This window comes from Lacerta agilis, chromosome Z, assembly GCF_009819535.1.
Source record: "Lacerta agilis isolate rLacAgi1 chromosome Z, rLacAgi1.pri, whole genome shotgun sequence".
Taxonomy (NCBI): Eukaryota; Metazoa; Chordata; class Lepidosauria; order Squamata; family Lacertidae; genus Lacerta; species Lacerta agilis.
In genome coordinates, this window is record NC_046331.1 from 8,095,491 (window position 1) to 8,239,669 (window position 144,179).

The 144,179-nt window shown below is 45.9% G+C and overlaps 3 protein-coding genes across 5 annotated transcripts in view; all 3 read right to left on the reverse strand.

Annotated features, from left to right (window-relative positions):
- Window positions 1–6,160: 6,160 nt before the first annotated feature.
- Window positions 6,161–55,936, reverse strand: ARRDC1 (arrestin domain containing 1). Of its 2 annotated transcripts, none has more exons than XM_033137784.1 (8): window positions 55,529–55,936; window positions 35,841–35,951; window positions 13,081–13,131; window positions 9,092–9,246; window positions 8,629–8,808; window positions 8,162–8,338; window positions 7,309–7,720; window positions 6,161–6,523 (listed from the first exon to the last, which is right to left on the reverse strand). In XM_033137784.1, exons 1-8 carry the CDS (start codon window positions 55,644–55,646, stop codon window positions 6,459–6,461), a joined length of 1,269 nt encoding a protein of 422 aa, XP_032993675.1. In that variant the 5' UTR covers window positions 55,647–55,936; the 3' UTR covers window positions 6,161–6,458. The 2 variants fall into 2 exon arrangements, with proteins under 2 accessions (XP_032993675.1, XP_032993674.1); XM_033137783.1 differs by having other exon boundaries at window positions 8,629–8,811; window positions 55,529–55,934.
- Window positions 55,937–80,819: 24,883 nt separating this feature from the next.
- Window positions 80,820–97,298, reverse strand: LOC117040167 (glutamine synthetase-like). Of its 2 annotated transcripts, none has more exons than XM_033137766.1 (7): window positions 97,151–97,298; window positions 89,627–89,801; window positions 87,213–87,374; window positions 86,942–87,088; window positions 84,358–84,485; window positions 82,987–83,186; window positions 80,820–81,186 (listed from the first exon to the last, which is right to left on the reverse strand). In XM_033137766.1, exons 2-7 carry the CDS (start codon window positions 89,790–89,792, stop codon window positions 80,835–80,837), a joined length of 1,155 nt encoding a protein of 384 aa, XP_032993657.1. In that variant the 5' UTR covers window positions 89,793–89,801; window positions 97,151–97,298; the 3' UTR covers window positions 80,820–80,834. The 2 variants fall into 2 exon arrangements, with proteins under 2 accessions (XP_032993657.1, XP_032993656.1); XM_033137765.1 differs by lacking the exon at window positions 97,151–97,298 and adding an exon at window positions 94,956–95,057.
- Window positions 97,299–143,075: 45,777 nt separating this feature from the next.
- The window catches only part of LOC117040436 (P2Y purinoceptor 2-like), a 1,122-nt gene continuing 18 nt past the window's right edge, over window positions 143,076–144,179 (reverse strand). Inside the window, exon 1 of the mRNA XM_033138214.1 lies at window positions 143,076–144,179. This exon is cut by the window's right edge and continues 18 nt beyond it. Coding sequence (XP_032994105.1) covers window positions 143,076–144,035 — 960 coding nt within the window. The 5' untranslated portion in view covers window positions 144,036–144,179.

Consider the following 144,179-nt stretch of genomic DNA (forward strand, 5'->3'; position numbering starts at 1 on the left):
ATTGGTAAGAGATATATGACTCCACCAGGCTGCCCACCTCCCATCCACCAGGACGTTTGACTTAGGGTGCAGTGGGTCCAGGTACCCTGGAGTGACTGCATCATCTTGGGGGCTGCAGGGCGGCCTGTTTATTCTATTCCTGATTTGTTTGCAGGGAGATAAGATGACATGGGCTGGTAGCTCTTGGTTGAGCCAGTTGCTGGTCCTATTCAGGGTAGACCCACTGAAAATAATGGATGCACCTAACTTAGATCCATTAGCTTCATAGGGGCTACTCTGAGTATGACTTAGTAGGCTACAACCCTCTGAATTGTTTGCAGGGAGGTTAGATGACCTTTGTGTCAAAGCAAGTGCCTTTCCCCACCTGTTTCCTCATCAGAAAAAGTCTGATCTTCAAAGGAAGTAGGTTTGCTGTGCAAGAGCTCCCAGTTTAACCTGAATTTGCTGGTACATGACTGAACCCAAAGATAGTGACACGATTGGTTTCCAGGTCATGGGAACCAATTTCCTAGATGAGAATGAAGATCCGTTCCAGTTTAGTGTTCTGTTTCCAGCAGTGCATAGCCACATATGATCCTAGAACACTGGTCTCCAGCTGCTAAATTCGGTTTTAATAGATTCAAGGATATGGCCACAGTTCAGTGGTGCTGTAGTACGTTTGGTTTGCATGCGGAAGGTGTGGGGTTTGCAGCCCAAATCACAAGTGCATGCTTTGCTAGACAAGCAGAAGGGCACAGACAAGCACACAGTCCTTCAAATTCCTAAAGAGGATGCTCTCTGTGTGGTCACTTTCTTTGCCTCCTCTAGGTGGGAGGTCTGTAACAAAGGAGGCAATCTTTTATATTTTCTTCTACACCTGATAAGTCTCTCTGCCATGCCTCCAAGCTCCTGCTTTCAGCCATGTTAGCTAAAACTACCAACTTTTTTGTACTTTTAAACATGTTAATTTAACTTAAAGGACATACATGATGTAGAGTTTTACACATGTTGTGGAGAGATGGGTGTGTGTGTGTGTTTTCTTTCTGTAAGAACTCAAGAACCCAAGGACATCTGATGAAGCTGAATGATGGGTGATTCATGACAGACAAAAGGAATTTGTCACACTGTTCATTTAAAGTATGGAAGTCCCAGGATGTGGGAACCACCAGCTTAAGTGGCTTAGGTATTGGTGTCCAAACTTTCTTGAAAGAGGGCCAGATTTGCTGAAGTGAAGAGCCATGAGGGCTAACCAAAGGGCTAACCAAAGTTGTTGACATTTTTTTTAGGATTGAAGTTGTTGAGTTATTCTTAGGATTTTACCCCAAAGTTGCTGAGCTTTTTTAAGGGATTAGACCCCCAAAACGGACTTTGGACATGCCTGGCTTATGGAGAGGATAAGGCTATCAACTGCTACTACTCATGATGACCAGTTGCTGAGGAACAGGAGCAGGAGAGAACCATTGTCCTGGCCATGGGCTTTTCAGGGGCACCTGGTTTACCACTGCAGTGGAAAGAGGATGCTCTCTTAGATTAGTCTTTGGTGTGATCCAGGAAGGCTCTCTTGATGCTATGCTAATTGATATTAGAATCATAGAATAGAATCATAGAGTTGGAAGAGACCACAAGGGCCATCCAGTCCAACCCCCTGCCAAGCAGGAAACACCATCAAAGCATTCCTGACAGATGGCTTTCAAGCCTCCGCTTAAAGACCTCCAAAAAGGAGACTCCACCACACTCCTTGGCAGCAAATTCCACTGCCGAACAGCTCTCACTGTCAGGAAGTTCTTCCTAATGTTTAGGTGGAATCTTCTTTCTTGTAGTTTGAATCCATTGCCGCTTCTCTGGAGCAGAAAACAACCTTTCACCCTCATCTAGATGACATCCTTTGATATATTTGAACATGGCTATCATATCACCACTCAACCTTCTCTTCTCCAGGCTAAACATACCCAGCTCCCTAAGCCGTTCCTCATAAGGCATCGTTTCCAGGCCATTGACCATTTTGGTTGCCCTCCTCTGGACACGTTCCAGCTTGTCAGTATCCTTCTTGAACTGTGGTGCCCAGAACTGGACACAGTATTCCAGGTGAGGTCTGACCAGAGCAGAATACAGTGGTACTATTACTTCCCTTGATCTAGATGCTATACTCCTATTGATGCAGCCCATAATTGGATTGGCTTTTTTAGCTGCTGCATCACACTGTTGACTCATGTCAAGTTTATGGTCTACCAAGATTCCTAGATCCTTTTCACATGTACTGCTCTCAAGCCAGGTGTCACACATCCTGTATTTGTGCCTTTCATTTTTTTTTGCCCAAGTGTAGTACTTTACATTTCTCCCTGTTAAAATTCATCTTGTTTGCTTTGGCAAACAATTGTGAACCCGCCCCCCACACCAAAAAAACCCCCATAGACACTAAGGAGGGCTTTCATCTTTAATTATTGTGGATAAAATCATTACACATATACTAGGGTCAGGATGAATCTGCCACCTTCAAGGGCTGAAGTTGGGCTTGGAGATGGGTAGAACCTAGCTGGGGGATTGCTGCTAGTAGCATCACAGCTGACAAAATGTTTTAAAAGGCATTCATAAAAGGCACGCGCACACACGGTAGTGATTTAGCACTGAGAGATATCAGAAAACACAGCCTGTGCATTGTCAAGTGGAAGACTTAGAACAGGTTTCCTCAACCTCAGCCCTCCAGATGTTTTGAGACTACAATTCCCATAATCCCTGACCACTGGTCCTGCTAGCTAGGGATCATGGGAGTTGTAGGCCAAAAACATCTGGAGGGCCAAGGTTGAGGAAGCCTGACTTAGAAGATGCATAAAAAAACCTAACAAGGACTACCTGGGCATCATTAGGAGCCAGGATAATAGAGTGCACATAGGAATGTGCACAGGTAGAAGCCAGTGGTGTGGCAGTTTCCTGAAGCTGGGGCAATACAGTATGCTTTTGTGTAGGGTTTGTATCTACGTTTGAGGTGGGCAAAGTGAGCTTTGAGTGGACCCCCTCCAGGGCTTGCCTGAATACTAAACAGCACTGCATGGCCAAGCTACATGGCCATTTTAATTTCCCAGAATGCTCCAGAGCAGAGGCCAAATGTGGCATCCCAGTCCATGCCTTCACCAGCCTCACTTCACACCCTCCTAGAGGGTATTTACCTGGCTGGAATGTATCCTGAAACTTTGATAACACCCCCTTGCTTGCCCGTTTGGGGGACAGGGAGGGCCGTGTCTCTCTGTGTATGTAGAAATTAGCCTATGGTTTACAAAGGTAATGTACACCCATTGCTCTGGTGAGAGCCAGTGTGGTGTAGTGGTTAAGAGCGGTAGACTCGTTATCTGGGGAACCGGGTTCGCGTCTCCACTCCTCCACATGCAGCTGCTGGGTGACCTTGGGCTAGTCACACTTCTCTGAAGTCTCTCAGCCCCACTCACCTCACAGAGTGTTTGTTGTGGGGGAGGAAGGGAAAGGAGAATGTTAGCCGCTTTGAGACTCCTTCGGGTAGTGAAAAGCGGGATATCAAATCCAAACTCTTCTTCTCTTCTTCTTCATGTGGCCCCCATTATGATAAAGTTCTCCTCACCCTCCTTCAGATCAGGGACATTTTGAAATATATGGCCACTACACCCAGCTACCCAACACTGCTCAAATCACCAAGCTGGACTATTCATATTTATTAATGGTAATGCCAGGGAAAGTGTTAGCAGTGGCCCCAGCTCAGGGATGCCAGGTATGTGCCTAATATGGTCTCGCTTTTACAGAATCCACCAGGAGAGGAAATGGCTGACACAAGACTTCACAGCGCTTCCCATTACAGGAAGCAGAAGCCAAGACCATCCAGCCATCCAGCTGCTGCCTGGTTCTCTCCGAACATCAGCCAGCCCCGCCTCTTACACGGTGCTTCCTATGAATATTTGAAGGATGCCCTCCATGTCCCTTCAGGGCAAGACAGACAGACAGCTGTGACTGGTAGGCGTCTGGTTTGGAGGCGAAGAACTGGCTTTTGGAAATGTCACAACACTGGCAGAGGAGGAGATGGCAGGGAAGAGATACCAGAAGATGCCTCACAAGAAAATCAAGTCCTCCAGCACGAGCTTTATATCTGACATGGATAACACATGCACATCTTGGGTTTGTGCCTCAGCTGAAATTGTAGAGTTTGTGAAACTGGGTGGTACAGGATTGCCATTCAGCACTGCAGCAAATGAAAGGCTGAGTTTGGTTTTATCTGTTGACTTCAATCATCTTTTGTTTTTGTTTTTTGTTTTTTTTTTGTTTTAAAAACAATGCTCCTTTTAAAGCAATAATTTTAATGTTTTAAACCGTTTTCAAGGTTTTCTTACATTCAAGGAGTGTATATGCCTTTTCATTAAATAAAATACGTCAAATGAATCACTTCATTGCAAATTAAAGACAGGTGGGGGGTTTGAAATGAAACAGTAGTGTTTCAAGGGCTCCCTCTCCATAATTCCAGCTGCTCCATTCCATTATCTATCCTGAATCATTTCCCATCATATCCTCACTACAGACACTCAATTTGGTGTCCATTGAATATACCCAGATCTCACCGTGGGTGCCTAAATTCTCTCTCTCTCTCCTCCCCACCCTACCCCGGCTGCCAACTTTTGGTACTTCTCATACCTCCTGTTGATACGCCCCCTCTTGGGTTTTGTTTTTTGTTTTTTGTGTGCTGATTTGGCTACATTAGCACCAGCATTCTTCTGTTTTGGAAACAGAAGGATTTGCAAAATACACCAGGACAGGAAGAATGACTCCTACTTCAAGTTTAGGGTTTAAATCCAGAGATGGGGAACCTGTGGCCCTCCAGGTCTTGCTGGAAAACTCTTGTTACACAAAGGCAGGTTGAGGCCGGCAGTTGTTCGGAGCAGCACTTAGAGGGCCAACTCCTGATTCAATTAGAGATGCTGAGAGGGGTGGCAGTGGGAGGGGGAGGGGGTGCGAGCAAAGCAAAGAAGACATTTTTACATTCAAGGTCTCAGAATAATTTATTAAATACATTAAAATCTGTGTTTCCAAAGTTTCACCATTCAAACAAAGCTGATTGGAAAAAAGGCACAAATAAAAAGGGGGGTGGGGTAAGTAGAGGATCAATCATCCTATAAAAACCACGTGGTGCTGGGAATGGGAATGTTTGCATGTCCATGTTGCTGGATCAGCTACCCAGCAAACTTGAAGGAGTTCATGAAGAAAGGCAGGCAGGCTGGCCGAGAGAAAGGAAAAAGTCCTCACTACTCCAGAGGTGGTGCTTATCACACTTGCACACACAGAAAAACGTAACACCCAATGGGGTAAATAGCCATGGGGGGCAAAAAACCCCACAAACCCACAGATGCACAAAGTGTGTCAGAAGCCCTGCTTTAAAACTTTAAAACTTTGGCTGTTCTGTAACATTCAGATTGCAGAGGCCATGAGCCTCTCTGGGAAACAGCTAGTCCACTTTCAGAACTGCTATGCTAGTAAGCAGCCAGAACTCTATTTGAAGGAGGAGGCAAGAAACTCCAGAAGGAATATAGCCAACCAGCGTCCCACCTCCACTGACCATGAGCTGCAAAGCTGAAGAGGCACTCACTGTGGAGTACGAGACCTGACACCCCCCCCCAACTGTTGTCCAGCGGATCAAGTGTGTCGCCACCCTAAGCTCCTAACTATTTGGAATTCTGCTTAACAAACTGTCTGTTTTTCTTTTCTTTTCCAAAAAGCTCTCCTCCTTCCGGACTCACTTCCTGGGAGAAGCAAAGTCAAGAGGTTAGGATAGAGTTAGGATAGAATTGTGATTGTCAGTTGTCTCCAGTCTGTGGATTACAGGGGTGGCAGAGAGAGGGAAAATGGTAGCTACTACAAGCACTCAAGAGCCAAAAAAGGAACTACTACAAGCACCCAGAGTAAAAATCAGATGTGCTATGCCACTTTTTTTTTTTTAATGACAGGGAAATGCCAGTTGTCCTACACCAGAAATAATGTTGATAGCAGCTCTTCCTGCACTGCCTGTACTGTTCTCTAGAGGGCAAGCTAGTGCAAAAGGGCACACTGGGCTTAAATCACTGGATGCCCAGCAGAGAAGCAATTTGTCTACACCCACACACCTTTTCTGGTTAGCACACAACAAATATGGGGTGGCACTCAATATATATACATATGTACATTCATTCATTCATTCTCTCTCTCTCTTTCTCTCTCTCTCTCACACACACACACACACATGCTGATCTGCACACACCTCTATCTTTCCATACACGATGACTCCCACATTTCAGATAAGGCATCACGGGTGTTTGGATTATAAAGCAGCAAGTAAGATGATGAACTGTACAGCACAAGGAAAGAGATTGTTGTGCAAGGCAGCCATGGCCCAGGGAACTACTGCTGGGGGGGAGAGCGCCCCCTCCAGGCAATGTTTTGTACTGTCCTTTCTCCCAGCTTGGCATGCCAGACATCAAGTTGTGAGCTCGTGGCTAGTTGCCATTGCTCAGGCTGGAGGTTGCGCTGCTGCAGCTTTGTTCATATGAAGGGGGTGCCTCTGGAAGGAAGCAAAAGAGAGAGAGAGAGAGAGAGAGAGAGAGAGAGAGAGAGAGAGAGAGAGAAATTGAAAGCCATCTAGTTCAGAGGTTTTCAAACTGCGGTCACACAGTCAGTCCATAACAGTGGAGTAAATGTAATGGTGTCGACAAGCCATGATGGCTATGCTCTGCTTCCATGGTCAGAGGCAGCAATGATTCTGAGTACCAGCTGCTGCAACCTGTACAAGGGGAGAGGGCTCTGGTGCTCAGGTCCTGCTGGCAGGTTTCCTGCAGGCATCTGGTTGGCCGCCGCGAGAATGGGATGGGCCACTGGCCTTCTGATGTTCTTATGGTCCACAGATCAGTGGTCCATGAGCTCTAACCATCTGCAGCCACAGGAACATAAGAAGCTGCCAGTGGTCCATTCAGTTCAGCACTGTTGAGGTTGCCTAGTAGCAAATTCCCCAGGAAAGAGACTATACCAGTCTTTCTGGGAGATGCTGGGAACTGAACCTGCAATCTTCTGCATGCAAAGCAGGTGCTCTGCCACAGAGCTGTGGGCTTTCCTTTTTAGTCTCGGTGTTGCCCCTCAGAACTCAGCAGAGAGGAGGAGGAGACAAAGATAGAATAAACTGGTTTTGTCTGTCATCTGCTCTGGTGCCACTTACTGCCGGCCTCCCTGCCCTTCTGCCCCACCAGTCCCCATAGACATCACACACTGCTGCCTATATGGGCAACAGCACAACCCCTGGGGTCTCTGCCCCAGCCAGGGAATCCTATCTAGGTAGACTAGGTAGGCGCTTACCGTATGGGTAACCCCAGGTGCTATACTCCGGAGGCAGGATGAGGGAGCTGGCTGTGGGAACTGGAATCACTGTCCCCTCAGCATAGTAAGGGACCGTCGCTCCCGTCGAGAGGCAGAGTGTGGGGTGGTTGGGTGAGCTGCTCTGCTCAGAGTCCAGCCTTCCTTCTGGGAAGCTCAAGCCTGGTGCATAGCTGAAAGGCTGCTGCTGGGAGTGGCTCTTGGTGGGGATGGAAATGCTGTCCATGGGGTGGTAGCCACCGGCAGCCTCCTCGTCCACCGGCGGTGCACTCGGGATCACAGGCGACGGGACGTGAGGGACTGAGCGGGTTGGGTTGAGGGGGATCCTGTTCACAGCGATGTTGCCAATGTAGATCGGGAGAGCAACAGAAACCTCAGGAGATTTCAATGAAACCTAGCGGCAGGGGCAGGGAGACAACAATATGACAGCATGCATGAGGACACTGCAGTGGTTTGGACTGGACGGCCCTTGGGGCCCCTTCCAACTCTACTCTATAAGGAGCAGTCCTGTGGGGTCAGACCAAGGACCCATACATCAGGGGTGCGGAAGTGTCTGTCCTAGTGGCTGAATATGGCTCTCCAGACCTCTCTGTCTAGCCCTCAGGACTCTACCCAGGTCTACATTTCATCCCTCCCTAGGGATGTTTGTGCCTGGAAGGGTTTATTATTATTATTATTTACAAAAATACGTGCTGCTTGATACACCTGTTTCCCTGTTACCTCAACCACTTTTGCTTCTGACCCTCACGAGGCTGCCCAGGTGGAAATGTGGCCCTCAGCTATATTGGTAGCCCACAACCTGTGCTCATAATCCTCAGCAGAACTCGGACCTTACCTGGATGTAGTAGTCAATATGGATGAGACTGCAGCCTTGCAGTATGGACTGAGGCAGCGCTGGGACGAGAATCTGCTCTCTCCACTCTGCATGCTTCCAGGCCTTCACAGGTGAACCCTCCACTTCCGCTATGGTCCTCAGGTCATAGATCCACCGCTTGGCTTTGTAGGCAACTTTCTGGGTTGGGGAGAAGAGAAGGGGAAAATAAGGGGTTGTATCCAGACCTACTCCAAGTACACCTAATTTAAAAAAACAAACAAAAAACGGGCCTATTATTCTGAGAAGAACTCAGTTGAATACAACCCTATAGTTTTGCCTTGGATTCAACAGCTAATCTTAATTCTTCATAAAGACAGCTTCCTATGTTCCTAAGATTCCATTAGCAGCAAGGGAATGAAAAATGAACAAGTGCCCCTCAAGCAAAGTTGAGCACCTAAAATACACTATCAAAAGCCTAGCCCGGTTACCTGGATGAGGCTGGCTACAATGGTGCTGGTGTCCCGGCCTGATTTGTTCTCAATGTCTGTCCTCAACTGGATGACCTGCCCTACCACGTAGCCCTTGAGGTCTGTGGTGGCTGTCAGGACCACGTTGCCAGTTTTCACGAGCTTGTAGCTGAACTTCTTTGTGATCGACGTTGTGTTTGGCTGCTGCAGAAAAGGAACACTAGGATGAGAAGGGAAAACAGACCCTGCCTGCCACTGAGTTAGCCCCCACCTGCACTATTCATTTAAAGCACTATGAGGCCATTTTGAACCGTCATTGGCTAAGAATCCTGTGAACTATAGTTTAAGGTTACTGAAGATGGCGAGGAGATTCCTGTTCCCCTCACGGAATTCCCAAAGTGGTTTAATGATATATCCCTTGTGATTGAAAAGCAAGGTGTGCGGGTGCCATACCATATCTTCCTTCCTTCCCAACAACCCTTACCTCAATCTCGGGGATGTCATTCAGGTTCAGCGGGCAGAGGACATAGAAGATCTTGCTGCATTTGTGATCCTTGGAAAACCGTGGTGTCTCTATTACAGCTTTGACCTGGTGCAAGACCTTCCCAAAGGGACCCTCAAAGGATGTAGGAGCTGAAGCTGTTTTCCAAAGAGAAAAGAGACAAGACATGGCATATAATGTACTTCCTCTCCTTTTAAACACCCACACAAACACACTTTCTTATGTCTTGCACTAGAAAAGAACAATAAAAACATTTTGCCAAAATCTCATTCTACTCTAGGAAAAGGTTTTCTACATGCATATGTTTTGCAAACATTAGAAGTAAAACCAGAACCAAAACTGTACATCTTCTTGATTTCTGATAGCTTTGGGGAGGAGGGTGATGCGGGGCGTTTTACAACCATAAGCATGGCTAAACCAAGACATTTTGGCACCTGATGCGGACCCCAAAATGGTACCTCCCTCCCTACCAGGGAAGAAATGGTGAGGGAAGATCTACATCAGCAATAAGGTGGGGGTGGGGGGAAAGGTTGACATCAGGATCTGCTGCCCTGGTGGATCTTGCTCTAACGGATTAGCCCTAAATTGGAAGATTCATTACACTCTGGCTTAGTAAGAGTTAATCCACCTCCAGCTTAACTGACAGTGCGTCCTTTAGGGGCGGGCGGTTGCCTGTTTAAAAAGGAGGGAACAGCCGTTTTGGCAGTTAGAAGGGGAGAGAGTGGGGGAGCGTAGAGGGGAAAGAAAGAAAGAAGAAAGGTGTGGGGCAGGATAGTGGGTGTTTTGGTTAGGATTAGGGTAACTTGAAGTAAAAGTTTGATGGAACTGATGTATACCGGTAAATGCAACTAAGATTGTAACCTTATGAATCTTTAAAAACTATGTTTGCAAAAAAAATAAAATTCATCCTTGTTGTGCCAAGAGAAATCGTCTTAGTTGTTCTAGCAGTGTATCAAAACTCAGAGGTGAAGACTCAAGAGAGGGTAAAACTTGCCTAAGGAAAAAGAGGATAGTTTGTGTCCTAGAGTCACACCGAAGGGTCAAGGGGGGAGAAAATCTAGAGTGCCACAAATTCGCCAGGGTGATAAGGCAAACTGATACAGTGGGGATCCGTGCTGAGGGAGGCCCTTTACTGTAGGCAAGAGGTTGTTCATTCAAATAGCCTTGATGGGTTATGATAATGGGCCACTAAAGCTGGAATTAGGCTCTCATTTCTAAGAAGTCCAGAAATATAGAGCTGTTTAAAATAAGGACGGAAGGATTTGAGGGTGAATTGCTCCACCCCTGGACTTCCTTCATCTTTCAAATTTATTTAAATTTTTAATTTGTTTCAAATTTATTGAAAGCGTCGGGGATTCGTCGCACTTGCCACCTGAGGCAGTCACCTCACATCGCCTCATGGCTGAGCCGGCCCTGACCATAAGGCAGACCTGTACAACTTGGCAGTAGGTAGGGGCCAAAATTAAAATAGGCTATACCTTCTTCAGATCCATTTCCAAGTAAAGGTATAATTAACGATTAAAACTGATTTGCAAATAAACCATATTATTAAAAAGGGAAATTTCAATTAATATAAATTAACTTGGTGGGCTGCTGCGCAGCAAGGGTGGGGTAAAAAGCCCTCATGTTGCTGCTGCTCACCGCACAGCGGGTGTCAGCTGCGTTGGTCCCTGTCCAATGCCAGTAACAACCAAAAACACAGTGGAAAGATATGACTCTTACTCCTCTCAGACTAGAGATAATCGGCAATGGTTAGTTGCCGTGGGTTACATGACAAACAGGAGAGAATGCTCAGTGGCAACACATCCACCAAAATTACATGATGGGCACAATCAGCGCTTTTATTCTGGGGGTACTTGGGTATGCAGTACCTGCACCCTTTTTCCCCTAGAAGAAAAACATTGGGCACGATAGCAGAAGGCAGTTCAAATGGTGCATGGAAAAGCACTCATTACACATCTACTTTCTTTTACATTTTTTGCAGGCCACCCAAAATCCTTGGGGGAACTGCAAGTGGGCCGTATGTTGTGCAGGTCATAAGGACTAGAAAATTGTTGCTTTCTTTTTCTTTTCTTTTCTTTTAAAGGAAAAGCAGGCAGATATTGTAAGCTGCTTTACGAATGCCAGTTGTTTTTATTTGTTTACAATATTCGTGAATCACCTGCAATCATAGCTCTCTAAGCAACGTACATTACAGAATAAAATATGGAGCATACATAGTACAAAAATGGTACAGTATTTTATTTTATTTTTAAAAAGGGACAAGATAAAATTGATGTCCCAGAAACGGCATGATGAAATCCATACAATCCATAATTAGTATAGATATCAAATTTCAGAATGGAAATATTCTTAGGAATGTTCAGTTCTGTGCTTTGCATCAAAGTCTGTTTTTAATTTGGTGTTTACAGGGACTATGAACAGCCCCAGATAGACACATTCTTCAACAGCCCCTCTTTCTAAGCATTTTTAAACTCTCTTTTTAAAACCTGATTTAGAAGTTCCTACTTACCGGTACTTTAGTTAACTGTTTATTCTTTATACCCCAAGCTTCCTTTAAACAAACAAACAAACCCTCAATACAAACTGGAAACGCCCCCATGGGCGCCAGCCTAACAACTCTGTAAGTAGGCTAGGCAGGAAAGGTGTGACCAGCCCGTGACCAGCCCAAAGTCCACCCAGTGAGCTTAATGACAGAGAAGATGCTCTTATGCACACACACGAAGTCAAAGTTCAGCCATTCAATTAAAACAAAACAACAATGATGAATAAGCGGGGGGGGGGGTTGTGTGTGGAGGGAAATAACTTCTTGCTTAATGTTTCACGGTTTTATATAGAAACAACCAATTTTAAAAATTAAGAGAGAGAATGGTTTGAACCTGCAGACCCTGATGGGTGCAAATTGCGGGGAAGCACAGCAGATCAGCTTTCTGTTACACATATTCAACTGCAGGGGGTCATTCACACTTACCTTTTGCCCCCTGCTTTCTAGGCAACAGACCCGCACTTTCTTGGTCTGTTTCAGAATACTTTCCCCCACCCCCACCGCTTTCCCCAAGAAAACCTGATCTTTAACGCTGAATTGGAACAAATGGCAGTTTGGGCTTTTCTGCATGTTGCCAAGTGCCTTAAAGAGTGGGTTTCCGTGAGGAAAGCTGTTTGGGGGGGGGATTAAAATAGAAATGCTAGATATAAAATAGAAAAGCACAGCGAACAATTAGTGTGTATGAGCCCATAGTGGCTTGTGACCATGTGTCCTCGGATGAATATATATTTAATAAATAAACCAATACATAAGACATGGAGCCCAATAGGAGGTGCTGCCAAAGGGGAAGTAGAGCCAATCCATTCTAGTTCCGTCCCCATCTTCCTCCTCCTCCCCCCTCTACAAAGGCAACAATGAGATGGAGGCAGCAGTGGCAGAGTCTGACAGATGCTGGCCACTGACAGATGCCAGTAAAAGCCCCTGGACTGGACAGTAAGCAGCAAGGTGGAGGCTGGCTGAAAGCAGATTGTGGTTGTTAGAACAGCACCACATTCATTCACTTGACACAAGACCATGGCTAGCTCTTGCACAGGTTTTGGAATTCCCTCCCCACAGTGGTGCACCTGACACCTCTGTTGTATAGTTTTTGTCGTATGCTGAAAATAAATCTCCTTTTTCTGTCCGCTGATGGAACTGAGACCCACCATACTCCTATGATTTTAACTTAGTTGTAAGCTGCTTTAACAGTGTATTTTAAATCATTGCAGCCTGCCTTGGTAAGTTAGGGTGAAAGGCAGGTAAGAAATCCAAATAAAATTACCTATAATAATAGCAATATCTGACAGCAGTTAAGCACTTGCAGGCAACCCTGTGATTGTGCTCACAGGACTTTAAAATCGAGGTTATAGGAAGTCTTGAGTCACTGTTCAGTCACAGTCCTGGAAATCAATAGAAACAAGAGAGCAAAAGAATAAATTCACTGTACCTGGAAGCAGGAACTGGAAAGGGAATGTGTGCTCCCCAGCTGCCAGGACCCCTGCAAAATATAAATGCAGAATAAGTTTAGGTAAAAGAAGAAGCCAGCAGGGAACTGTAAAACAGGACTTAAGAAGAAGCAGGCCACAGGCCCATCTAGACCCACACCCTGGCCTCACAGTGACCAGCCAGGTGGCCTCAGTGAGAAGCTCAAAAGGAGGGCCTGAATACAACCACCCTTTCTCCACTAGTAATTCCCAGCAGCTTCTATCATATACTGCCTCCAACAGTGGAGAAAGAACGAAAGAAGAGCATGGGTCAGGCTAGTGGCCCATCTAGTACAGCATCCTGTTCTCACCTTGACAAACCAGATGCCTGTGGGATGCTCAGAGGCAGGACCTGAGCACCCTCTGCACTTGCAAGCTCAGGAACTGTTATTCAGAGAAGATGAGGGTAGAACATAAAAAGAACCCTGCGGCTGGATCAGGCCAAAAGCCCATCTAGTCCAGCATCCTGATCTCACAGCGGCCAACCAGATGCCCCATCTTACAGGAGACTTCTAAGCAGGAACCAAGTGCCACCCAACTACTGTATCCAGACAATGAAGAAATGGGACAGATTCTGTCACACACGTACAGTTACAGCTAATGTCCTGAAAGGTTGTTGTTGTTGTTGTTGTTGTTGTTGTTGTTGTTCAGTCGTTCAGTTGTGTCCGACTCTTCGTGACCCCATGGACCAGAGCACGGCAGGCACACCTATCCTTCACTGCCTCCCGCAGTTTGGCCAAACTCATGTTAGTAGCTTCGAGAACACTGTCCCACCATCTCGTCCTCTGTCGTCCCCTTCCCCTTGTGCCCTCCATCTTTCCCAACATCAGGGTCTTTTCTAGGGAGTCTTCTCTTCTCATGAGGTGGCCAAAGTACTGGAGCCTCAACTTCAGGATCTGTCCTTCTAGTGAGCACTCAGGGCTGATTTCTTTAAGAATGGATAGGTAGACCAAGCTTATTCTACCCGAGGTCCATACGAGGGAGAGCTCTCTATCACAAGAGGCAATTTTGGCCACCAACCTGGATGGCTTCAAAAGAGGATTAGCCGCTCTGAGTCTGGCTTTGGCTGGGGGGGGGGGCGGGATATAAATTTAAAAAAATTATTTATTTATATATTCATGGAGGGACAGGCTGCTGGCCATGATGCCTATGTTTCACCTCCACTGTTGGAGGCAGTCTGCCTCTGAGTGCCAATTGCTGGGAATTACAAGGGGGGGGGCTGTTGGGCTCAGGTCCTGCCTGTGGGCTCCCCATTGAGGCATCTGGTTGGCCACTGTAGGAATAGAATGTTGGACCAGATGGGCCTCTGGCCTCATCCAGCTGCAGGTCTCTTTTTACGTTCTGCGTTCTTACATTCTTACATAGAGAGTATAAAATTTACCAGTTGCTACTTCAAGTTAGTGGGATGCGGGTGGCGCTGTGGGTTAAACCACAGAGCCTAGGGCTTGCCGATCAGAAGGTCAGCGGTTTGAATCCCCGCGATGGGGTGAGCTCCTGCCAACCTAGCAGTTTGGAAGCACGTCAAAGTGCAAGTAGATAAATAGGTACCACTCCGGCGGGAAGGTAAACAGCGTTTCCGTGCACTGCTCTGGTTCACCAGAAGCAGCTTATTTTTTTTTTTATAAGAATTTATTGGCATTTTTCTATAACAACATATACCCACACCCACACCTACAATTAAACAAATGCAAAACACATAGAACAAATACAAACAGTGTCAAGTTTTCTTATTGCATCTTTCTAGGAAAAAAAAAAAAATTCTATTTCCGTATCTTGACTATTGACTTCCCCTGTCTTTTCACCTTCGAGTTTATATCTTAAGTCTATTTTATAACCATTTCTCCTAACAAAAAAAGAAGAAGTTAAATTCAGTTGTATAATTACAATCAATTATATCTTCAACATTTTACTAAAAATACATCACTACATCTTGATCACAATCCTCTTATTCCATAAACATAATCCACTTAGATTTACTTTACTTATACTCCACCTCACTGATCTTCACAGCTTATTCGATCAAATCTATCTCTTCTATCCTTAAGATTGCTGCTAATAACATGATAACTTGAAATATCTCCTTTCATGTTCAAATAAAGAATATAACAGAAAATTGTTGACAGTATTCACCCTCCGATTTCAGTTTACCATATCAGGCTACCTTAAGTATTACTTAATACTTCACCCCACACCCCCTCTGTCCATTATTCTTCTCCTGGTGGTTTCAACACTAAACTTCCATGTAGCTTCCCTCTCCAAACGTCCACAGATCCAGGCACAGTCCAAACCTCTCCTTGCCACGAGTTCAGAGGTATCCATCTCATCATCTCTCAGCTTCTTCGGTTCTTTGTAACATTCCTTTTCTTCTTGTAAATACCTTAATTCTCTGTCCCTGGCCCCCGAGCTCACACCTCGGGGACTGGATATAAAAAATCTTGACGTCGCCTTGGGGCTGCCACCCCCAGAAAGCGAATTTCTTCTCCGAAGTAGCTCACTCATCAGCCCTCTCAGCTCATTGGCAAGGGATTCTTCCAAAGTGTCAAAAGTTTTAAAAGCCTCCTCTGTGGGCAATTGGTTCCATTTCAGACCCCCACACAAGACTTTGACTTTTCTACAAAGCAATTCCACCTTCAAGGCAGTGAGTCTCTGTTCATCCGTTAATCCAGAGTTCAATACCAGTTCAAGGACGAAACCCAGCATACTGGCAGAGGAGGAGGAAGTGGGTATCATATTTCTACTCCCCTCTTTATTCGTCGCCATTTTCCTGAGCTGGAGCGCAAATACCGCAACTTTAAATGGAGATATTTTCCTCTAATTAGCTTCCCGAAAGAAAAGTTTGCCAGTCTCATGTGTCAATTTTAAATACATTATAGCCAGTTCTGTAGCAGCAATCACTCAGATTGGTTAGATTCTTGAGCTCGAAGGGAGGGAGGCAGGCTGCCCTTCTCCTTCCCCCCGGATCGTCCCAAAAGCACGATTTCACTCAGATTCTTTACTCACGACCACCGGGTTCCTTTAGCTCCATTCTTCACAGGTAGAACTTGGACGCTCACCGCGGGCTCTGTCGCCGCATTTGCATCCCGGTTGGGGCATGTCCCCGAAGCCCGGCTCCGGTTGTCCCTTCACCCCCACTCCCCCTTTACAGGGGGGCAGGGGAAGGGTTCGGAGCCTCCGCGGGCGCAGCCGGGGAGCCCAGGGTGCGGGACGCTCTTCCCGCACCCCAACCGGAGCCGCGCGCTGCGGTAGCGCGGCTCCTAACCCCCGGGATGGACAAGGCGCTTCGGACCCGAAGCAGCCTTCGACCACCCGGCGATGGCGTCGCCGCCGGAAGTCCACCAGAAGCAGCTTAGTCATGCTGGTCACATGACTGGCCGCATGACCCAGAAGCTGTATGCTGGCTCCCTCGGCCAGTAAAGTTAACTTCAAGTTAATTAATAATCCACAGGCCTTCAACATCGCACATGAAAATGTTTGACTTCATACAACGAGGGTGAAAGAAGCTCAGTTTAAAAAAATAAAAGGGACACCAACTAAAAACGTATTTTTCACTGTAGAGCGTCATAGCTTGGGATGCAAATGAGGACGGGTGAGAAACTGAATCAGTTCCCATTTCATTGTGACTCTACCCAATTAACACTTCCCAAAGGCAGATGAACCCAATGCATCTATCATTTGAAATTCACACCCCTCCGAATTTTGCAGGGCGGATCTCCAATTTTTAAAAGTATGTAAAAAAAAAAGAGTATATACTTGGGGAAAGTGTACATAAAAATGCATATACTGATGAAAGCAATATAAAAACCTATACTATATTAGGGGAAACTGGCTGCAAAAGTGCAAATTTTAGTCAAAATTACACACAGTTTGCATACATCAGAAGAAATGCAAACTAAGTCCAAACTAAGTCCTAATAAGTTTAATGGAGTTTATTCCCATTTAAACTGAAAATGGGAACCAGACAGACTTTACAACTGACTCAGTCCCACAAGACTGTATATTTGTGGCCAGGAAAAGCCACAAACCACTCCAAGGACCATCCTGGGAACAGAATGGTCAAATGTGCAAAATGAATCTGGTTAGCTTGTCTCTATTAAAAAAAAATTACACACTACAAACATGATTATCACCCAATCACCATATCATACAATCAATATCACAAAATCACAATATCATGAAATCATATCACACATTCATCCAATCATATGTGGGGGGTAACATTGAGGGATATTATATCTGATGATGTTATTATGTGATTATGTGATATGATATGATGATATAGTGATTTTGTGATATTAAGATTGTGTGACCTTGTGATGTTGTGATTATGTATCTATATGGTGTTGTGCTTGTATGATCATATGATATTATGATTGTAAGATATTGGGATCTTATGATTGAAAGGTTAATGTGATCTTGTGATTGCATGATTTAATGATATGGCTGTAAAATATGGTTGTATGATAATATCATTAGTGTGATGTTATGATATGAACTTGTAAACAGGGGCATTTGTGAGGGTGGTTTGAGGGGAAGGTCCCAAGTGCTGCTGCCTCACGGGGTACACAGGACCAAGAGACATGGGTGGGGAGGGAGCTGCTGCAGTGACCAGCAGCACCTGTGCCATGTTTGTCTTCTTGCCCGAGACGGTGCAAAACTGCACTCAATTGCCTTGCTGAAAGAGAAGGCACAGCAACTTGAGCTCACTTAGCCACACTTTGAGCTACTGGCCAAGAGGAGGAATCCCTTGATAGAGCAGAGTGGACTGTCCTGGAACAGTGGTGCAGATGAGGTCCCCCTAGGGAGGTGGAAGATCACCCCATGCAGGAGACAAACCCCTGGAGGAACATGACACGAGGGTGCGAGGCTGGCAGGAGCCATGCTGCGTATTACTGGAGCTGCAAGGTTGATTCCATGCCCTCACCTTGGGCACTGATTCTGGGCCAGAGGAGCAAGGACAGCAGTTGCCAACCTCAGAATACACCAAAATGTCTGTGGAAGGCTCAGTATACAGAACCATTTCTGCCGCTCCTGAGAGGAGGAGGAGACAAGTGGTGGTGGTAGGTGACTCCCTGCTGAGGGGGGCAGAGGCAGCAGTGTGTGGAGGTAACAGGATGTTCCGGGGGGGGGGTGCTGTCTTCCAGGCGCAAAGATTCATGGTATGACAGGGAAGCTGCCAAGTCTTATGAAGCCCACTGACCCCAACCCCTTCCTAGACCCAGTGTGGTGTAGTGGTTAAGAGTGGTAGACTCGTAATCTGGTGAACCAGGTTCGCGTCTCCGCTCCTCCACATGCAGCTGCTGGGTGACCTTGGGCTAGTCACACTTCTTTGAAGTCTCTAAGCCCCACTCACCTCACAGAGTGTTCATTGTGGGGAAGGAAGGGAAAGGAGATTGTGAGCCGCTTTGAGACTCCTTAGGATAGTGATAAAGCGGGATATCAAATCCAAACTCTTCTTCTTCTGGTTCATGTGTGTTGCAAATAGTACTCCACACACAGCTTTCGCTGTATAGCAAGGGACTACAAGACTGGGCAGGAAGCTGAAGGGCCTTCAAGCATAGGTGGGTTTTTCATCCCTCCAACTCCCATCAGCCCCACACAGGATGCCCAATGGCCAAGGATCCCATGATGGGAGGATGGGAGCTGTTATCCAACAACGTTGGCTACCCCAGTGTGCTCAGCTTCAGGCTCTTCTGTCCTACAAACTAGGCTGAAATATTATACCCTGCCTGGCCACTAGTGGGGATCAGCAGTAGCTTTTCAACTACAAGTACAGTGTGAGTCCTTTAAAAGAGGCCCTGTGGATACAGAGTACACATGTTCCACGGGGTTCTCTTTTAAAAGACTCACCCTGTATAAATTAAGCTCAGTGCAGTCACCTATTCTGTCTAGTTCAGGCACAACTGGGAAAAATTAACTGTACCTGTATACCACACCACACCCTCCTGAGATAGTAAAGTGGTACCCCGTGTTGCGCACGCGATCCGTACTCCTGGGAGGTCCGTAAGTCAAACGTATGCAACATGGAGTGTACGCAACTCGAGGTATGACTGTAATGTGTATTGCTTCACTTACTTCACAGCTGGAAGAGCCATAGTTCACAGGCAGAGCATCATGCTTTGCATGCAGAAGGTCTCAGGTTCAATCCCTGCAACTCCAAGTAGGATTGGGTGAGATCCCTGCCTGAAACCCCGGAGGAGCTGCTGCCAGCCAGTGTAGACAATAATGAGCTGGTGCAGTGTGTACAAGGCAGTTTCCTGTGTCGCTGAAGCCTTGCTGTGTCTGGGGGCCCTCCTGCTCATTCTGCTTAGGGCAACTCTGTACATCCAGCCCAAAGGCCTTCCTTGATGGCACCAATGAACTCTTCCTCCAAAAGGTGTACAGAGGAGGACAGCCTAAAGGGGAAGCCACCCCTTGACCTCTGTGCAACTTTTTGAGGAAACAGCTGCAGGGCTGTGCTAAATGTATCCCAGCTTGACTCCAAATTTGTAACCACTGGGGAATGCAAATCACATACAACTGTAAAAGGAAAAATAAACTGCTAAGATATATTTTTTAAAAAGCATGTTAAGGAGGACAACTGAGCAAAGACTGCTAGAACAGGGTGGTCTCCAGGGCCAGATTTAGGTTTGATGAGGCCCTAAGCTACTAATGGGGCCCTTTATATGGGATACTTTAGGGAGCAGGCTAGCAGGAAGGGCCCATTACTTACATCATAGGAGCCTACACAAGACAAAACACTGTTGCTGTATGTAGGTTTTATTTTATTTGTTTTTCATCTTATATTTTGGAAATGTACATCCAGTTTGTTATTTCCTTTAAACTTTTTTGGGGGCCCCAAGAGAGTGAGACCCTAAGCTATAGCTTGTTTAGCTTATACGTAAATCTGGCACTGGTGGCCCTTATTTAACTGAAGAAGTACCTTTATGTGAAAGCAGAGTATGCAACTTAAGAAGAACTGCTTGGTCCTATATAGGGCCCAGAATAAGGCTGGCTGTTGCTGAAGCAACGTTGGAGCTCTGCTTCCCTTCCCTCCCCAACATTGCCCCCCCCCCACAAAATATTTCCCTTGATTGTTGAGAGATCAGAATAAAACTTGGTGTCTATAGTCTACTGTGTAATTCTGTTTACAGAGCAAACGAAAGCCTAATCCCCGCCCCAGAGGCGGAAGAGGGAAAGATGCAATTGACAGCACTCACGTTACATGAAGCAGCATCTCTCGACCACTGAGAGCTGTTAATAAAAACAGGCTTGCTGGTCAGTGACTTTAGGCAACTTCACAGTCAAGGAGAGTTAAGTAGACACAGGGCTCATCCACAATTCTGCTTGTCCCACTGCTTTCCCTTGGGAAAACAAACATCAGTCGGGTTTTCTGTGCATTTATGTTTGTTTTGACTCAGTGTTAATCAGTGGGTTAAAAAGCAGCGGGGCAAATGAAAAACCACTCAGACTCATGCCTGGAAAGCATAGGACAAGTGGAAGTTTGGATGAGCCCAGGGAGTGGTGCATTTGAGAGGTGCCTTGGGGTGATGAGCAGATTCTGCACACAGCACAGGGGAGTGCAAGCCTGCCGAAGAAGAAGAGGAGTTTGGATTTGATATCCCGCTTTATCACTACCTGAAGGAGTCTCAAAGCGGCTAACGTTCTCCTTTCCCTTCCTCCCCCACAACAAACACTCTGTGAGGTGAGTGGGGCTGAGAGACTTCAAAGAAGTGTGACTAGCCCAAGGTCACCCAGCAGCTGCATGTGGAGGAGCGGGGAAGCGAACCCGGTTCACCAGATTATGAGTCCACCGCTCTTAACCACTACACCACACTGGCTGTCGCAAAGATGAATGAATGTCTGCCAAGTTCTTCACACATTCTAAAGTGTGCTCTGCTAGACGCCAATAGCAATACAGTGGTACCTTGAGTCACAAACGCTTCAGGTTACAAACTCCGCTAACCTGGAAGAGTTACCGTACCTTGAGAACTTTGCCCCAGGATGAGAATGGAAATTGTGTGCCGGCGGCACAGGGGCAGCAAGAGGCCCCATTAGTGAAAGCACGCCTCTAGTTAATAACAGTTTCAGGTTAAGAACAGATCTCCGGAACGAATTAAGTTCATAACTAGAGGTACCACTGTACTAGGTTGGTGTTGCATAGTTGGTTCTCAGAGGCTGAGGTTTGAACCCCACTCCTGCTGTGTCCTCGCTAGTAGGAAGTCTGCAACAAAGCCACTTTCAGCTTCTTGTCTGTGTTATGGAGGGGGATTAATGACAATGACATATCTTAGAGGGTTGTTGTAAAATGGTTATAAAAGTAATGTGAACAAGTAGCAGGAGATGCTGGATCCACATGTAGAGAGGCCCATAGCTCAGTGGGTAAAAGCCCCTGGCATTGCATGCATAGAGCACCACTGTCAATCCCCTGGCATCTCCAGCTAAGGGCATCAAGCACAAAGGCTGGGGGTTGACTTCATCCCCAAGGCCTCAGAAAGAAGTTCAAAACTCAAGCAGATTACTTCTGGGCTAGACTCTTCCCAAGTCACCTTGACTCTCCTCAAGTTACCTTTGTCCAAGAAGTCTTGATCAGAGAAACAGCCCCTTTTTCCTCCAAGATTTGCTCAAAATGCCATTTCTGCTCCATTTAAAAAAAAAAAAAATCTTGATCGTGGCAGACAGGAGTTCAGTGTATAAAACTCTAAAAACCATTCAGGGCTTACTTCATTCCCAGAAGCCTGAACAAAGGGCTCAGTGTCTCCCCACACAAAAGCTTTTCCTGAAATTTGTTCACAGCTAAAAATACCTCTGAGAGAAAGTCATTATGCCTAGAGGCTGTTGGGTCAGATTCCACCTGTAAATGCCCCCCCTCCCATTGTCCCCTTTGTCCAGGGAGGGGGACAGGCAGGGGGTTAGGTGGTAACAGTGAACTCAGTGGAGAGACAGCTAGGGAACTTCTTGGAGACTGTCAGACCTTATTTTTTGCAGAACACCATATGGAGCTTTCTTTTAAAAAGAAAAGAAAAACTGAGCGGTATATATTGATGGCCTGCCAGTATAAGCAAGGCATAGAGCAAGATTTTCCGGTTGAGCCCCTCCCTCTGCTCCAGGCACAGACAATAAAAGCAACAAATAATTTGAAGGATGATTTGTTTGTTTTTTGTCAAGTTACACACTAATTTATTGTTGAGGTAATTGAGATTCTTGCACAGATTTTGCCAGCTAGCAAGATCAGGGAAGGAAAGGAAAGGAGAGGTTTTAAAGGTTGTTTAAAAAGACTGAACATGCCGGAGCTACAATTCCCAGTAACCCTAAACTACAGTTCCCAGGAATCTGTTTTAATGTGTGGTGTGTACGCAGCCTCAATAGCTAAAGTGGGAATCCCTCACAAGATTACCACAGTGCCTGGAGACAATCAATCAGGTTGGGTATCCACAGCAGTGACCAGAAGAGAAATGACCACAGGGAGGAGAGCAGAGAGAAGAAACGTCATCTGCAGCAGAACAACCAGCCACTTTCATCTGCCCCAGCTGCAACAGAACATGTCTCTCCCATTTCAGTCTCTACAGCCACAGCAGGTGCTGCAACTCTCCCAACAGTTTGACTTCACCCCCACCCCCCAAAGATGTACTCCTCCATTGTCTCCTGAGATAGACAGATGCCAACTCAAAACACACACACAAAGGCTGGGGAAACTCTGACCTGTAACTCCCATCAACTCTAATCATTGGGGCTGATAAGAACTGGGGTCCATCAGCATCGAGAGGGGTCAAAAGTCTCCCAGCTTTGTTTCCCTTTAATTGTTGGGACTGTGGCAGGGATAAGGCTTGTTCTTTTTATTGTATATACGGTTGGATGAGGGTTTGTTGTTTTTTTGGAATTTTGTGTTGTATATAATTTTACACTTTCCCACACTTCCACACTTTCCCACTATTTTTTTAAGTTTTTGTTTTGATTGTTGCCTGATTACCATTGACATAAGGCAGGCACCTTTGCTGTTTTGTGTGCCTGCTAAAAGCGCTTCTGTTTATGCAAGCCTGTGAAGCTGACACATATTTTAATCCGTATTTTTACCTTATAATGCATACTTTTAACTGTTGAGTTTACTTGTTCTGCTCTTCTTACGAGTTGTTTTTAATGGGGTTGTTTGTTTGTTTTTGCTGGCAATTCCAATGTTGATATACTTTGGAATTAACTGCTTAGAGGACATATATGCATTTAAGCGGACTCTATCTTTTGTTAAAATACTAATAGTAAAATACACACTAATAGTAAGCTACTAATAGTTGTAACAACAACAAAAACTTGCTATCCATCTTTTGAAATGGCAACAGAAATATTTGGGCTCTTTCAACCCAGGAACCCTCTCCCCCAGCGCTACCTCCTCTGCCCTCTCCCCTCTGAGGTGCAGATAAGTCTGTGGGATAGAGGCCAAGTTTCCATGGCTTTGAATGCAAGCATATCTCTGTGTGTCTTTCCCATCCCATCCAGGTGGGTGCTACCTGCCTCACTGGCCACACTGCTGAATTGTTCTCTAGAATATAATAACAAGGCATGGATGCTTTGGAGGAGGCGATCTGGTTTCAGAGAAGAGACGAGACACTCGAAACATGAGCAGCATCATTTTCTGTGAGGGAGGCTGTTTGGGAGCTGCAAGGAGCCAAGAATGGCCAGATCCTGTCTGCTGGGGAAGAAGATCTGCCTGCATTCCATGGAGCAATGGTCAAGGGGCTTGGAACACCCACTTGGGAACAAAGCAGTTTATTATGTTCCTTCTAGCTTAGTACAGAGCAGACTTCTCCCAACTGTTTCAGCCCCAGGACCCACTTTTAACCCAAATTCGCGTTGGGGAACCACTGCTTAATCCTTTACCATATATTTACATGATGCTAGTAGGGCTCAGAGTGTCCCCTGTCTGAAACCCTGGAGAGCTCCTACCAGTCAATGAAGACAATACTGAGCTTTATGGACCAATCTTCCTCCTATTCACTAGTCATCTGCCGACTAACCAGTTAAGACTGCGTTTATTCAAACCTGTTTTGGCCTCTGAATCCAAAGGTGGAAGAGGAGCATGAGATAAAAAGCTTATCATTTGAAGCAAAACAAAAGCAAGCTGGTCGTATCCACTGAGACACTCCTGTATCACTTACACAGTCATGGCTTCCCCAAAGAATCCTGGGAAGTATAGTTCATTGAGGGTGCCAAGAGTTGACTGGAGATTCCATATTTCCACCACAGAGCATAGCTGTCAACTTTTCCCTTTTCTTGCGAGGAATCCTATTCAGAATAAGGGAATTTCCCTTTAAAAAATGGAAAAGTTGACAGCTATGCCACAGAGTGTTATGACTGAGTGTTATGACCTATCCTGAAATTGTACCTCTGCGAGGTGCAATGTTGTTGTTTTTTTAACGCAAGGGAACCTTTCCCCCTTACCTTTTTAAAATTAAATAATAATTATTTTTTGACTGGGAGCTGAGGCCGGAATGGATATACACCCAAAGCCAAAAAAATCCACCTATATCAACAATCAATAAGTTGTGGCCATTTCTAATCCAAACCATTGTCTGCTTGAGTTTATTATTCATATCTTACATTTAGCAACTGCCCAGGGAGGGGGGTGGCACTGTGACTGGCCGCACAATAAACTAACCAACCAACTAACTTTGTGGTGAGTTCCCCCACCTTTTTTCCAGGGGGGAAAAAAACCACTGGTGAGGTGGATAGGGGTCTCTTGACAACTTTCAGAACCTTAAATGAACAATGGTTCCCAGGATTCTTTGAGGGAAGCCCTGATTGTTAAAGTGGCTTGTCAGAATCAAGGGTTGAAAAGCAACAGTCTTAAATTCTCCTTTCCATCAGTGAATCAACCAACGTCTTAGTTGAACTAACAATCATACAACCTTGTTGTTGTTCAGTCATTCAGTCGTGTCCAACTCTTCGTGACCCCACGGACCAGAGCGTGCCAGGCACCCCTATCTTTCACTGCCTCCTGCAGTTTGGCTAAACTCATGCCAGTCGCTTCAAGAACACTGTCCAACCATCTCATCCTCCGTCGTCCCCTTCTCCTTGTGCCCTTCATCTTTCCCAACATCGGAGTCTTTTCTAGGGAGTCTTCTCTTCTCATGAGGTGGCCAAAGTACTGGAGTCTCAACTTCAGGATCTGCCCTTCCAGTGAGCACTCAGGGCTGATTTCTTTAAGGATGGATAAGTTTGATCTTTTTGCAGTCCATGGGACTCTCAAAGAGTCTCCTCCAGCACCATGATGTGTACCTAATGACACACATCATACACTACCAAATTGGTTTCCAGTAAGGTTGTATGCTTTTGAATTATGGAGCATACAACCTTACTGGAAACCAATTTGGTAGTGTATGATGTGTGTCGTTAGGTACACACACACACACACACACACACACACAAAGAAACTCGGCTGTGAAAGGGCACAAATGACAATGCAACGAAGTCAAAGGGGGTAGCTGTGTGCGGAGCAAGCAACTCCAATACAAAACTCCCTCTGCTACCAACCCAGTGAATCTTAACTTTTGACACTAGGGAAGGAAGGAGCGAGGGAGACTTCTACTCATTTTCACATGTGAAGACCCACCTGTTTATACAAGAAACCAAGAAGAACCTGTTGAGTCAGGCCTGCATCCTGTTCTAGATCCAGGCGCCAATTAGAGGAGGTGGGAGTGAGGTAGGGTGAGCCAGGAGGGCCAGAGTCACAAATTTAGACATTTGTTATATATTTATACACACCAGCCCAAACGAGATGCACTCTTTCAGCTTAAGGCTCCAAGTCTCAGCAAATAATAGTTGTGATTTAGTAAGAGACATGCATTCTTTCCCTCACCCCCATGGGTCACTGATACTTTTTTTTTTTTTTTAATGGCCAGGGGCATTGAAAGCTGGAAGTGGCACAGGCCTCTCTGGACCTCCGAGAAGGGCTGCTGATGGACCTCTGTAGTCTGAGTCTGTCTGGTGACTCAGTTCTTGTGCATGTAAGCTGCAGTTGAGAGGTTTGTGTGACGCACAAGCAATTCCACCTGGTTGCAAATGGAGGTGATGTCAGAAGGAGGATGGGAATTCAGACATAGAGGGGTAGACATAGCCAGGCTTGTATCTGCACACGTGGCTTCAGCTTGCTGTCTGAAGGCATGGACGAAGGAACGACACTTTTTGGCTTGCTTTCTGGAGTGCAGACAGACTACCCAGCCAGTGGGTCAGTGTTGCTTCCCCAAAGACTCTGTGAAATGTGTTACACAGGAACTAAGGAGGTCCAGGTGTGCCCAGAACTACCGAGTTCCCATTAACTTGGGACCAGTTTAAACTGAAAAATCACCTTACCCCATAAAGGCCCGCCCAACCGCTCCATTCTGCAGAGCAGGCAGGTGCCACGTAATGCTCATTCCACATTTGTAAAAAATCAGTCTTTTAGTGTGGCAGCACCTGCACTTTGGAACTCCCTGCCTATTGACATCAAGCATAGACTTCCACCATACTCTTTTCAGTGCCTGCTAAAAAACATTTCTGTTTAGGCAAGCTAACCCAGACATGTAGAACGCTAACATGTGTTTTAATTCGGTTTTAACTATTTTTGGAAATTTAAATTTTCTTGTTTCGAACTGAGTTGGTTAAAAAAAAAAATCAACAAAACTGGTTTTCATGTTGCTGTTGTTTTGTAAACAGCTTTGAGGTTCTTTTGTTTTTGTCTTGCAATCAAGTAGTATAAAAAAATCTATGAAATAAATAAATAGAATAAAGTTTGAGAACGGTCAGGGACCAGAGCTCAGTGGCAGAAGGTTCAGCCCACAGCACCTTTAACTAAGAAAGATCAGAAAGACTTCTGCCTGAGGTTCTGGAGAGCTGCTGCCAGTCAGGGCTGGATGAACCAACTACTGTACTGGTATGTGGCAGCTCCCCCATGATACTAGGAGACTCTGGTAATCAATTCCAGTTCTCTTTTTAAAATTATTGCTGTTATTATGTATGATCATTGTCAGTATTAGTAGCAGCAAGTACCAGCAGCCTCATAACCACCCAGAAAGGATCACAACAGCATCATCAAAGGAAACACTTCTCGTAAAATAAAAACAATATTTTTAGACCCTGCACATCAAAAGCAACTAGAGCAGCTTCAAAAGCAACTAAAAACACCTCACCATAAAAGCACAAAATTACCAAGCGTTAAAAAAAAAGGAGGGAAGAAAACAGCTACCTTTTAAAGAAAATTAAAGAATAACCAGTGGTGTAGTCCCCAAAAACTAAAGTTAAGGGGTGGGGAACAATCCCTTGGAGGGTGGCCACTTATGCATTGTGTGTGGGGGGGGGGGTAGGGCAGGGGAGGAAATGCATTGCTTCAAAAGAAGGCATATTTGCATGAAAATTGCATATGTGTATCCCCCCCCCCCATCAAGGCAGGTCATGAGGAAGTTACATGGCAAGGGAATGCTAGACAGAGTGTTCTGGTGTCATCACATACAGGTAGGAAGAAGAAGTGGATAAGAAAGGTGTGTGTGTGTGTGTGTGTGTGTGTGTGTGTGTGTGTGTGTTGCAAACTCCTCCCGCAGTCCAATTCAAAAGCTCAAGACGAAAACATTGCAGTGTACAGAGCAAGTCAGGAAAGTGACCTTCAAGAAGGTTTATAGGGCCACGTATCTGTGGTTCTGCTACACTCATAATGGACAACTTCCGTTGTTTCACCAAGCCGCATTCCAGGTGCGTATTGGCAACCTGATGAGGGGGGGGGAAACCCCGCAGAGAAAAAACTGACAGGAGGGGGGCTCCAAAACAAATCTGATGAGATGAAGTGGGAGAGTGCACCCCCTTCAGGCCAGAATGGGAAGGACTCCAGGGACTGGGTGGTGGGTGATGGTGTCACGTTAGCAAATGCATACATACATACATACAAATCCTTTATTCGACCGATAGTCAGAAAGAAGAAAAACATTTCTCAATACAAAATTATAGAACTAAAAACATCAGAGGGATACACAATTAAAAATTAAAAATAGGACAGCACTAGTAAACGTCATACAGATAACCCACATCGAGACATTCGATTTTGCGCTTCCGACACTTGAGTGCCAGGAAGAGGAATTTAGCCACAGATAAGGCTATTTTCCCAGTGGGCTTATTCAGCAGATATGCTACCTGCCTTTCTCTTAAACGAGAGCTAAACTGAGATAAATATGGGGCTATGAGATACTGCCTTAAATCGTTATAAAAGGGACAACTCAGTAGAATGTGTTCTGTGGATTCTACCTCTCCTAAAGCACAATGGCACGTTCTCTGATCATATGGAACTCCTCTAAATCTTCCCCTCAAAACCGCTGAATCAAGAACGTTCAGTCTTGCCGCAGTGAGAAGTCTGCGGTATTCCACATAGTGGATATCCGCCAGGTAACAGGCTGGTGCAGCCCGATACACCTGCTCCCCCAGAAACATCCCAGGTTTCACGCGGGCTATGTCCTCGTGTCTGGCGATATCCCCCAATCTCTGAGCAATCACCGCTTTAGCGTGTTTATAAGTCATGGACTCTATATAGAGGGAGGACAGTCCGCACTTCTGCACTTCCTCCACCACCTCCCCTTCCCATGGTGATTTAAAATTATCCTTCAGTATCAGGGGGGCCAAACCCACCGGTCTAAAGCACAACTTGAGCCATAGCCATAATTTTGCCTTCAGGGCCACATACCTAAAGGCTTGGCAGCCGGTCTCTAGTCTCATGACCGCACCCGCAACGGAAGGGGGGATCCTGAGAATGGCCCTAAGGAATTGTGACTGGATAGATTCCAATCTTTCAAAGTCTCTACGTGAGCCCAAAGCAATGCCCACCAGTAATAGTGGAAGGACTTTCATTTGGAAGAGTCTCAGGGCAACTTCCACTGTTTGTGCCTGTTTCTTGGCATACAGGGATCTAATCAGCAAGGCTGCTTTAGATGCATTTGTGGCTATATATTCTCTGTGTGCCAAGAAAGACCCGTTTGATCGTACTACCTGGCCCAGGTATTTGAAGCAGCTAACCTGCTCTAGGGGAATACCATTAATCGACCACGAATGGAGTTTCGGTCGAGCAGCAAAGACCATTATTTTGGTCTTGGCATAATTAAGTTGGAGCTCATGTTGGATCTCGTATTCATGAAGTGCTCGAAGCATCCTCCTCAGCCCAATGGGGGAAATAGCTAAAAGGGCAGCATCGTCCGCATACAGGAGGACATTCAAAGCTCGGCCTGCTAATTTTGGAGGATGGAAAGCAGCATTGGCCATATGAGCCACTAGCGAGTTAATATAAAAATTGAACAGGGCAGGGGCAAGCAAACAGCCCTGTCTTACCCCCCTAGTGGTGGCAACCGGATTGGAAACTAACCCCTTATTATCTAACCTAATTCTCAAGAAGGTATTTGTATGCAGGTTGATAATCAGGAGAAGAAGACGGCGGTCGATAGATGTCGCTGCCAGTTTTGTCCATAGCTGGTTCCTGGGAATTTGGTCAAAGGCTTGCTTAAAGTCAATAAAGGCGACATGGAGAGCTTTTGGGCCTTTGCCAGCATACTTGTCTGCCAAATGGTTCAGGATTAGAATTTGGTCTGTTGTCGATCTTCCAGGGCGAAAACCCGCCTGTTCCTCTGCGATGATATTGTTGTTCTCCATCCAGGTCGTTAGTTTGTTGAGCAAGTATCTTGAGTAAATCTTCCCAATAACGTTCAGCAGGCTGATTGGCCTTAGCAAATGCTTTTTTTAACTGTGTTCAAGGTTTGACTTAAGTGTGCCATCCAACCCTGAGGTCATGGTTTAGGTGCTGCCTCCTTAACCACATTCTGTAACCAAGTTTTGTCCTGCAGTTGCCGGTTGCGCTTGGGGGACCTTAATTGCAATCCTCAATTGCCAAAAAGCTGTTGACTGGGGGTACCTTCTCTAATCCCATTTGAGAGCCATCTAAGCCTATGGTCACTGAATCTTGCAGCAGTTAGTTCCATACAAAAAAATTGTTTATACGTATATTGTATAACATCCAGTGGAAGCAAACGGGGAGCTCCAGAGCCTTGCACTTCCTGTTCCTGTATGGCCTCACCACCTCTTGGTCCCAAATAATCCTTGTCTGAGCTGCAGTTCTTCATTCAACAAAGGAGGAGAAGAAAGCAGGGGAGAGCCCTTCTCTAGGAAACAGCAGGGTTGCACTTTTGCCCCTAGCCATAGTTTGGCATACTGCCCCCCATGCAAACATGGCCCATTTTATTTGTACAGGTCCCCAAAATTGTGCAGTAAAGCAATTACCTAAAGTTAAGGCGCTGGGTGTTAAACCACAGAGCCTAGGGCTTGCCAATCAGAAGGTCGTCGGTTTGAATCCCCGCAACGAGATGAGCTCCCATTGCTCAGTCCCTGCTCCTGCCAACCTAGCACTTCGAAAGCACACCAAAAAAGTGCAAGTAGATAAATAGGTACCGCTCCAGCAGGAAGGTAAACGACGTTTCCGTGCGCTGCTCTGGTTTGCTAGAAGCAACTAAGTCATGCTGGCCACATGGCCCACTGGCTCCCTCGGCCAATAAAGCAACATGAGTGCCGCAACCCCAAAGTTGCCCGCGACTGGACCTAACAGTCAGGGGTCCCTTTACCTTTACCTTTAAGGCTGGCTGGAGGTTGGGGTGGGATCTCTTTACGAGAGGGGAGGGTGTGTGATCTGGAGCATGGTTAAAAGCCAATGTTGACCTTATTGGCTTACAATAGATTAGATAGATAGATAGAGATAGATAGATAGGACAACATCATCATATACAGTGGTACCTCCGGTTGTGGATGGGAGATCTGGTCGGATCCCAAGGTTTCCGCAACCAGTGGTGCCTGTTTTGTGCATGTGCGCGGCATGATAGAGCACTTCTGTGCATGCGTGCACGGCGAAACCCGGAAATATACTTGCGGGTTTGCCGCGTGCATATCCCGAAGGATACGTAACAAAAGGATCACGTAAGTAGAGATACCACTGTATATCTCAAATAAAACATAAAACCAGATAATAAAAAGCACATTTAAAATGTCAAAAAGAACAATTACACCTAAACCAGTCTATGCAGTCTTTGCCATTCTGGACTGAGTGCCTCTCCAGGACCCATCAACTGCATTGCTTTCCCAGAAAACTAGTACAGTACTGGGACTCCATTTCCTGTGGCCAGTTGTTAGGGATCATGGAAGCTATAGCCCATCAACATCTAAAGCAAGGGTAGGCAACCTAAGGCCCATGAGCCAGATGCGGCCCAATCACCTTCTCACGGAGGGTCCAGGATGAGTAGAATGTGTCCTTTTATTTAAAATGCATCACTGGGTTGTTTGTGGGGCCTGCCTGGTGTTTTTACATGAGTAGAATGTGTGCTTTTATTTAAAATGCAGCTCTGGGTTATTTGTGGGGCATAGGAATTCGTTCATATTTTTCCTCAAAATAATAGTCCGGCCCACTACGTGGTCTGAAGGATGGTAGACCGGCCCATAGCTGAAAAAGGTTGCTGACCCCTGATCTAGAGGGCCAAATGTTCCTTTAGCTCTGCAAATGTGGCTGTGCTAGGGCTGTGTCTTAACTGTGGTTAAGAGGGTCACAGGATTGCACATATTTTCCCCTTGCTCACATATCCAATTCCCTCTGTTTGCCTAACTGGCTAGTTATCCCTGGCTACTTGTTCCATCAAGTTAATAATGGTTAACACTGATCTGGGCTCCCACCCAGGTCTCTGCCCTGGACCTAATGTCAATTGGCTAATGTCAATTAGCAGAACTGCAGTCAAGATAGGACTAATGTAAACATTAAAGGGTTTTTTTTTTAAAAAGAAAAAAGTAAAGGACTCCTGGACGGTTAAGTCCAGTCAAAGGCGGCTATGGGGTGCGGTGCTCATCTCGCTTCAGGCCAAGGGGACCGGCGTTTGTCCACAGACAGCTTTCTGGGTCATGTGGTCAGCAGGACTAAATTGCTTCTGGCGCAATAGAACACCGTAACGGAAACCAGAGCATGCATGGAAACGCTGTTTACCTTCCCACCACAGCGGTAGCTATTTATCTACTTGCACTGGTGTGCTTTCGAACTGCTAGGTTGGCAGAAGCTGGGGCAGAGCAACGGGAGCTCACCCCGTCACGGGGATTTGAACCGCTGACTTTCCAATCATCAAGCCCAAGAGGCTCAGTGGTTTAGACCACAGTACCACCCGCTCCCTCTAATGTAACCACTAAGCCTGGTTGTTAAACCACCTACATTTTCATCTAAACATACCTCCTCTTGTGAGCAACAACACTCCTGAATTAACTAGTAGTTTGTGAGCACCACAGCATGTATTTCCTACAAAAGCGGAAGACAGTGGCCACAGGGGCTGTTTTTCACTATAATACTAGCACTTGGAGGTTACCTATAATGAAAACCTAAAGACCAGGTAAATTCAGGAAAGGCAAAATAAATTGCTTCATGAAATAAACAATTTATGGAGGAACTCAGTGTCACAAGGTGTGACGGACACAGACTTAGGTGGCTTCCAAAGGGAGCTAGACAAATCCATAGACGAGATGTCTAACCAATAGCTTTTGGCAAACGACAGCCAGGTAGAACCCCCACGTTCAGAGGCAGCATGCTGACAAATTATCAGTAGAAAGATGTCCTTATAGCCTCTCAAGAGCTAGTGCCCTTTAAATCCAGATTCAGACTGGAGTACGCGCCTGCTGCAGAACTTGCCAAAACACTTGGAGGGATGAAATCCTCAGCTGGTTTTTTTCCGTTTTGCTCTGGACATTTAAAGGCAGAAGAGGAACCTCCTACTGAATGCAACAACCTGAAAGTTTGTTCTCTCTCTCTCTCTCTCTCTCTCTCTCTCTCTCTCTCTCTCTCTCTCTCTCACACACACACACACACACACACACAGCGCTCTAAGCAAGATCCCAAGGCCACCTGCAGCAGCAAAGGAACACCGCCTTGTGGGGCTTGAGGATCGCAGCTGGAGCAACACTTCTGCTCAGGGTGTAGAAGTAGCTTCCCCTCACCTTGCTTCAAAGTCCAGAGTCAAGCAGAAGTTGCCAAGCGAGTCTGGCTGCTCCCTTCGGCCCCATTTCCCATTTTTTTCAGTGCGTCATTTGAAATTCCTCTGCTCTACACACCCTTCCCTTCCCCTCCAGTGTACATTTACTAACAAAGCATCACTGTTGCTGCTGTTTTTTTGCAGACTAGTTTCGATGCTCAAAATTAATCTGTGCCCTTTGCAACCTGTTTGCCAGCCAGTGGAAGGCGCCGCTCATTCAAGCCTATAGAGTCTCTGGAACACGGCCAGGTCCCCCATCCACCTTACACCATGGATCCGTGCCAAGTGGCTCATTAACAGGAATCTTTCAGGTGGGCTGGGGTGGGGGGGGGGGCTCTTTTCAAGAGGAGGAAGCCCTAAAGAAAGAAAGATGCTGTTCCCACCAGGGAGGAAGCCATTGTGCTCAGAAAAGCAATTTATTTTTTTTACTAGCTAAATGCCATTCCTTCTGAGGGACAGGATGTATGCAAGAAGGAGAGCTTACATTATTGCTGGGAGCACACTGGTTCTCTTTGTACATGGGGCTGCCCTTGAAGGTATCAGGGGAACTGCAGTTAGTAAAGCAGGGGCCACCAACTCTCCAAGGCCCACTTGAAGCACATTTGGGTGTTTGGGAAAGTTCATAGAATCATAGAATCACAGAATCCTAGAGTTGGAAGAGACCCCAAGGGCCATCCAGTCCAACCCCCTGCCAAGCAGGAAACACCATCAAAGCATTCCTGACAGATGGCTGTCAAGCCTCCGCTTAAAGGCCTCCAAAGAAGGAGACTCCACCACACTCCTTGGCAGCAAATTCCACTGTCAAACAGCTCTCACTGTCAGGAAGTTCTTCCTACTGTTTAGGTGGAATCTTCTTTCTTGTAGTTTGAATCCATTGCCCCGTGTCTGCTTCTCTGGAGCAGCAGAAAACAACCTTTCACCCTCCTCTATATGACATCCTTTGATATATTTGAACATGGCTATCCTATCACCCCTTAACCTTCTCTTCTCCAGGCTAAACATACCCAGCTCCCTAAGCCGTTCCTCATAAGGCATTGTTTCCAGGCCTTTGACCATTTTGGTTGCCCTCTTCTGGACACGTTCCAGCTTGTCAGTATCCTTCTTGAACTGTGGTGCCCAGAACTGGACACAGTATTCCAGGTGAGGTCTGACCAGAGCAGAATATAGTGGTACTATTACCTCCCTTGATCTAGACGCTAAACTGTAGGTGCCACCAGCCCAGCCACCTTTCTCTCTGCTCTTCTGAACTAGCAAGAGACAAATGATCATTCTTATTACCCACCCTTTGCCCTAAGGTCCCAGCACAGGTTACAGAATTAAAGCACAGTATTACAAGGAATTTTAAATTTTAAAGTGCACAAACTGCACCCACGACTTAACACAAACGTTTTGCTTTTTCCAAGAGTTCTTGTTAAAAGCTGTATATCTGAGCCTTGAAAAGCATATAGAGCCGAAGGGGAAGTGGGAAAGGGTGTCACTCTCCCAACTTCCTCCTTCAGCTCAGGACTTGATCTCCTTCTGCAGGGCCTGTAAGACAGAGCTATTCCCCCTGGCCTTCAATTTTAATTAGCCTGATCCTCTATTCCCTTTTCTCTTCTACAAAGAAACCCTTTCTGGGACCCCACATTTAAATTTTTCCCTGGTCTCCTTGCTGACCCTAATAGGACCAAGTTGGCCAGTTAGCCCTGGTGATCATTTGATGTCTACTGACTGGGTTTCCCCGCCCCCCCCCCAAAATGACCCCTGAATTTTTGAATTTTATTGATATTAATGCTGCATTTTACGTTGTATTTTTATGCTGTTTCATGTTGTTTTTAAGTCGCATTTTAATCAATGTTTTATATTTGCTCTTAGCCGCCCTGAGCTCAGTTTTTAAACCAGGAAGGGCGGGGTATAAATAAAAATTATTATTATTATTATTATTAGCAATTTTCAAGCTGAACTACAACTCACATCAGCTCCAGCAAGCATGGTCAGTGGCCAGGGATTGCAGGAGTCGTAGTTCAGCAACATCTGTTCCTTGCACCTGCTGTAAAATCCCACATGGGTTACCAACCCACCTGTGCAAACCAAGGTCACCTGTCAATGCTGTGTTCAGGATGCCCTGCAAGATGCAAGGCAGGTGGCAACTAGAAGGGGAAAGGCCAGAAGAGCATTTTTCCACTTGTCAAACTCTTTCCCCCCTGCCAAGCAGACACCTGGTATTAAAGCTTCTTCTAATAAAAGGCGAAAGGGCCAATGGTTTGACTCAATATAAGGGGAGAAGCACAATGGCCTCATAATACCGGGGGGGGGGGGGTGGAGAGAGAGAGAGAGAATCAGACAGTAGTTACTGATTGACCGATTTCCTCCCCCCCCCCATTTTTCTCCAAGGAGCTCAAAGCTGGCCTACCTGGTTCCCCCCCTCCTCATTTAATCTTTACAACAACCCTGTGAGGTAGGTTAGGCTGAGAGGTAGTGACTGGCCCAAGGTCACCCAGCAAGCTTCATGGCCAAGTAGGGATTTGGACCCAGGTCTTCCAGGTCCTAGTCTGACAATTCCAAAGCCAGAGTTAGAGACTTATGCATAGCTGTGCTTTGACTTTTACCAGCTACCAGGAAAAGAGTCAGAGACCTTTTCAGGAGACAGTACAAGTCCTTGCTGCCACACAACCATTTAAAAAACCAGACCCATCTACATCCAGAGTTTCCTCCCCCAATCATACCTTTATCCGCCATTGAAAGGGTTGTATTGAAGTACTGCTCCTCCACTGTCCATGCAGTGTCATTTATTTTGCTGGAGACCCCACAGGAACCCACACAGCTCACCTTGATAGCTGGAAGGGAGAAGAGAAGAAGAGGAGGAGGAGAAAATATTAGCTTTCTTGGCAAGCCAAAATAAAGAGTATCAATATTTATCAGCTTATCAGCTTAGGAAGCTGCCCAGTGCTGAGTAAGGCAATCAATTCACCAAAGTTGAGGAACCTTGTTGCTCCCTAACTATGCTCTGTTAGAAGTCCAGATGTTGCTGGCACCAAGCCATGACAGGTTTTTTGTTGTTGTTGTTTTAAAGCTGTGGTACAAATATACCCAAGGTTCCTCTAATACAGAGCTGTCCAACGTTTCATACCAAGTGGGCCACAATAACTGCCTTGTGAGGCGAGACAGGAGTGAGGTCAAAATTTGATGCCCCTCCAGCCCTTGTGCTGCCTTCCCAAAGCTGAGTAAGTGAGGCAGCAGCCGTTGGGAAGGAGGCGTGAGGCTCTGGCACGGTCCTAGAGCCCTCATGCCGACTTCCCAATGCCCAGCATCTCAATAACCAGGCTTTGGGAAGGCAGAGTGAGGGCAGTGGGCCATCAAACGTTGCCAAGGGCCACCAAAAAGTCCCCACGGGCTTCATACTGGGCCACCCTACCCTAATGCCATGTCTGTATCCCATGTTAAGAGTGGGACAGAATGAAAAAGTTTCATATTGCCCAAAATGTTCTTCTTGTGTCCTGCCCCACATGATCAACATACAGACTTGGCACTGGAGAAGATTCTCCCTCTCCCTCTCTCCTCTCTCCCTCCCTTTCTCTTTCTCACACACAAACAAACATGCTCTGTACTTGCAACCCAAATATTAGGATACAGTATTTTTTCCTCTATAAAGCAATCACCCAATTTATGATTTAGGTACGTCTCCTAGCAACGCCTTTCTCTCTTATGCTATTCTTGTCAGGGGTAGGCTGGGGGATGGAACCAAGCAGTTTTTAGCACATATCCAATAGCAGTGTCCTTCACAGTGTCTTGGCAGCTTGTTGACCCAATAGAGGGTTCTGTCAGTACCACGGGGATATTTCGGCCACCTGCCCCTGCACCCTCCAAAATCTGCTGCAGATGGGTGGTAGGGCAGAACAGCATGACTGGGGACAGAGGGAATAGGCAAAAAATGGCTTCCCACTGCAGTGCTGCTGACAGAATCCTCCACTGGACCAGAGAGCCATCTGTCAATAACGTCACCCATTGCAGGGAATGCTTAGTACAGAGTTTCAGTTAAGCAAGGTAGGTATCTAAGCCACCAATTGCCCTCCAAACTAAGTCTGCAAACCAGCTCCAAAGTCCCAATGAATTAAGTCAGCTTTTAAGTTAGATACCCTCTGCTTTCAGTGAATGCCATGTCAACGAAAAAGCATAGGAAGCTGCCTAACACAGAGTGAGACCCTTGGCCCATCAGCTCAGCAGTGTATACACTGACTGGCAACAGTTCTCTCTCAGGCTTCAGAAAGAGGGCATTCCTAGCACTTCCTGGAGATGTCAGGGATTAAAACCGAGACCTACTGCATGCCAAGTTCACTGAGCTACAGCTCTTCACCTACATAGCCAGGAACTGTATGCCAAGCTCCACCCTCATTACAAGGAAGCAAAAGCAGGAAGAAAACAACACAGAAATCAGTTATGAGGGAATTATGCATACACACACACACACACACACCACATCCATAATTATTGTTGGCATCTGTCTGTCTTGAGAGACAATACAGTCTGCCTTTGGGGATGAAACCAAACCTCTGCATTAGCAGCACTGAAGTGACCTCCCTGGAGTGCAAGCCAGGGCAGTGTGTATGGAGGTCTTGGGCTCCCAAGATGACAAGACCTCCCCTCTCAGCCTTACTGATGTGGTCCAAAGGAAAGCAGAGCAATACATTTGGCACCAGCTTGGCTGCAGAGTTGCCAGAAGGAGGTATACAAGGCACCACCCAACTGCCCAATCTTCTCCTGCAAGGCTTCAGAAGTTTAGAATCAGTGTTTTCCTTCTCCTAGATTGGCTACCTTCCCAGGTTGGGGAGCCCCATCTGCCCCACACTTCCCTCTACAGCACATGCAGAAACTGCCTTCTTGACCATTGGACCCAGGGCCGTATTAAGCATATCCAGCGCCATGGTGCAAAGCTCCCTCCGGCGCCCCCTTTCCCAGAGTTGTCAACCTATACTTTAGGGAGAACAGTGTTGCCAGCAGGGCTGGAGGAGGTGAGCAGTGGCTGGAGGGCGGCTCCTACAGCGGGGAAGAGGCGGAGGCTGGATGCAGCGCCTCCCGGCTCATCTGGGCACTTTGTGCCACGGTGGCCACAGCAGACGGAGGCTCCGGGCACAGCGCTGCTTCAGTGCGGCATGGCGGAGGCAGGCGAGGGCAGCAAGCTGATGCTGGGAGGTGCCGCGTCCAGCCTCTGCCTCTTCCCTGGCGCCCTCCAGAACTTGGCACCCTGCACCACTAGCCTCTATGGGTAAGATCCCCCTGATTGGAACCACTCTTGGTCTTGTTGTCCACTGAATCTGCCAGAGCCTGTCTTCATGTGCATGGGAAGACCCTAACTCACCAAGGATTTTAGACCCATCGGCTGCCCTCACCTGGTTTAGCCAGCCAGTCAAAGCCATTTCCTAGGGTGTGGCTGTTGTCTTATCTGGGCTGAGTTTCAGTTTGTTGGATCTCATCCAATCCATTACCGAGGCAAGACAATGATCCAGCACATCCACTGTCTCACCTTCAGAGGTAAAGTGGAAGTACAGTAGAGCTGAGTGTCATCAGCATACGGCTGACAACATACTCTAAACCCCGCCCTGAATAACCCCACTCAGTGGTTTCATATAGATGTTAATCAGCATGAGGATAAAATCGTAACCCACACTGAGGGCTCCACGGGGCCAAAGAACACTCCCCAAGCACCACCCTCTGGAAACAACCAGACAAGTAAGATCAGAACCACCATAAAGCAGTTCCACCTACTCCTAACTCGGACAGCCGCTCCAGAAGAATACCATGGTCAATGGTACTGAGAGCAATGAAAAAGAGAGAATGTTTTGAAGTCATGTTGTCATCCTTCTTACAAGGAGCCATGGGGTTTCAACCCTTTTGAGTCCACGGCTCCCTTGACCAACTACATGCTTTCTGCGGCACCCTTGTGGAGCTCAGGAATCCAGCTATGTCACCCTTTGCCTGCTGTGCTGGCAGCCTCTCACTCCTTTTCAAACACCCTCCTTTGTGGAGTTTCCTCAACCTCCTCTCCCCTCTCCCTGGGAGTCCTCTGGGCAGGCACTGTTGCCACCCCTTGTATCTGAGCTGTCCTCCCTTCCCCAAAGAGAGGTGCCTCCTCACACTGCGCCACAAGGGCCTGGGAAACACCCCTTGGCCATCCCCAGAGGCGCTATTCACCCAGGGAGCTTGTAGCCAGGGCTGCTGCAATGAACAGCTGTGCAGACCTTTTGGAAGCAGAGACGTGAGAGGGCATCAGAGCAGGGGGCGAAGGTAAGAGTGGCAGAGGCCAGTGTTGCCCGTGGCACCTCTGACCACCATTCAAGGCACCCTGGGGTGCCACAGCATACTGGTTGAAAAATCACTGGGTTATCCCATTTTGTTCTCAGCCACCTCCATTAGTTAAGCTCCAAAACTCAGCCTAACCACTATACCACACTGCCTCTCAAATGTGACTCTGGTTTTTGTTTTTTGTTTTAATTCTGCTTGTGTATCACTTTATGTATTTCTATCCTGCTGCAACTTATAAGGGGCTTCCAAGAAATCTTCCACCCGGATGCCAACCCACCCATTTCCTGCTCAGCTTTAACCACCATACACCTTGAGCCCATTTTCTGGGTTTTAGGATTACAGATGTGGGTGATGAACAGTGCCCAATTTTTGCTGCTCTCCCTTAATCTGTAAGAAGAATATCAAGTCTGGTTCCAGACCCGCAACCCAAATAGCATCCTATAGCCAAGATTTCCTTGATTAATTTCTCTTTTGAAGCCTATCTCTAATATACCTTCATAGTGACAGTGTGTTTTATATTGATTTATGTTATGCTGTATACTGTATTGGCATTCTCTGGCAATAAAAGGAAGCATTAAAGTAATGCCCCATCTGCACTATGCATTTAAAGCATCATCATAGCACTTTAAACAGTCCTGGCATCCTGTAAAGAATCCTGGGAACTATAGTTTGCTAAAAATGCTGAGAGCACTCTCCTTCCCCCTCGCAGAGCTACAGTTCCCATAGTTCCTTGGGAAGAGCAACTGGGTGTTATGAACCACACAGGTACTTGTAGCTCTTTGAGGGAAATGGGGATCTCCTAGCAGCTTTTGGCACCCTTCATGAACTACGGTTCCCAGGAATCTTTGTGGGAAAGCCAAAGTGGTGTGATAGGTACAGTGCAGATGGTGAACCTGTTACTGTTTTGAAGTGCAGGCAAACAAACACATTTGAGCACAACATTAGGAGGGGGAACAAACACACGGGCCACCTGGAAATGTGGCAGGTGGCCCAACCTGGCTCAAGGTGGTTTGCCAAATCAATTTGCTGCTGCTGCTGCTCACCGGAGTGGTGGGTTGCATGCATGATCAAAACAGCAAGCCTTGAGTCCTTTAGGGTAGGCATGAGATTAGGGTTGACAGAAGTGGGGGGGGGGGAGAGAGAGAGAGAGAGAGAGAGAGAGAGAGAGAGAGAGAGACAGCCTTTCAAAGAGAAAGGACTGCCACAGTCAAGTCTACAGTTCCTTAGCAACAGACACAGAGACCCTTCGAGTTTGTGAAGAGGTCCCACCACCTCATATGGCTATTAGCACAAAAGGGCACGGCTGACTTGGAGCACAGAACCAGACCACCCGCCCATTTGTGTGCTAACCAGAGAGCAACCTTGAAGAGCCACAGCCATACTGTGACCCTGCTGCTCCCTGCAGATGGTATTCTGACAACACTCACATTCACGCAGGAAGGGTTACCCTCACCTGCAAGCTGGTTCTACCCCTCTGTCATCAAACACTGCTAAGGCCACATTCACACAATATGTTTAAAGCACTATGATACCACTTTAAACAGTCGTGGCTTCTTCCAAACAATAGGGGTCTTCTTTCAGCACCCTTAACAAACTGCGGCTCCCAGATGTTTGAGGGGGGGAGGGAGTCATGACTATTTAAAGTGGTATTAAACAAAGTGCCCCCCCCCCGGCAAATAAAGGAACAGGAAGAGGGGAGGAAGAGAAACTCCCTGGTAGATAGGGTGCAGTATCAGTTGGTGCCTGCTAGACTGGTAGGGTGGAAAGCAAGAAGCCCAAAAGTCAGAACCAATGATAGGAGGACCCGGTTTTCTGTTTGCTCCACACTGCTTTCCCTGGAAATCTTGCTCTTTTAAGCACTGAATTGGATTAAATATGAATCTGTTGAAAACCCAATTGATGTTTGCTCCAAATGAGCAGTAAAGATGGGGTTTTCCTTGGGGGGAAGTGGCAGGGCAAGCAGAAGTCTGGATGAGCCCTCAGGAGGAGAAGGAAGCTGGCCACCCCCTGAGCGAGTTTGTAAGTAAGACTGGCAGGCAGGCAAGGAGTGACTGAGGAAGGACTGAGGATGTGGGGCACTGCCCCATTCGCCTTAATGAAGTATTAAGTAGTTAGTTAATTAATTAATTAATTAATAATTAATACACCTGATGACATGGATTCTACTCCACAAACATTATGCCACAACATCTGTTACCGGGTAACTCATAAAAAGGTGCCATGTGACCTTTTTTCTTTTCTTTTCTTTTCTTTTTGGCTACAACAGACTTACCACAGCAAACCCTCTGAAAGCCTCCCTCCTAGGCACTTCATTCCAAAATGAGTAATGCACTTCATACCACGCTGCAACACAAAAGCAGTGGAGCAGGCTTCTCTGGATTCTGTGTAATGGCTACAGGGAACTTCATGGTGCCTCTGGGGCAAAGCCAGTGCAGCAGACACTCCATCCCTCCCCAATCAACAGGACAATGTTAGAGGGATGGGAAATGCTGGTTGAAGGTCTAGTTTGCAGCTGTCTTTGGAAAGCAGGCACAACGGGGATCACAGAGAGCCAGAGCTCATTGTGCAAAACCAAACAGGGAGTGTGCACCAACTTTATACCAATTACATGCCAGATAAGAGAACTAACTGATCAAGTGTTTGATGTGCCACTCAGGTCTGATCCCCAAACAATCCGTTCTGGGGCTGTCCCCACAGTCTTTTTCAAAAAAGTCCTCTCAAGAGTGCTGGTTCCAAGAGTTGTATCCAATAGTTATTCCTAATGGGCATGGCTAACTTTGGTCCATTGGTTTCAGTGGCTCTACTCTGAGTAGAATGAAGATTGGGTACCATCCCAAAATACACCTTGTATAAGTTAAGTTTATATCACCAACCTTCCACTCAAAGGAGCTCAGGGCAGGGAACATGCAATCAATAATGCAGCGTACATTTGTGACTGTAAGTTGTTTCAAACAATTTTTAATACTGTGTTTTAATGTTGTAACCCGCCCTGGGACTTTAGGGTGAAGGGCAGGTAACAAATCGTTTTTATTATTAATCTAAACGCAGTTCCAATACAGAAAACGGCTGTGGAAAGTATCTACTTGAAATGCTCACTGGAAGAGGAAGGTCTTCACCAGATACTTAACAGAATGGAACTCTAAATCATCACAGCTACCAAGGTTGCTGAGAATCACAAGTATCAGCTGTTAAACCCAGGTCCTGCTTGTGGGCCTCCCATAATAAGCATCTGATTGGCCACTGTGAGAACAGGATGCTGGACTAGATGGGCACTGACCTGATCCAGCAGGGTCTCTACTTATGTTCTTAACTACAATTGGTTATAAATAAGATGCAAGGGCCCAGGACAGTGACATGCAAGTCAGTTTATAAGAATGAAATAAATCTTAAACTGCAGTCAAACGAGAGTAGATAAAAACATGAGAAATGGCCAGCTTAACAATGAGGACCCGTAAAACACTCTTAAAAAGACACAGCAATTTATTGTGGCACCAGCTTTGGTGGACTGGAGCCGATTAATCCAACGCACTCTAGTTCCCTAAAAACTTGCCACTTCTTTGACAGAATAAATTGTCTAGTCGTGCAACGCCTCAACATTAAGTTTCTATTCCTCAATTTTAATCAACTCATTTCTCTTTGGGTGACCAGCATTCAACAAGACATTGGAGGGGTTTTCTGAGATTGCAATGATCTAACACCAACGAGCAGCCAGAAGCTTAAGATTCCACACCTACCCACTTCAAACCTCAGCAAAATAACAAATTGAAGCTGAGCACAAGGGACAGGGCACATAATCACAGAACAAATCTGCTGACCAGCTTCGATATTTGGCTTCTCTTTCTCTGCCTAAGCTCCCCCCACCTTTCAGAATCCACTGAGCAAATGGGAGAGAGATTATCTTCAAACACCAGGCCCAACACTGCAAGACACCACGGCTCCACTGGCACCATTGTACAGTTTTAAAAACAAAACATTAATCCAACATGACGTGAGAAGTCACAAAGGTCTAAAAGCATTGGTTCCTAAAAGGGGTGGTACTGCCCCATGGGGGACAGTAGGATTACTTTGTGGGGTGGGGAGCTAAAAGGCAAGGGGGCAGCAAGTGACTATAGGCTTTGTAAAGCTGGTATGACTGGATCAAGTTCATCAGTTTTGTTGAGTTAATTAAACTGAATAGTTTTAACTGAATTTTGAATAAATCTCCAATTATTGGTTACTGTTTAGAATTTTCTTGTGCTTCTATCTTCTTTAGCGGGTCATGTCACCTGCTATTCTGAACAATGCTTTTTTTATAAAGGTAGAGGACACTGGGGATGAGTTTGTGGAACCAAAGAAGTGGTGGGCCAAAAATGTTTGGGAACCACTGCTCTAAAAAGACACACACACACACACCCCATTGCTGTCAACTTTTCCCCTTTTTAAAAAAAGGGAAATTCCCTTATTCTGAATAGGATTCCTCGCAAGAAAAGGGAAAAGTTGACAGCTATGGCCCCCCCCCCACCATCTACTCCTATTATCAGTTCCTAGCACCAGGACAGATCAAGCTCGATTATCTTGCAAGTCTGAAGGAAACTGTTTTGTACACACTCATAGGCCTGTTCATTTGGCTAGAATGGAGTGCAGTTTCTTATCCTGCCCCAATTGTGATGACTGGTGTTTTGGAGAATCTTTTAAAGTCTTTTTTTCCAGTGCCTGTGGGAGGGTGGGGTCAGAGACAAAAGTGGGTTGAGCAAGGGATGTGAATTTCACCTTTGCACAGCCGGCTACTTTCTATGCAAATGCATGCGCACACACCTCTTTGCTCTCCACCCAGGCAAGCAAGAACAGCATCCAAGGACACATTTCAGCCAGGTTGCAAAGCCAGGTTGGTGAGGTGTGAGTTCCAAGGACCAAACAGAGAGGCCTTGAGGGCTGCATTTGGCCCTTGGGCCCGAGGATCCCCACCCACGATCTAGGGTTACTTCTACACTGGGCACTCAACACAGAATTGCCAGGCTCCCTTTTTTTCTGCACGACATCACGAGCAAATCATCCCCCTCATATTCACCTGTTCAGTGTGATTTAAATGTATAGTGCAGCTGGGGGGGATCATTAGTTGGATGCCATTGTTAGCAGTGGTGTTTTGGTTTGTTTGTGGGGGGGATTTTAAGGGGGGGGAAGGTGCTGGTAGTGCGTACCCTCGAGAACCCCCAGAAAAAAGGACTGGTTGTTGGTACCAGAGAACGCTGGTACACAACGTAACATAGATCAAACTGAAAATATAGGTGCCGCTGAATGTGAATTAGCAATAGCTGTTGGCTTGTCCGCCCAGTAAAATTAATCAGGGGAAGGCTGTTATATGAATTAAAGAAATATGGAACTAGAGTAGCTATTCCGCTCACAGTTTAAAGGAGAGCAGCAATAACTGGGACACTGTTCAATGTCCACACCTGTAAGCACCTATGGAAACTTGGGTGCAGCTGAGTCACTCTTCTGCCACAGGTTCCAAGGTCCAATTCGCACATCATGCATGTTCATGAGTCGCCAGCGGTAAGCATGAGCGGAGTCATCACAAATTCCTCCCCCACCATCAGAATGTTTATAAGTGTTGCTGCCCCATCAACTTAGCACTATGTTCAGATGATGCACAAGCAAAGCGGACCCATACAATCAGAAACAGAGCATGTGGTACAACCCTACTTTAGAATGCAGGTGGAGCAAGTCACATGTTTGAGTGCTCCCCACCCCCCTCATTTAAATACAGCTTTCAACAGGGGAGGAAAAGTTTCCACATCCTGGGACATCACACTAATTCTCCACCGACTACCCAAATGTCCTAGCCATCGATTTCTTTTGAGGTTGGGTGCAGAGGACCACAAACCTTTCTGCTGCAAAAGTCTTAGAATCATAGAATTCTAGAGTTGGAAGGGAACCTGAGGAGTATGTAGTCCAACCCCCCCTGCAGTGCAGGAAACTCAGCTAAAGCATCCATGACAGATGGCCATCCAACCTCTGCTTAAAAACCTCCAAGGAGAGCCCACAACCTCCCAAGGGAGACTATTCCACTGTCAAACAGCTCTTACTGTCAGAAAGCTTTTCCTGACGTTTAGTTGGAATCTCTTTTCTTGTAACTTGAAGCCATTGGTTTGAGTCCTACCCTCCAGAGCAGGAGAAAACAAGCTTGCTCCATCTTCCATGTAACACCCCTTGAGACATTGGGAGATGGCCATCTTAATTCCTCTGTCTCCCCCTTTTCCAGGCAAAACATACGCAGCTCCTTCAATTTTTCCTCATAAGGCTTGGTTTCCAGATATATATATATTTTATCATCTTACACACCTTCCAGTTTGCAAACAACCTTCCTAAACTGCAGCTCAGTGACAAACCATCTGCTTTGCATGGAGAAGATCCAAGGTTCAAGCCCTGGCATCTCCAGGTAGGACTGGGAGAAACCTCTTGTCTGAAATCCTGGAAAGCCAATGCCAGTCAATATAGAGCAGGGGTCCCCAAACTAAGGCTTGGGGGCCGGATGCGGCCCAATCGCTTTCTAAATCGGGCCCGCGGACAGTCCGGGAACCAGCATGTTTTTACATGAGTAGAATGTGTGCTTTTATTTAAAATGCATCTCTGGGTTATTTGTGGGGCATAGGAATTCGTTCATTTCCCCCCCCCCCAAAAAAAAAATATAGTCCGGCCCCCCACAAGGTCTGAGGGACAGTGGACCGGCCCCCTGCTTAGAAAGTTTGCTGGCCCCTAATATAGAGGGACCCAGAGGGGCCAATGGTCTGACTTGATATAACCGCCTTTGTTCCAGCTCAATGGATCATGGGGAGAAGAGGTGAGGTATTAAAATTTGGACCTGCTACCAATTTCTTGCTAGCTCTTACTCCAGAATAATTGCCACAGGCAGCATTAAGGAGCTATTTTAAAAAGTAATGCCAGCATTCCCACCCACCCCCAAAAAAGTTGGCAGTTGTTTGGGTGTTCTTTCCAAAACACCTTCATATACACACACCCCACTGCCAAGGCAACTTGGCAAACCTCACCGTAGCCAACCAGACACTGCCTTAGCTGCTGCAACAAGAGGAGTTAACCATCCCGGGTTGGGACAGGGGTTCAGCCGCCCTCTCTGCTGTGACACCCATGCGTGCCCTCAGGCCAAGGCTGCCATCTCTGTCTATGCTACAAGGCAGGGCAGAAATGCAAACTGAATGCAAAAATCTGAAGCCAGGGTATGAGGTGAGGGCTTCTCTTGCCTGCTTTGGCTATTTCTCGCCAAGCCTACCGAAGAGAATTTCTCTCACCACCACCACAACCCAAAGCGTTAATATGACAGCTCTGATCCTAGGGAGAGAGAACACGGCATGCTGAAAGAGGCAAAGCCAGCCCCGCTCCCTTGTTTTTGCAGCCCCCAGCCAGAGAAAAGACCAAGATGTTCCAGGAGCTGCTGAGTCAACAAAGTCCCTTCCCAAGGCATCTGCATTTGTCCAAGGCCATCCCTGTGTAGGAGAGGAGGGTGGTCCTGGCTCCCTGCCTCAGTTGGCAGCCTGCTTTATAAAGGTTCCTTGGTTCCCGTTACCCAGTTGAGCTCTCAGAAGCCCATTCATATTGCTCCAAATCAAGAGCATGGGGAACTTTTTCCCGGTCTGTGGCAACATGCCCTTCTAGGGAACCTTTCAGGAGCCATATGTCACTTGTGGGTGGGCCAGATGCAAAGCCAGGCAGAACAACTCATGTAGATTTGTGGTACGGAAACACACCCAGGGTATTTACCTATTTATTAGCCAGTGGTATGGTGGTTACAGGCCCATACTGGGAACTGGGAGACCAGGGTTCAAATCACCATTCAGCCATGCTGAAGCTCACTGGGTAACCTCTTGTCAGTTACTGTCTCTCAGCCTAACCTACCCCCCAGGGTTGTGATGAATCATGTATACCACCTTGAGCTCATTGGAGTAAAAGTGGGATATAAATTCATTATATATATGTATCGTTGTAAAAATTTTACCCTGTTAATGCAGATGCATCACTTAGGGTAGCTTGTAACAGTTAAACCCCCAGTATCATTCTAAAAGCAAACAAATATACACACACACTCTTAAAAAAACAACAACAAACCATACAATACAGAACATGAGTAGGCAAAACTGATTAAAAACAAAACTCTAAGATAAAATGGTGGGGATAATGCCCGGCAGGGCAAAATCTACTACTAATACTGCCTTCACTAGCCTTTGGAAGGCAGTTAAAGAGGAAGCCATCCAAACTCAAAAGGGAAATATATCCTACCTTGAGTTTGACTACTGAGAAAGTCTTATCTGTCATTACAGCCAGCCATTATCAAGGGCCCTTCCAGTATATCTGACTCCCAGCTCCCAACCAGCATGGTTAATGGTGCCTACAAAGGAGGGATGTTAAGAAGTGGAGCAAGGCTCCTCTGCAAGAATCAGTACAGTGGTACCTCAGGTTACATACTCCACTAACCCAGAAATAACACTTCAGGTTAAGAACTTTGCTTCAGGATAAGAACAGAAATCGTGCTCTGGCGGTGCAGCTGCAGCGGGAGGCCCCATTAGCTAAAGTGGTGCTTCAGGTTAAGAACAGTTTCAGATTAAGAACGGGCCTCCGGAACGAATTAAGTTCTTAACCCGAGGTACCGCTGTATTGGGACCTGTGCTTTTCAGCATATACGTTACTGTCCTGGTGTTGAGCTCCAAAAGGATCTCTCCAGACTGGGTAAATGGGCATTAAGAGACCAATGCAATGCAATATAAGGAAGAAGAGTTTGGATTTGATATCCCGCTTTATCACTACCTGAAGGAGTCTCAAAGCGGCTAACATTCTCCTTTCACTCCCCCCCCCCCAACAAACACTCTGTGAGGTTAGTGGGGCTGAGAGACTTCAAAGAAGTGTGACTAGCCAAAGGTCACCCAGCAGCTGCATGTGGCGGAGCGGGGAAGTGAACCCGATTCACCAGATTACGAGTCTACCACTCTGAACCACTACACCACACTGGCGTGGAGCAATGCATGCTGGGGGGAAATATACCCGTTTCACATATACACTGATAGGGTCTGCAAAGGGCAGTGTGACTCACCAGGAAATATATTGGGACTAGGGCATCACGACGTGTGGCTTGGTAGAAATGCTGGCCCTGTGTATAGCCATTGCCGAAAAGACAGTTTCCATATAAGGGATTGATAGGATTGAAAAGGAACTGCTAATATTGTAACACCATTATACAAATCTATGGTGCAACCACACTTTGACTCCTGTGTACAGCTGTGGTCACTGAATCTCAAGGAGGACATTGTAAGGCTGGGAAAAGATTCAGGAAAGGGCAGCCAAGATAATCACTGGGCGAGAGGAACTCCCGATCGAGGAACAGTTGGGGCTTTTTTAGTCTGTATAAAAAGGTAGTAAGGAGACAAGGCAGAGGTGCATACAACTGGACAAAGTTACATCCCCCCCCCCACCTTTTTCATTGTGTTAAAGCCTGCAGTAATCCAATTAAGTTAAATATTGGAAAATCCAGGGCAAACAAAAGGAATACTTCACACAACACAGAATTATAAACTGGAAATTTGCTGCTACAGAATGGTAGGTGATTGCCATCAACTTAAGATGGCTTTAGCAAAGGATTGGGGGTGGGGGGTTACACAAACCCATGGAGGAGGATAATGGCTACTATTCCTGATGGTTGTGGACCAATTTCAGTACTAGAGGCAGTATACCATATTTACTCGAACGTAACACGGACCTTTTTTGGCCAAATCATGTCGTGAAAATTAGGGTGTGCATTAGATTTGAGGAGGCGTTTACATTCGCCAGCAAACACTTTTTTTTGTTTCAAGGCTTTGAAAACTGAGGTGCGCACTAGATTCAATGGCGCATTAGATTCATGTAAATACGGTACAGTGGACCCTCCAGATACGAACTGAACTCATTCCAGGGGTCCGTTCACACCCTGAAAATAACGTAAATAGAGGTAAAGGACCCCTGACAGTAAGGTCCAGTCGCAGACGACTCTGGAGTTGCGGCGCTCATCTCGCGTTCCTGGCTGAGGGAGCCGGCATACAGCTTCTGGGTCATGTGGCCAGCATGACTAAGCCGCTTCTGGTGAACCAGAGCAGCACACAGAAACGCCATTTACCTTCCTGCCAGAGTGGTACCTATTTATCTACTTGCACTTTGATGTGCTTTCGAACTGCTAGCTGGGCAGGAGCTGGGACCAAGCAACGGGAGGTCACCCTGTGGTGGGGATTCGAACCGCCGACCTTCTGATCAGCAAGCCCTAGGCTCTGTGGTTTAGACCACAGCACCACCCACTATATATATATATATCTATATTCATATTCTCTCTCCAAGAGGTAACAGCACTGTTTTTTTCTGTTAACTGCATAGAATTGCCTTCAAGTGACCTTGTGTCCAAGAAGAGGACAACTTTAAAAACAACAAAATAGTTCTTTTTTTCACATGGTCTAAGTGGCTTATTAGCTCCCCATTCCTGATTCCCACAAAAGTTCAAAACAAAGCACACTCTCCACTATAACCTGTGGAGAGACTTACTGGACTGAATTCTTTAAGAAATGAATAGACATATCTGATACCTTTCAATACTGTTAAAACAGTCTATGCATCCCCATTTAGGGATCAGCCATAATATGATTGCTGTTGTCTATGTTTGTCTGTTGCATGTATTTCAGAAATAACAAGAACACACTTTTAAAAGTGCAGAGGCTTGATAAGAAGCTGATGCTTATATGACCTAACTATCCCATAGTCAATACACCTCCATGATTGAGGAGCTGTCCCATGTGCAGTGCAGAAGAACGTTCTTCAGTCAGAGCCTGTTTGTTAGGTCTGTGCTATTAAACCTAGGGTGACCCCAAAACACACTTAAAAATAAGGAAGTGGAGGGGTGCACCTTAACAACATCCTATCCTACAATGATACAACCAAGAAGGTATCCTGCAGGACAGTCGTCTTCAACCTTTTCAGACCCAGGAACCATTAGGGATAAGGAGCAGAGACCCAGAATCCCATTGTGGTCCTCCACAACTCTCTATCTGGCCCTCAGAACGTTCCCTAGGTCACATGCCTCACCTGCACCCCCTTTTTTCAGTGTTTTTGCCTGGCTGGAATATGTCCTTGAATTCTTATCATGCCTCTTCCTTGTCTGGATGAAGGATGGAGAAGGATATGCAAGTGAGTGTAGAATTTTGGCTACTGTGCATTAAATGATTTACATTAGTTGCTCCGCCCACTTTTGCCTCTGACTCCACCCACCACTGACCTTTGGAAGCTTTCCCAGATGGGAATGCAGTGCCCAGGCTGGAAAAGGTTCCCTACCCTGGAAAGAAAACTTAGTGTTGACCTAGAGACAACACTGGGACATCTAAGAGGAAACACTCAGTCCTAGCTCTGCAAGTGTATGGTTTCTGGTTGCCCAAAACATAGTGTGGGGTTTATACTCCCAGTGCCTTATACATTTCTAAATACAATATGTACACTATAATATGTACACTATATGTTTTCTGCTGCTCCAGAGAAGCGGACACGGAGCAATGGATTCAAACTACAAGAAAGAAGATTCCACCTAAACATTAGGAAGAACTTCCTGACAGTGAGAGCTGTTCAACAGTGGAATTTGCTACCAACGAGTGTGGTGGAGTCTCCTTCTTTGGAGGTCTTTAAGCGGAGGCTTGACAGCCATCTGTCAGGAATGCTTTGAGGGAGTTTCCTGCTTGGCAGGGGGTTGGACTGGATGGCCCTTGTGGTCTCTTCCAACTCTATGATTCTATGACTATGATTGGCATAGGGCAGTATTCTTGACAGTGCCTTGCATGACAATGCAGAGTTAAGCTTGGTGTAATTTTGGAATGTTTCATAGAAAATACTTTCCTTGGTGCAGTGGGCATGTAATCCAGTAAGTATCTTCTTTCAGAATGACTAGAACTGTGATTTCTGTGGAGTTCCATCGTACCTAACAGAGCTTGCATGCCATGCTCTTGAAAATGGAGCTCCTTGTGTTTTCAGTGATGCTAAATACTTAGATTTGGAGTACACAGTGGCTAAAAATCCCCCCGTTCATGCTGATGGGGCAGCACTAGAATGCTGGAAACAGGGACCCGGCTGCAGAAATAGCAGCAGGTCTCTGACAACAGACCACAGCACAACTGGCTGTTGTACCAAAATTCTCATCCTCTCTGACCATGGGCCATTTCGGTTAGAGTGTCACACCAGGTCCAAATGCCCACTCAGCCTTGAAGTTCACTGGGTGGCCTTGGGCCAATCGCCACCTCTCAGTCTATCCTACTTCTTCGCAAGCCCATTGCAATGATACCTACCATTTCAGTCACTAGGCATGCTCTGAAGAAATATGGGTTATATTTTGCAATAAAAGTTCTAACAAAGGTGGCCAAGAGATTCAGGGTTGCAGCCTGAAGCACACCTGCTAGGAATTCCCATTGAACTTAGAGGGGCTTACTTGTGAGTAAACATGCTGAGGTTGAGCTATACCCAAGTCAACTTACTAAGCCCCAGGGGGGCTTACTCCGCCAGTAAGCATGTGGAAGTATTTGCTGTGTATGATGAATAAGGACCCCCCCCCCAAAAAAATTGGAACCTCACCTCCAACAGGGACTTCACTGAGCTGCCTTATTTTGATTATGTATTTTGCGTTTTTATATTGTGATTTTATCTTGTGAAGCGCGGGTACAGGGCGGTATATAAACTTATTAAATAATAATAACACGATAACAACTCAAGTCCAACCTACACAAGCTGCAATATGTGGTTAATATCATCAACCTACCTGAGAGGACTACTGTGAGAACAACTGGAGATATAAGAAAATCACTTTGAGCGCTCAAGAATTGCACTACAAATATCAGGGAGGGGGAAATCTCAGGACCCGAGGGCCAGATGTGGCCCTCGGGTCTCTTCCTAGGCCACTCCTTCTCTGCAAGCCACACCCCCTCTTCCCAGACCACACCCCTTTCCACTCCCACTTTGTGTCCTCCTTGAGTGCTTCTGCCTGACTGAAGGATGGAGAGTTGTGTGTATATGCAGACACACCTGAACTACATGACTTCAAGGCTCAACCCATTCCTGTGACTGCAGTCTGTACCCAGTGATTTTAATACTGAATTTTAAAATTATTCTAACCTGCCCTGGGACCTGCTGCTGAAGCGTGGGTCACCACAATAAAAATTGTAGACTGAACTTGATCTTGGTTTTGGTGTACTATAGCCTACTGTACAAGCCATTGTTCCATTTACTTTTGGGTTCTGGTTGTGCCCGCCATTGTCATGCAACCCTTGGAACATTGCCTAGGAGTGGAATGCAGACCTCAGGCTGATAGAGGTTTCCCTACCTGCTGATGAATATCATGGTATTATATCTCATTGGGAGAGGTTGAAAGCAAGAAAACTGGAAGCTTCATTTACTACCTTGCAGATCCGCCGAGTTGAAGGAAATCTATTTCCAAATCCACTCCCAAAGTAAGCATCTGATTTCTCCAGGTTCCTCTATGCCAGAGCTTTCCAAACTGTGTGTCCCGACACATTCATGTGTCAGGCTGCAGTGTGTAGGTGTGTCACGCAAACATTCCCCATGCTTGCTCCCTTCCAGGGCTGGAAAGGGGTTAGTTTAACCTCTGGTTTGCTAGTAAAACTGAATTACTGTGTCGTGAAATGATGCATGTCTTAAAAAGTGCGCCACCAACATGAAAAGTTTGGAAAGTTCTGCTCTACACCAGGTGTCGACAAGGTTTACCTGGCCTGGGGTGGTTCACTCCAGCGGAGATCCCTCCATGGGCCAGATTGCACACACGCATGAGCATGCCTGCCTGAAATTTCTGGCGTCTGTGTCTGCGCAGACGTGATTTTCGGCACCGTAGAAGCAAGTTCGCGTGCTGCGCTGTGCCAGTTTAGCACAGTGTGCAGGGACTCACCGAGCAGGCAGCTTGGTTCGGGGGCAACTTGTGGGCCAGTTAAACGACCCCCGTAGGCCGCTTGTGGCCCATGGGCCTTAGTTTGCCTACCCCTCCTCTACACCTTCCCCAACCACCACCTGGCCACACATCACCCAAGCCTAGCCTGCTTATCAAAGTCCACCATATGTTCCAATTTCCAGATGTCAATGCTAAATACATTTCACACATTATGCGCACCCATGCAAAGGGCACAGCAAGTCACTCTGCCTCCATAGGCAATTCATGTGTCGAATAGTGCAGGAGTAGCTAGTGGCGTACTGGTGCCTGCCAGATGTTTCCAGATTTCCAGCTCCCATCAGGCCCAGTCAAGCACAGCCAATGGTCAAGGGTGAGTTGCACTTCAGCAACATCTGGCGGGCACCACATTGGCTACCTCTGGGATAGTGGCTAAGAGCACTGGATCAGAGCTAGGGAGACCTGGGTTCAAATCCTCACACAACAAAACTCGCCTAGTCACTATGGGTCAGTCACCCACCTACCATGCAAGGTTGGTGGGAAGCCATAATATTCAAGATGCCAATGTAACAATATCTCTCACCCAGCCTTTTTCTCCTCATGCAGAAAAAGGTTTGTCTGGAGTTTATGCCGCAGATAGAGCAATGCTATACATGTCTACAACAAGTTGTTTTATGCTCAGTAGGGCTTACTCTCGGGTAAGCATGCAAAGGATTGTAACCTCAGTCAACCATCAACAAGGAGGGATGCAACTTGGACTTTTGGTATATTTGATTCATTCTGGCTCAACTGAATACAGAAAAAGTTGTGTCCCCGGCAACCAAGATTTCAGAATGCTCAGGGTTGCTTCTTATACTGTGGGGAAACCTGGGGCACTGCAGATGTTGCTGTGCCACAGCTCCCATAATCCTTTACTACTAGCCATGCTGGTTGGCAATGGTGGGAGTTGGACTTCAGTGACATCTGAAGGGCCACAGGTTGCCTCCTGCCCACCCTGCCTTAAACCAAACAGAACACTGTCCCCTTCCAGAAGACAACTCCCCACCCCAGTTCACACAAATTCCCTAACTGTGCTGAACACACTTAAGTTCTACTAAGAGAGTTCTGGGGTGCCTGCCACTCTCCTACTCCACCAAATCTGGAAGCGTTGAGCCCATTAAGCTCAGATGCTTAAGATTACTCAAGCACTAAGAACTTGAAGCACTCTCCACATGTTCAGAAGCTCCTAACACAGATCACATCACAAGGCCAAGCATACAGAAAGCAGTTTCACCAGGCCTTGACCACTCACTCAGGAGTTAAGCCTCTGGGGCACTCCTTTCCGAAAGAATGCTGAAGAGTTAGCCAGACAATTGGAGGGGGGTGGGTTCCTTGTGTGTGGGTATTAGTATTATTCACTTATTACCTGCCCTTCACCCTAGGGTCCCAGAGCAGGTTATAACACTAAAACAAAATGTCGACAACAGTTTACAGCAACTTACAATAATAAAAATGTAGGTTCTAAAGTATTTTAAGATTCATTTCACCACTTCAGCGGATCTGGGTGAGGTTAAGCTTTTTACCACCATAGGTCTACAGAAGAGACAGGTATGCCTACATGGCAGCAAAGGCATGATGGGGGGGGGGAGAGAGAGAGAGAGAGAGAGAGAGAGAGAGAGAGAGCGCGAGCCACGGACAACAGGAAAAAAAGTTATCATTTCAGACAGGTAGTTGTGGGGTGTGGATTATTTGACGTTAAGGCCTCCTTCGACGCCCCAAAATCAAGTCTCGCTGCTCAAACCAGGCAAAGATACAATACAGTCCCTGAGCATAGACAGAGGATATTTTCCCCAACCGCAATTAAACTTCCCCCCGCCGCGCGCACACCAAAGCCACTCCTCTTTCTCCCCCACGAAATAAAGTGGGAAGAAGAAAGTAATCCTGGCGCTACACTTTGCGCCTCGGCACCTAACTGCAAGGGGGCTCAGAGAGTGAAAGAAGATGGACGACAGGTGGAAAGGTGTCCCCCCCCCACACACAAAAAGTGTCCCGACAGCTGTGAACCCCTGCACCTATTCGCAAGCAGGCTTCACGCAGAGGGTTAATGGGAATAGGAAGACGTGGAGAGGGTAGTGGAACGGACGTGAAAAACCGAATCCCCCTCCCCTCCGCCCGGCGCTCCCTTCCTACTTGCTCGCTCACCGCGGTACTGGAGCGCTCCAGCCAGGCGGACGGTGACCGTGCCAGTCAGAGGCTCGCCGGGGCTGTAGACGACGCGGCTGTCGCCCAGGCGGATCTCGAAGAGCTGGATCTTCCCCATAGCCGAGCCGAGGCTGGAAGGGGTCGGACGATGGAGGCCTTGCGCTCTTGCTGTCGCTACGGGCTCCTCTCTCTTTTTTTCTGCTTCGGGACGACGGTCGGCGGCGGCTGATGCCTGCTGCGCTTTTACGCTCCGCTCTGCTCTCTCCGCCTCTCCGGGCAAAACTGCGGAAGGCGCAGCTCGTCTCTCGTTCGCTCTCTACCTGCTTGCTCAGGGGACGGCCTGCGCATGGCCGGCCCCTTAAAGGGCCATCCCGTGGCCCCGCCTCCTCCCCTCCTGCCTTCTTTAATCATGGTGTTCAGCTTCAGAGGCAGCCAGTCAAGGAAACACTAACCCCCCGCCGCCGCTATTTACGCCTTTGGATTTCATCCCCGCGAGATGTGATGATGGATGGGTTTATCTTGGAAGTTGGGTCTATGTTTGGGTCTCTGTGTGTTTAACACACGAGGATCAGCCGCATTCATATGACGCTGTGCAGGTTTATCTTCCAGACACAAGAGCTGAGGATAGAGCCTCCTGATCCGGGGGCAGTCTATCCCCAGCCGCAAGCAGCAGCGCCGTCAGGACAGGGCTTTGGGGGCAGAAGCCCAGGGCCATTCTCACTCAAGTCCAGTGCAAAAAAAAAAAAAGCTGCTGAATCTCTCAATCATCACACCTGCACAGCTTCAGAAAACCACAGAATTAACAAGTTAACAGAAGTAAAGTCTGCCATCCTATCTCACCCAGTCTTTTGTGACCCCCAAAAAGCTTCTGCGGGGGGGGGGCTTTTTCAGTCCGAGGGCCAAATTCACTTGTGAACTACCTTCCAGGGGCCATATGCCCATGGGCAGGGTCAAGGGCAAAAGTGGGCAGGACAATAGATGTTCCTCTTCCCTTTCTACAGTAGACTACATCCCAGCCATTCAGAGCTGGAAGTTTCTCTATACTATAAACATTGTTGTTGTTGTTGTTGTTGTTGTTGTTGTTGTTGTTGTTGTTGGAAACGACTAAACAACAACTCTTCGTGACCCCATGGACCAGAGCACGCCAGGCACTCCTGTCTTCCACTGCTTCCAGCAGTTTGGTCACTCATGCTATTCACTTCGAGAACACTGTCCCACCATCTCGTCCTCTCTCGTCCCCTTCTCCTTGTGCCCTCCATCTTTCCCAACATCAGGGTCTTTTCTAGGGAATCTTCTCTTCTCATGAAGTGGCCAAAGTATTGGCGCCTCAGCTTCAGGATCTGTCCTTCCAGTGAGTACTCAGGGCTGATTTCCTTCAGAATGGATATGTTTGATCTTCTTGCAGTCCAAGGGACTCCTCCAGCACCACAATTCAAATAGTGCTTCTTAAAGGGAGCAGTGCCCCACACTGGTGTGGAAGGAGAGGATGCTAAGTGTGGCAGGTAGATTCAGGGACAATCAAAGAAACATTAAAGATTTCCCTGTAGTATGGATACACAACCAGAAGCAGTACCCATGCCTCTCTTCAAGAGCATTGGCTATTCTTCTATATTTCTCCATGATGCATTGTTTGGAACAGGCATTTTCAATTCTCACAAATATTACAGATCAGAAAACAGAAAGGTGTATTTGTGTTGATGAGGAGATGAGAGTTTGTTTGTCTCAAGTTAGACCTAATATAAATGAGATAACCCAGCAAAAGCAAGTTCACGCCTCTCATTGAATGCATACTTTTTACACATTAAAGAGGCTCGTTTGTAATTATATTTTGGGAATGATTCACGCTCTTATGCAGCTGCATTGTTTTATACTTTCTGGATGTCCCATGGGACGGAACAAGGAATATTTCTTTTTGTGAGTTATTGTAGGATCCAAGTGGGATTTTGGGTCTTACACTTTCTGTCCGCAAAACAAAGGAAGCCATAAAAGTTACTTTATACCAGGGATCAGCAAACTTTTTCAGCAGGGGGCCGGTCCACTGTCCCTCAGACCGTGTGGGGGGCCGGACTATATATTTTTTTGGGGGGGGGGAATGAACGAATTCCTATGCCCCACAAATAACCCAGAGATGCATTTTAAATAGCAGGACACATTCTACTCATGTAAAAGCATGCTGATTCCCAGGCAGTCCACAGGCCGCATTTAGAAGGCAAATGGGCCACATCTGGGCCCCGGGCCTTAGTTTGGAGACCCCTGATTTATACTGAGTCCTGGTCCAGCTAGCCGAGCATTGTCTTGCTGGCTGGCAGAAGTGTTGTTTCCAGCCCCTCCTGGAGAGTGACCCTGGGGTCGTCTGAATGCACAGCATTTGCTCCACACATTGAACTATGCAGTTCCCTATGGGGTGTGTCGCGTGTGTGCCTAAAACATATCAGATATCAAATAACACATTAAAAAACCACATATATTTGCATCTGTTGCTGCTGCTTCTGCTGCTGCTGCTGCTATGCTTCCATCTCATCCTTCTGCAAAATAACTCAGGATTAGGGTATAGGGTCATTGCTGTCCACCTGCCCATAGCCAGCTGCATTTTATCGTCACAGCAACCCTGTTAGGTAGGTTAGGCTTACATAACAGGTCCCGAAGCCACCTAGCAAGCTTAATTGCTGCTGTGAGTGGGCATTTGAACCAGCATATCCCCAGCCTAGGGGATGTGGGTGGCGCTGTGGTGTAAACCACTGAGGCCTGGGCTTGCCGATCGGAAGGTCGGCGGTTTGAATCCCCGCAACGGGGTGAGCTCCTGTTGCTCGGTCCCTGCTCCTGCCAACCTAGCAGTTCGAAAGCACGTCAAAGTGCAAGTAGATAAATAGGTACCGCTCTGGCGGGAAGGTAAACGGTGTTTCCGTGCACTGCTCTGGTTCGCCAGAAGTGGCTTAGTCATGCTGGCCACATGACCCGGAAGCTGTACACCGGCTCCCTCGGCCAGTAACACGAGATGAGCACTGCAATCCCAGAGTCGGACATGACTGGGCCTAATGGTCACGGGTCCCTTTACCTTTACCTTTATAGCACTCACAAAGAGGAGTGCTTGGACGCAACCAGACCAAGCAGCCATGCTTCCTATGTGCAAAGTGCAGAGTACTGCAGGGAAGGGGGGCTTTTGAGTATACAGCTGTACGTGTGGACGTTTCCACGAAACCTGGAACCATGCGCAATGAGGACTGTGGCCGTCGACACCAGGGAGCAGGGAAACACGCCAATTGTGATGCCAGAGCTGTGGTTATAGGGGTGCACTTTTTCCTCCCTGTTCCCATGTTGCTCTGTACAGGAGCTCTTGATGCAGGAGTGGGGAACCTTTCTCAGCCTGAGGGCCACATTCCCTTCTGGGCAGCCGACTGGGGGCCATATGCTAAAAATGGGCAGAGCCAGGGGCAAAGGTGGGGGTGGAGCAACAAATGTAGATTTCACCTGGAAGGGACTGATAAAATGTCCCCCACCCCTAGAGTAAGCCATGGTGGCTAACAAGCCATTGGTAACCCTATTAAAGAGAAAAGCTAGCCTGCACATTATCCCAGAGATGTCTCCTCTGTCACGGTTAACGGCAGGCTCCTGAGCTCAGAGCAATGATTCATGTTCCAGGAACTTAGTGGCTGGTGGTTATCGGCAACAAGAGTGTTTAGCCACATGAAATGCAGCCAAGCGTATGCGTTCTCGTTCTCTCTCTCTCTCTCTCTCCCCCCCCTCTCTCTTCGTTTACGGTACTGCAGTGACAAGATGCAAGTCAATGAGTGGGTGAAATAACACCCCCCCTCCTGTGGATAAGTTACTTAATTTTGACAGAAACAAGTGGTCCCCTGTGTAGAATCAAATGGTGAAAATGTTCCAGGAGGCCTATAAATGCCATCTTAATAGTCAAGAGCTGCAAGAATGAGCTCATATACCGTGTTTCTCCTAAAATAAGACACCGTCTTATATTTTTTTTCACTCAACAAAACACAGTATGGCTTATTTTCAGGGGATGTCTTATTTTAACCGCGTCGCATCAGTACGCTGCATAGCCATGCCTCTCCAGGCTGTTTTAATGGGAGGTACCACGTCACTATGGCTTATTTTCGGGGTATGGCTTATTTTTGGGGAACGGCTTATATTTCGCAAATGCATAGAAATCCTGCTATGGCTTATTTTATGGCTATGTCTTATTTTAGGAGAAACAGGGTACGTTTACCTGCTTTGAAGCCTTAGTTTTAGTTAAGTGGGAGAGGAGCCAGCAGTTACTCCCTTACCTGGGAGATGGATGAGAGTTTGGAATGGGCCTCTGAGCCAGGGGTGGGCTAATTATGCCAGCCTTTTGTGTATAAGTAATGATTAACTTAACAGCACCTTAAGTGTGCATGCACACGAAAGCTTATACCCAGAACAAACTTGTTGTTCAGTCGTTCGGTTGTGTCCGACTCTTCGTGACCCCATGGACCAGAGCACGCCAGGCACCCCTATCCTTCACTGCCATCGCAGTTTGGCCAGACTCATGTTAGTAGCTTCGAGAACACCGTCCAGCCATCTCATCCTCTGTCGTCCCCTTCTCCTTGTGCCCTCCATCTTTCCCAACATCAGGGTCTTTTCTGGGGAGTCTTCTCTTCTCATGAGGTGGCCAAAGTACTGGAGCCTCAACTTCAGGATCTGTCCTTCTAGGGAGCATTCAGGGCTGATTTCCTTCAGAATGGATAGGTTTGATCTTCTTGCAGTCCATGGGACTCTCAAGAGTCTCCTCCAGCACCATAATTCAAAAGCATCAATTCTTCGGCGATCAGCCTTCTTGATGGTCCAGCTCTCACTCCAGTATCCCTGCCAAGGGATACTCTGCCAAGAAAACTCCATGGACAAAGAACAAACTTGGTTGGCCTCTAAGGTGCTACTGGACTTTTTAAAATTTATTTCAACTGCGTCAGACCAACACGGCTACCTACCTGAATCTTTAACAGCACCTAGCGGACAAGTCATGTTGACAGCTTGGTGCTTTGGCGTCCCTCTGAAGTCTGTAAAGGGCTGTGTTGTAAGTTTACACCTTTCATTAACAAAGCACTAGAACTGGCCATTCTGGTGCTTTTTACATCCTCCTTTTTTTTTCCTTGCACCAAACCACTCGCATAGACCCTCCTTTGGGCCTGTGTGCCAGGACATCCTCTCTCACTTCCCACCCTCTGACCTTTTTATAGCTCTCTCAAGTAGAATCCAGCTGAAGCAAAGATTGAAAAGAGATCAGCTAGGCACGTGGTAGACAGAATCAGGGAGCCGGAAGGAATCCAGAGGTCATCTAGCACACACACACCCCAGCCAATGTAGGAATTCCACTACCCCAGCACCCCTAAATTTATATTTATATAGTCTGTAGCTTATTTAAATGTTTATGATCTCACCTTTATAATCTCCAGGCAGGTTACAAAATAGAATAAAATCGATACATAAATACCTGTAAAATTAATTTTTAAAAAACATATAAAAATGACCAGTAGATAACTAGTTGGTTAAAAAGAGAAATTCATATAGCAAAGGCAGGTCTAAACAATAGTTTTCAGAAGATGTCTGAAAAAAAAACAGGGACGGTTCCTGCCCAAACCTCTAGTGGGAGGGTGTTCCACAGGGCACCTAATAAAGGTCAACCAAACCCTGAGGAATGTGGAGAACCCAATGTGCCCCATCAGAGAATTAGGGTGGAATATAAGGGATCAGATAGTTCTATTGTACTTTGGATCCAAGTTGCTTAGGGCTTTTGGAATTAACACAAAATCCTTGAACCTGGCAATGGGAACAAACTGGTAAAGTAGGGGGGGGTTAACAGCCTACTGTTGACTGCCCTTTCCACTGCAAACTTGGGGTTGTCTCCAACTAAGTTCTACTCAGAGTAGACCCTGATCAGTTGGCCATGTCCATTATTCATCAATGGCTCTCCTCGGCATAGAAAATGCTTTATATACAACCCCGTTGCCTTTTGCACACTTACAGAGGTGTGCAAAGCATTTGTTTGTTTGTTTTAATTGCTACGTTACTGGGCTCAATTCAATGTTTTGTTTTCAGCACAGTATTTTTAAAGCCCAATGCAACGTGGGGGGGCATATTACCTGAAGGGCCCCCTTGCGTAGTCTATAAGCACCTGTCCTGCAATTGTACGCTTCCATAGCAGTGTTGTTAAGAATTCTGGAAACTGGATGAGCTTCCTGGTCAAATTTAGAAAAGTTTGTCTAATATTTTTCATTTTAGTTTTGCAGAACTTGTTTTTCAAGAGGGCTTTCGGTGAAGGGTGACTCAGCAGTTTTATATGGGACTGTGATAAGGGCAGAAGGCAGGGCGGCCAACAGGAAGTGGAGCCAGAGCCAAGAATAGGCGGAGCCAACTAATTTTAATTTTGCCCCCATTCTCCTTCCTGCTGAATTCAACAAGGGCAACACACTGAGAAGTAGGAGGAGGAAAATAAGAGCCTGCTAGGTCACACCAATGACATTATCTAGTCCACCACGCAGATGCATAATTTTATGAACTTCTACCACAAGTCACTTGAAACATGCCTTGTCTCCAAACCAAGAACTCCCAAACGCGGCAGCCTTTCCTTAGAAAGGGATCACCGTTGATCATTTTAGTTGCTCTTTTCTGAACCTTTTACAACTTTTACAACACTTTTTTTAAAAGTGAGGTGATATAGAACTGTACAGATGGTTCCAAATGCAGTGGATTTGGCAGAGATTTGACAGGCGGAGCCACCTCCTGGCCTGGTAGTAAGTAAGAAAGGCAGGCTGGTGGGTTGTTTGGATTTGATATCTCGCTTTATCACTACCCGAAGGAGTCTCAAAGCGGCTAACGTTCTCCTTTCCCTTCCTCCCCCACAACAAACACTCTGTGAGGTGAGTGGGGCTGAGAGACTTCAGAGAAATGTGACTAGCCCAAGGTCACCCAGCAGCTGCATGTGGAGGAGCGGAGACGCAAACCCGGTTCACCAGATTACGAGTCTGCCGCTCTTAACCACTGCACCACACTGGCTCCCAGTGTGGAAGGCACTGCGAGTCAGAGTGGACAATACTGAGTAAGATGGACCAATGTCTTAAAAGTAGATCATGCTTGGTGGGACAATGACCCATTTGCCCCAATAGACCAGTCTGCCCTGTATTTTATGTTGTATAGAATGTAGGATCTGTGTAATCTGGTGTTTTTAAAATCTGCTTTTTTAGATTGTTATACCTGGAAGATCAAGTGTGACGTGGTGGTTAGAGTGTCAGACCAGGACCTAGGAGACCAGGGTTCAAATCTCTACTCAACCTTGGGCTAGTCACCTTCTCTTAGCCTAACCTGCCTCAGAGGGTTATGGTGAGGATAAAATGAGCAGCAGAGATAGCCACATGCAACAGATTCAGCTCTATGCAGGAAAGGAGGGATATAAATGTAATTTTAAAAATATATCTATGTATGTTGCTGGTTGTCTTCTTCTTCTTCTTCTTCTTCTTCTTCTTCTTCTTCTTCTTCTTCCTCTTCCTCTTCTTCTTCTTCTTCTTCTTCTTCTTCTTCTTCTTCTTCTTCTTCTTCTTCTTCTGATGTGCAGCACCTCAGAAATACTTGTTGGAAAGTGGTTTATAAATCCCTAAGCAAAGAAAGAAACAAAATACTGCAGATGGCAATAAATCCAAGAATCCAAGGCTCTAATTTCAACTGTGGGAAGGTGTGAGTTGTTTCAAGATGGCTGGTGTGTCTGTGGGGCCGGAAGGAGCCGCTCGCTGGAGCAAGGACCGAATTTCCACAGAGAGGAATTTTTGAGCAAGGCACCTGCTGAAAGGTCAGAAAGCGGAAGTGAAGACAAAGGTGCCTGCAGCTGCTGCTGCTGCCCCAATGGATGCCTGGAAAAGTGCAGGATGAGTGCCTGGGCAGCAGGTCAGGACAGAGAAGGGCAAATGAAACCAGAACTCTTGAGTCTGCAATCTGTGGCAGACGTAACCTGCAAGTCCATTCAACTCAGTAGGACTGAGTAAACCTGTGAAGGATTACAATGTGTGTGGGGGGGACCGTGGGAAGGTGTGCACACACCTGATTTTTTATTCCCATACACCTTTTATTCTCACCACAGTCCCCCAAGGTAGGCTAGGGTGAAGGATAGTGATTGGCTCAGCAATGTACAGCCTTGCAAACTTTGCATCTGAGTGCAGCTGTGAATCAAGGACTAGCACAAACATAGCCTAGCACTCCAACCACTAAACTGCACTGCCTCTTCTTATATCTCCAGTGAGGCATAGATTATTTTACAGTGGCATTCCCCCAGCAGTGCAGAGATGCAATAATGGGGGAAGCAAACACAGCATCTCTCAACCCAACAGGGATGGAATACTTTTATAGACTGGGGGGCTGCAATCCAGCGATGGGCGGGGCTAGGTGTAAAAGTGGGTGGGGCAAGGCTGACGAGGGATGTGGCCTTAAGGGCTGCCCACCGCTGTTCTACAACACTCAGGCGTGCCTGTTTAAAAGACGCAACCAGCGTGCTTTCCTTTTTGCTGAGAAGACATTTTCACAGCCTTTGATTTTATGATTCCAGGAATCTTTTTATATATATATATATATCAGCAGTGATCAGGAATGGTGACAAAGCAGGTTCGCCTTACAAAACACAAACAAAGCAGGGGGGAAGTCCAGGAATGCAGGAGCGAAGCCTTGCGGATCGATCTTTAGCCTCCAAGGCTGTTTGTCAAGTGCACGGTTACATGCCTTAGTCATCCTTAGTCACCTCTGCACGTCAAGTGATGAAAGTAGCTGGTGATCATCTGACTGAACACACAAAGCAAAAACTTGCAGATGTGCACATCAGGTCTATGGCTGGCCCCTGAAGATTGCTCTCGGTGACAATGCATCCGAGAGGAGCGTCACAGGCAGTTGGAATGTAAACGGACACCACAATTCATGTGGCTGGGACCAAAGTGTGAAAATAAACACACATGTCCAAAAGAAACAGCTGTGTAAAAGCTTTCTGATTATCAGTAAAAAGGTAGCGCAGTATTGAGCGGCAGTGGGGAAGCTCAGGTCTAGGGGCTGGATGCGGTCTTCCAGGCCTCTCTGTGTACCCCTCAGAACTCTTGCTAGGCCACATCCATTGGTCCTTGCCAGTGGCGTAGGAAGGGCGGGGGGGAAGGGGGCGCTGCGCCCCGGGTTCCAGGGGAGGAGGGGTGACACTCCCCCACCGCCTGGCACCCTGTTAGTTGCCCATAAATTTCAGTAGCTCTTCCTTAGGTAGGACTAACTGGGACTGGGAGTAGGCATGGGATAAGAACTAGGGATGATGGGTCCTCTTTCCAGAGCTCACAGCTGTGTTCGCCAGAGGGCTCTCGTGAGGTGAGGCAGGAGGAACCTGTTTCTCTGCATGGCACAGTTCCAAAGGGCACGCTCCTACCATGTCACAACCCACAAGACAATGACCCACAAGAGGTGGCAGATTATGTCATCTCTTCACCTGAGTCAGCTCTGAACGGTCTGCTATCTATCAGTGTCATGACATGGGACATGTAAAGGAATGAAAACTGCCATGTTGGAATTGGCTCTGTGGTTTAGACCTCAGCGCCACCTGCATCCCTTTCCCTCTTCCTTTAGCAGAGAGGAACCCTCTTCTAATATCATGGCTGCATTCACATGTGCATGGATAACTGTGCAACACCAGCGCATGGGAGACTGGTGACATATGAAAAGAGGCATTATACTCTCTCTCTCTCTCTCTCTCTCTCTCTCTCTCTCTCTCTCTCTCTCTCACACACACACACACACACACACACACACAGTTAGTTAACAACACTGTGTCTTGACCCACAAATTAAACAAGTGCTGCTATCTGCCAATCTTTTATAAACAAAGGGTGCTCTCCTCACTTTGGACCGTTCGTAGTTTTTGATAGCCAAAACAGATACAGCATTAATCAATGAAACAGTTAATCAACTAAAACAGAGTTAATGAACATGACAAACTTAGGTCCATAATTTTCAATGGCTTGATTCTGAGTGGACCTTATTTTAATATGATCCCAGGTAATTAATCAAGGTTTCTCAAATCAGCCAACAGGTTCAATAATAATAACTGAGGCTACAAAACCAGTGCTCCAACCCACCAACTGTGATTCAAACTTTGCACGGAGTTGTTCAAGATTGGAGGTAGCTTGGGAGCATTCTCAGTTGGTACCCCCTTGCTTCTTGCAAGATAAGGGGACCCACAGAAGTTGCTCTGTCCATGCAAAGGGTCAGGGCAGCACTGCATTAGATATCAAGCTGAGAATTCAGCAATCTTGGGAAACTCACTGCTCAAGTTTCCGGCCCTTGTGAAGGAAATGTGTGAGCTGTCGCTGCTGAAATCACCAACACTCGTGGGATGGGTGGTCATAGCTCCTCCCTATAATTAGCAGAAGTTCAGCTAATTAGTACTTGTTGCACAAGTGCATTTTACCTGACACAGGATTTTAGATGAACATGCTGCAGGCATGTGTGTGTGTGTGTGTGTGTGTGTGTGTGTGTGTATGTGTGTATTGTTACTTGCAACCCCAAGTTCCATGATCAGTGTGAGATTCCAGGGGTTGCAGAATCGCTTCTGAGCATTCATGTGCTATGAGGGTCTGGCTGCTTCTCCCATAAGTGCAGCATTCGCTTCAAAGGACAGCAAAAAGCCACTCTCTATATCTCATTGTTCGAGCCTGTCATCCCCAACTCACTTGGAGTTCTGCCTCTCCTTCTCCTTCTTGCTGTTAAGTGACTCCCAGGACCTCCCTTCAGCATATATCATTAAAAATTGGAACACTAAACCTGGCCTTTGCCTCTGCCTACTGTTGTTGTTTGTTTAGTCGTGTCTGACTCTTCATGACCCCATGGACCAGAGCAAGCCAGGCACGCCCGTCTTCCACTGCCTCCCGCAGTTTGGTCACTCATGTTGGTAGCTTCGAGAACACTGTCCAACCATCTCATCCTCTGTTGTCCCCTTCTCCTTGTGCCCTCCATTTTTCCCAACATCAGGGTCTTTTCTAGGGAGTCTTCTCTTCTCATGAGGTGGCCAAAGTATTGGAGCCTCAGCTTCAGGATCTGTCCTTCCAGTGAGCACTCAGGGCTGATTTCCTTCAGAATGGATAGGTTTGATCTTCTTGCAGTCCATGGGACTCTCAAGGGTCTCCTCCAGCACCATAATTCAAAAGCAACAATTCTTCAACCTTCTTTATGGTCCAGCTCTTACTTCCATACATCACTAGCCTCCGCCTACTAGCACCCAGCAAAGAAGGGGCCCAACTCCCCCTTGCCTGGCTGTTGCCCTCTGATGGTTTCCTGGATGGGGCATTATTGACCTTTGTCTAATCATGGCCCATTCAGATACCTCTAGGAGCTGGCTTGGCTCATTAGCATAAATCCAGGGGGCTTCCCTGCTCGACAAAGTTTAATCAAACTTTGATTAATTCTAATTTTTACTAAATCATAAACACATTTAGGGAGATCTAATACCCCCAAAACCTAATAAATAATATCATATATGAGTGCTGCTGCCTCTGCTCGTAAATTGTTGCAGTAGTTTTTGTAAAGGCAGGAATATAGCAAAATCAAGAGTGGTCCCTCTTCTTATCTGCCTCATCTTCCTACCTATTTCTTACATGAAGGGCTGAAGGGCATTGACTGAGGCTGACATCAGTGCTTAATCTTCAAAAAACAGGATTGTAGCTAATGTTTCCCATGAGCAGGCCCATTAAAATTAATGGACATGACTAATAAGGATCAATTAAATTAAATGGTGGTAGACAGACAGGGCTTTTTCTCAACTGGAACTCAGTTACAACATCTCTCAGGTGGGCGCCATTGCCATTCTAAGAGAACAAGGGAGGTGTTCATTGTGAGTTCCAGAACCTTTTTCTCTAGAGTTCCAGAACCTTTTTCTCTGGTTGTAGACAACTCAGAAAGATCTGTGAAGTTTGAGCTGGTGGACCAAACTACAGCTTATTGTGATGAATTGCTCGTTTTGAAAAATAAAGTAATGCTGCTTTTGAAATACACCTTTCATATTGCCACTTAGATACCTGAATCTGGTCCTTGGGAGATGGGGTGCTGGTACACACATAGGATGATCCTTAAAACAATCCCTATGAGTCAGGAACCCAAGGGGATGGCCATGAATAACCTGTAACCCCTGGTTATGAAACAGACAAATGCTACTCTCCCCATTTCCCAGGTGGGAAGGATGAGGCACAAAGGAGACATGCTCTTTCCCCAAGACTGCAGAGTGATTCAGGCTGCTGAGTAGCAGCACCTCCTGGTGTCCAGTGTCATGATCAACTCAATGCATTGGATTCTACTGAGGAAGGCAGGATATGACCTCGATGATTCAACACAGGTGATCCTCTAGCGTTTGGTGAGATATGGCCGGCGTTGGGAGGCAGAAAAAAATGAGAGCCCTTCCCTTCAAAGGGGAACTCAGAACCAGTGCTACAGTTAGGTGATTTGAGATTCAGACCGTCTTCAAGGCAGTATGTGTGCTTCTTCAGATGGTAATGTGGAATCACAGAATTGTAGAGTTGGAAGGGACCCCAAGGGCCATCTAGCTCAACCCCCCTGAAATGCAGGAGTCAGGTGGCCTTCCAACCTCTGTCCTCTCCCCACCCGCAGTTCCCATCATTCAGAGGCATACCACCTCCGACAGTGGGGGGGGGGGACATACTAACTGTGGCTAGTAGCTACCAATAGCCTTAACCTCCATGAATCCACTAAAAGTCCCCCCCTGCCCGACCCACCAACTAAAGTAAACATAAGAGCCCAATTGGATAGAGTAGTCCAGGGGTAGGCAACCTAAGGCCCATGGGCCGGAAGCAGCTCACGGAGGCCGTTTAACTGGCCCACGAGCCACCCCCGAACCAAGCTGCCCGCTTGGCGAGTTCCCGCGTGCAGCACAGTGCCGGGACTCTCTTCCACGGCTCTGAAAATCGCTTCTGTGCATGCCCAGACGCTGGAGATCCTCCATGGGCCGGACTGGGGCAGTGCAACACCGAAAATCACATCTGCGCATGTCCGCAGCACCAGAAATCATTTCTGCGCATGCCCAGACACCGAAAATAGTTTCTGTGCAGGCATGATTTTTGGTGTCTGGGCATGCGCAGAAGCGATTTCTGGTGCCATGAACATGTGCAGATGTGATTTCTGACGTCGCACTGCCCCAGTCTGGACCATGGAGGATATCCATGGGAGTGATCTGGCCCATGCCCGGTAAACCTTGCTGACCCCTGGTGTAGTCCTTCCGATCGGCAACCACAAGAGGCTCGGTGGTTTAGACCACAGCGTGACCCCCATCCCTTTTGGAGGCAACGGGCAAGGAGCCTGTTGGAGATGGGCACAGTTCACCCTCTGCACGGGCTGCCCTGGCACACCACCCTGTCTCACTCCCCCAGCTGCCCAGTCCACCAGGGGGACACAACACTTGCCATGCTGTGGGCACCAGCAACCCACGCTACATCACTGATTGAATGACCCTGAGTTCAGGTATTATTTACGTGAGAGGGATATGTGCATAATTTGGTGGTGAAATTAAAGGGCAGATATGCCACTTTGGGGGCAAACATTCCACCCCACCCCTCTGTTCATAAAGAGAAGAGGATACCCAAAATGTGCTGGAGGGAAAAACAAGGACAATTTGTTAATTTACACACATGCCCCACATCTTTTTCAAAAGCTTTCTGCTCGTTAACGAGGGTTCCATGGAATCAAAATGAATACATACAAATGAAAGAATATCCATTATCACGTCTAAAGATGCTTCCAATCTATGCGCAAATCAATAGGTATGTATTTATAACATTCACTGTAATAAAAACGATCCAGTCATTTTAATAACTTCTCCTTAAATCCATTTAGTTTTTGTTTTAAATCAATGCAGATGCCTTGATTGTTGTGTATCTTGAATGCTGAGGCATATTGACTTCAATTCTCTCTCTGTTCCATAGACACAGTGTTTTTGAGGATTGTTGATCATCAATTTTAATTTTTTATAATTGTTGTTGCAGTGACCATAATTAGTTAGAAACACAAATATTGATATACCGGACACATTCTTTAGGCATGATAACTAGACTAATGTCTCCATCTTTCAGGGATGTGCATGCGTTTTTTGCTTCTTGTTATAGAAGAGGGCTGGGGAGCATGTTTCAGCCAGAGGGCCACGATCCCTTGGGAGGAGGACACATACAGGGGTGAGCAGGGATATGAACTAAGGTGAGTAGAGCAATGAATGTGCGCACCGTACCTTTGGCAGTGGGCTAGCTCATACAGCACTCACATATTCCCTTTTCTGTCCTCTATTCAGGCAAGCAAGAGGCATCGTCAGAGTTCAAGGACACACCCCAGCCAGGCAAAAACACTCAAGGAGGGTGAGAAGCAGGGCTGGTGAGGGGTGTGGCCTGGGGACAGTCCTGAGGGCCAGACAGAGAGACTTGGATGGCCATATTTTGCCTGTGGGCCTGAGAATCCCCAACCCTACATGGGCGTAGCCAAGGGGGCGGGGCGGGGCAGGCAGCTGCTCCCTTGATCAAGAAAAACAATAGAAATACTTAACGAACTGGCCAATCACGTCAGTTCCGCCACCCCCAGCAAAATTCCTGCCCCTCCCCCCCAGAAGATAGAACAAAAAGCTTGAAATCTCATTCGGCAAACATACCAAAACAACAACAACAACCTCTTGATTGTTGAAAGCGATGGCGAGGGTGGGTGGTGACTGCAGATGTTGCTGGACTCCAAATTCCAGTGGCCTCAGCACCTCCAGGAATGATGGGAGTTGTAGTCCAACAACATCTGGACGGCAAAGAGTTCCCCATCTCTGCTCGATGACACTGTTATAAACAAAACCTGCCCTTTTGTAGGTTCTCCATCGGTAGGAGAAAATAACAGAGGCCAACCAGAGAATATTGAGAAGCAAAGCAGATAGTAAGCCTGATCTTTATTAAAGCTCCCCTCACACACAGGAGAGCGGGGGAGGACCCAGAACAAAGGTGTGCTTGCCCTTATATAGACGTTTTGAAATTCCTTGCCCTGGAGCTCAAGACCACCCCTCCATACATCATACATATATCACAGAAGGGGTGTAGCCCAAGGACCCCCCCCCCCGATGCATCATACCTACATCACAGAAGAGGTGGTCTACAACAGAAATCTGAATGTGTTATTTATCTCCTGTCTGCTGGGTTATCTGATAATCCCTTATCCGTTTGCCTTTCCTGGTAGTCTGGCCATTCCTTTGAGGTGGCAATTACTTAATTCCTGAGACAATGGGAGGGTTCCCTCACCCCCTCCCTCCTTGCAGAGAAACATTTGGTCAGTTTTAGGAGTCAAAATGGTTTCTGGGCTGTCCTCTCAGACATGTGGCCTATACATTCATGTACATGTTTGCTTGGTACACTTATCAACATTTATTATATATCTAAGACCTTATCTAAGACGCGGGTGGCGCTGTGGGTTAAACCACAGAGCCTAGGGCTTGCTGATCAGAAGGTGGGCAGTTTGAATCCACACAATGGGGTGAGCTCCTGTTGTTCGGTTACTGATCCTGCCAACCTAGCAGTTCAAAAGTACGTCAAAGTGCAAGTAGATAAATAGGTACCGCTCTGGCGGGAAGGTAAATGGCGTTTCCGTGCACTGCTCTGGTTCGCCAGAAGCAGCTTTGTCATGCTGGCCACATGACCTGGAAGCTGTACGCCGGCTCCCTTGGCCAGTAAAGCGAGATGAGTGCTGCAACCCCAGAGTCGTCCATGACTGGACCTAATGATCATGGGTCCCTTTACCGTTAAGACCTTAAAATTCCTATAACAGATTTCCTCAGGTTCAGTCCTGGATTCAGTTGTGGATTGTTTTGGGATGAAGGTTTCTTAAAAATCACACTGCAGGTGCCAACTGGATTACCAGTGCCAAGATGGCTGTGTTATCAACAACATCATTAAGTGTGCGTGGGTGTGCGAATGGCCACTGTTAATAACTTAATTATCACCATCTGGAGTTTTTCTGCATTTTATTTCCTATTGATGTTGCTGTTTACAACTTTCCCCACCAGTGTGTGTGTGTGTGTGTGTGTGTGTGTGTGTGTGTACCATGAAGTCAGAATATCCATGCATAATCTGAAGAGCAGATTTGTTAGGCTTTAAAATTAAGGGATCACAATTTTCTGTTTTGATTTAGCAAAATGCAGCTATACTTCGGAAAAGAGCCTCCTGGCACTTTAAAAATTAACAAAGGCATTCAGCACCAACTGAAGAGGGTGAAACATTTCCACATATTTGATCCTACATAGAGAACTTAGCCACCTTCCCCATCACAACTCAACTTCCCGTCTCTCAAGCCCATGTGTTTTGGTTTTAAAAGGGGAGCATGGCGTTTTTGTTGTTGTTGTTGTTGTTGTTGTTGTTGTTGTTGTTGTTGTTGTATTTAAAAAAGCACTGCTGCCTCCCTCTAGTGGGCAGAGACAATATTACAACAGCTGCTTTTTAAGATTTGTGACTGATTTGGGAATCTCTCATGTTGAAATAACCAACTTCTGATTTAGAAAAGATTTTTTTGTTTGAGGGATGCACTGAACAACAACTAATTGAAATCTAAAACCTTTGAAATGTTTTTCAGGCAAATTCCCTCCACTTGCCCAGATCTCCTAAATTAACATGTCTAAAGGAACAGGTACTCCACTCACCTGTGTGTGAGGAAGGGACCCTGTTGCAACAGAACAATAAAGATCAAGCTTACTAGCTGCTTTGCTTCTAATTATTATCTGGTTGGCCTCTGTTATTTACTCCTACCGATGGAGAACCTGCAAAGGACTTTACAAGGGCTCTTGTGTACCCCATAAGGGAATAAGGCCAGATATTTTCTTACGACAGATGGCAAGCCAGCCAACTTATGACAGTGCCTCTGAGTTGCAGCTGCTATTCAGAGTCTCACATGGGGAGAGTGCTGTTGCAATTGTGTCCTGCTTCTTGGTTTCCTAGAGGCACCTGGTTGAGAACCAGAGGCTGGACTAAGAGCTCTTATGTCAATCCATGTCATTTCCCCTTTTTCTTTTAGTAACTTGATCCTATGTTTTCATTATGCAATTTTCAGTTGATCTGCTTGAATATCTTTTTATTCAAAAGCAAAGGCAAAAATATTCATGTTTTAAAATAACACAAACTCTCTTCCCCGCCCCCCCCTTACAGCTGGTGTGTGAACACACGGCCATCCTTACTGAGGCTGCCTCCTGTTCGGTTTGCTTGATGTGCTTAAGGAGGGGTGAAACCAATCCACGGCTCTCATCTGACTGCAGGAGGAAGCCACGTGACACGAAGGAAGCCTCCAAGAAGCTCTCTCCCTTGGCTGAGCCAGTCAGCTAGTCCTCACTCCCCCACATCCCAAGCACTTTGCAAACTTGTCAGATACAGCAACACTCTGATATGTTTGGGGGGGGAGAGAACTTTGTCTACCCTTCTGCAGCATCCAGCCAGCCAGTGGCATAGGAAGGTGGGAGCGGAGTCGCCCTGGGTGTCATCAATCAGGGGGTGACAAAATGGCAAAAATATGTGTTTTAAAAATTGGGCTACCAACATTGGTAGCTAGGTGAGGCGGGGGGCTCTGGGCACTGTGGCAGAATAATGCCTGCTGATGATTCAGGTTCATTATGGGTTAACCTATCACTCCCATGTTAGGTAGGTGTTTCCTGGGAGGCGGAGCTAGTTGGCATTCTAAAAGGAGGGGGAACAACCGTTGAAAGGCAGTTGGGGGTTTGGCAGTTGGGGGTGGAGGATTAGAGAGAGAGAAAAGGAGAGGTTAGGCTTTGGGGAATGGGGGGGAAAGGTCCTTACCATTGCTAAAGGGATGCAGGAAATATTATAACTAAGCTGAATTACATGAGAAGAAGAGTTGTACAAGTAATAACCCGAGACATCCATGTTTTCTAGTTACCTAATAAAGTTAAATGTGCTTAAACGTTTGTTGACTCTGGCAGTGTATCCGTACCTTAAGAGGTGTGACTAAGAGGAGAGAAAAAAGCTTTCCTGTGGAAGAGGAAACTGTTTGCTTATTCTCCTGTCATACAGAGGGCTGGACAGTGAAGCCAAGTGTGCCACTTATTTGCCTAAAGGGGAGGCAAACCGCAGTAGCTGGGAACCCTGGTAGGGAGATCCCACAGGTGGCAAGAGGTTTTCAAACGTAGGGCCCTGAGGTACCCCAGAGACAACTCCCATATGACCACTGAAGGATTCATCCTCGTTGTCAGTGAAACCCAGGGAGTGTCTCTGTTGTGGAAGTATTGAGGGGGGGGGAATAGGATCCCTCACAGGCACCACACTGGGGGGCCTGCAGCGTGCCTGAGCCACATGTCTCTCCTGAGGGGGAGGCGGTGGGCAGACTTCCTGCAAGCTCTGAGCTGCTTTTTCGAGCAGTGGGGGGCTTGCGTCTGCCCACTGCCTCAGCCGCCCTACAGCTGAGGGGGAGGCTGCGGAGAGGCTCCACGCAGTGCACCCTGCCTTGGCTTGCCCCGCCCCCATGGGCAGCTCACCCTGGCCCCGGCTGCAGGACGCATGTGCTGCACCGGTCACCCGAGCGGTTAGCTATACTGCTGCAGCCAGCACAGCACAACGCTCAGGTATGATCAGAGCTGGCCCAATAAATTTTGGCACCTGAAGCGAACCACAATATGATGCCTCCCCTCCCCACCAGGGAAGAAGCAGAGAGTGAAGATCTACAGTGGGAACAATGGGATCTTCTGTCCTGTGGATCCTGCCGTTCAAGGTGGTTGCCTCAACTTGCCCCATGGGTGGGCCAGCCCTAAGGATGATGAGTATTGCAAGTCCAACCATGTCTGGTGGGCTGTAAGTTCCATATCTCAAAGGCCCTCCCTTCCTGTTTGTATGCTCCCCAATGGCAAGCTGGTAAAATTCTAGAGAAGTTGCTAGTCCACAAGATTTATTGTGTACAGTGGTACCTCGCAAGACGAATGCCTCGCACAACGAAAAACTCGCTAGACGAAAGGGTTTTGCGATTTTTTAGGTGACTCACAAGACGAATTTTTCTATGGTCATGCTTCACAAGACGAAAATTTCAATGCATTCCTATGGGAATTAAATTTCAGTGCATTCCTATGGGAAACTGTGCTTCGCAAGACGAATTTTTCGCAATACGAAACGACTCACGGAACGAATTAATTTCGTCTTGCGAGGCACCACTGTATCCCTGAAGAAGTGTGCATGCACACGGAAGCTCATACCAAGAACAAACTTAGTTGGTCTCTAAGGTGCTACTGGAAGGATTTTTGTTTGTTTGTTTTGACTATGGCAGACCAACACGGCTACCTACCTGTATCTAAATGTGTCATTAAAGGGGCACATTGGTGGTCTAAAAAAAGACTCCATAAAACCTTTGAAAAGCTTCCCAACTTGGGTCAATTGGCAGTACATGTATAAAACAATATACCGGTATTCCAAGAACTATACGGTACAGAAATGAAAAACAAAACAAAAATGGTTAAATACAGGGTGCCAACAAAGAATGTGTCATGCAGTTCTTGAAAAGAGAAAAGCATTATACATGCAATATACAGATTGGTACACAGAAAAGGGGAGGGGGAGTGAGAGGACACATGATTGTCAGATATATTTTATCAAATCAGTTGTAATCTTTCAAATGCTGGGTGGAGATTTAAATTGTGTGAATCATTATGGACATAGTTAAAATCGTACCATACCACAAAAAACTTTTGCATTATTCTATTGCAACTCTTAATTTATATGTAAGCTTCTTCTTTTTTGATAAGGCTATCTCCCATGCTTTGTTATGCCATGATAAAAGCTTGGTCTTTCCAGGATCAGGCACCAGTATTTCTGGTAGCTGTTGTGTGACACTCTCTCTGTGCGGTGAGAGGGTGCCTCTCCTTTTTCAGATATACTTAATAGTGCCAACTAGGGAGAAGGGGTAAGTGTGTGGCCAATGATTTTACTTATGCCCTGAAAAATTTAAACCCGTATTTTTTTGTATTTTGGCACAGGACCATCACTTGTGAATATAGTGAGGAATATTGGTGAGGAAGACAAGCATGCCAATCTATGAGGGATCAAACACCACATATGAATTATTTTTAATGTTAACTCCCCGTGTTCCACACTGAGATGGTTTTATACGGTGGGTGGTGCCATAGTCTGTTCCAAGTGTCCTCATCAATGGTGCAGTCAGGATTTCCCCCTTAGTTTCTTACTTTTGAGACATTACAGGTCTTTTCTCTTGCAAGGCGGCCTGGTCTCTTCGTGCCTCACAACAGGGGGTCACCAACATGGAACCCTCGGGCACATGAACACTCCAGAAGCCTTCCCTGGTTCCCACAAGGTCTCCTCTCTTCCCCTTGCTGAAAGTGGGGTTGAGATTTAAGCACTTTCTGAATGGGAATGTAAGAAAGTGAAGTGCTTTTGGGACATGATTTATAATGAAATTAAGAAAATGTTGAAATATACATTCACTAAAAAACCGGAAGCTCTCCTATTGGGAATCATAGGTAAAGGTAAAGGGACCCCTGACCATTAGGTCCAGTCATGGACGACTCTAGGGTTGCGGCGCTCATCTGGCTTTACTGGCTGAGGGAGCTGGCGTACATTCTGTATGCGATTGCAGCGGCCAGAATGGTAGTGGCAAGGGGCTGGAAGGATCAAGAAGCACCTAAAGTTACTGACTGGCAGGTCAAACTACAAGAATTTGCGGAGTTGGCTTTATTAACAAATAATCTAAGAGATAATACCAAGCAGGAATTTGCAGGCAAATGGGAGGTTTACAAAAGATATATGTTGAAATATAATAAGAGTTTTCTTACCATGCCAGCATTCGAGGGATGAATGGTACAGAAAGAGGTCGTAGAAAGAATGAGGAGCAAGGACATATTTAAGAATGTATTTGAGAGGTGGTATAAGAGATAGTAAGGGATTGTAAGCATTCATATTAACTACTGTTTAAGTGAAGGGGTTTGTCAGGAAGTCGGAAACCATGTGTGAATTTTTTTTCTTTTTCTTTTTTTGAATTTTTTTTCTTTTTCTTTTTCTTTTCAACCCTTTCCCCCCCTTTTTTCTTTTTTCTTCTTTTTTCCCTTTTTAATATCACTATTATTATTATTATTACTATTATTATTATTATTTATTACTTTATTATCTTGGTAGTGTTCAACAGGCGATACAGTAATAAGATACAGTGTAAAGTAAGACATGGACAAATATAACTTCATTGTAAATAATTTTATTATTACTGAAAGGATTGTTTCTTTTTTCTTTTTCTTCTTTTTCTCTGTCCACGATTGTTGTTTGTTGTATCTGAGATGCTGGAATTTTGTATGTGGAAACTTTAAAGTATGCAAATAAAAAAAATAAAAAAGCCAAAATGTTATAATTGTGATGATTATGGCGTGCAGCTGGTGAAAACCCCAAAGTTGAAATTGTTAATTCGGGGTTCTCATCAGCTGTACGCCATAATCATCACAGTTATAACAAATAAAGGCTTGACATATCTCGCTTTGCATGTCACCAGTCTATCTCATATATTAGTTTCATATTTTAAGTTGAATTACTGAAAGAAATGACCTTTCCACAATATTCTAATTTTTCGAGTTTCACCTGTAGGTTGCCTGTGAGTTTTTCCTCGTTTTCAAATGTGCTCACAGTCCCGCAAAAGGTGCCTCTGATTGTGGTGGATATCCAGAGGTGATAGAACAGGTTGCACCCCTTCAAAGTGCAGGAAAGGAATGTCATTCATATTATGATTTCCTTGGTAGAAAGATATTCCTAAGGATGCACCTGCTCTGTTAAACCTCACTTTAGGTGCCTCCCCCCCTGCATTAAAACGGCTTGCCTGGGTCTGAATGCCATTCCTCATGCTGCCGTTGGTACGGGCACACTACCTAGTGGTGGCCACACTGCAGAGTGTGACAACATTCGTACTTCTTTGTATATAGGAAGATATTCTATAAATAAACACAGCAGTTCCCAAACTATTCTAATAAACTGTGGACCACTTGAAAATTGCCACGTGTCTTGGTGGACCACCAATACACTTTTGACTGCTGTGCCGAAAACCACATGCCTGAGAGGTGCCCTGGTCCCTGGTACATTTGGAAGAGACAAATGAGTGAACTGCAACTGGAAATGTAATACGAGTATCAGAGTCCCCAGGGCAGGGCTTTGTTAAACCTGTTTGTTAATCTGGCCCTGATCGAAAGAACTTCATATCTCCGTCACCAGGGAAGGAAAAGGTCTCAGGCCAAGTAAACACATTCTCTTACAGGTAGGTAGCTGTGTTGGTCTGCCATAGTCAAAACAAAATAAAAAATAAAAAAAATTCCTTCCAGTAGCACCTTAGAGACCAACTAAGTTTGTTCTTGGTATGAGCTTTCGTTTTTCCACACCTATCAGCCAACCACCCATTCCCACCACCCTTCTGAGTAATACCCCTCCCCACTCCCTCACTATACATAAGGGTTTGGTGACTTCTGTTTCAGTGTATCTGAAGAAGTGTGCATGCGCACGAAAGCTCATACCAAGAACAAACTTAGTTGGTCTCTAAGGTGCTACTGGAAGGAATTTTTTTATTATTTTGTTTTGACATTCTCTCTTGTTCTGCAACTTTTCCATTGGCCGATAACAGGACCAAATGTTAGTCTTATTACATGTGGTAGGAATCCAGTTGTTTTGAATTCAAGCCAGGCTTCCAACGTAAAAAAAAACTGGTTACGTGCTGCAAGAGTAATGTTAGCTGATTGCAGATGGGTAGGTGCACCCACAGGGAATCGGCTCGCCTGCATCCGGTCCCCTACTCATGGGCTGACAGGACATATGGTAGTGTTACCTTACAAGGCTTGCAGGTCCTTCTGAAAACTCAGCACTGCCCTCTCACTTCCTTGGCAAACTCCCATCAGGCGCCTGCAGTTTTCAGTTATTCCCTTTCCCCACAATTCTCTAGCACCCTTTGTTCTACGAGGGCTTCATGTCATAGCACAGCACTGCAGGTGTCTGCTTGGTCTAGAGCAGATGTCAGCAACCTCTGGCCCGTGGGCTGGATGCGGCCCACGAGCTGCCTGCCAACCGAGCCATCCGCTTAGCAAGCCCCCTGCATGCTGCGCTAAAGCAGTGTGGCACGGGGACTTGCCGAGTGGCACCGGAAATTGTGTCTGCACACGTGCTGATACTGGAAATCACATCTGTGCATATCCAGATGCCGAACATTGCTTCTGTGCAGGCGTGATATTTGGCACCACGGACATGTGCAGAAGCAATTTCTGGTGCCACGGACATGCGCAGACATGATTTCTGGCATCGCGCCGAGCATGTCTGGCTCACGGATGCTCTCCGTGGGCTTGATCTGGCCCTTGGCCGGATAACGTTGCCGACGCCTGATATAGAGCAGGGGTCAGCAACCTTTTTCAGTTGTGGGCCGGTCCACCGTCCCTCAGACCATGTGGTGGGCCGGACTGTATTTTTTGGGTGGGTGGGGAATAAACGAATTCCTATGCCCCACAAATAACCAAGAGATGAATTTTAAATAAAAGCACACATTCTACTCATGTAAAAACACGCTGATTCCTGGACCATCAGTGGGCTGGATTGAGGTGATTGGGCCGCACCCGGCCCACGGGCCTTAGGTTGCCTACCCCTGGTCTAGAGGGTTGGACTAGGACCTGGGAGATCTGGGTTCAACTCTTCCCACTTGGCCATGAAGTTCATTGAGTAACCTGGGCCAATCACAGCCCAACATACCTTCCAGGGTTGTGGTTTTGTATGCGAGTGTGAGGGAGAATGTTTTCCCAATTCAATTCTTGGCTGCTGCAGCAATCTAACTTGTTGACTGCCAGTCATCTTCACAGGGTGCAGAAGTTTGTTGTTGTTTTTTGCCCGAGGGCCACATTCCCTTTCTGGCTACACACCAGGGGTGAGCAGGGCCAAAGGCGAAATTGGGTGGAGCAACAAATCTAAGTTTTGCCTATGTACCGTAGGCTAGCTTCTGCACACATTTCAGAGACCCCTCTGTCCTCCACCTACACCAGCAACAGGCACAATCAGGTTTTAAGGACACATTCCTGTGGGAATACGTTTTTAAGGTGCTCCTGCACCTGTTTGTTTATGTTTATTTTAAGGTAACCTTCCGCGCTTGGGGCAAAGCACGCCAATTTAGCCAATGTAACAGTCAGTTGATAGTTTCCTGCCCAGAAACTAGCATAGAGACAAGGTTGTGATTGGTTCTTGTAAATGTTGTGACGATGTTTGATTTCTTAATAAATAGCCTCCGCTCTCTGTAGCGTGTGTGGAGAACGCGCGAGACAAGCCAGAGAGAACATCAGTGCGAGACAAGCCAGAGAGAAACCGAAAGCAAAACCAGCCGCACAGAGCAGTTGAGAGCTTCTTCACCATTGATTGCAGTCTCTTAGTATTTATTTCTTTCATTTCAAAAGCTTTTATTTGGCCTTCTAAGTTTTGGCCGCTACCTAGCTTAGCCTATCTTTCTATCCGGAGACCTCCGGAATCTCCGGAACCTTCAGATACCTGCAGAAAACCTTTGGAAACCTTCAGAACTCACAACAACTACCTTCAGATCATAGCCAGCGGACCCTTTCACGACGCAGTGGGAGCAGGAACTCCGGGATTACTGGTCATGCCATCTGCTGGCTATCCCCACTCGGGGTGCAAAGCAGGGCCAGGGAATGGAGTGGCTTTGGGAGATCACACCCCTGCAATCGTGGGACATGTTGTTCTAAACGATTTGGCTCAAGGATGCACGGACTGAATGAACACTGGGGCCCAACAGCACCTAAGAGCTTGCGCTTTATTATTTCGTTGTAGTGGAGACAGAAAAAGGGAAGGGGTGGAAGGAGTGTACAAATTTATACAAAACCTGATCTTCCCACTTACAAAGTCAATTTAAACCAAGAAACAAGCCCAACCGTAAACCAAGGTTGGGGAGCATACAGGCCCTTCGGAGACCACTATACAATTCCCATCATCCAGGAGCGCTGGACCTGCTGGCTTGGGGCTGGTGAGAACCAGAGTCCAACAACCAATGGAGGGCCACAAGTTCCCCCACCCCATACTTCAAAAGCCCACATTATTATCTAAACAACAATAACAACCAGGAAACTCATTAAGCCCACTAGGAAAATAATTTCTCTCTATCCTAAAAATATATATATGTATACATATAGAAATATGTTCTATAAGTCAACATGTCACGATGCCAGGAGTTCCAAAGATGTCAACCATTTACTAACCACTACAGGACAACACTTTAAGGAGTGAGGGGGCCACGGAGGCTTAGTCTTTGGCGGCCGCCCTCTGCAACCGCTCCTCGTTGTTATAAACCATGGGCTCGTCCCCTGTCTCATTGAGGAGGACAGTCCTCACAATGGCCTCTGTTACGGCATACGGGTCGCAGTTGGCAGAGGGGCGGCGGTCCTCAAAGTACCCGCACCCATCCTGGCCAACTTGGCGGGGGATCCTGATGCTGGCCCCACGGTTGGCAATCCCGGCCGAGAACTCGAAGATGCTGGAGGTCTCATGTTGGCCCGTCAGCCTCCGGGAGTTGTCCTGGCCCCCGCGAGGGTCATACATGCGGATGTGGTACTTGTGGCGTTTGCTCAGCTTGTCTATGGCAGCTTCAATGAACCTGAAGAGGAGAGGCAGAAAGAAAAAAATACGCGTTAGGGCAGAGACAGTGCATTTCTGGAGCGCAGGATAATCACAGACTCCAGTGTCAGATGGAGCACCTTAGAAAAGCAATACAGCATTTATGTTCAGGAAAACTTCTTGAAATTATGGCACAGACGGCATCACTCCTCTGCAAATGTCAAAAATGTTCTCTGTGTGTGTGTGTGTGTGTGTGTGTGTGTGTGTGTGTGTGTGTGTGTGAGAGAGAGAGAGAGAGAGAGAGAGAGAGAGAGAGAGAGAGAGAGAGAGAGAGAGAGAGAGAGAGAGAGATGGTATATACAGTGGTGCCCTGCTAGACTAAAATAATTCGTCCTGCGAAAATTTTCGTCTAGCGGGTTTTTTGTCTAGTGAAGCGGCAATGCAAGCCACGCTTTCTCTAGGCGAAAAAAAAAAAGACGGAAAATTTTTGTCTTGCGAGGCAGCCCCATAGACTTTTTCGTCTTGTGGGGCTGCCTTCCGCTTGATGAATGCCTTCGTCTAGCGAGTTTATCGTCTAGCGAGGCACCACTTTATAACTTTAAGATGGGAGTATGTTGGTAGATTTCTGGAAACCTACTTCTGGCGTATAATACTACTTTTTAATCCAGGAAAATCTTCTCAAAAGTCGGGGGTCGTCTTATACGCTGGGTGGAGAATCTGTGGTTGAGTATATCTCAAACTCTATTTTAACTGGAAAAGTTGGGGGTTGTCTTATACGCCCAGTCGCCTTATACGCCGGAAAATATGGCATTTTGACAGTGACCATAAATTTCACAAAAGCAAACCACTGATCACTGTCCAAAATGAGTGCTTCTGAATATTTTTGATTGTACAAATGGTAGATATTGTCAAAAGAACTGATACTATGCATGATCTTGGCAACGTGAATCATAATTGGAACTCAACAGAAATCTTTCATTTATATTTATTTATGTATTTCCCCTGAAAGGGACAGCCCCAAATCTTACACTGGAAGCTTGGCAACACTCCCTCTGCAATATAGTTTTAATGGGGAAAATCACACAATGATTTGAGGAACAGGAGCCTCCAGACACATTTTGCACAATCCTGACGTTCGTCCATTATATAGGCGCAAGTGGAAGCATCATCTCAAAGGCAGCCCTTTGCTACAAGCCTGGCAAATACAGAACCACACTTGACAATCAAATAGCCAGGGGTGGCATGTACCGCCTTGCCACCTGAGGCAAAATGGGAATGTGCAACCTCCTGGACACTCCCACTAGCCCCCACCACCACTTCAGCCGTACTCCAGAATGCCCCCCACCCCCTGCTTGCCAAGAGGCCTGGCATTCTGCATGGCATTGCCACTCATCTTCTCTGCCCAAGGGGAGCGAGAGGACAGCAGCAGTGGAAACGATGGAGTGGGTGGGCTACAGCAAAAACAACAGGAGAAGAAGAGTTTGGATTTGATATCCCGCTTTATCAATGCCTGAAGGAGTCTCAAAGCGGCTAACATTCTCCTTTCCCTTCCTTCCCCACAACACACACATTGTGAGGTGAGTGGGGCTGAGAGACTTCAAAGAAGTGTGACTAGCCCAAGGTCACCCAGCAGCTACAAGTGGAGGAGCGGGGAAGCGAACCCGGTTCACCAGATTACAAGTCCACCACTCTTAACCACTACACCACACTGGCTCCTAGTGCAAGCAACTTAGCAAGCAAACAGAGACAACATTGCTGCAGTGTTTTGGGGAGGCTCCAGCTGCACCCACAGACCCTCAAATGACCCACTTGAGTACCCTAGACAGGAAAGCCAACTCACTTGATACCCCCTTTCTGCCTTGTTTCTTTCGTGCTGACATTGGTGTGGCACCCAGCGCCATTCCAGTTGCCGGTTATCGGTTTTGGATCCAAGGTGGCGATTACCCCAAAATCTTCGCAGACCCGATGCAAAATGTACCTCGCCATCCACAGGTGGTCACCCATCTCAATACCTTCGCAAGGCCCCACCTGGAATTCCCACTGCAGTTAGAAAGAGATGCTGTTAGTGCAAAAAGAAAACAGGTTCCTAGTCTTCAAGGTTGCCAAATACACTGTGCCAAGGCAGAGGTGCCCCTAATAGAAAAGACTGGCTGGTTATAATATGTGGTGGGAATGTAAGAAGGTGAAAGGCTTCTGGGATATGATTTATAATGAAATGAAGAAAATGTTGAAATATACATTTGCTAAAAAAAACCAGAAGCCTTCTTACTGGGCATTACTGGTACATACATTAAAAAACAAGACTTTAAACTTTTCCAATATGCAGTGACTGCGGCAAGAATCTTAATAGCACAAAACTGGAAAGAAGAAACACCGACAAAGGAAGAATGGACAGTGAAATTACTGGAGTATGCGGAATTGGATAAAATGACGGGAAGAATCTGAGAACAGCGGGACCAGAAATTCATCAAAGACTGGGCTAAATTTACAAATTATTTAAAAGACAATGGTATTCAATCAAATAAGTTGATAGGACTGCAAGAAGCTTTGTGGATTATCAAAGAAATGTCATTGTAAATATGAAATTACTGTGATTAAGTTGGATATGATGATTTAAGGCAATGATTGAGTTAAGAAGTATAGTATAAAGTAATAGATATTAGAAAATCATGTGGAGGGTTTGAGGGAAGTCACGGCCCCTAAAAGGCCAAAATGTTAAACAAATGGAAAGATAAATGTGAAAGTTTTTCTCAATGCATTTATATAAAAATAAAAATGATATTATTAAGAAGAAGAAGAAGAAGAAAAGACTGGCTGGAGCAGGTGGCAGATCAAAAATTCAGGCTGGAAAGTCAGAGCAATAAGAGGAAGCAATACGCTGTATTAAGAGCCAGCAACTGGCAGGCCACATTTAGTGGGCATATCCAGCTCTTGATCACTCCTCCCACCCAGGGAATGCACACTTCCTCTTCACAGGGAAACAGGAAACTGCCCTATACTGAATTAGACAAGTGGCCCACCTAGTTCAGTCTTGTCTACACTGACCAGCAGCAGCTTCCTGGCATTTCAGGTGGGTGTCTCACCCAGCCCCACCTGGAGATGCCATTGGGGGTTGAACCTGGGACTCCAGCATGCAAAACGGATGCCCCACCGCTGAGCTATGGCCCTTTCCTTCAGCTGACGATGCCCCATAGGTCCTCTTTCTACATACCTGAGAAGGCATGACTTCAGCGTTGGTGCCACAGATCTCCACACCAGCATAAATGCAGGCCCTGTAATGGGTCTCCACTATGTCACGCCCGTACACCTTGTTGGCCCCAACCCCACAGTAATAAGGTCCTAGGAGAGAGAAAAAGCACACGACACATACAATTAGCATGCTGCTTTGTTAGGCGATTATGTGCATATCCAATAAGAGGTGCCATCTTAGAAAATAAGAAAGTAAGAAACACAGACAGAGAGACAGGGACAAGGGAATGCCTCCCCTAAGTTGGAAAAACAGCAATTGGGATCTATCTCCTCCTCTTCCTTACACACACACAAACAGTCTTCACCTGTCAAAATGTTAGGTCCACCCACTGCTTTTTAAAAAGGAAAAGAAAAAAAAGGGTTCCAGGACTCACCATGGAAGTTGTTACAGAAAGTGCCACACTTTTAACACTGGAGGGGAAAATAAAGTGCTGGTATATTGAGTACCCTTGAGTATCTCCAGGGGGGGGGAAGCACTGGGTCCCATCGCTTGCCAAGATTTATTTATGACATAGCAAGTGACACCTCCAAATGTCACCTCTGTTTATAGCTGTGGCCCTTTTAATTTTTGGGGACAAGGACTCCCATCATTCCATGCTGGCCAGGGCTGGTGGAACAAAGAGTTTGACAATATACGGAAGGCCAGAGGAGCCCTGCCACTTATCTCTATATAATAAAAATGTAAGGATTCCCCCCCCATTGGAGGATTTGAGGCATTGCGTCCCAATCTGGATAGGCATGAAGTCAGGGCAGGAGAGTCGAGCAAAAGCAGAGCCAGGCTGCAACAACACAGCAGTGGCCAAGCCATGGGAGAAAGAAGGCGGGTGCACTGAGAAGGGGGGAAGTGGTGACAGAGAAAAATGCTGGGGGGGGGGGGGCTGGCTGAGGGCAGGCTTAAGTCGGTAGGGTAGTGCCCTAATAGCCCTAACAAAGCAGCCTCCACCGGTTGCCCCAGTTCGCAGGCTTGCTTGCAGGGCGCATGGCAAGGGCAGAACACTCTTTGCTGAAAGGGCCTGGCATGCAACTTTCATTAACTCCTCACACGGAGGAGGATTTCGCAACCAAACCGGTTAGCGAGTGGAAACTTTTTGTGCAATGCCCGGTCAGGCAAGCAACGTCAGGGAGGGAAAGGTCAGATGATTTGCAAGATACACAATGCACAGATGGCGAATGCAAGGCAGCGCATGCACGTATGTGTGTGTGTGTGTGTGTTGCTTGCATCAGCAAGACAGTACTTGATCACATGAGCATTCTGAGGCGCTTATCTGTGACTCGGCACCAGGGACCCAATCAATTCATAGCAGAGTTGGGGAACAAAGCCCACATTCCCTCCTGAAGGAACCTTCTGGGAGCCACCTGCCACTGGCAGGAGCAGCCAAAAGTGGGTGAAGCAACAAGTGTTAACTGACTCACATCTCTTCCATCATCCACCCTGGCAAACAGGAAACCAGGTGGAGAGGCCTAGGCAGTGCATTTGGTCCCACAGGGCAGGAACACAGAAACATGGGGAGCTGCCTCGTACAGGCTTGATCTTTGGTCCATCTAGCTTATTATTGACTCCAGGTTTTGAGTCAGGGACTGTTTCCCACCCCCTACCTGTAGATGCCAGGCATTGAACCCGAGACCTTCTGCATGCAAAGCAGATGAACTGCCACCAAAGTTTTCCAAATCCAAGTTATATATAAGGATCTTGGCAGGCAACCATCTTGACTTATGGCATAACAAACGTCTACCAAAACCTTTAGGGGAAAGGGGACTATTTGTGAATTCTCCTGCTAGCAACAGGCAGAGGTTCAAAGACTGATCTCCCCTGGCCCCCCGTCAGAAAACCCCACCCCACCCTTGCTGCAATGGCATCTTCACCAGGCTTGGCAAAGCTCAGCAACATCTTTTGTCTGTTGGTCTGCCACTTCCTTTCCCCCTCCTCACCATACTAATTAAATTAGGCCCAGAACCACATGAAAAGTTCTTTTTCCTCCTCCCTCCCCATCCCTTTTTCCTTTTGTGTCATGCCTTTTAGATAGTGAAGTATAACTAATGATCTCACGAAAGGATATTATGTATATAAGCACTTATAAATATTATAAGATTTCTAACGTAGGATTTCTTAATATTCCAGCTGACGAAGAATTATCGAAACAGGGCCTTGTCCTGGAATTTATTTCGACTGGAATTTGTTCCAATACCTTAATAATAGAACTGTTTGAAGACTTTAAAACTGATCTCCCGCCAGGCCAGAGTTCTTGGATTTTTTATTTTTGACTTTTAGATAGTTAGGCCTGAAGGCAGGAAGGATGAAATAAATTTTGGAAGCCACCCTGGGAGCCTTATTTGATGAAGAGCAGGACATCAATGCTTCAAATCAATCAATCAAGCAGTCCAAGGGCAATTTACAGGATGACGCTCATTCTCGCTTTATATATGTAATACATCATTAAAGCGAAAGAGTATTGCGGTATGTCTGATATGGTGCCAGCCAGAAGGCACGTCCTCTCATACCCCTAGCTGCATCCATCCATTTTAGCTGAAAGCCTAATTTTTCTTACCTTGTGGTCCTGGAAACCCATTCGTGGGCCAGCCGTATGGGTGCCCATCGACACCCAGCAAAGTGTATTCTTGCTCCATCCCAAACCAAGGCTGGCTGTCTTTGACCATGTCCATGACTATCTTGCAGCTGCTCCTCAAATTGGTTTCTGCAAGGAAGAAGAGTTATGTCGACACGGCATTTCGCTTCAAGTCCAAGGTTTGCAGGTGTGCAAAGGCTATTTATTGGTTTGTCCAACTTGGAGGAAACAGAGCACAGAATTAAGACCTTACCTGCTCGCTTCCGGTTGTATTTCAGAACCTCACATAAGACAAGCTTATTGGGATCAAGGGTAAAAGGGTCTCTGAATATCTTAACGGGGATCAAGAACATGTCGCTGTTGGAGCCTTCGGACTGGCCTGTGCTGGATCCATCGAAGTTCCATTCTGGGAGATCTGCAGGAGGGATTGAAATAAAGGTGTTTTAGGTATCACTCTACTGAATCCAGACCTATTAAGAGGCTGGCCAGGAAAAAAAATCATTGGTGAGAAAACAAGGGCCATAGCTCAGAGGTAGAGCATCTGCTTTACATGCAGAAGTTCCCAGGTTCAATCCCTGGCATCTCCAGGTAGGACATCTCCTGGAGTCGCTTCCAGTGAGCAGCAATATAATACTCAGCTACATGAACCCATAGACCAGGCGTAGGCAAACTCGGCCCTCCAGATGTTTTGGGACTACAACTCCCATCATCCCTGGCTAACAAGACCCGTGGCCAGGGATGATGGGAGTTGTAGTCCCAAAACATCTGGAGGGCCGAGTTTGCCCATGCCTGCCATAGACAGATCCTGCATTTATTTATTTAACTAAGTAGCTAGCTAGCTAGCTAACTAACTAATTAACCAACTCCTTGGAGTGGGCAGATTATATATACACACACACACAAACTAAAACCCCTAAGCGGTTTGCATAAAACAAAAAGAAAATACACTTAAGAGAATAAGAAATATTAAAAAGCAGAAAAACCACTTTCCAACAGAAAAGCAGAAACATTTATCAAAATCTAAATAAAACCAGCATTTGTTTTTGTTTTTAAACACATCTATGCTTAATAATAAATTTAGATGTCTGGGGAGCCTGACCTACGCAAGCTGACCAGTTTTTAGTAGGTTCCAAGAACAACACATTAAAGGCACCCTGCCTAATAACAAGAGGCAGGGAGTTCCAGAGAGAAGGTGCTGTTGCACTAAAAGATGCAACACATTGCCAGTGCACAGCAAACAGTATGTGGCATTAGGTGGTATAAGGCAGCTTTCTAGGTTCAGTTCAGACCACCGGCTGGGCAAACTGGACCTATCTCCCCTACCTGCTGTGGTCCAAATCTGACAGCACTGCACAGGTCACTTTGCAAGAGCCCTGCATTGCACTCCGGAGCCCTGGAAAACCAGCTGATCACCCGGGTCTTCTAAGCATCATGCTTAGGAAGGGGCTTGAAAAGACCCACACGCTGTGATCAGCAGTTCCGATGATCAGCGGTTCAGCGGCACTTTAGAAGCCCGTTTTGGGCCAACACAGCTGCCTTTCCACACCTTAGGCATCAGAGAGAAGGGCTGTAGCTCAGGGGGAAGGTTGAGCATCTGTCTTGCACACATAAGGCCCCAGGTTCCATTCCTGGGACGTCTAGGAAGAGTTGGGAATGTTCTGGAGAGCTGCTGCAAATCAGTGTAAAAAACAACAACTATATTGACCAGTGTACAAGTAAATCTCATATGTTCCTATGACGTCAGATGGATGAGGCTTGGCCAAATATGTGAGGAGCGGTGGACCTCATTAAGCCTGCAGTCTTAGAGGTTCCTCACACATGATATGAATTGACCTATGCAAATCCTCAGTGGCAGGTACATGAATGAACCTGCCAGGCTTCTTCCACTCCCTGTAATCAAAGCCTGGCAGGTTCATTCACGTACCTGTCGCTGAGGATTTGCACAGGTCAAGTGGCATCCACATTAACCGCAGCCCAGCCTGCAGTTGAGAATCCCCAAGAGGAAGTAAAAAGTCGCTTCCAATTACGTTGGCAAACATTTCAGGAAGCAGAAGTAGAAAATAATAATAATAATAATAATAATAATAATAATAATAATAATAATAATAATGCCAGGTGTCTGGGGACCTGCCTGTTTAAAAAGGATTCTGCAAATTTCTAGCTCCTAACACTAACTAGATTGCTACTTGGGTGTGACTATGCTGGGAGTCGACAGATCCAAAGCTGGACTGTAAGCAGGTAGAGAGAACAGAGGAAGCCACACTGCACAAGGTGTTGGAATGACTTTTAACCACAAGCAGAGCCATCCCAAGAGAGCAGGAATAAGGGAACCTCAGGCCCATAGGTTGAATGTGGCCCTCAGAGCGTTTCTATCTGGCCATCGGGACTCTCCAAACCACACCACCTACTGGCCCTGCTTTGCACCATTCCCTGAGTGCTTTACCTGGGTGGGATGTGTCCTTACCCTTTGCTGTGCAGAAACTAGCCTACACCACAAAGGTGGCATGTAACACCCAAAGCTCTGCCCACTTTTGCCCCTGGATCCTCCTGCCACTTGCATGTGGCCTCCTGGAAGGTTCTCCAGAGGGGAAGTGTGGCCCATAGGCTAGAAGAAAAGGTTCCTTGCCCCTGCAAGAGAGGATGAGGGCAACCACCGGCCAGCCTTACCTTCAACGCTCTTTGGCTCCTTGCTCAGGGTTCTGGTTTTACAGCGAAGGCCTTCGCCAGATCCATCGATCCAGATGTATGTGACCAGCACCTTGTCCCCCAGGGGCAGCTTCATGTACTGGTCCCTGACCGACTTGTTCAGCTTGGAACTGTGTGACACAGACATGGTGGCAACCTAGGGGCGAGAGGAAGGAAGACATTTTAGATCCCCTTCAAACTCTGGATGGGACTCTCTCTCTCAGAGCTCATCTGCCGGGGTAAATGACCAAACCTTCCTTGCGCTGCTAGGTGAACGAAGTGATAATAAGGCTTGCTTATAGTGGACAATATTGAGATGGAAGGACGAACGGTCAGTATAAGGCAGCTCCCTGCATTCCTAGGCAAATGAAAGCACCACCAAACTTGCACAACTGGTGTCTTCCCCTCAACATCTCCTTTCCCAGCTTCACTCCTCATTAAGCAGTTGGAACCTCAGCAGCTGTCGCTGAAAGAGGTGAAGGAGCTAGAAGCTTTGCAGGAGGGGGTGGTTAGTATGATTGGATTAACCACACGCCCAGGCATTAAGAGTGTTGTTGCAGGGGCTCAGATCAGAATAGCATTGTTATCTCAAAACATCTCACAGCTGAGAAGCAGTTATCTGCTGTGAATCAACCCCACCCCTACTAGCTAGCCTGCTCTAGGGCAATGCAAGATTGATTTGCGGGCACCAGGGGATAATGAAAGAGATATCAGACAGGTCCATTTTTACAGTGGTTGAAGATTGGGTTAATACAAGCTGGTAACTTTTGGAAGGAGAATTATGTAACAGGCTCTTCCTGGGAGGGCCCCCATCTCTTTCCTCCCCCCCCCACAAAAAACCTTCCCCATTTACTCATGAAATTCCACAGTGCTAATAAACAGTTAACATCAAAAAGATTCCACAGCTGCACTCTACATGCACACAGAATTTTAATTTTTTTAAAAATATGTTCATCCAACACAATGGAAGTATCCACAGTTTCAGTTGCATGGGGGGTGGGGTGGGGGAGACCTCTGACCCTCCGGATCTTGGGTGCCAACTCCCACCAGTGGCCCACCCAGCATGAACAATAGTGAGGGACGATGTGAGTTGTTGTCCAACAACCTATGGAGGGCTACAGCTACCTTCCATCCCTGGATAAGGGTACAAATTGGCACCTGGAGATTGGGAAGAGGATGGAAGCTGATGCAAATGTATAAAGAGCTTAATTAAAACTGCACCCCTGGCAATAAACCCCACTGGGGGAAGGTGGCAGCTATGCTCGTTAAAGTATTGGTTTGGCTTCCTAAACAAGTTTTCAGGCTAAAGCTTTCTCTCCTTGAGCGTCAGTGGAGACCCACCTAGCAAAGTATAAGGGGAGAAGCAGGAACTTGCCAACCACCACTAAGCTAAGACCCAGCAAGGAAGTGGAAAAACAAACAGTGGAATTTGTAGGCCAATTCAACAGCTGGAGGAAGAAGTAGAGCCCACCTTAAGGTGACACTAGGCAAATATCTTTCTTTTTAATATAATTTTTTTTTTGGGGGGGGGTTCAAAAATTTACAGACATACAACTTACAAAAACACAAATCACATACATTTCTAATACTAGTTACAGGTAGGTAGCCGTGTTGGTCTGCCATAGTCAAAACAATTTTTTTTAAAAAAATCATTCCAGTAGCACCTTAGAGACCAACTAAGTTTGTTCTTGGTGTGAGCTTTCGTGTGCATGCACACTTCTTCAGATACCCAATTCTAATACTGTACACACATTTGACTTCCCTCCCCCCTTTTGTGGCTTCTTTTTGGTTTTACTTTGCATTTTCCACATTACTCCGTCTTTAAATTATTCTTTAGTTTCTCTTAGCAATATGTTTGACTGCTTGTTTTACATTAACCCTGTTAATGAACTTATTTGCACACATGAATTTTTCCAATATACCACAATTTCCCCCCAATCTTTAATAACTCCCCACCCCACCCTTCTTGGTTTCTTATTACCCTTGCCATTTTGGCACAATCCATTAATTTAATTAGCCACTCCTCCTTGGTTAGTACTACACCATCTTTTCACCTCTGGACAAAATATATATCTTAGGGCCAAGTGAACTTACGTTGCAAAGCAGCTTTTGAGACTTAACAGAATGATTCTTCAGTTTGAACGTTAAGAGAACGGAGGCGGTGAAAGAGGAAGAAATTTTTGTTTTTATGGGGCATGGCGAAGAAGTCACGCCCACTGATTTTTCTCCTCGCCCCCTCCTCCATCAATTAAACAGAAATGATGGGGACTTTTAAGGCTGAAAATTTGAATGTGGAAGCTGTGCCCCCCCCACCTAGTTGTTAGGCTCCAACTCCCACCAGCACCGGCCAAAATGGCCAATGGTCAGGGGTGTGTGTGCGAAGAGAGCTGTCGTCCAACTGAACCTGGGATGCCACATTACTGATCTAAATAATTTAGGGCTCTTGTTACCTTAAAAACCAACTGCACCCCAACCAGGGCCTTTAAGATCGGCCATTGAGGCATCCTGCCCTTTGCACAATCGTTCCAGGGCCTTGAGGCAGATAAGAAGCCTTAAAAACCATTTCCCTTCTGGTGTTCTTGCATTCTGAGAAAATGTGAGAAAAGTAATCCTGCAGGGGATACGGGTCTCTTTTCCGTGATGGGGTCCCCTTGCTTCACCTGTGCAGCTGAAAGCAGCAAGACTTCTTTGCACTCCTTATGTGCCTCTGGGTGTAACAGCTGCTAGAAGTCACAAGTGGGGAGAGTTGGGTCCTATTGGGGCATCCGATTGGCCACTGTGAGAACAGGAGGCTGGACTAGATGGGCCTTTCGTTCATCCAAGCAGCTCAGCCTCTTCTTGACAATTAGCTATTTCAATTTATCTATCATTCACCCTGTTCCTGGGCAGCTTATACAAAGTTTTCAAAATATTTGTAATTTATACCATATTTAAGGCCATGTTTTAAAGTTGTTGGCTTTGGGGTGTGTGTGAGAGAGAGGGGGGCTTCCTTTGTGACCCTATAAAAGGGGGATTACTGGATTATTATTATTATTGATTTTTATTAGGTATTTTGTGTTTTTTATATTGCTAATTTATGTTGTCAACTGGCCCTGAATTCATTCTACAGATATAGGACTGTACGCAAAGCTAAATAAATAAATCATAAATAAAAAATAGTAATAATAATAATAATAATAATAATAATAATAATAATAATAATAATAATAGAGTCTACACTTTAAAAATTAGCGGAGATGGAGCGGTATCTAAGTTTGTTGTGTCCATTCATTTCAACAAGTCAATTCTGAGTTAATGCTCACATTTTATACAACCCATAATATAATTTTCATGGTGACGGTAGGATTGCTTACCACTCTCTCCAGGGAAATCAGGTGTTGATTAATTTTTACAGGTTTTCCAAAACGGTATTTAAAGAGTAATTTATCTTTTGTATTCAATAGTTATTCATCTGGCTTTTTTCTTTCCTGGCACTTAAAACCTATTCCCAGAGGCATTCAAATAGGCTAACAGTTTATGTTGATGATGTGGTGGAATTAAGTTTGTATAATTTTTTAAAAACACTCATTTAAGTGGTGATTTTATTTAACCATCGTTCTACATTAAGTTTTAAATATGCGTCAAATACAGATTAAGATAGAAGCCAGGTTTTTAAAAAAAGGTTAAGGACCCCTGGACATTAAGTCCAGGAAAAGGTGACCATGGGGTTGCGGTGCTCTTCTCACTTTTAGTGCCAGCGTTTGTCCACAGACAGCTTTCCGGGTCATGTGGCCAGCATGACTAAACCTATTCTGGTGCAACAGGACACCGTGAAAGAAGCCACAGCGCACAGAAATTCCGTTTACCTTCCCCGCCACAGCGGTACCTATTTATCTATTTGCACTGGCGTGCTTTCGAACTGGCAGGAGCTGGGACAAAGCAATGGGAGTTCACCCCCGTCGCAGGGATTTGAACCACAGGCCTTCCGATCGGCAAGCCCAAGAGGCTCAGCGGTTTAGACCGCAGCGCCAACCACGTTCCAGGTGACATTTTAAAGAAACTACGAATAAATTTCTAACAACTCTTGCTTTTTAAAAAATAAATAAATCAACATCCAGCATAATAAAAGTCTTACTGTATTCAAAATCTCACTCACTACTGTTATGATTAATTACATTAATTCATAGCTTTTCACAAGAGTGACTTACAAAACGTGTCCCCTCCGACCTCTCACTACCAAGGAAACATAACAAGCAAATAGAAAGGGAAACTACCCAAGGGGACAGACACAAAACCCCACACATAACACTGAGTGAAAGAATACAGGTGTTGCCACTAGCCCCCCTCTCCCCCTTTTTTCTTCTCCAACCTTATACTGCATATAACACGAATGTAATTGACCTGTAGAAAACACAACTTGAAAGAGACAATGCATACACTTTTGAAAACTAAAAAGATCTTTTTTTAAAAAAAAAAATTAAGCATGCCCCCTAATGAAGACCCGCTAAAAAGGCCAATACAGATAGCCTACTAATAACTCCTGTAAATGCAAATACCAAGAACAAACTTAGTTGGTCTCTAAGGTGCTACTGGAATGAATTTTTATTTTATTTTATTTTTTTGTTTTGCAAATGCCTTAAATAAGTCTATGATTTTTTTCATGATCAGCTTCCTTTTGAAAAAGGCCCCAGGGCTGGTCAATCACCAGCCGGAAATGAACCGGCAGCTTCACGCAGCTGCAGAAAACGCCGGCGCGATTTTCGCCCTACAATTCCCGAGAACTACAACTCCCAAGCCTGAGAAGAACTTGGCTGGACACAAAAGCAAAATCTTGTCGAGCGGCAACCCCCCACCCCCGCCGGGTTCTGTTACGCAGGAGCGCCCCGAAGCGATTTCAGTGGGGGCTACTCGGGAAGAAAGCAACTTGTCGCCCCCTAAACCGCGCCACTCAAGGAGTCAAGAGCCCAAGTGGATCATAAGTTGGGCGAAAACCGTGCATTTCCCGCCTGGGAAAGAGGGTCGAGCCCGGTGCGCGCGCGCGCGCAACCTTGACGCGGAGATGGATAGGCGAGAAATGGAAGAAGCCCCTCTAAAAATAAAAATAAAAAAGAGAGAGAACCCCGATCTCATCTCCTTTGCGCGTTGAAACCCATTACGCCTCTCTATCCTGCGGAATGCGGCTCTGGGGCTGGGGCGCCCGCGAGGCTTTACTCGTAAACACTCCGGGGCTTGACTTCCGAGTCGCGGCGCTTTTCGCCCGCTTTCGGAAGGGAGTCGCGGGGAACGCGGCGGGAGCGCACGGGGGCGCCTGCCCGGTGGCGGCGCGGCTTACCTCCGGCTGTGGGGGCGTCTCTGGCGCGCTCGGATGGTTTCAGCAGCGCGACCAAAACCCACAAGCTTCGCGGAGCAGCTACCCCCTTTGCCGGCTACTGCCGGCCTTTCTTATAGGCGTCCCCTGCGGACCAGAGGCCGGAGGCGGAGCGAGAGGCGGGGAAGAGGGCGGGCTCCCCAAAACCAGTGTGGGGGCGGCGCTGGTAATACTTTTTCTGGGAAAAGGCTATCAGCGGCAAAGGCGCGCGATGGTTACTGCTAGTGTCAGAGCCTTTGTGTGCGCGCCTCAATCCCAGTAGGTGGGAATCGCCAGTACTTTCTAATTATTATTATTATTATTATTAATTCGTTGCGATTATCGCTCGCTTTTCCTCCAAGGACCTCAAGGTGGTGCACGTGATTTCCCCAATTGTCCCAACAACCCTGTAAGGCAGTGACTGGCCCAAATTTACCTTGTGAGCCTCATTGAGGAGGGGAGTTTGAACCCTGGTCCCTTCCAAGTCCTCCGACAACAGTCAAAGGCATCAGTTTGGCCAATCAGTAGGTTGACTGAGTAAAACTTAGTTGGATACAGCCATATGTTTTTAAACAAATCCTTAGGACAGCAAGGGGAAAACATATTGTAGGGTTGGAAAAGATTCAGAAAAGGGAAGCGAAAAATAAAGAATGGCTGCAGCATTTGAGGCCTTTTAGTTTAGAGATAAGGCAAGAAAGGGTTAGACATTATAGGAGTCTCTGAAGTAATGCATAGCAGTGGTTGCCAATTGGTGGTCTGTGGATCCCAGAGGGTCCGCATAATCCACCCAGGGGGTCCATTCACGTAACAAAAACTACCATAGAGATATCAAAATTTTCAAATGTAGAGGGTCCATGGCTTGGATTTTGAAAAACAGAGGGTTCACAGTACTTAGCTAATTGGGAAGCACTGATGTACGGCATGGAGAGTGGATAGAGAAAAGTTTTAATGCCTCTCTCATAATAGTGTAACTTGTGAACATCCAGTGACGCTAAGTGTTGGAAGACTCCTGCCCAAAGAGGAAAAAGTACTTTTTAATGTGATGGCCACCAAACTTAGAGGGTTGGACATACTCATGGAGGACAAGTCTAGCTTTGCTGTCAGTAGCATTATACCTCCAAATACCAGTTTCTGGGGATCACAGGTGCTGTTGAGCTCACTTCCAGCTTGCAGGCTTCCAATAGTCACCTGGCTGGCTACCTTGAGAACAGGATGCCAGACTAGATGGATCATTGGCCTGATCCACTAGAGCTCTTCTTATGTTCTTGTGACAAGAGAACAGAACCAAAATGAATAGAGGTGATCATCCAAAAATAATATAAAGTACGAATCCTACCCTCCACCCCAGTAAAAGACGAGCACCACAAATGGCATAAATCACCCTGCAGTGTGATCTAAGTTAAATACCAAAAGTCTTGACAAAGCGGAATATATTAGTCTTGTGTCTAAATACTGACTAAAGTTGGACTCTGGGGAGAGTATACTGCAGATAGGAAGACCCCACGGAAAATGCCTCTTCTTCCATTGCCACCCTCTGCACCTCCTTCTGAGGGCCTTAGATGATGATGGAAGGGTCCACGTAGTTGGAAGATGATGATGGAAGGGTCCACGTAGTTAATGAAAGAGCAGGGGAATAAGTTTGGCCACCTGACATCAAAGTCAAAAATCTCCCCCTCCCACAAAACCCCATAGTAGTACAGAAGCCAATGGGCCATGGGCCAGAAGCAGCCACTCTACCTGAAAGTAGCTGGTTAGTTTAGGATTTGTTGAGGAGAGTATAGACTTGACAAACAGCATCAGCCAATCCCGACTCCCTGATGTGTGTGCACTTAGAGCAGGAATCATGGAATGGGAAACTTTTGGCCTGATGTCCTGCAGCTGGTTCCGTGGTGAGGAGAATGGGGGAAAGGGGTGGCAGAAAGAGACAGGGGGGGGGTGCCCCGGCTACTTCTGTTCTTGGTTCCACCCTGTTCTGTTTCTGGGCCCATGTACTTCATGCTCTGGTTATGGCCACCAAAGGATTACGTCTGACGTTATCAGAAAAAACGGTTCCCCTCTCCTGACCTATAGGACACACAATTACGTCTCATTCATACATTATGTTTTAAAAACCCAGCAGCTTGGGTGTACAGCCTTCTACTGTAGGAACCACTCCCCAGGGACTGCATTACTCTTCTGACCTGATCTCATTGTGTCTGAAGAAAGAGGTGGGTTCCCTGCTTTAACAAGTAAGTCAATCAACCAGGATTTGATCAGCTTCCCTCATGATGGGTGTTGGGTGGGACTAGGGTTGCCCAGGTGTGTTGCCTTCTCCAGGTGTGTGGTTCAGATGGAGACAGAGTGAGGGAAGCTAGAGGGAGGAGGGCAGGAAAGCTGTGATGTCATAAAAGGTTTGCTTCCTGGCTCTGGGGGTCTAGAGGCAGCCTGGGAAGTAACAATCTGATCCCTTTAACAGCTGGAGCTGAGACACCAGGAGTAAAAATGACCATAATAAATAAAAAAGGTCTGGAGAACTAACAGGAGGCATGGTATGTTCTCTGCCAGCACTGTCCAGGCCATTTCCTGCTTCCTAGAAACACTGTCATGGTCAGGGGAGGCCAAATTTGTCTCAATCCATTAGCCAGAGATGGAGCAGCTACTCTTGGTGCTTGTGTTTCCTCTTCTCTCCTCTCCCCATTCCGTTTTCTTTTTGTGTTGTATCTAATAGATCATTGGTCTTCAACTGGTGGTTCAGGATCCATGACTGGGTTGTGGCCCAATCCAAAATGAGTTACCACTGCAGCACTATCACCATCAATATATGCGGGCAGGATTAAGAAATGGGACCTGAAATATATATTTGGGTTAAAGGTGGACCTTAGACCTGAAAAAGTTGAAGACAACTGCAATTTATTTACATTTACTTACTTAATTTGTATCCTATCTTTTCCTGCAAGGAGCTCAAAGTTCCTTTTATCCTCACAACAGTCTTGAGATCAGTGTTAGAAGCTGAGATATGAAAGCTAGGAGCTAAATGGCACCTTAAGCCTAGGTTACGGGCACAATGACGGAATGTCTAGTTGCACATTTTTGTATACAAAGCTGGAAATGAATGAACTACAGCCAAAATATTATGTTCATTTTTCACATGGTCTAGTCCTTCCCCTTCTCACCCCCCTAGTATTCTCAAGAGGGTCTCTTCTCCAGTCTTCAGAGAGCAGCTAGAAGTGGGGAGGCAGAAAAAGGTCCTCTTTTTCTTCCACACTGCAGCTTTAATCTAAAATCTTAGGCGCAGTGCTGCGCCCAGAGCTCAGAAACTGCTCGCACTAATTAAATTCCCTGTCGCAAAATGCGCCTAGAACAATGGGAGTTTCGAACACTGCCTGTTAGGTAGGCTAGACTGAGAGGCAGTGACTGGGCCAAGGTCACCCAGTGAGCTTCATGGCTGAGTGGGGATTTGAACCCTGATCTCCCAGGTAAAGGTAAAGGGACCCCTGACCATTAGGTCCAGTCGTGTCCGACTCTGGGGTTGCGGCGCTCATCTCGCGTTACTGGCCGAGGGAGCCGGCATACAGCTTCGGGGTCATGTGGCCAGCACGACAAAACCGCTTCTGGCGAATCAGAGCAGCACATGGAAACGCCGTTTACCTTCCCGCCGGAGCGGTACCTATTTATCTACTTGCACTTTGATATGCTTTCAAACTGCTAGGTTGGCAGGAGCTGGGACCGAGCAACGGGAGCTCACCCCGTCGCGGGGATTCGAACCACCGACCTTCTGATCAGCAAGCCCTAGGCTCTGTGGTTTAACCCAGAGCGCCACCCGCGTCCCAGGTCCCTAGTCCAAAACCCTAACCACTACACCAGCAGCAGCTAGATTGTGAGTGTGGGGGATGGGGCTGTGTTAATCTTTAACTCTAGGCATGGCGTTTGGCCAAACTGCGGGAGGCAGTGGAAGACAGGAGTGCTCTGGTCCATGGGGTCACGAAAAGTCGGACAAGACAACAACTGAACAACAATAGGCATGGTGCTTAAGAAATATTTGGTGTTCTATCAGTGCTTGTTGCTGCTGTTTTGTATCATTAGAACCAAAATCTTTTGCAGAGGGGGAATGGAGGATAAAATTCCCCAAGTTCTGTTTTCACCTCTGTAACATCAGATGCCTAAAATAAAAATCAAACCACACAGAACACATAGCACAGCCTCATACTGTTCAGAGACCATTGGTCCTTAGCTCACCTGGAGGCCGTGCACATGCATTTTATCTCTCTGGTTGAACACAACATGGAAGCCACTGAACCACAAGCATTGCTATCTTGACTTGTCTGTTTCCCTGCATCTCCCTGCCTTAGTCACTGAGGCACCTATGTACTGAAACAGGCAACAACAGCACAAACACAAACACACACACCACAGAAAGTAAAGGGTGATAAGGTCAGGTTTTTTTTGAAGCCAGAACTCACCAGAACTCAATTCTGGCATCTCTCAGGTGTGCACCATTGCCCTTTCAAGAGAACAAGAGAGGCATTCATGGTGAGTTCAGGCACCTCTTTATTCAACAAGGCATAAGGCAACCAGCTGTTTGAAATAATCTGCTATAGCAGAATCATGGTTCTGTAAATGTGGCTCCACACCAGAGAGTAAAAGCCCATGGTTTCCCCTAAAGAATATTGGGGACTGTAGTTCACAAAACTACAATTCCCAGCACCCACAACAAAATACAGTTCCCCAGTTTTAAATGTGTGGTGTGGACGTTGTTTAAGGCTATACATATTTACTGGTGGTTAAGTCCCGTTGGATGGGACGCGGGTGGCGCTGTGGTTTAAACCACTGAGCCTAGGGCTTGCCGATCAGAAGGTTGGCGGTTCGAATCCCCGCAACAGGATGAGCTCCCGTTGCTCGGTCCCAGCTCCTGCCAACCTAGCAGTTTGAAAGCACACCAGTGCAAGTAGATAAATAGGTACCGCTCCGGCGGGAAGGTAAACGGCGTTTCCGTGCACTGCTCTGGTTTCGCCAGAAGAGGCTTAGTCATGCTGGCCACATGACCCAGAAAAAAATGTCTGCAGACAAATCCCAGCTCCCTCGGCCTGTAAAGTGAGATGAGTGCCGCAACCCCAGAGTCGCCTGCGACTGGACTTAACTGTCAGGGGTTCCTTTACATTTACCTTTAAATCCCCTTGGGCTCACTTTTATTGAGGATTTGTGCTGCGAAATATTGAAGGGGGAGAGCAGAGAGGATAAGCAGGTAAAAGAAATTGTCTTGCCCAGTGATCTCAGCATGGAATGAATTGAGCTCAGTGGTACTGTGGCCAGGCAGGTACAGCAAATATTACACTTGAAAAGCAGAGCGAGTGAGCGAAGTGTGGCTCAAGGCACTGGTCCCAAGGTCGCATGGAGAGACATGCTGGTGGAGCCAGAAGTGAAACAGACGTGTTCCCTCCTCTTGGCAAAAGGTCAGCCAGATTAAATCTTGAAAAAGGACCTTGTCAGAGGAAAGACAACCTTGCTTCCCCCCCCCTCCCCCAGTTGTCCCAGGCTTCTCCTCTTTAGGAGAAAGGATTTCGGAACTGGGTGAGGGGTGTGTGCATGTGTGTCTGTGTGCTCGTGCTGTTCAGATCAAATATGAAAATGAATTTGTTTGTTTCCTTGGCAGTTAATGACTGGTCTGGTTTGCAGAGATTGATAAGAAGCCAACGGGGGCTTCGTATCAAGGGGCGTTCTCGAAAGCCCTTTGTTATGTCTTTGGGATGAGGTTGCAGAGAGTGACCTCAGTCTGGAGACAACTAGTCGCCAACTTCAGCCTCATTTAGGAACACCAGGATCTGCCTTCTGCTGAGTCAGACCATCTAGCTCTCAGTATTGTTGACACAGAGTGGTAGTACGTTCTCTGTGATTCAGGCACAGAACCTCTCCTGGACCTACCTGAATATGCCAGGGATTGAACCAGGGACCTCCTGCATACAAGGCAGATGTCCTGCCGCTGAGCCCTTCCCATTTGTTTTCTTTGAAGCTGCTCAACTATTCTCACAGGTTTATGGTGGTCCTCCAAATGTTGCTAGACTCCAAATCCCACCATTGCTGGCTGTCAGCCCTGCTAGCTCCTGGGACTGCTGGGAGTTAGGGTCCCTACCCTTGCTCTATTTGAAGCCTGGTCCTAGTCTAGTTTAAATGTTCTTAGAAAACCAACAGTAGGGAAGTTGCCCATCGTCCAAGAGCACCTCAACAGCAAACTGAGCAGGCACACATGTTACCTGTTCAGGCGTCTTTCCCGTTAGCTTGAGATATATTTCAATTGTAGTAATAATTTCTAAATGTACTTCTATCAGATCGACACCATGAATTTAAAGCGCATCTAAGGCACATTACTTCCCCCAAAGCATCCAGGGAACTACAGTTTTCCCCTCAGAGCTACAGTGCACTGCAGGCTTAACAAACTACAGTTCCCAGGATTTTTTTTGGGGGGGGGGAGATTAAATGTGTGATCATTATATTTTAAATGTGCGGCGTGGATTTGTCCTTAATTAGCATACGAATATTTTATGCAAATGGTTGCCCTCCTTTTTGGTGATGCAATAGTGGCCTTGTTGATGCAGCGGGTCACTGATGTTAGACTTTTTTTTCCTGTCTGTATGGGGTGACTCATACAGCCCTGTTTATCACTCATCGTGCTGAATGCGCATCAAGGCTGAATAAGGAATTGCAGACACAGGTCCAAATGTTGCACTTACTCTTTTTTGAATGGAGTTTGTTCACACATTCAGCTGTAGGCCCTTGCATGATGAAGCATTGCTCATCCGAGATGAGAATGTGAATAGTACCAACATTTATCAGACTAAGGAGTATAGTTACATTGCCTGAGGCTCTCTGCAACTGAAAGAGGAGGAAGGCCATTGTATCATCAGGTCATTGTAGACCCAGGGGTGGTGATCCCAAGGCTTGGGTCTTGTGGTCCAGCCCCCAGTAATCTCCCCAGGCCACACCCCTTCTTCCCAGGCTACAGCTGTCTCAGGGCCGGCTCTATGCCCTGCTTGAGTGAGCGCAGAGTGCTGTTGTGTTCAGGTTCTGTTTACAGACTTCCAAAAAAGGTAAAGGTAAAGGACCCCTGACTGTTAAGTCCAGTCGTGAACGACTCTGGGTTTGCAGCGCTCATCTCGCTTTACTGAGCCGAGGGAGCCGATGTTTGTCCGTAGACAGTTTTTTCGGGTCATGTGGCCAGCATGACTAAGCCGCTTCTGGTGAAACCAGAGCAGCGCACGGGAATATGCCATTTACCTTCCCGCCGCAGCGGTACCTATGTATCTACTTGCACTTAGACATGCTTTCGAACTGCTAGGTGGGCAGGAGCAGGGACTGAGCAACGGGAGCTCACCCCTTCGCAGGGATTCAAACCGCCGACCTTCCGATTGGCAAGCCCTAGGCTCAGTGGTTTAGACCACAACGCCACCCGCATCCCTGCAGACTTCCAAAGAGGCATCTAATTGATCTCTGAGATAACAGGATGCTGGACTACATGGGCCACTGGCCTGATCCAGCAGGACTCTTCTTATGTGGTTATGATCAGGTGGCAGATGATGAGAAATACTCCCATCTTCTTGAGATCCTGAAGGGCCCCTGGACCATGTCCAGCTGAGATTTAGGCCAGGCTTCCTCATCCTCGGCCCTCCAGATGTTTTTGGCCTACAACTCCCATGATCCCTAGCTAGCAGGACTTGTGGTCAGGGATGCTGGGAATTGTAGTCTCAAAAACATCTGGAGGGCCGAGGTTGAGGAAACCTGATTTAGGCTTTCAGCACCTTTTCCCCTTCGCAGAGGCGGGAAACTTATGAGGGCAGTCTAACCTTGGAGGCTGTTGGACTGCTCTAGAGGATTTTCTGGCTGATATAACTGGCACTCCTGTCAAAGCCCTGATTGACTTGAGGAACATTGGAAATGGCTTGGGCTGTTGACTTGATGGACCCAGAACCCTCTTCTTGGTTCATGGAGACTGTTTGGCTCCTTGGTATACTCTAGAGCTTAGGCAAGAAACAGGCTGGGAGATTGCTTGAACATAAGTGGAGAAAACTCCAGTCGAATGCAATTGAACACTAGTGGGGGTTTATCACTGAGCCTACCTGTTGTTCAGTCGTTCAGTCGTGTCCGACTCTTCGTGACCCCATGGACCAGAGCATGCCAGGCACCCCTATCCTCCACTGTCTCCCGCAGTTTGGCCAAATTCACGCTAGTCGCTTCGAGTGCTTTAATCCACTATAAATGCACAAAACCTCAAGTTCCAGATATTGACAGTCTGGAGGCACCCAAAGATGCTTGCTGCAAAACAAACGGCACTGAGTTCAGTGAGCTCCTAGTTGATATGCTTATGTTTGTGGCTTGAATGAGTAACCTCACATGAATCAGCCGCTTTGCTGACAAGCCTACTCTAGAAGCATCATCACTAAGAAACTGGTCAGGACTGGCTATCAGTTCCTGTTGATGAAAGGGAAAGATCTATTCAGTTTCTGAGCTTATCAGCCAGGCCTAATGCTTGGTTGTTAGTCCTGGGCACAGCCCAGTTTTATGGTGTTTTCCATCAGTGATCTATGATCCTCTTCTTCTGAGCCACTGAATAGTGTTTCTTGAGCCATTATCTGAGAAAAGGCTGGATGTTCTTCAACCCAAGAACCTGTATTCTATGCTGGGCAACCTTCTGGGGGGGGGCACATGCCAGGGGTAGGAGGGGCCAGAGGCAATGATCAGGGCCAGCCCTATACATTTTAGCATAAACCACAAAATGGTGCCTCCCTTCCTTCCAGGGAAGAAGCTGAGAGCGAAGATCTACAGCAGGAGCAAGGAGGGAATCAAGACCTACACTGGGATCTGCTGCCCCTGTGGATACTCCTGCCTGAGGCAATCACCTAACCTTGCCTCATGGGTGGGCTGGCCCTGGCACCTATTGAAAATTGTACCTTTATGTGGTAAGCTGTTTTCTGCACACAGCCTCACACTTAATGCCTCCTCTTCCTTGCCCGGAGGATAATGAAAGACACATCCGAGCCAGGCAAAAATACTCACTGAGGGTGCAAAGCTGGATTGGGCTTGGGGGAGAGTCCTGAGGGTCAGAAAGAAGGAACTGGAGGGCCCTATGTGGCATCTGGGTCTGAGGTTCCCTACCATATAATAACATTTCATAGTCTGTCCTGGGATCTCTTGTGATGAAGGGCACTAAGAAAACAACAACTGAAGAGATAAATGGAAATATAAAAACTAAAAGCCTGATCCTATGATCTGGTGTGGAAGGAAAGAAGTCAGGGGAAAGCTCCAGCTCAGGGATAGAGCAAGTGCTTTGGATGCAGAAGGTCCCAGGTTCAATTCCTAGCATCTCCATGTAAGTCTGGGGAAGTCCCTTGTGTCAGGGCTGGGCTCTGTGGGCCATAATCCAGGGTCAGGAGCTGGGAACCAGAAACTGTGGATGAGTCAGTGTTGGGCAGTGGTTACAGTGCTAGACCATGGGCCAGGAGGCAAAGTTTCGAACCCTGCACTCAGCCGTAAAGGGTGGCCTTGGCCTTAAGGATGCAGGAACATCCCACATGGGGGCTGCCACGTTGACCCACCCACCACCACTGCTTCTCTTACCTCACCTGGGCGGCAGCATCCGTGAAACAGCAACAGCAACAGTGGGTTCCAGTGAGATCTTGTGGAGCTCTTGTGAGATCTCATGAGATTTCAGCAAGATCTCACCATAAACCACTGGCTGTCAGAGGTGCTTCAGTTGCCCAAGGCAGCTGCCTGGCTTAGCCCACCTCATGGGCAGGCTGGCCCTGATCCCACAGCTCTCAGGGAGGCCATGTTGCTGAAGCATGGCTGCTGGTTGGGAAAGAGAAACCTTTATACTCCTTCCTGCCCAAAGGAATCCGGAAGTCAGCCTGCGTGGGCAGAATCCTTCAGGAAGACTCCGTTGGAAAAGGCTGCTGCCTGCAGCTCCCCAATTGCTCACACAAGTCAGTCACACCCAGAGAGATCCCAGCAGCTCCTTGACGCTCTGGGTTCTATTTTGTGGGTGGGAATCAGTCACAATCATGTCACAAGCCTACCTCCCTCTGCCCCACCCCCCAATAATCTGGGAAGAACTTCAGCTTGCTGGCAGAGCATCTGCCTTGCATGTAGAGCATCTGCCTTGCCTGTAGAATATCCCAAATATCTTAAGCCCCACAATGTTGGTAGGATAGGGCTTGGGAGACAGGTGGATGAGGAGGAAGTGAGGAGTTGAATTGTAGGAACTTGTGTCGGAGGAGGGGAGGTCTCCCTTTCCCATCCTGATTTCATTTGCTTTGGAAGAAGGAACAGAGATGCCAGCTCATCCCACTACAATCTTCCTGAAGAGTGGGAGGCTGGGGATATCTTTAATCAGTCAAGAGGGGAGGCTGAACAGAAGCCTGAGCAGGGGAGGGGGGGTGCAGTCTTGTCACCTGCAACCAAGTCACCGCCTTCTCAGGTGGGAGCAGAACCGGCCCATCCCAATGGGAGCCCGTGCTTGCAATCCTGACATTCCCACAGGTCAAGGGAGTCTTGTGAGTGTGCCGTGCCTTATCTTTAAAAGCTTGGCAGGAAGGATGGGGAAACTTGTTGGGACATCTTGGGAAAGTGATTGGAGCAGAAGCGCAATGACAGTCAGAGGCAGGGCCAACGGCAGGCTGAGCAAACCCATTTCTAGTTTTCTCCCCGGCCTGCTCCCTGCTGAGTTCTGTGAGAGGCAAAGTTGAGACTAAGGAGGAGGAATCTGGTATCCAGGGCCACTTCTCGGACTGACTGTAAGCAAAAGGTGAGCAGGTGGGGTCTGGCTGAAGACAGACTGAGCTTGGTGGGGCAATGTCCCATTCACCCTAATGTACCAGCCTCCACTGATCATATGCATACTGACTCAGCTTGATTTACCTTACAGGTAAACATGCATAGGATGCAGCTGAGGGTACCATCATGCTGAGTCCTTTCTGAGAAGGTTATCGCATCCTCTGATCCTTTTATGATGTTTATGCTGGTCAAGTCTTTCCCTTTGGCTGCCCTTTGACTTCTTCCCTTATCCTTTTCAGGGTGGGGGGGGGGAAATGTTTATTTTGAGTTGTAAGGAGGAAGTTAGCCAAAGAGCAAAAATCCTTTCTTCTTTCTCCCACATCGGGGAAACTGAGGCTCACTTTGCAGTTCATTAAATTCTTCATCTTTTGCTTCAGAGTGAGGGCAGATTAACTGAAAAACCTGCAGATGCCCTCGAGCCAGCCTGAGATTTTGTTGATGCAGGCCTGATACCATATACTCAGAACCAGGGTGGATTGGATTTAAATCAAACTGATTTAAATCACTAGTCAGTAAGGCTCAGGGTGGATTTTAAAAATTTAAATAAATAAATAAAACCACCCTGAGCCTTACTGACTAGTGATTTAAATTGTGATTTTAAATTCTGATTTAAATCAGTTTGATTTAAATCAAATCCACCCTGCTCAGAACAGAAAATGCCTTTTTAGAGAACTGTGGATGTCAGCAAGCTGGGAGCACTTTCCGCTTATCAGGTTGTCAACTTATCCCATTCCCAGCAGGGCTTGGAGCATCGTTGGTGAACATAGGAACCAGCCTAGAGGCCTCAGGACTCCACCGGACAATTGTTTATTGAGCATTCATTTGTTTGAATGAAGATTATGCCAGTGGCAGAGTATATGCCCGTGCTGCCTAGGGTGGGTGTGCTCCTGAGGGGGGGGGGAGTAGCATAGAGGGTTCCCTCCCAGGCGTGGGATAGCTGCTTGGGTGCCCGGAGCGGCGCGTGTGCCCTGCAGCCGGGGATGGAGCGAGCCACCAATGCCGGACATTTGGCATGCTGCCCACATGCGATTCCCAAGCCTCCTCCAAGCTATCAAAATGAAGGGGGAAGGGGGGGAATGCCACCGGCAAAGCAGCACAGCTCCCCCCTTACCCCGACGGCTCAGGGTAGGCTTGGGAGTCACAGGTGAGCGGTGTACTGAAGGTCACCCCCCCCTCAGTAAGGGCACCCGGGGTGGGCCGCCCCCAACGCCCCCCTTCCTACGCCCCTGGATTTTGCAGGGGTTGTGCTGTGCCCGGCCTTTATTGAACATTTGTTCTTGTTTCTATGTAAGGAAGTTGCAGGACAATGAGCACTGATCTGCTTCCACAAAGCTGATGCAGAAGGTAGGGTGTGGATGTTACATAGATAATGTGGCAGGAAAGTGTGGCTTGGCTACATAGGCATCAAGGGCGAAATGTGGAATCTTGGAAGGCCTGATTTAGCCCAAGGCCGTAGGTTCCCCAGTGCTGCGTTCACAGCTGCAAACATTACAAATTGGCAAGAGCACTAGACTGAGGTAGGTGTGCTGTCTGCCACCAGCTACATATTGCTAAAGTTTCTAGTCCATCTGCTATATGCTTTTTTAATTGTCTGCAAAAGCCTACGTGAAAATGTACGTCTTGGTTGTTTTGTCAGAATGTGTACAATGTAGGCACTGGGTGCAATCTAGGGGCAAGAAATTTCAGAGGTTGGGGGTCCACTACCGAGAAGCAGATGCCAACACACCTTGAACCTCCAGTGTGCCATATACTCATAAGAACATACGAATGCCTCTTTAAACTGTCATGGCTTCCCTCAACAAACCATGGGAACTGTAGCTTGCTCTAGGTGCTGGAAAATGTTAGGAGACCCCCTGTTCCCCCACAGAGCTACAATTCCCAGAGTTCCTTGGGGAGAGGGATTGACTGTTAAACCACCCTGGAAAGTGTAGCTCTGGAGGGGGAATAGGGAGTCTCTTTAGAACTCTCAATGCACTTAACAAACTTCAATTCCCATAAGTTTTTAAGGTATCATGTTTTGTTGAGTTTGGAAGCTGCCCAGAGTGGCTGGGGCAACCCAGTCAGCAAGATGAGAAGAAGAAGAAGAAGAAGAAGAAGAAGAAGAAGAAGAAGAAGAAGAAGAAGAAGAAGAAGAAGAAGGGGAAAGCCATTCCTATACAAAGTGGTATGACAAAGCTTGAAATGTATAGTACAGATGGGGCGTCTACACTGTCTACACCAGGCTTCCTCAACCTCAGCCCTACAGATGTTTTGAGACGACAACTCCCATCATCCCTGACCACTGGTCCTGTTAGCTAGTGATCATGGGAGTTGTAGGCTAGAAACATCTGGAGGGCCGAGGTTGAGGAAGCCTGGTCTACACTGACTGGCAGTGACTCTCCCAGGTTTCAGACATTGAGCCTCCCCTGCCCCCCCACCAGCCACAGCTGGAATCACTGGGAATTGAACTGGGAAACTTTCACATGTGCTACTGCTTGCTGACCCACAACCCTTTGATTGTGCTCTGAGGTGAGTTATGTAAACCTTGCTTAATATTAGCCGTGGATAAGATGAGTGTAAGTTAATCTGCAGGAAAAAGGACAGTTTTGCTTTTGTTCTCCGGTTTTCTTTGAGAAGGGAAACACCCAGGCTTTGCACAGAGGCATTCTTTGTTAAGCCTGTTTTAGAGAGAGAGAGAGAGAGAGAGAGATGAAACAAAACAGAGAGGTGCTGACCTTGCCTTTTACACTGCTTAAGGGCAACACTTTTTATCTTACTCGAAGAAAAGGGTGCTTAGGAACATGTGGCAACATACCCTAATTATGCATTGCAGAGATGGTAAGAGAGCCAGCATATATCAGGGACCCCCTGAGGGGTGCAAAGCATTTCAGCAGTGCATTCCAATAGATCCCCAGGTGAGGAACATAGGAAGGTGCCTTGTATGGAGTCAGAACAGTAGTCCATCTAGTTCAGTACTGTCAACACTGACTGGTACTGGTTCCCTGGGATTTCAGACAGGGATCCTTTCCCAGCGTGTCTGGAGATTGCTGGGGATTGAACCTGGGAGTTTCTCCCTGCAGAGCAGATGTTCCACCACTGAGCTCCAGCACTTCCTCAGTGTAGGAGCATAGGAAACTGCCTTATACTGAATCAGACCAGTGGTCCATTTAACTTAGCACTGTCAACACCGACTGGTGGTGGCTCGCCAACATTTTTATAATGAAAAAAGGGATGTCCATCATCATCATCATCTCCATCATCACCATCATATTTATACCCTGCTCCACTCTGAGCGGCTTCCAACATATATAGAAATATAAAAGTAAAGGTAAAGAAGACTGATCACTGAAGAATTGATGCTTTTGAATTATGGTGCTGGAGGAGACTCTTGAGAGTCCCATGGACTGCAAAAAGATCAAACTTATCCATCCTTGATGGATCAGCCCTGAGTGCTCACTTGGAAAGACAGATCCTGAACTTTGGCCACCTTATGAGAAGAGAAGACTCCCTGGAAAAGACCCTGAATTTGGGAAAGATGGAGGGCACAAGGAGAAAGGGACAACAGAGGACAAGATGGTTGGACAGTGTTCTCGAAGCAACTAGCATGAGTTAGGCCAAACTGCAGGAGGCAGTGGAGGATAGGGGTGCCTGGCGTGCTCTGGTCCATGGGGTCACGAAGAGTCAGGCGTGACTGAACAACAACAACTCTGACAGTTAAGTCTAGTCGCAGACAACTCTGGGGTTGCAGTGCTCATCTCCCTTTACTGGCCGAGGGAGCTAGCGTTTGTCTGCAGACAGTTTTTCCAGGTCATGTGGTCAGCATGACTAAGCCACTTCTGGTGCAACAGAAACCTGAAACCAGAGCAGCGCACGGAAACTCCATTTACCTTCCCGCCAGAGCGGTACCTATTTATCTACTTGCACTTGACGTGCTTTTGAACTGCTAGGTGGGCAGGAGCTGGGACCGAGCAACGGGAGCTCACCCCGTCGTGGGGATTCGAACAGCCGACCTGATCAGCAAGCTCAAGAGGCTCAGTGGTTTAGACCACAGTGCCACCCGCGTCCCATTATATAGAAATATAACAAAACATTAAACATTAAAAAGACTTCCCTATATAGGGCTGCCTTAAGATGTTTGTAAAGGTTGTATAGTTACTTATCTCCTTGGCTCGGGGGTCACATAACTCTATACCCTTCGATGTTCTACCATACTTTCCAACATTTCTCTGGTGAAAATAGGGACCTCCTAAGGAAAAGAGGGACATACTGGGATCAAATCAGAAACCAAGATGACTTCTGTAAATCTGGGACTGTTCCTGGAAAACAGGGACACTTGGAGGATCTGAGAGCCTACCAAAAGCCCCAACAGAACCTTGTTTCTGCTTAATCTGCTGCTAACCAGATTAAGAGACCTCTGGGTATAGGGCGGTATATGAATTCAATAAACAACAACAATAACAACCATTCAATCCATCTCTTGGTTATGGTCAATGTGCAATATTCAACCTGCTGCTAATGAGACAGGCTGGTACCTCCCAGTTCATGGGTGAGGTGACTTGAGCTTCAGGAACAATTTCCAGATATATGACACTCCTCTCTAAATCAATACTTCTCCCTTCAGTTTGCATCAGTGCTGAAGTGTCCGTCCCCGTCCCCCCCCCCATCTCCCACAGATATTGTGTTACTGTTCAGAACACATTTGTATCTGTCATAGCATTGCATGAGTTTCACACCCTGCTGGAGAAAACTTCCCTTTTCCAATTTCCACACTGCCTTCTATGCAGAAAACTGCTGGTCATCTCAACCCCCTCCTCCTTCTCCATCTGAAGCAACTTGGGGATCACCATGGAAACGGTTACCAATTAACTGCAGCTGAGTATGTAAGGGCTGCCTTTGGAAATAAGGAATGGGAGAACCAGCACTGAGCTGGTGGCAGCAGTGCCCTTTTGACTGGTGCCTAAGCACACTTCAGTTCCATTTATACTTTTCCTTTGAAATGTTTTAGATCTTCTGTTTGACTAAAGGCCTCTCAGCTGGTTGATTGTATGAGTTTGATTAATCATCTTATCCTATATAAATTTGCATACACAAAAATAACTCTCAGTGACTCTGAAATGACCTCCCTGAGAATTCGGTCATGTACTGACTCTTGTTTTCTTTCAGGCACCCTATCAGTACAAAATCTAGTTCATTCAGAGAGGGAAATATACGTATCAGTCGTATGTTTCACTGAAATAATTATGGAGCTGGTTTCTTTCTTTCTTTTTGCTACTGCAGAAATTAAAGATACAAAGAACTGTCACAGATTAATAGGAAATGTCTCAGATTGTGCACTTTTGAAATGGATTATTAGCAGTGCTGTTTTTATAGAAAAAGGGGTACCTTGTTCTCTTAGAATAGCAATGGTGCCCACCTGAGAGGTGCCGAAACAAAGTTTCAGTGAGTTCCAACTGAAAAAAAGCCTTAATTATTAGTATGGTGAGTCTCCCTATAGAGGGGCTCAGTGGGCTGTCACTGGATCAGTTCATGCCAATTCAACCTTAAGCCCCTGTTCTGCCTCCCACGTTGCCAGATCATTCCCTCCTGCCAGCGCTTGCTGGCGAGTCTCTGCCTACAAAGGTGTCTGGTGCCAAGTCTAGTTCTGAGCTGGCTGAGTCTCTACCTCTATCACGTAGGACATGGAGATGCCAAACAGACTGCTCAGGCCTAGCCTACTAGAAGGAATTCTCACCTGCTTACCCAGTCCAAAGATGCAGCCCACCTGCCACGCTCAAGTCATGCCCACCCCACTCCTACATAATGAGAGTCCATGGAGTGTGCCAGCTGTTGGATCAATGCCTTAACTTGCTTAGACATGCATTGCATCTGCTGCGCCTTTGACTTTTGCCTTGCTTGTGCATTATACTCATTTGAACATTAGCGCTGTGGGCAGAAAACATATAATCTGATATTGAGTTCTTCATCCAGGGGGGGGAGCATGGACATCGTTGTTAAATAGGTGCCCAATTGTATCCATATATAGACAAAAACCTGTTATTTCACCCCAGGAACCAAAATTTGGTCAGGAGGCAGAGGCGGAGCTAGCTGCTCCGGCATCCAGAGCAGCACACATGTTGTGCACCTGGAGCGGGGTTTAGCCACCCGCAGGGGCAGGGCTAGCTGCCTGTGGTGAGCAGTGAGTGTCCCAGGGGAGTGCCACCTGTGGTGAGCGGCCTGTGGGGGGGTTGCTGCCCATAGCGAGCATCACAGGGCGGGGGCACTGTCTGTGGCGAGCGTCACGGGGCGGTGGGGCGGCGATGTCACCCCCCCTCAGGAATGATACCCCCTTCCTCCACCACTTTCAGGAGGTGCCAAAATGCAGGCCATACATAGAAAGCAGAAAGCTTTCCCAGGAAGGAGGAGAGAGAGGATCCCCTGGGAAGAGAAATTTGTTGTCAAGGTAAAGGGTAAAGGGACCCCTGACCATTAGGTCCAGTCGCAGACAACTCTGGGGTTGCGGCACTCATCTTGCTTTATTGACCGAGGGAGCCAGCATACAGCTTCCGGGTCATGTGGCCAGCATGACTAAGCCACTTCTGGCAAACCAGAGCAGCGCACGGAAACACCGTTAACCTTCCCGCCGGAGCGGTACCTATTTATCTACTTGCACTTCGATGTGCTTTCAAACTGCTAGGTTGGCAGGAGCTGGGACCGAACAATGGGAGCTCACCCCGTCGTGGGGATTCGAACCGCCGACCGACCTTCTGATCAGCAAGCCCTAGGATCTGTGGTTAATTGTGGATCTGTGGAGGGAATAGGGGTTGCCTAACAACTCTCAGCACCTTGACGAACTACAGTTTCCATGGTTCTTTGGGAGAACCTATTGCTGCTTAAAGTGGTATGGTGCTGTTTTGAATGCCTTAACTACAGATGGGACCTTGAGTCCAGCACTTCTCTAGACTACACAGGAGATATAGGAAGCAGTTTCTGGTAAACACTGACAGCTAGCATAATTAATACAGAGTATAAATAATAGTGTGCCCTTACTCTGCTGTCACAAGAGTTTCTTGTAATGTTTGTCAGAGGCCAGTTTGCCTCAAGGAGTTTCCATCCTTGTTATCTGTCTTGTCTGACGTTAAGATCAAGCAAACAAGTAATGCAACCTCAGTCTTGCCAAAACTTAGAAAGTCCCTTTGCAGCTGCGTTTAAATGTTCCCAAAAGAAGAAATGAAAGTCTGTGGGTTTTTGTTTTGCTACGCTTTGTCTCCAGTTTTCCTTTGTCTCTCCCCCCACCCCACCCCACCCCACCCCACCCCGCAAGTCTGGTCAACTGGCAAGCCAGGCCACATCCCCTTTGCACCATACATTTAAAGCATATTTCCCCAACAAAAAAATCTTGGGAACTGTAGCTCAGTGATTCTTATTGCAGGGAAGGGGTACGGTGTTTTAAATGAAAGCAGCTTGTTGAGGACGATCATGAACTATTCTGGATTGATAAAGTCTGTATGCTTCCAAGTGCTCATATTGACCTGGCTGCTTATGGGCTCCTGGTTCATGTTTACCAGGCAGGCTCTTTACTGTATTAGTAAAGTATTTAAATTTAAAATCTCTTTTTCACGGTCAATGACCAGTATTTGTGTTAGTATTAACAGGCTGCGAACTGCATCAGTGTTCATATGCATGATCTTCCCTTCCATGTGCATTCAGCCACCCACAGATTTACCTTCTAAACACCCTGGATGGAGAGACTGAATCCTGAAGCTTAGGAATATTAGCAGCTCAAAGATTCCTAGCAACACCAGAAGGCTAGAATACAATAAACAGGAACCATGATTTGTCCAGGACAGAGCCTCCCCCCTCCCTAAATAGGGAGTGCCCCTGGTAAACAGGGAGAAGTAGGTCCTGCATTAAAATGTTGAAGAGTGGAGCTTTCCTGGCCAGGGTAACAGATCACCATGCATTTTTTCCAGGAAACAGCCAGATGCCATAAGGATTGGCACTCATCCCTCCAAACAGCCAGAGCTTAGGTGAATCTGTCAACCCTACTTTCATGCACCCATCCCCATGTTCTGCAATGGCCAAGGCCAGATGATGCCTCTGCTCAAAGGTGGGGCCAACAGCTCACAGGACTGTTAAACTTGTTCACCCTGTTGCTCCAGGGAGGAGTGTGTGTGTGTGTGTGTGTGTTATGCCCACAGGTGAGCATGTTTCTGTGTTTCAGACCAGATTGTCTAATGAGCAAGCAGGGAACAGGAAGAGATCACTGAGAGGATGGAACAAAACACAGAGGCAAATGTGCCTCCATTCATTGCCTTTACGGGGCTCAGTCTGATGCTTATGTTGTCTTAACATGATGGGGAGGGGCAGTTGCTTTTTGAGGAACAGAGGATCTGATCGAGTCCACCCCATTCATGGAAATCACATTTTAAACACATGGCTCCCCCCAAAAAATCTTGGAAATGTAGTTTGTTAAGGGTGCTGAAAATTATGTTGTTGTTGTTGATGATGATGATGATGATTGCATTATATTCCACCCTTTTCTCCAAGGAACTCAATATGGCGTATATGGTTCTCCTACTTTTCATTTAATCCCCACAGCAACCTTGTGAGATACGGTAGGTTTGGGTGTGTTGAAAATGGCTATCCTATCTCTTCTCAGTTCCCTCTTTTCCAGGCTAAACATATCAAGCTCCCTCAACTGTTCCTCATAAGACTTGCTTTCCAGACCACTTGATCATCATGGTTCATGGGCATAGCCAGGTTTTTGGGGGGATGGGGGGCAGAACCTCAGATTTGTATTGATTGGGAGGCAGCTGCCCCCTGCCCCCCCCCTTGGCCACACCCAAGTTGTGGTCATCCTTCTCTGCACATGCCCCAGCTTGTCAAGATCCTAAATGATTAAATGATGCAGACATATGCAGACATTTCTGCACATCAGTGCTTGTTCAAGACCTGTGAGCAGATCAGATCAGTTCCCCCCCCCAATCAGTTGATAAACAACCTCAGCAGGTAATGCAGAGCAAATGTTTGCAAAAGGAACCAGTGATGCTCAGTCTGGTGAGCAGCATCTGTGATGCCCACGCAGAACCTCTTGCAACTGTGCAGGTCCTGACAGTGCACCATGAAAGAGCAAGAAAGTACCTTGGGAGCCTCAGGCTGCACAACAAGTGTCTCCTGATGGCAACTTTTCCTGGAGAGGGCTAATCAGGGGAAATACAGTGGAATAAGCATGCAGTTGAAGTGTGACCGAGTTCCAGCCAACCAGTCATGTTTTCCCAGGGTTTACTCTTCCTGCTTGCTTTGAATCCTTGGCCTCGCTCCTGTATGGTGCTGTTTCATGCTTCTACATAACCATAGATTTGAAGTTAAAATACATGAAGTTAGGATCTTTGGGCACCAGGCAGACCATGAACCACCAGGCAGACCATGTACACACTATACATTTGAAACACATTTTAAGTCACCTCCCCAACTCCAGGAACTGTAATTTTTTGAGGTTGCTTGGAATTGTAGTTCTGTAGGGGATAAATTACAGTTCCACAGATTATTAGGGCGTGTGTCTGTGAGTGTGTGTGTGTACACTCTTTAACTGTGTTTTTAAATGTATGGTGCTTATGCAGACAGATTCTGCTCCCTTCTGCATCCCCTCTACCAGAAGCTTGCAATACTGGTAGTATCAATGGGAAAGGTTGCCAACTTTTTTCTCCCATGGTGTGATGGTTTGAATGATGTAAATGTAATCAAGGTTGCAGTCCAAACACAGAGAAGATTAGCCAGAAAGTCCTGGCAGCCTGACTCACTCCATGGACTTTAAAGAGTGTTAGGGTTTTTTGGGGGGGCATGTTAGGCTGAATGTTTGAGTCCTCTTTTGACATTCAACACCCATTTCCCTATGCTGTTTTCACTAACAGACTTTTTTTTTTAAAGGCAATTTCTTCTAATTTATGCAATGGCCTGTAGGCTATGCAAATAAAGTTTGTTGTTGTTTCTTCTAATTTAATGCATTTTTGGAATGTTGTTTTCAACAATATCTTCATCTATGTACACATTTTTACCTGATATATGCATTCTTGTTAACATTGGTTGGATGGAGAACTGCACTGCAAAATTCAGAAGTTCCTTCCAGTAGCACCTTAGAGACCAACTAAGTTTGTTCTTGGTATGAGCTTTCATGTGCATGCACACTTCTTCAGATACACATTCAGGTAAGTGCAAATTTCAGAGGATGGCTGTGTTTCAGTTTGTATATTATTTCAGAAAGTGCAATATCAATAGATTCGCCTTTAAATGCAAACAGCATCACCTTCCTCCACTATCCATACTAGAAACATTAAAAACAAGTTAATTTTGTGCAGTTAAAATATGGTGTAGCAGAGCAACTGTGTGGGAGCCTAGCATTGGGCAATACTGTGAATTCCTTTGAACAACATTATCCTAGGGCTCTTTAATAATTCTTCACTGCCACAAGGCACGTCTCCTCTTAACATCTTCTCCAGGCTGCCCTGCCCACAGTGTTACCTGGGCCCCCTTCTAATTTCTGGAATAGCCAGGCTAGCTTCCTGGTGAGGTAATGGACTTGATGAAGTTAAGGGAGTGGCTGAGTGCCAGATGGCAAATGGGTGAGGTCCCCAGTCCCTCAGCTTGCAGGTAGTTAGAAAGACAAAGGCCAGAGATAAGAGTTGAGTGATGGGAGCTAGGTGATCAGGCCATTGTCAGGTCCATCACCTCCTGGCAAATAGAAGGGGAAGAAATGGAGGCAGTGAGAGATTTTACCGGACTTCCGATTTCACCGCGGCTGCAACGGGTGAGCTCCGACTGCAGTTGGCAAGTCGGGGTGTACGCCGGCCTGCGAGGGGGAACGTTAGGCTAAAACGACCCCCAGAAGGCTTGGAAGGAAGCCCAAGCTAAAGGAACTTCGGCAGTGCCATTTGGGATCCCGGCACCCCTCGCCAGAAAAACGGCTGAGGTGGGGGGGAACCAAGGCACAGAGAAGAACAACACGCAGACCGGCAGAAAGCCTCATGTTACCGAAGCAGCTACAAGACGGTGAAATTTCTATTTTTATATCAAAACTAACATAAAGTGGTGGCGGTGGGAAAGGATTGAAACAAAAGGGAAGAAGGGAGGAACGAGAACATAAAAAGGGGGAAAAAAAACCTCCCGCAGAGTGAACTGTAGTAAAAGGAAAAAGGGAGAGAAAATAAGCAGCGGAGGGGAAAATAACGCTACCACAAAATAAACAGGAAAACAGAAGAATAGAAGGAATATAAAGAGAACGTATAGAAGTCACTCAGACTGTAATTAACTCTGTTAAAAGCACACTAACCGAAACGGACTTGAAGCCAAACGAAGCAGAGTGGTGCAGGCAGTTGGCGATTGGGAAAGAAGAACGTGAAGCAGCCGCTCTGAAATAAAACGCAGATCTCTGAAGGGAAGGCAAGGACAAGGGAAAAAGGATCGCTGTGGGGGAAAGGAGGAGGACAAAGCAAAAAAGATGGCGACGAGGGTCTGAAAAAGCTGAGCTTCCACCAAGAAGAAGGAAGTAACAGAGACAAAGAGCGGAAGCAAGCTAGAGAAAGGAGGACACTGGTGGACTGGAAATAAAGAACACAGCGACACCCACTGGACAGAGAAGGAAAGACAACTGGAAAATAATTTGAAAGCGAAAAGAGGGACATCTGGTGGCTGGGAAAAAGAACGCGAAATGTCTTATGGAACCAGGAAACAGACTGGAATTGCAGGTCAACAACAACAAAGAAGAAACTCAGGTTTGGAGCAGGAAATGGACTTAAGAGAACTCATTGTGAGCCTGAAGGGGGACATTGGGGAAATGAAAAAAGATCTGGATGAAAAAATTAATACAATCGATGGGAAATTAGAAAATTTAGAGACTACAATGAAAAAAAATGAAAAGGAAAACGAAGAAATAAAGGAGAAATTATCAGAAGTCCTGGAAGGAATGAAGGAGACAGATAAAAAAGTGCAAGAATTAAAGAACAAGAATCAGCAAATGGAAGAGATGGTGAAAAAAGCCAGTAAAGAACAAAGAGAATACAGAAAAGAAATAGATAGACTGAAAAAGGAGCTGGAAGAACAAAAAGCAATCCAGGAAGCCACTGCGGATGCTCTTTCAATGATACAGATGCAGATTAAAGAGAAGACCTTGAGATTTAGAAACATCCCAGAGGAGGAGAAGGAAGATATATGGAAGAAAATGATTGACATTTTAGCAAAGTGGTTGCATCTGCAAGAAAAAGATATAATTGAACAGACAGAGAAAATCTTCAGGGTGAATTCAAGAAAAGCTAAAATGAACAAATGGCCAGCAGATTGCATTATCGAATTCACATCGAGTTGGATGAGAGATAAAATTCTTCAAACAAAGAGCAAGAACAAATTAATGATTGACGAAAAAGAAATAATAATTATGAAAGAGGTCCCACCGAGGCTGAGAAAAAAGAGACAGCAATTCCAATTTTTAACAAAAGCGCTAAGTACAAAATCAATATCCTTTAGATGGGAATATCCAGTGGGGATGTCCTTCAACTTTAAAGGAAAAAGAAGACGATTTGAGACATTTGAGGAAGCAGACATATTCTGGAGGAAATATCGTGATGAGCTGGGAGGAGGAAAAGGCGAAGGAAGAATAGAGGAAAGGAAAAAGGGAGAACTATCGGAGGAGGAGGAAGAAGTCCAGCAAAGGGTGGAAGGATAAAGAACTATAACAGGGGTAATAACCAGACCAATAACAAATATAAACTCATTTCTTTCACTTACACAGAAACCTGAAAGCCTTTCAATTGACCTTTAAAGAAAAAGAAAAAAAAGGAAATTTTTTTTTCCCTTTTTTTCCTTTTTTTTTTTTTTAATTAATAAAGAATGAAATTCAAATTGTTATCATGGAATGTAAATGGTTTAAATAATAGGAGGAAAAGACAGAAAATAGAACGCATCTTAGATAAACAAAAGTGGGATTTAATATGTCTGCAAGAGACTCATGTTAATAGGAAACATAAAAGAATACTGGTCAAACCAAAGCTAGGGGAGGAGTTCATCTCATCTGATGTAAGGAAAAGGAGGGGGGTTGTAATATATGTTAAAAGCAAGTATGAACCCAAATCATTATATGTAGATGAAGAAGGGAGGATAGTGATCATTAAAATAATATTAGAAGGAGAATCAATTGTAGTTGTTGGAATTTACGGGCCAAACAACGGGAAATCTGAGTTTTACGCCAAAGTAAGATCTCTGCTAATGGAATATATGGACATGAATATTATTCTGCTGGGGGATTTGAACGGAGTAATGGAACCGGAATTAGATAGATTGCAGAAAGGGACGGGGAGAAATGATGGGAAGTTACCAAAAAGCTTTGTGGAAATGGTGAAAATTCTTGATTTGGTTGATATATGGAGAGACAAACACCCTGTTGAAAAAGAATTTACTTACTTCTCAGAACCCAACGATTCTCATAGTAGAATCGATGGAATATGGGTAACCAAAGACATGACAATAAATACAGAGAAAGCAGAAATACTACCCAAAACACTTACTGACCATAACCCAGTATCATTAATACTTAAAGAAAAAGAGGAGAAAAGGAGCAAAAGGTGGAGAATGAATGTTTTTTTGCTAAAAAATCAAGGTGTAATTCAGGGAGCTAAAAGACTGATGAAAGAATATTTTGAAAACAACTGGAAGAAAGGGATAAATGTGAAAACAGTGTGGGATGCTGGGAAAGCAGTTGCAAGGGGATACTTTATACAACAAAATTCAATAATACATAAGAATAAAGAAAATAAGAAAAAGGAATTATTGAAAGAAATTAGGAGGAAAGAAAAATTAGCATACATGAGTAAAAATAAGGAGAGATTAAAAGAAGAAATTAAAATATTGAGAACAGAATATAATAGAATCATAGAACAAGAGGTTGAGCAACAAATTAAATTCTGGAAATATAGGAATTTTGAGTGGGCAAATAAACCAGGCAAGGTACTTGCCTGGCAATTAAAAAAACGAAAAAGTGAAAAATTAATAAACAAAATAAAAATAGGAGAAAGAACAATAAAGGATGCAGTAGAAATCAAAAAAGAATTCGGAGAATATTATAAAAAATTATATCAGGAGGATGAAGTCTCAACAGAGGAGATAGAGAAATATATAAAAGAAAACAAATTAACAAAAATAGCAGAAGAAGATTATAAATTACTTAATGAACCAATATCAACCATAGAAATCAAAGAAATAATTCAAAAGACTAAAATAGGAAAATCCCCAGGCCCGGACGGCATACCATCAGAATATTATAAAGAAATGATAGAAGAAATAGTTGAACCATTAAAAGAAGTGATAGAGGAAGCACTAGAGAAGGGGAACATTCCAGACTCTTGGACCCAGGCATACATAACACTCTTACCAAAACAAGGTACGGATCTAGAATCAATTTCAAATTATAGGCCCATCTCTCTATTAAATGCTGATTATAAAATATATGCAGGATTATTGGCTAATAGGTTAAAAAAAATAATAGGGAAAATAGTACACAAGAATCAGGCTGGTTTTGTACAGGGAAGGCAGATAAAAGATAATATAAGAAATATAATAGATATAATAGAATATCTTCAAATCAGAACCGATAAGCAAGCGGCACTGATCTCAATTGATGCCGAAAAAGCATTTGACAAAATTTCATGGGAATTTATGGGGAAATTGATTGAAGAAATGAATTTAGGAGAAAATTTCCAAAAAGGTATTAATGCAATATATAATAAACAAAAGGCACAAATCATAATTAATGGAGAGATGGGGGAAGAGATCAATATATTCAAAGGTACAAGACAAGGATGCCCTCTATCCCCAATGTTATTTATAATAGTATTAGAGACATTACTCGAGAAAATAAGATCAGACAATCAAATTAGAGGTATAGCAGTGGGTGTTAAAAGATACAAGCTGAGAGCTTACGCGGACGATATCATGATTACAACAGAAAATCCCTTACAGTGTGTACCCAGAATATTAGAGTGCATAAATGAATACGGTAGATTAGCAGGTTTCAAATTAAACTATGGGAAAACAAAAGTATTAGTGAAGAACATGAAAGAAAAAGATAAAGCGGAATTACAAGAAATTACAGGATTGGGCATTCAAAAAAAATTAAGATATTTGGGAATTAACATAACGACAAATACTATGGATTTAATTAATGAAAATTATGGGAAAGTATGGAAAGAAGTAAAAAACGATTTACAAGTATGGGACAAATTAAATTTATCATTACTAGGGAGAATATCAGTAATAAAAATGAATATATTACCTAAGATGATGTTTTTATTTCAATGTATCCCAATATTAGGAGGAGAAAAATGCTTTAAAAATTGGAAAAAAGATTTGGCAAATTTCATTTGGTCAGGGAAAAAAACCAAGAATAAAGTACAAAATCATGATTGATAAGAAAGAAAGAGGAGGATTTAGCCTCCCCGATTTAGAATTATATCACGATGCGGTGGGCCTGACCTGGCTGAAAGAATGGATTAAACTAGACGATTCAGACGTATTGGACCTAGAAGGAGTGGAAACGAGATTTGGATGGCATGCCTATCTAGTGGACGAAAAAGCAAAAGTGCATAAAGGTTTTTTGGGGCATATAATTAGGAAATCTATTTACAAAATTTGGGAAAAACACAAAAGAATCCTAGAGCCCAAAATACCATGGTGGGCATCGCCGGCAGAGATAGTCGCAGTTAAAAAATGGAACATGAAAGAAAATTGGGTCACTTATAAAGATGTATTAGAAGAAGAAAATGCTGTATTAAAGTTAAAAGATTATGAAGAAATAAAGGCATATATTACAGACTGGTTTCAGTACACCCAAATTAAATACAGATTACAAAAAGATAAAAAAATAGGATTTGAAAAAGGAACTTCTAAATTTAGCAAATATTTATTACAAGAAACTTCAAAAAATATATCCAAATTATATAATTTGTTGTTAGAATGGGAGACAAAGGATGAATTAGTTAAAGAATCAATGATTAAATGGGCAATAGATATTGGAAAGAATATTATGTTAGAGCAATGGGAAAAATTATGGAAAGAAGATATGAATTTTACTAGATGTAATATATTGAAAGAAAATTATTTGAAAATACAACACAGGTGGTACTTAACACCAGAAAAAATAGCCAAAATAAATAAAAACTGCGGAGATGTCTGCTGGCGGTGCAATGCAGGAAAAGGCACCATGATACACATATGGTGGAATTGCCCCAACATAGTCCGATTTTGGGAAACTGTATATAACGAGATGAAAAGAATGTTTAAATACTCTTTTAAAAAAACACCAGAAGGTTTCCTACTGGGAATAGTACCAGACAGTTTAAAGAAGGAAGATAAAACATTATACTTATATGCAACAGTAGCCGCAAGGTTACTGATAGCAAAAAATTGGAAAAGTGGAGCAATCCCAACAAAAACAGAATGGCTCGCCAAACTTCTAGAATATCACAATATGTCTAAAATAATGGAAGAAATTGGAAGGACCACAAAAGAAAGGGCAGACAAAGATTGGAAAGCGTTCAGAGGATACTTGAAAAATTATGTTGAAAAGTCAAATCTCCTATTATAATGAACAAGTTCCGTTACAACTATTGGATATTAAATAAGTTAGACAACAAAGGGGAACTGTAAATAAACGAGAAATTGGAATAATAGTGTGTTAGAAGAAAGAAAGAGGAGAAACAGAAAGAAATTATAGCTGAGTTGACTGGAAGTCATGCACAGGGTGGGGTGTGGGGTGTTGGAAGGTGGTGGGTAGAGTGTGATGAAGATAAGGAAAGTATGATGGAGTGTTTGGTTTTTAAGATGTTGAAAAATGTATGTAGGTTGTGTATGTTTTGTCGGAAATATGTGTATGTATTATAATTTGAAACATTAAAATAAAGCATTTTTATTTAAAAAAAAAAAAAAAAAAAAAAAGAGATATTTTACCGGGTACTTTCTTAGGTTCCATGATCACAGCAGATGGTGACAGCAGTCATGAAATTAAAAGACGCCTGCTTCTTGGGAGAAAAGCAATGACAAACCTAGACAGCATCTTAAAAAGCAGAGACATCACCTTACCGACAAAGGTCCGTATAGTTAAAACTATGGTTTTCCCAGTAGTAATGTATGGAAGTGAGAGCTGGACCATAAAGAAGACTAATTGCCGAAGAATTGATGCTTTTGAATTATGGTGCTGGAGGAGACTCTTGAGAGTCCCATGGACTGCAAGAAGATCAAACCTATCCATTCTTAAAGAAATCAGCCCTGAGTGCTCACTGGAAGGACAGATCCTGAAGCTGAGGCTCCAATACTTTGGCCACCTCATGAGAAGAGAAGACTCCCTGGAAAAGACCCTGATGTTGGGAAAGATGGAGGGCACAAGGAGAAGGGGACGACAGAGGACAAGATGGTTGAACAGTGTTCTCGAAGCTACCAACATGAGTTTGACCAAACTGCAGGAAGCAGTGGAAGACAGGAGTGCCTGGCGTGCTTTGGTCCATGGGGTCACGAAGAGTCGGACACGACTGAACAACTGAACAACGATGGGAGCTAGAAGTTGGAAGAAAAGCTGCAGGCTTGGAAGCAGGCTGATTTCTGTTTGAATCGAAGGCTGCAGCTAGGAGGGACGCAAGTCCCTCTTGGAGTGTTAATGCTGCGAACTCCTCCATTGCAGGCTCAGGTTCTTTAATGTGTAAATACACCCTATATCCGAAGGACACCACAGTCTCTGCTGCCCCTAATTCCAAAGGAAACATGAGCCCTGGAAGTGCCCAGAACCCCTGGAATCTCACACCGATCAGAGATTGGGGTTACAGGTGGGTAGCCGTGTTGGTCTGCCATAGTCGAAACAAAATAGAAAATTCTTTTCAGTAGCACCTTAGAGACCAACTGAGTTTGTTCATACCAAGAACAAACACAGTTGGTCTCTAAGGTGCTACTGAAAAGAATTTTCTATTTTGTTTAGAGATTGGGGTGACGCCCAATAATATTGCAGAGAAGGAAAAAAATAAATAAAAAGGAAGCACCCCATTATTATTATTTTTACTGCTGAATTTATTCTGTTACATTCTTCTTTCCCCCATCTTCCCTCCATCTCTGAGCATACACCATTTGTGCTGCTATAGTTGCTTACATATAAAGAGATTTGTGTTCCCTGGGTATATTTACATCTGTTATGCCTAAAAGAAAAGCTTCTGGGGTTTTGACAAATGTCTTTTTAAACATTTTTTTCAACTCATTATATTATCACTTCCCATACGTCTTTAACCCTTTTGCATGTCAAGAACAAATGATAAAATGTACCTTCTTTTTTCTTTACATTTCCAACAACTATCAGTTTCAGTCTTGTATGGCTTAGCAAATTTACTTGGTTTTAAATGCCACCTATAGATCATTTCCATATAGTTTTCCTTCAATGTGTAACATGCAGTAAATTTTAATCCGCTGCCCCCCTCCATAAATTCTCCCAGACACTTATTTTGGCCTTTGGCCTAATCTATAAGGGTTCTTAGACTCTTCTCAATACAACACTGTGCTGTTGTTGCTGTTGTTTTACAATACTAGCATTGGTTTCCTTCTCTTGTTTTCCTAGGCCAAGTAGGTTATATTCAGGACACACCTGTTGTAGCTGCAGAAAGCTCAAGGGAGGTGTCCATCACCTATGTTTTTCAGAAGAATTAAGCAGCCAACAAGTTTTGAAACATTGTCAGGTCAACACCCAACCTGGCAGATGGGGAGATCAGCTTTGGGTGGGGCTGTTTCATAGGCTGCCAGGTGAGCTGTTATTGCTATTACTGTTATAATTTTAATGATTTGTTGGACTTGATACAACACAGGCACCCTGATTAGAGTTTTCATTTCTGCTCTGAATAGTGTCAGGTTCTACAGGTGTCATCAATTGCCTAACATTTCACTGCTGAGGGAAGGCTGTGGCTCAGTGGAAGAGCATCTGCTTTCCATGCAGAAGGTCCCAGGTTCAATCCCCAGCAGAGGTGGGAATGGGTGAATCTGTCAGCAGGTTTCCTTGCTTCTCATCCTTCTAATCTTCCGTTCTCCACCTTTCCGCATCAGTCTGCAAATTCTTTTTTTTTTTTTAACGCCCTAGTGAAAATTCACCAGCGTTTCATGGATGAATTTATCCTAGCAGACACACTTCTGTGTGCAAATTAGCACACACGTTACTTGGCTGGAGAACTGCAACGCAATGCAATGTTTGGAGAAGTCTGTATTCCGACGGATGGCTGTGTTTTGGTTCATGCATTGTTTCAGAAAGTGCAGATTTAGGTAGGTTTGCCTCTAAATGTGCACGGAATCTAAGCCACTCACACACCCTCAATCTTTATCACAAAGCACCAGACATGGGACTGACAACAACCCTTGTGGTGTTGTTTCCAAGAAGGAACCCCAGAAAGGGGAATTTGACAGATGAGTAGCCCTGCCCACCTGTCAAATTATGTCACATCACAGTGATGTCATGTGACTGAAAAGTAGGTTGCTCCTTGCCCATTATCCAGTTTTGACCCACAAGGCTGATTCTGAAAAGGATGTGGCCCATGGAGCCAAAAGGGAACCCAATCTCTTCATTGGAGCAGTGGTCCACTTATCTTGAGCTGCTGTTTCCTCAGCAGCTGATATTCAAAGTCAAATTGCCTCTGGACCTGCGCAGTATCATATAGACATCATAATGAGTGGCATATGTTTATAGCGACATCTTCCACAAATTTGTCCAGCAGTAAGGAACTGGATTTAGTTGGCCAGCACCTTATCTTCCCACATCATTTGTGGGCCTGTTTTGACAAATGGGTGGGGCCATGTCACTTGTCAATCACCTAATGTCACAGTTGTGCCAGGTTTTGCCTGTATGAACTGAAACCAAACTGCCTGGGCAAGGCACTGCACCAGGCAAGCTCTACCATTCAGATGAATGTGGCTTGGACTCAAAGGTCTTGAGGGCTGAATTTGGCCCATTGGCCAGAGATTCTGCACCCCTGAATTAGGCTCCGTCAACACTATAAAGCTGTATCATACCACTTTAAACTAAAGTGTCCAGGATTATTTTGGGGAAGCCACAACTAGGGGAAGTGGTATGATACTGCTTTAAATGTAATGTGCAGATGGGGTCAGAGCCCAGCTTCCTTTAAAAGCCATTGAAGTTGGTGTCTGCAAGCTGGCAGAGTCTTTAATCAGAAATGCAAGGAATCAGACTCAATGCACAACCCTCTACTGCCCATACAGCAGAAGTAGAAATCCTGCTTCACCAGTGAAGCTGAAGCTATGGTTGCAGAACTGATACGTGATTCATTACGCCTATTATTGCAAGCTCACATTCCCTTCTGTGCCTTCCTCTTAACTACAAGAATATAGCACAAGGTGTATGCTGTGTGGTGTCTCCTGTTGTAAACTTACCTCTCTGTCTTTGGCACAAAGAGAAAAATGAAAAATGCTCATGACCCTGCCCAGGACACCGGAGCAAATATCTCAGACCAGGTAAACTCTTTTGGCTAAGGAGTTTTTGAGCAAATCAGGCTGCGATGGAATCAGGTAATGGCTTAGTAGTGTAACTACCATTTACCCTGGAGGAGAGGGAAGCTAATTGCTCCCAATTGCCTCTGAGGAAGGAAGAAGTAGGTTAAATATTAGCAAGAAGCAGCCATCTAAGAACAGCTCAGCAACAAAGAAGGATCCCAGGAGATATGGTAATACATCTAGTTTCAGAAGCCTGGGATCACCTGAACTGAATAACCATAGGTACATGTAGGCATTTGATACCGACTTTGTAGAACTGTAAAATTCATTGGTGTCTGGCTGTTCTGCTTGGTGTTTGGGTCTTAAATATCTGATGCTTGCATCTGACAATTGCTTAAGCATCCCCTGTATCTTTGTAGAGGAGGAGGATGGGGGAGGAAAAACAGAATAAGAGGACTCCACCTCCAGCGAACCACCTGTTTTCTAGCTCCTATTAGCTACTCTGCTCACTGTCCCATTCATTTCTAACCACCACTGACAGTAGGGTGCTGTCCCAGTGTCTGCAGATGTGGGTTTATGCACAACTCCCCTTCCAGCAGGTGGTTCACCAAGATACCCATCTTAAAAAAAAAAAAAAGCACTGTAGCCATGACCTGTGGGTCTGACCCACTTTCCCCTCATTTTTCCTTACTCAGGCAGGAAGGAACACTTGTGGTTTCTTTGCATCCACAGAGACCCTAATTAGAATGCTCTGCAATCATTAGGAAAGAGCCTTTAATTGCTGCTTGGCGCAAATGGGGCAATTATCATGGCTGGACAGGTGCCAAGCTTAGCTGAGACAAACTAGAAGAGATTGTGAAATTGTGTGACTGCAGTTAGCACACACTTCTTGTTGTTGTTGTTATGTCAATTTGCAACTCTGGTAGGCGCCTTGGCGTGGACTTGATTCAAGGACCTGTCCTTCCCCTCTGTGTGAGGGCTCCTCTAGATGGCACATTCATCGAGCATTCCCCCAGATTTCCCTGTCCAAAGCTTATATGGAGCTTAGACAATTTCTGCTCTTTATTGAGCATTTGTTTTTATTTGTTTTTAGGAAGGTTTACGTATATTGAGCTTTCATCTTGCTTTAATCCTGATTTGCTTGGATTTGTCTCGCCCCATTTGGCACAATGGACCGGATTTCATTGCATTCAGGTGTGTCTGTAGATCAGGGATTGTGAACCTCCATTGCAGGTTTAGACTTACCTGTTTGATCAGACTCTTTTTGACTTCATAGCATTAATTTCTGCTGCTGGAAGTACAGTCATACCTTCAGGTTGCGTATTTTCGGGTTGCGCACCGCGCCAAACCCGGAAGTACCGGAACGGGTTACTTCCGGGTTTCGGCGCTCACGCATGCGCAGAAGCGCTAAATCGCGTTTTGCGCATGCACAGAAATGCTGAATTGTGACCTGCGTGAGTGCAGACACAGCACTGCGGGTTGTGAACGCTATGGGTTGTGAACGTGCCTCCCACACGGATCATGTTCGCAACTCGAGTGAGCGTCCACTGTACTGGGTTTGGGTTATATATATATATATATATATATACTTCAGTTTGCTTTAGGTTTATTGTTTGTTATTCTAACTGCTTCCTAACCTGCCCTGAGATAGGATGATGAAGGGTGGGATTAAAATATACAAAATAAAGAAATAACAATGCAAAATAAAACCTTGGTCCTCCAAGCGTCACCGAGTTCCATTCCCCATCAGGCCTGGCCAGTATTGCTAGCGATCAAGGGTGATGGGAACTGTAGTCCAACAACATCTCATCCAAAACACCTGGAAGGCCCTAGAGCAGGCACCCCCAACCTTCCGCCCTCCAGATGTTTTGTACTACAATTCCCATCATCCCTGACCACTGGTCCTGCTAGCTAGGGATCATGGGAGTTGTAGGCCAAAACATCTGGAGGGCCACAGGTTGGGGATGCCTGCCCTAGGGTCACCATTGCCTGGACAGGTGGAGCCTATGCTGTGTGTCAGTCAACTGCAGTCAGGGGTTTGGGCCAGAAGATGCAACCCTGGTGTAAAAACGGTGTAAGAGAACTGGAAGAAATTTAAAAATTATTTGAAATGATGTGAATAGATAAACATTTGAATTTGGAATCAGAGGATATCTAAGGCTACAGTAATGTGAAGTTAAGTTAAGATAGGATATAAGAAGTTAGAGTTGTGTAATGTTTATTTTATTAGGAACAAGATTATAGGTATATGATGATTATGATTTGTAAAGATTAAGATTTGTTGTGAGAAAGAAGATTTTACAATGTCATAAAGTTACTAAAGAAGATTAGAAATGAACGCAGAAGAGAGGATGTGAGGAGGTCCCAAAATAATGCTTATAAAGAGGATAAGGATAGTTAAATAAGTGTGTGTAAATTGTTGTTTTTTTGTATTGTTTTGTAGTCTTTTTGTAGTGTTTGTGGTATTTTGTATGTTTTCTATTGTTAAAATTTAATAAATTCTTATTAAAAAAAAGAAGATGCAACCCTGGGCTCCCCAACCTAACCCTCCACATATATAAATATGTGTGCTTGTATCCAGGAGTAGAGATGATCCAAGACCAGTGAAGGCTGATCCACCAGGGTGAATGGGGCACTACCCCACCAACCTCAGCCTGCCCTTAGCTTGTCCCCCACTTGCCTGCCTTTTCCCCCCTTACACACAACTCAGGGGGGTGGCCCTGATTGTCAGTTTCCTCCTCCTTAGTCTCAGTGCTACCCTTGTACAAAGCAGCAAGGAGGAGGAGTGTTGTGCAGTGGTTAGAGTGTTGGACTGACTAGGACCTGGGAGAACAGGATTCATATCTCCACTCAGGCATGTAGGTCACTGGGTGACCTTGGGCCAGTCACTGCCTCTCAGCCTAACCTGTCTCCCAGGGTTGTTGTGAGGATATACTGTAGTTGGAAAGTGGGGGAAACTGTATGTGCCGTTTTGAGCTTCTTGGAGGAAATGTGTAAAAAGAATGCAATAGTAAATATATTTTTAAAAAAAACCTAAAATGCCTGTCCTTGGCTCTGGCTCCACCTACTGTTGGGCTACCTGTCCTCTCTCTGATGTCTTCATTAGCTGCCTAAATGTTTTGACTCTGGGTTGTTGTTGTTGTTGTTCAGTCGTTCAGTCGTGTCCGACTCTTCGTGACCCCATGGACCAGAGCACGCCAGGCACGCCTATCCTTCACTGCCTCTCGCAGTTTTGCCAAACTCATGTTATTAGCTTCGAGAACACTGTCAAACCATCTCATCCTCTGTCATCCCCTTCTCCTTGTGCCCTCCATCTTTCCCAACATCAGGGTCTTTTCCAGGGAGTCTTCTCTTCTCATGAGGTGGCCAAAGTACTTGAAATATCCTCGGAGTCCAGTGTGAATTTCATGCTCTTTATTTAGCTCATAGTAGTGAGGAATGCAGTTCCCCCAAAACGTTTGCTTTATATACACTATTTACACAATGGGCCCCACGTGATTAGCTAATTCCGGGATACTCCTGTATGCCAATCGGAGTGCGGATTCACTTCCACCTGGAGCTGGATTGGGTGGCTCCTGTGGACCAATCAGACTGCTGCAATCTCAATCCTATTGTTCTGGGACCAATCAGACTGCTGCAATCTCAATCCTATTGTTCTGGGACCAGTCAGACTGCTGCAATCTCAATCCTATTGTTCTAGGACCAATCAGACTGCTGCAGTTTGGATCCTATTCAACTCAGTACATAACAGTACTGGAGCCTCAACTTCAGGATCTGTCCTTCTAGTGAGCACTCAGGGCCGATTTCTTTGAGAATGGATAGGTTTGATCTTCTTGCAGTCCATGGGACTCTCAAGAGTCTCCTCCAGCACCATAATTCAAAAGCATCAATTGACTCTGGGTGCCTGTCTAATTTCAGCTGGCAATTGATTCTAGAAGGCTGGAGCTGCCACACTAAAAGCCTGGTTGTTAGCACAAGCTACCGGTAGGTGCACCTCTGGGGCATATGATATTCCCAGCGGTGAAGCCTAAGAGATGCCCCACATATAGTGTGCTGCAGTAATCCATTTCTGGGGTTAGCAATGCCAAGAACACAGCATCCAAACCATCTCAGTCCAGGAATGGTCCTAGCAGTCTTAACCAGCCAAAGCTGGTAGAAGGCATTCCTAAACATCAAGGCCGCCTGTGCCTCGAGTGACAAAGGTTTTCATTAATATGTGCATTTTTATATTGCTTGACTGGAGAATGGCACTGCATAATTTGGAGAAGTGTGAACTTTGGACTGCTGTGTTTCTGGTTTACATACTGCTTTTGGACATTGCAGAATTAGGTCGGTTTGCCTTTAAATGTGAACTGAATCAAATGTCTCCCTTATCCCTCCTAACAATAGCAATTGAAGAAATAAAAATGCCACGAGACACAGCAGAAAGTGTTGGTTGATTATGGAGATCAGAACCATATAAATTTTTAATAAATGGGTGGACATAATTACCATAAATGTTAAACAATAATGGAGTAAAAGGACCCACACAGAGAGAGCATACTTCTTGTACACATCCATTTCAAAGTGTACATGGAAGTATTCAGGGAAACTCACACAAGTGTGTGTGCACTGCGTCATGTGATCGATTATGCAGGGCGGGGCTTACCTGGGTCCCCACAATATTTTATTGAAGCTTCTGAATATTTTTCAGAAGCTTAGCTGGTGGTGACATGAGAAAGAGGCTATCCCGTGCTGGCCCTCCATATTGTGAGATTTCCTCCCAAGAGGATGGGCTCCCTCTTTGTCATCCATCTGTTGGCAGGCCCAGACCTTCCTCTTCAAGACACACTTTTGACAGCTAAGGTGCAGGTGATGTGGACAACCAGGCTGCCATTATAATTATTGTTTTTAACTAGCCTGTTTTTATAACATTAGATTTAATAAGGTTGGGAGGTGTTGAGAGCCGTCTTGCATCTCAGCTTGGGAGAGAGGTGGGATATAAATGCATTAAATATCGAGACTGGGGTGGGAGGAACTGTGCCCCTCCAGGTGTTTCTGGACTACAATTCCCTTAACCATTAGTCATGCTGGCTGGGGGCTAATGGGAAACATTGTTTAGAAAGCCACAGGTGTTCCCTTCCCCCTACAATAAACTCCCCACAACTCCGGTTCAAGGCATTATTTAACCTTGAGCAACACCTCGTGGCCAGGTTCATATTTGCAACTAACCCAGAAAGCTTTTTTTGATATTGTTGCTCATTTCTGGATGAAGAGGGAGACATTGCGTTTTCCCCAGCTGCTGCTGCTGCTGAGAAAATATTTTCACTCTCATACTGCCCTTTCTCCTGTTGTTTCACTTTTTAAAAAAATGAATTTTAAATTGTACGCTCCCCAGGGCAGGGAAGTGTCCCCATATCTTGAAGAGTGTCATGCACACTAAAAGCATTATACAGTGGTACCTTGGGTTAAGTACTTAATTCGTTCCGGAGGTCCGTTCTTAACCTGAAGCGTACTTAACGTGAAGCACTACTTTAGCTAATGGGACCTCGCGCCGCCGCTGTGCCACCAGAGCACAAATTCTGTTCTTAAGCGGAGTTCTTAACCTGAAGCATACTTAACCCAAGGTACCACTGTACAAAGAAGGAGAAGACACCATTGTAACTGCTTTGTTTCTGCTTTATTGTCCCTTAGCAGTGAACTGCCCCAAGACGCAAACTTAGATGAGCAGTTTGCATCAAAGACCACATGTAACAGACAACAAAACCAGCATGGGTTGCACCCCATGATTAGTCCTACTCAGGGGCGAGCAATGGGGGGCGGGGGGCGGGCCGCCCCGGGTAGCGCCCTGGGAGGGTGGCACTTGGGGCGGTGCACCGCCCCCCGCGATCGGCGCCTCCAGCCAGCAGCGAAAAAAGCCTCGCTGGCCCGCCCTTCTCCATTCCCTGGCTCCGCTCAGGCCAGGGAGCCCAGCGGCAAAAAAAAAAAGCAGCTGAAAGGGGGAAAGCCCCCTTTCAGCGTTTTTTTTCACCGCTGGGCTCCCTGGGCGGTGCCAGGCGGGCCAGCGGGGAGGGGTGTCACGCTTGGTGTGATGCCCCTCCTTGCTGGCCCGGGTGGAGGTGTCGCTCCGTGCGCATGCGTCATGACGTCATGCGCACGGAGCGATGCCCCACCCCCGGGGGTGCCGCTTGGCTTGCCACCCCCGGCAGCCAAGCGGCTCGCTACGCCCCTGGTCCTACTGAGAGTATATCCATTGAACTAAATAGACAGGACAGGAATTATAGTATACACTTTGGTAGACTAAATGTGAAGAGATGTAAAAACTGTAAAAAGAGAGAGAGAGAGAGAGAGAGAGAGAGAGAGAGAGAGAGAGAGAGAGAAAGGCTATTAGGAGAATCAGCTTATTCAAACCATATTAAGAATATTAGATATAAGAATATAGCAGTGTTCGAAACTCCCATTGCTCTAGGTGCATTTTGCAACAGGATTTCATTAGTGTGAGAAGTTTCTGAGCTCTGGGCGCACCACTGTGTCTAAGATTTCAGATTAAAACTGCAGAGTGGAAGGAAAAGGGGACCTTTTTTCTGCCCTCCCACTTCTAGCAACTCTCTGAAGACTGGAGAAGAGACCATCTTGAGAATATTAGGGGAGTGGGGAGACATTCTGTTGTTGCACCCGTAACCTAGGTTTAAGGTGCCATTTAGCTCCTAGCTTTCATATTTCACTTTCTATCTGTAAAGAATGTTTATGCTGGTCAAACCCAGCCTTGAGTGAGTCTGATAGAGAGCAGGCACCCTGTTCTTCTTGCTGAATCTGGCACCCAGCTCAGATAACGCAGGCATGCTTTTCCTCTGAGAAGGTGACCTCATTCTGGCATCTCCAAGTAGGGCTGGGAGAGATTTTTGAGAACCAGGAGAGCTGTTATACAGTACATCATACTGTTAGTACTATTAGTCGTTCTGTGATGCTTCCGCACTTTTACCGCAGAACACAACAAAAGCAGACAGATAACAAAAAGCCCTGACCATTTGTGGCATAAAAGGTTCCAGGATTTCATCAAGAAGTTGTAGCACATGTCAAAATTGGAAATGAAGCAGAATGTCCTCTGATATTTTTCCAGGTACACACAGTACCGAAAGCAGGAACGTGTGACAGCTTTGATATCATCATCAACACACGGTATCATGAATGCTCAATTATATATATATATATATAAAACAAAACCCACGCACCTTGAAGGAAAGCTTGTGCTCCAGTCCTGGGCAACCCTACTCAGGAGAAAGCCTCACTGTGTTCAACAGGGTTTAATCCCTTGCAAGTGTGTTTAGGATTCCACCCTCAATATAGAAGCCAGTTTCCATGGTTTCCATGGCAGAAATCCCTCTTGGTTGTAATGCTAGCGTGTGCTGTAATTCTATGGAAATGTGAATAAAAGAGAGAGAAAGAAGGAAGAGAAAATGGGAGGGGACTGCAATTTTGCACACATAATCTCAATCCCTGAGAATATCAGTTTTTGAGCTTTTTTAAAAAAGAAAAAGAAAAAGAAAAAAAGTGGCTTTGTATGCCACCATGACTGTGAATATCTGCTTGGAATTGAGGGGGGGGGTCATATACCCAATGATATTTTGCAGCATTTGGGTCTTCTTAGTTTTGTTAAGCGACTAGCATGAGTTTGGCCAAACTGCGGGAGGCAGTGAAAGATAGGCGTGCCTGGCGTGCTCTGGTCCATGGGGTCACGAAGAGTCGGACACGACTGAACGACTGAACAACAACAACAACAGTTTTGTTACGGAAAAATCTAGGTGTGAGGCTGCTCAGCCACCCAGCTCGTCAGGCAGAGCCTGTGGGTGCCTGCGGAATAAAGGAAGGAATCTAGCCACCAACCGGAGCAAACAGCTGTAGACCAAAGTTTATTGCGCAACAGGTTCAAAGAGGAATTTTGAACCCAGAGTATGGGGCGACGTTGACTTTTAAACTTCCCACCACATCCCAGGATGCTGTTCACACAGCATCATTGATACATCATCTTTACATCACTGACATGTCACAAAAGGTGAGGGGTAGACAGGGGTTACACTAGTTCAGCCTTGGCAAACATGTCCAGACAAGTCCTTGGTTCAAGATTAGCATAAACAGGCATATCAGGGCAAGGCCCAGGTATAAGATTAGCATAGGCAAACACCTCTAAGTCCCACCACCCAAAGTACAATAGAACTTCCTTTGCATGTCTGGTGATGGGATTAGGCTTCCCTTGGCCAACAACAATCAGCTCAGCAATTGTCACTCAAGGGCAAAATAGCTTTGGAATGGAGGAAACTGGCAAAGGAGTTGATTTTATATGATTTTTAAAGCTAGGTAACTTCCCTGAGCTGTCAAGTCAAAAGGATTGTTGTTGTTCAGTTGTTCAGTTGTGTCCGACTCTTCATGACCCCATGGACGAGAGCATGCCAGGCACGCCTATCCTTCACTGCCTCTCACATTTTGGCCAAACTCATGTTAGTAGCTTCGAGAACACTGTCCAACCATCTCATCCTCTGTCGTCCCCTTCTCCTTGTGCTCTCCATCTTTCCCAACATCAGGGTCTTTTCCAGGGAGTCTTCTCTTCTCATGAGGTGGCCAAAGTACTGGAGCCTCAACTTCAGGATCTGTCCTTCTAGTGAGCACTCAGGGCTGATTTCCTTCAGAATGGATAGGTTTGATCTTCTTGCAGTCCATGGGACTCTCAAGAGTCTCCTCCAGCACCATAATTCAAAAGCATCAATTCTTCGGCGATCAGTCTTCTTTATGGTCCAGCTCTCACTTCCATACATCACTACTGGGAAAACCATAGCTTTAAGTATCCGGACCTTTGTCGGCAAGGTGATGTCTCTGCTTTTTAAGATGCTGTCTAGGTTTGTCATTGCTTTTCTCCCAAGAAGCAGGCGTCTTCTAATTTCGTGACTGCTGTCACCATACATTTATGCATAATATTTGTAACATTTAACAGCTTTAAAGATGTCCCCCCCCCCTCCCTGGAATTTCCGTATATGAGCAAGAGGGGACACGGTAGAAGTTTATGAAATTTCACATGGCATGGAGAACGTGGATACAGAAACGTTTTGCTCGGTCTCTCATAATGCTAGATAGAACTCATGGACAGGTGATGAAGCTGAATGTCAGAGGGTTCAGGAGAGAGAGAAAGGCAATACTTATTCATGCAGCTGTGGTTATTAATATAATATATTTATTCATGCAGCACCTTTTTCCCTGACAGGGACCCAAGGCATCTTACAGATAAAATAAGAGCAGATAAACACATTAGTTAAACTATGGAACCCCATAGTTAAAACTGTGGAATTCCCTCCTTCAAGAGTCAGTGATAGCCACCAGCTTGGATGGCTTTTGTTATATAAATTGATGAAAGATAAGGCAGTGAGAGATTTCACTTTCTTGGGTTCCATGATCAATGCAGATGGTGACAGCAGTCACGAAATCAGAAGACGCCTGCTTCTTGGGAGAAAAGCAATGACAAACCTAGACAGCATCTTAAAAAGCAAAGACATCACCTTGCCGACAAAGGTCCGTATAGATAAAGCTATGGTTTTCCCAGTAGTAATGTACGGAAGTGAGAGCTGGACCATCAAGAAGGCTGATCGCCGAAGAATTGATGCTTTTGAATTATGGTGCTGGAGGAGACTCTTGAGAGTCCCATGGACTGCAAGAAGATCAAACTTATCCATTCTGAAGGAAATCAGCCCTGAGTGCTCACTAGAAGGACAGATCCTGAAGTTGAGGCTCCAATACTTTGGCCACCTCATGAGAAGAGAAGACTCCCTAGAAAAGACCCTGATGTTGGGAAAGATGGAGGGCACAAGGAGAAGGGGACGACAGAGGATGAGATGGTTGGACAGTGTTCTCGAAGCTACTAACATGAGTTTGGCCAAACTGCGAGAGGCAGTGAAGGATAGGCGTGCCTGGCGTGCTCTGGTCCATGGGGTCACGAAGAGTCAGACACGACTGAACGACTGAACAACAACAAGGCTATCAATGGCTGCTAGCCATGGTGGCTATGTGGTGTAGTGGCTAGAGTGCTGGACTAGGTTCTGGGAGACTAGAGTTCAAAGCCCCCACTTGGTCGTAAAGCTCACTGGGTGACTTTGGGCCAGTCACTCTCACTCTCAGCCTAACCCACCTCACAAGGTTGTTGTGGGGATTAAAGGAGGGGGGGAGAGAACCACGTCAACCACATCGAGCTTTTTGGAGAAAAGGCAGGGTAAAATGCAAATATTACTGCTACTGCTACTACTACATCTGAACAACAGGTGCTGGAAATTGTATGTTGGGAGAGTGATTTAGCGCTCAGGCCCTACTTTCAGGCTTCCCACAGGCATCTGGGCAGCCCCCGTGAAATCAGAATGCAGGACTAGATGGGCCTTTGGCTTGATCCAGCAGGCTCTCATTGTGCTCTTATCTTGGAAACCAAATACAGTGGTGCCCCGCTAGAGGAATGCCTCGCTAGACGAAAAACTCGCTAGACGAACGGCATTCGCTAGCAGAAGGCTGCCCCGCAAGACGAAAAAGTCAATGGGGCTGCCTCACAAGACGATTTTTTTTTTTTAGCGAAAACTAGCGGTTTGCATTGGTGCTTCACAAGACGAAAAAATCGCTCTACGAAGACACTCGCAGAACGAATTATTTTCGTCTAGCGAGGCACCACTGTATTGTTTTGAGATGGTAATCACTGGTCCTAAATAACTTTAAAAATTGAATAAAAATTAATAAAAATTCCTTCCAGTAGCACCTTAGAGACCAACTAAGTTTGTTACTGGCTCACACACTTCTTCAGATACACTGAAACAGAAGTCACCAGACCCTTATATATAGTGAGAGGGTGGGGAGTAGGGCGTGTTGAATTTTTCATCTTTAAAAATCCTGATTTGAGGGGTGTTAAAAAGTTGTGTTATGATCAGGTAATTTGAAATATATTTTGGTTACTTGTAAATATTTAGGTCTTGCTTGGTAAATATCTATGTGAAAAGTTCCTACTTTTTAACATTTTTTAAATTTTCCTGTCATTTAAACGTATAGGTTATTCCCAAATTTTCATGAAAACAGATGTTGATAAGTGCCTAAAATTGATTACAAGAGATTGTAGTTCTGTTATATATGTATTGTAGTTATCTGTATTATTAATATTAATATTATTAATTATTAATGTGTAGTTATCTGTATTATTAATATTGGGTACCGGTATGTTTAGCCTGGAGAAGAGGTGGTTAAGGGGTGATATGATAGCCATGTTCAAATATATAAAAGGATGTCATATAGAGGAGGGAGAAAGGTTGTTTTCTGCTGCTCCAGAGAAGCGGACACGGGGCAATGGATTCAAACTACAAGAAAGAAGATTCCACCTAAACATTAGGAAGAACTTCCTGACAGTGAGAGCTGTTCGGCAGTGGAATTTGCTACCAAGGAGTGTGGTGGAATCTCCTTCTTTGGAGTTCTTTAAGCAGAGGCTTGACAGCCATCTGTCAGGAATGCTTTGGTGGTGTTTCCTGCTTGGCAGGGGGTTGGACTGGATGGCCCTTGTGGTCTCTTCCAACTCTAGGATTCTAGGATTCTATGATTCTAATATTATACAATGGTATGTGATTTCTTTTTTGCTTTCTACAACCAGTGATAACTGCTTCACTATGACTACAAAGAAGAGAACAAGGCAGGTAACATTTACACATATGAGCAACCTTATTGGAAGTGGAAGAGACATGTTGCCTTCTGAATTACCAACTTTGCGAGACGTGTTAAGATATGGACTGTCGCTGAGAGAACAAAGTAGTGAGGATATGAGAAACTATCCAGCTGCCAGTGTTGCAAAAGACATATATCCTAAAGTACTTGAACAATGGGAACGAGCAAACTGTTCTTTTGTTTTCCCTGTTGTGAATTAAAGAGTTACAGTATTAGCAAAGATTGAAGAAAGTTGAGAGCAAGCAAAAAACATATCTCTTGGAAGGGGCAAGTTAGATATTAAAGAAGCCTTTGCTGCAAAACTTGACAAGCTCTTTGACATTCTCAATTGCAAATGTGAAATCATTATGTGCTCTGAATTTGGCTGTGCTACACATTGCACAAAAGAAGCTCACATTAATTGTACATGCTCTAAAGACAAGAAGATCCCAGTGAAAGAACTTGCTTTCATTAATGGCCAGAGAAACAAGATTGGTTCTATTGGACCACACCAAATTGGTTTGCCAGATTTTCCAGAACATAACAAACTGATAAAGAAGCAAAAGCAAGGAGAAGTTGAGAGAACAAGACTTGGTGATGCTGAATATAAAAAGGAATGCTTGCAGACTTCTTCACTTCCATCACATGAAGAAAGTCCCTCCGGGATTGGAAATGAGGAAAAAGAATCTGATACAGAAGATGGAAGTGAATCAAATTATGATTTAGCAGCTCCTTCAACTTCTAATGGAGAGAAACAGTACAATACATTAGATATACCTAATGTTGCTATGCAGAGCATCAGATACGGTGTTGGTCTTCGTGCCACAGCTGCAATTGCCACCGCTGCATTTATTGATATTGGCTTGATCACTGAAGAAAATACGAAACTTGTTGTTGACCACAATAAAGTAAAGAGAGCACAGGAGAAACTGATGTCATCATTAGACAATGAATTTGAAGAAATTCAAATTCATTTTCTAATGAATTTGAAATTCAAATTCATTGTAAGGTGGCTTACAACAGCAAACAGACTTTGTCGCTTGTGGGTTTCCAAACATGGCCTAAAAGGCAAAAACCTCAAGAATTTAAGGCTGATTGTGGAATACATCGTTGGTGTGTACTATCCGTGTCGGTTCAATATCAAAGTAAAACATTTGTGGATAGAAGGCCCACATCATTTCTTGTTTCAATTGCAACAGCTTAGACTGCCAAACAAGGCTGTAGTAACTGCTGTTTTGCCGACGGTTAAGCGTTCAGCGTAGTATGCATTTAGTGAAATGTTAATTCAGACACTGCTGTGCTCAAATAATAAGGAAGAAAGGAAAGCTGGAATTCAAAAGATCATCGATTTGAGAGGTGGCAATGATGATATATTTGGAGACCTTTCAGTACGTCCAAGGAAGACACCTTCTATAAACACCTCTGCTTCAAAATTATTGGAGTTGATAGACTGGTTTGATGGAGTTTATGAACCTCCATTAACATGCAAAATGACCTTGACAGAAATAAAGGAATTTATTGACAAGCCTATGCATGTTCCTCAGTGGCCTTGTCATGGTCAAGGGATTGAAAGATGTGTGAAACAAGTCACGGAGGCTGCAGAGAGGCCAAGATGCAGGTTGTCGGCTTTTGTCAAGAAATGAATCAAAACAGGACTTGATGAAACTTGTTATTAATTCTAATTAATGTTATTCTTTTTTTTTACTATAATAGGAAGTTATAAGATAAAGTGATGATATGTTGTTACAGCTGGAAACAAAATTTCTTTATATTTTCGCTTGTATAAAATGATTAAAAACTTTAACTTCGCTTCAAAATGCGAGTTTTTGGCTTTTTTTAGTGTATTTCAAACAAATGTCAATTTACCAAGCTAATCATCAACCAATCATAAAAATAATTGCAGATTTGGATTCCTCATGTGCAATAACATATTTTTAGACCCCCTCATTGAGCAAATTCGCAAAAGAAAATTTTTCGTCCTTAAATGACACGCCCTAGTGGGGAGGGGTATTACTCAGAAGGGTGGTGGGAATGGGTGATTGGCTGGTAGGTGTGGAAAACCTGTTGGTGACTGTTGAACGACTGCAATTGGTCTTACAGGAAAAAGCAAGGGGCGAGATCAGGGGCGTCGCTAGGGGTGTGTGGTGGTGGCGGTATGCCCCAGGTGACAGGGGAGGGTGGGGGTGACAAGCAGCAGCCTCTCCTGCCACTCCCTATGCACCGCCGGTCACCCCGGGAGCAGCAGCGCTGCACGGACAGGGTGCTCCCTCGGCCATGCGCTGTTGCTCCCAGGGTGGCGGAGCGAGCGGCGGCGCGTGGGGGTGGCAAGCAGCAGCCCCTCCCGCCATTCCCATGTGCTGCCGCTCCCTCCGTCACCCCAGGAGCAACAGTGCATGGCCGAATGAGCACCCCGTCCGGGGTGACCAGCCATGCGTGGGGAGTGGCAGGAGGGGCTGCCGCTTGTCACCCCCACGCGCCGCCGCTCACTACGTCCCCCCAGGAGCAGCAGCACATGGTGTGTGTGATGCTGCTGCTCCCGGGGCAACAGAGCGAATGGCGGCGCGTGGGGGTGACAAGCGGCAGCCCCTCCCACCATTCCCACGTGCTACCGCTCCCTCCCTCGCCCTGGGAGCGGCAGCGCACAGCCCGACGCTGTCGTCGGACTGCCACTTTCACGGCCTCCTTTTGAGCTGCAGAGCTTAAAAGGGGGCTCTTCGGCTTAAAAGGGGGCTGCAGAAGTGGTGGTGGCACTCCCGGAAACGCCCCGGGGCGTTTCCTTTGCCGCCCCGGGTACCGCGGAGCCTTCGTCCGCCACTGGGTGAGATGGCTAAAGATACCTTTGTCATGTATAATGAGATAAGAATCCAATGTCTCTATTCAGACCAGGTCTCTCCATGGTTTTAAGTTTGGTAATAAGTTGCAATTCAGCAACTTCTCTTTCCAGTCCATTTCTGAAATTCCTTTGTAATAAGACAGCTACTTTGAGATCAGTGTATTTGAAGAAGTGTGCATGCACACGAAAGCTCATACCAAGAACAAACTTAGTTGGTCTCTAAGGTGCTACTGGAATGATTTTTTTTATTTTTTTTTTACTACGGCAGACCAACATGGCTACCTATCTGTATTTAAAAATTGAGTTTAAGGACTTAACTTACAAAGAAATCATCTCACTTCTAATGTATTTATTTTACAACAGATGCAGTATCTGATTCTGTAATCTTTTTTTCCGCTTGCTACTACTTTCCCCATGATACTTAATTTCCCAATAGAATCATAGAATCATAGAGTTGGAAGAGACCACAATTACCATCCAGTCCAACCCCCTGCCAATAAAGCCCCCCTTTTAAAGGATGTGTGTGCCAGGCCACCTCCCAGCCACATTGGGTCCCATGCCATCCAAGGGAAGGGTGTTTGTGGCTAGCACAGAGTGCACCCCTTTGCTCGGCCCACTCCCCCCCCTTTAAAGTTCACAGCTGCCAACAGGCAAGGGGCTCAAATATTTCAACAAGTCTGCCCCTTAACTATCAGCCTCCAAATTCCCCTAGACCTGGGGTATCTCTAGGTAGTGAGGTATATAGTGTCCAAATGTGTTGCTGTTAAAATAAGAAGCCTTTACAACAGGTTTATGAAACAAGTTCTGAAGTTTACTAAAACAGAAAGAAGGACTTTCATGACAAAGGTATGCAATGCTTAAGTTACAGAAAACCAGGATATTCTCTTTGGAACAAATAACAAAATATGTAAAGCAGATTAAAATGCAATCTACCCTCACTGAACTTCCACAATCCATAACATATCAGACTCTCAGAAGAATCTTACTCCTGAGTAACAACCCTTTATTTCCCTTGTTCCTTATCACATTGAGTTCCTCCAGAATGGCTTCCTGGTTAACATAGGCTCCCTTTGTCAACCTCATGCTCCCCCCCCTTGCCTTCCATGTTCCTGGAAGTTTGGAGCAGGATGTCCCACCCCTCACATACTTTTCACCAGGGCTGGCCCAATACATTTTGGCACCTAAGGCAAACCACAAAATGGCTTTCTCCCACCAGGGAAGAAGGGGTGAGTGAAGATCTACATCAGGAACAAGGAAAGGTGTGTGGAATCAAATCAGACTCAACTGATGGTTGAAGTGGAATCAAAGGCTGTCGGGGGGGGGGGGGGTAGGAGAAGGGGAAGGGGCCAGCTCAGAATCATAGCAGGTAGGTGCAGAGCCCAGGAGACCTCAGAGGGCAGCCCCACCATTTCCTTCTGGATGGGGTGTGGGGTGGAGAAGACCATCAGAGGCCACTGGAGAGGGCTGCCGAGGAGGCAATACACCCAGCCCCCAAGTAACACACACCACAGCTGTGGCTGCTATGTATCCTTGAAGATGGGATCTGCTGCCCCTTTTGCATTGTGTCACCTGAAGCAGTTACCTCACCTTGCCTCATGGGTGCACTGGCCCTACACGAGATGCCTCCCTTGAAACCTGAGCCTCAGGGCATTCAATAGCTTTCCAAGCTTTCCCTGTAATTCCCAGTGCACACGCAAGAAAGACATGTTTGTATGACCTGCAAGTCCGTGCATGCACAATATGCATCTGCCCATGCAAAGAGTACAGGGCAGTGAAGTCCAATTCCTTCATGGCTGCTGGGGCTGGGCGAGAGAAATATTGGAAAGCAGGAAAAAAAAGCTGAACAAGCAATTTCTGTCATTAGCCTGCCTGCACAATTAGCAGAAGCAAAATGAAAGGCAGGGCAGCTGCAGAGCACATTGTGCAAGCAAGAGTAGGGCAAGAGAAGAGGTGGGAGAGAACATCTGCTTTGCACGCAGAGGCTCCGTGGTCCAATCCCCAACACTGGTTGGGAAAGGCTCCTATCAGAAACTCCAGAGAGCGGTTGCAATAGATGGACCATTAGATGGACCTGGTTTAATAAACCAAACAATCATTTGCCAAAATTAATGAAGATTGCAGGATTGAGTTGTTTCTCAGGACAAAGATTACCTAGAAAAATATTTTTGTGGGTGTACCTCAATATGGACAGATATTTATTTCCTAATCCAAACTGGAGCTCCACAAAGAAACAAAATGTGAGCATTCACCCTCCAGAGATTCTTGCTTCGATCTCAGCCATCCCTTGATGCTTGACTAGTGAACATTGTTTCTCATGCTGTCTAATCTCTACTCTGAGGGACATCTTTCTTACACTTGGCACAGAATAATCTTTGCAGGGAGACAGAAAAAGACTTGTAAAATTTCTCATTGGAAAAGTTATAGATGAAGGGGTCCAGGCAACAGTTGACCATACTGAAGACTAAGGAGACATAATAAGCTATTTCTACACGGTACCGAAGCCCGCAGGAAGTCCAGTAATATCTCACAATCAAACCCACTGTCTGGCAGATGTGGAGGGGCGTGAAGCAGATGCCAAAGATGACCAGAGTGATGGTGATCATCTGCTTGGACTTGGTCTTCATCACCTTGCCTCGAAGATTGGCTTGACTGATTTTAGCAACATAGGCTCCCAACATCACATAGGACACCAGAGAGATGCCAAAGGGAATGAGGAAGCAGAAGATGCCCAGGATGATTCTGTAGGTTAGATAGAGGTAGGCCAGCTCTGACTGGTAGATGCTCAGGCACTTGACCGAGTTGCCGATGACTGAAGTCTTGAGGAAGAAGAAGAGTGGAAGCCCCTGCAGGAAGAGGAGAGCCCAGAAGACCAAGACCAGCTTTTTCAAGGCAGACTTCTTCCTCCAGAGGGTCTTGGCATTGTAGTGGACAATGGCTTGGTACCTGTGGATGCTGATGAGCATGAGGAAGTAGATGCTTCCGTACAGGTGGGTGCTGAGCAGGAAGACTTGAAGCTGGCAGACAAACTGTCCAAAGGGCCAGTGGTTACCCAAGCTGAAATAGGTCACCATCAATGGCATGACCGGAAGGACAATGATGTCTACCAAGGCCAGGTTGAACTGAAGCATGATGCCAGAATTCCAGCGCTTGATGGCAAACCAGAAGATCCAGAGGCTGATGCCGTTGAAGATCAGCCCGCCCACTGAGAGGATGCCCCAAAAGATTGGGATGGAAAAGTGGAGCTCCCACGGCAGGCATTGTGTCACGTTGGTGGCGTTCATTAAGTGACGGAGACAGGTGGCTCCAGATGCTTTGGAAGAGATGTCCACACAACTGCTCGTCCAGGAAGAAAAGAGGAGAAACAAAAGACAGGTTTTCAGTTCCCTTCCACTTCCTAGAAGATATGGTTCAACTGTGTCCTTTCT

Coding starts and splice junctions, on each gene's coding strand:
- LOC117040167 (XM_033137766.1), bottom strand. CDS start 89,792: ATGTCTGTGTCACACAGTTCCAAGCTGAACAAGTCGGTCAGGGACCAG. Junction 87,089..87,212: donor ATACAACCGGAAGCGAGCAG/GTAAGGTCTTAA, acceptor TCTTCCTTGCAG/AAACCAATTTGAGGAGCAGC. Junction 84,486..86,941: donor TGGGTTTCCAGGACCACAAG/GTAAGAAAAATT, acceptor TCTCTCTCCTAG/GACCTTATTACTGTGGGGTT.
- ARRDC1 (XM_033137783.1), bottom strand. CDS start 55,646: ATGGGGAAGATCCAGCTCTTCGAGATCCGCCTGGGCGACAGCCGCGTC. Junction 9,247..13,080: donor TTTCCAGTTCCTGCTTCCAG/GTACAGTGAATT, acceptor TTTGGAAAACAG/CTTCAGCTCCTACATCCTTT. Junction 7,721..8,161: donor ATATTGACTACTACATCCAG/GTAAGGTCCGAG, acceptor CCCTGCCGCTAG/GTTTCATTGAAATCTCCTGA.